The sequence below is a fragment of the Mustela nivalis genome, assembly GCF_964662115.1.
Source record: "Mustela nivalis genome assembly, chromosome: 1".
Classification (NCBI taxonomy): domain Eukaryota; kingdom Metazoa; phylum Chordata; class Mammalia; order Carnivora; family Mustelidae; genus Mustela; species Mustela nivalis.
In genome coordinates this window covers 80,339,674-80,456,155 of record NC_139020.1, presented here as the reverse complement: position 1 = coordinate 80,456,155, position 116,482 = coordinate 80,339,674, and the positions used below count along the sequence as shown (strand labels likewise).

Sequence of the window (116,482 nt, the reverse complement as noted above, 5' to 3'; positions counted from 1 at the left end):
AGCCTTTGTGTGGGGAAGCTCTCCTAATTCGAGGGCATTTTGTTTCAGAAACAATCTCAGTGGGTCCTGTGAATTGGAATCATCCCATTCCTCCCCATGCCACTTGCTAGAAAGCACGTGTTTCTCTCTCCTTCCCACTAGGCAACCGAAGTTATTTGTGGGAAAACCCTTATTTCCTGGGTGGAAAATCTAAAGTAGGCAGATGGATGAGTGATGACCTGTATAGAAACGTGACAGAGAATCGTAAATTACCTTTTTTAAAAAAACCTTGTACATTTTTATATACACAGATATGTGGTTCATTTTTTCTTTGAAGGCTATTTCACAGACGGTCTGGCAAATACATACTGTGAAAAGGAAGCACATCTTCAGCTCTTCGCAACAATTTTGGTCCTTACATCTTAGCAATCCTAAGCATCAAAGAAACTCTAATTATCTCAAGTCATGCCCAACTTGGCATCATACTTTCTTCTGACTTTGGAGAGGGCACTGGTTCAAATACTCAGGCTAGCAGGGGCTCTGCTAGCCCTCAGAGGCTACTGTGTAACTAGCAGGCCATTTTGCTAGGTGTTACAATCTTTGGGAGTAAGCACCTGTAGAGCCTGGGCCTGAAAAGAAACCACTTGGCAGACTCAGGAAATTTCTCCTGAACCTGGTGCTGCTGGTTCTGTCCCACACGGGATAACCCTGTACTGCCACATTCTTCCACAGAGTCAGAAGTTCACTAGGTCCCTGGGCTTTCTGAGATCAGAGGAGGGAACGTTATGAAAGGCGACCAAGAATGAGTTCCCTGGAGGTGGTGAGTCTGCAGAGGAAGAAGTAGAGAGCGGCCACCGGAGGCTGCCTTCATTGGGACAGACGCTCTCCCGTGGCTGCTTCCTTGGGCATCTGCTGATCTGAAGGCCCATGTCTGCCTGGGGTGACTGGGAGACTGCTCTGTGGGGGTGTTCACACACAGCCATCCTGCCAGAAGTGGGGGCCAGCTAGAAGACTTGTCTTTGAAATGGCACTTTCAGCTTGAGAAAACATTAATTGTTCATTGAAGGCATTGGAGAAGTGAGTGTAATGGGGGGTATGTGGGGGTCTCAACCCCAAAATCCACCTGCCTGGCATGGCACTGATGTGCAAAACACTAGATGCAACTGTATATGAGAAACGGAGTGGCAGATTTCTCTAAGAATTCTGAGAAATGCCCACTCTTTCTTTGGCAACAAACACGAACCTACTTAATGTATTTAATTAATCAAGACTGAGAAAGATTTTCCAGTGGGAAAAGTCACATGCATCGCCTGTATCTTCCGGAATATATAACGTCTAGAAAGCTCCAGTGACATTTTCATGTCTTCCTGGTGTCATGCCAGTAAATGGGCAGCGAGAAATGTTTATACCAAGACTCATTACCAAAGTTTTCCTCACGGCTGAATCTAATTAATTAAGCTCAGCCAAACCTGCCAGCCACACCCAGGACCCAGCCAAAGAACCTTAGAGGATTCTGAAACACCCCTTTAGCAAACACTCATTTATTACTACCTGTATTCAGTGAATCACCTCAACATCAGATACCGCCTTCCAGAACTTCCTGAAAACAGTGCTTTATAAACTAAAAGTCAAAGACCTCTGCTTTATTTTTCATTAAGGAATATCTTTATGTTCTCTAAGACTCATAGCAATAGTGCTTGATAGTCTTCAAATACTTTACAAATATTAATTTGTATTCCACTTTGACTCATATTTTGCCCAGAACCAAGAACAATGCGATCAATTTTCTTCAGTCCCATGTCAAAGGACAAGTTAGTTCCCACCAGCCCCATTTGTTTTCCCTGAATGGTGCAAGCCTTATTTTTTCTCCAAAGGCTGTACCATTTCCAGAATGGGTTAGAAACTCATCTGAGCCACGCTACCACCATCCCCAACCCCCACATTTCTTGGAGGGCTCTGGAAAGTTACTCCAGAGCAAACTCACATCCATGGGTACCTTTTTACCCAGAGTTTCTGTCAACACACATGTATGGGGTGCTGATTCCATGCCAGTACTGTTCAAAGTCCTGGGTAAACAACATAGATGGTCATGTTACCTGCTCTCCTGAGGTTCATCTTCTAGTGGAGGGCAGCAGGGTAGGGGGAAAAGTAAACAAATAAACGAAGAAGTCCTTTCTGATAGTGACAAGTGGTAGGAAGACAACACAAAGAACACTGGAGAGTGACTGAGGATGTGTGTGCTGGTTGGTCAGGGAAGGTTTGCTTAGGGAATAGCAGTTTAGTTGAGACCTGAATGATAATATTTTATGTTAATCGTGTCATGTTCGGTCTGATCTACTTCTCTCTCTCTTTTTTTTTTTTTTTAAAGATTTTATTTATTTATTTGAGAAAGAGAGCACACACCTGAATGCTCATGTGCAAGCAGGAGAGGAGAGCAGAGGGAGAGAATCTCAAGCAGACTCCCCACCAAGCCAGTTGCCCAGTGCAGGGCTCAATCCCACAACCCCAAGATCATGACCTGAGCTGGAATCAAGAATCAGATACCCAACTGACTAAGCCACCCAGGCACCCCAATACCTCTCTACTTTTAAAGCAATTCCATGAAGACAAATACTCAAATAGAGCAGAGAGTGATCAGGAAAGCATTGTCCTCTCATAGTTTTTGGTTTTTGAGTGGGAGGAGATATACAGGGAATGATGGTAAATTGGTTGTGTCTGAAGAGGTCAACATTGCAGTATCTACCAAAGTTTAAAATGCACTGTCCTTTGGCCCAACAACCCCACTTCTAGGACTTTTGTCTATAGGAATAATGGCACTTATGCATGAATACACATGTGTGTGTGTGTGTGTGTGTGTGTGTGTGTGTGTGTGTAAGGATTTCACCACAGCACAGCTTATAATTTAAAAGACTGCAAACAACCCAAAAGTTCATCAGCAAATTCTAGAATATCCATAGCAAAGAATGTTTTTCAGTCATTAAAAAGAATGATGTTGAGCTCCAAGACAAACTAAGTGAAGAAAAGCAAGGCGCACAAACCACGTGTTCAATATACTACCACCTTTTAAAATGTCTATACACATACATATTATCTTTGGAGAGGGATACAAGAAATTGATAGTTTTTGCCTTAGTCGGTATTAGAGGAGAATCAGGGAGACTCTATATTCTTTTGTAACATTTGCATTTTTTATGTATTGCATGTCTTAGCTAATTAATAACCATGTTTTGACCATCAAAGCTTCACAGTATAAGCAAATACCTAATATTCACACAAAATTCTTTCCATGTGTCCTTCTACATCACAGTTCTAGCCAGAATGAATTTTAAATGTTCAAAGTGCCAAAGCTCCTAAAGTCAGTTGTGCTGTCAACTTGCTGGTGGGCTCGATGTTAGGACGCTTCCCAGCTTGGACTTGGTTGGGGCTCTAGGAGACTGAGTGTAGGAATTGTTTCAGAAAAGGCATTTTCTTTTGCGACAAACATCCTTTTAGAAAGAGGACTCATGCACTCATTTCGAATCCATTCAAATATCTGAACAACTGACCTGATTGGTGTTCAGAGAGAGAACCGAAAAAAATACGATTTGTCTTTAAAAATATTTCCCAGTGTCTATAGATATTTTAATTTTCCTCCAAGTTAGAACAGACGTTGTTTTCTAAGAATGAACTTGTTCCAACTAGAATGTTTTTCTTAGCTCTCACAGCTATTTCATGTTCTGGTCCATTTATGATTATGGACTGATAAGAGTCTTCAGCTACTAGTAAAATTTTAAGAAATATGATGAAAATCAAATGTTTTTCAGATGTCTGTATTCTAAGCACAGTTTCTGCGGTTTCCTACTACGCTGTGCCAGAGAAGAACAGCACATAAGACTTAAAACCTCTACTCTCCTGGGAATAAAATCTGCCCCATGTTAAATAAATCATTTATACATATAAAAGTTTTATTTAAAAGAAAACGTGCCATCAATAATCTGAAATAGCCATGGAAATGACATTCAGTATCTATTTTAAAAATGCATTAAATATGTAGCAAGTCAAATCACGAGGAGCTAACTAGCTTGTAGGCAAAACTTCCATCAGCTACAAGGTGGATGTGAGAATGCGGGCAGGGGCAGGGCCCGGGGACTTGGTAGAGTGGCCTGTGGTTTGAGTCTCGGTGGGGCTGCAGAAAGGAGAAATGGCTCATTAGAAAAAGCCCTGGTAACACCCAGAGAACAGTTGCATGTGAAGCTGAGTCAGAGAGCACAACCTGACCAGGGAGGCGCAAATAGGACAGAAACAGCTCACCATCAACACGTGGACAGCGGCTTTGAAAGCACCACTCAAGCAGTGACGGTCACCAGTTCTTGGCAGAGCCTTCCCCTCTGTGAAGCGGGCTGAGGCTGAAAGGTGTTTCTGAACACTGGCTTGCAAGCCATTGGTCTTGATGGCAGCAGGAGCCCCAGGAGAGAAAGACAGAGTCAATACTGCAGCTGGCCCCTCCCCGCAGCAGCCCTGCTATCTTTGCGTAGAACCTGATCACTGGGGAGGAAGTTATTAAAAACTGGGTCACTGCAGAGGGCTGCCTAACCAAGGATCAGGGTCCCCCGCCCTCACGATCAGGTTTCAGGGAAGGCTTTTGCGGCTCTTGAGGACAGGCTTTCTCTGGTGTTCTTGGGGGAGGGAGGGAAAGCGTTGTCGTGTGGGACCTGGCAAATGGAGATGGAGAGAGAGGAAGAGAGAGAATGATTCAGATGGGACTCCAGAATGAAGACTGAAAGTGGCTCTGTCCCAGGGAAGGGCTCCTCTATTATAGGCAGCAAATATATCTTTGGAGATCAGAGTCACACGTGGGAATAATCTTGGATTTCAATGTGGATTTTCCACCTTCCATTTGTGAGATCCTTCTAGGGAGTCACTCTGCTTAGAATCAGATGAGTTTCCTCATGAAACATATATATGTCTCTCAGGTCAAGGTCTTAGTACTAATGATTGAAGCTATAGATTTATTATTTGTTAATTTGTTGCAGAATCATAGAGTTGGAAGGGGCAGTAGAGATCTAAGTCACTCACTTTACAGATGAGGAAACTGAGGCCTTAAGTAACTTGGATAAAGCTCTCCAGAAAGCTGGGGCTTGAATTTATGTTTTCTTTTTCTGAGCAGAGTCCTTTGCCATTTAAAAAGTAATTTTCTACTTACACATTCTACTCACACCTCTATTCACTCTCTTTCCAACTGTGCGGTCTATTTCCCTGCCCCAAAGAGAAGTGAATATGTTGATTCAGCAGAAAATTTCAGAAAGCTGAGCTGAGAGAGGGAGAGGAAGAAGAAAAGAGAGCGAGAGAGAGAGCAAGCCAGCAGATCTATATAAAGGACCGCCAAGCTTAATGTGACCAAAGGTAATCTTCATTGACAAATAATGTCCAGATTTAATAACACTTTGGTCAGAAACTGACAGTAGCTCACATATATGACACACAGAAGATAAGATTAATCCTTGTCTTCAGGGGAAGCCATGCTGGCTGATGTCTTGATGTGGTTTGGGATTTTTGCACCTCATTGTTGCAGGTAACATTCATGTGGCACCAAAGGAGAAGGAATTTGACATTTTCCAGTTTAGTAGGTCTAAACAAACCACATAATTTGGCATTAGGTAGATTGTGTTTTACCAAAATTTTCCAGTCCTGCTGTCTATATTGAACAACAAACAAAATTATTGCTACGCTGGCTATCTGTGAAAAGACAATTTAAAAACATGGTGCCTCGGGGCGCCTGGGTGGTTCAGTGGGTTAAAGCCTCTGCATTCAGCTCAGGTCATGATCCTGGCGTCCTGGGATCAAGCCTCACATGGAGCCCCACATTGGGCTCCCTGCTTGGCGGGGAGCCTGCTTCCCCCCCTCTCACTCTGCCTGCCTCTCTGCCTACTTGTGATCTCTGTTTGTCAAATAAATAAATAAAATCTTAAAAATAAATAAAAATAAAAAAAATAAAAACCTGGTGCCTCAGGGCTCAGTCAGTTCAACAGCTGCCTTCAGGTCAGGTCATGATCCCAGGGTCCTGGGATTGAGCCCCACATAGGTCTCCCTGCTCAGTAGAAAATGTGCTTCTTGCTCTTCCTCTCTCTGCCCCTCTTTTCCATTCATGTTCTCTCTCTGTGTCTAAAATAAAATAAAATAAAATAAAAACCTGGTGCCTCACCTTACATATCTTCTTGTAGCCTGTCTTCTGGTGATGGGGAAATGTCCCATTCCTCCTTCTCTCACTTGGGTTGGGGCTGTGATGCCCAGTGACACTTTGGAGACATATCCTGCCTTATATGTTTATGTGTCTGTCTTAGCTAATCTTAAATTAATCTTATGCCTTAAGAACAGGACCAAGAATCTTGTGGCTTGTCTTCTGCACATCTGTATTCACTCACTCACTGAACATTCTTATTGGGTGTTCACAACACCTGGTTTCTGAAAAAGGTACTGAAGATACAAAGATACACAAAGTGCTCACAGCTTAGTCTACCTTTAAATAACTAATAATAATGTAGTGTGGTAAAGGCATGACAGACTTGGTCTAGATGGCCATTAGGAAGTCTTTCCAAAGGCCACAGGCCCTGTTCTGTTTCTTCTTCCCTTATTTCATCTCTGTACTTCTAGACCTTCATCCTTGAAGCAACCATGCCATTGCATTGGTGCCTCCCCCATCTGAAAAAGGCCTAGTGTTAGAGACAGTAAAGATCCCACACACCCCTGTCATTCATTTCACCTCCCATTCTTATCCCAATGACCTACTTTTGTGGATGGATGTGCAGAAGCTTGAAGTCATCTCAAAAGTGAGGTAAAAACAATGATCAATTGAGATGGACAAAAATATTGAAATAACCACTTATATCCATTTTATCTAAAGAATTTTAAAGAAAAATCTTAAGGGCCTCCAACTTTTCACTTTTCTGACACTGGTACCCTAAGAGACCTGTCCATTGGACAGGCACCTGTCACATGCAGTAGGCTTGGTACCCTTGGGCAAGAGTAAGGGGTTTCCTGAGTAGAGGGAGGCATCTGTCTTCTTTTCCCTTTCAGAGTATTGCAACACATCACAAATTATCTGTGCTTGGTTGAGTGGGTTTGAAGATGATAACATCCTAAGTCGAGGGTTGGCAAACTATGGCCGCAGTCAAATCCAGTCTGATGCCTCTTTTTGTAAATAAAGTGTTATTTATACAGTCACACTCATTGGTTTACATATTGTCTATGGCTGCTTTTAGACAACAAGGGCAGAGCTGAATAGTTGCAACAGAGACCACATGGCCTGAAAAACCTAAAATATTTGCAAGCAAGCCCTTTACAGAAAATATTTGCCAAAACTTGTCCCAAATAGTTTGTTTTTTGTTAAAATTTGTGAGATGGGTTGTGGTCATAAAAATCTTTATATTGCACCTAGATTCACTGGTTACCTCATGACAAAGTTCTTCAAAGGAAGGTGCAATTAAAGATTAGTTATACATTTTTAATTTTACAAAACTCAAATGTTTCAAAGTTGCTGACCTTGTTTTTTGATGACAAGTAGTTGATTCTAGTGACCTAGAAGATATTTTGAAAAACACACACGCACACACACACACACACACACACACAAACCAAAAACCTCCACACATTTCAACTATATTTTCAAGTGAAACTTCCACTTTTCAAGGAGAGAGAAATAAGCATTTCACAAGAAACCTGTGAAAGAGCATTTTGGAAAAGAATATTTTTATGTGTTTCCATTTTATATTATTCTGCTTCTTTAAGAAAATGTAAATATCACATAAAAATATTCACCTATGCATACTCAGAAACAGAAGTAGAATTTTCTTGTTTAAACACCATCTAAATGAAAGTTTCAATGGAATTTGAAGTTGTATGATCAAGATATAAAAATACAGTACATATAAATATATGCAATATATAAAAAATGTGGTATTTTTGTATTAGTTTGCAAGAATAACTGACATCTGGAAATAGGAATATTCACTAGCTGAAGTATGGTCATTATGGACATCTATTGGCTGTAAGTACCTTTGTGATACACTTTTTTCAACTATTATTATTAGTATTTTTTTAGTGAAAGCAAAAACATTTGTATACATTTAATAAATATAAAAACATTACATTTCTTGTATTTAAAGTTTTCTATCTTTTGTTTTACATTATTTATGTCATCTTTTTCTTGTTTTATTTCTATTTTCATGTCTGTGTTATATATATAGTTTATTAGCAGAAAAGGAGATATATGTAATTTATGAATAAATAAACATACAATAGGGTATGCCCCCCAAGTTTTTAATGATTGGAATGTAAAAATTAAAAAATTTGGAGATGGGGCGCCTGGGTGGCTCAGTGGGTTAAAGCCTCTGCCTTCGGTTCAGGTCATCATCTCAGGGTCCTAGGATCGAGCCCCACATCGGGCTCTCTGCTCAGCAGGGAGCCTGTTTCCTCCTCTCTCTGCCTATTTGTGATCTCTGTCTGTCAAATAAATAAATAAAATCTAAAAAAAAAAAATTTGGAGATGACTGATTTTGACTGTAAATTTGGAATTTAGCAGACAGATTTAAATAGGACTCTGCCACTTGCTGTCTACATTCTCTTGATCAAAATAATTTTTTGTTATGGGCTTTATTTCCTCAACTGTAAATTGAGATAAGGCCCATCAGGCACTTAAATACAGAGTCTAACATATAGTAAATGTTCAGTAATTATCAGTGAGTATTCAATAAACATGAGTAAATATTACTGTACCTAAATATCTGCAAGTTCTTCAGCCTTCTTTAATAACCCAACAAAATAACTCCGCTCCTCCTACCTCACTTATTTATGAGAAGCTCAGTATATATTCCCCTGAATTTCTACAGAGGAGACTTACATTTTTTTTGGTAGTGACAACCAGTAGTGGTTGCCTGATGTCTCTCTCCTTGGCTTGGTTGTCTATCACCTGGAGGCTCTGTCCTGTTCCTTCTTTACATGACTCTAAGAGCAGCTTCTTTGAGCAGTCTTTAAGACCCAAGGCTGTTGTAAGACTTTACTTAAAACTTGTGGAGAACACAAGGTAAAGAGAGTTCAGAACAGGAAACAACTCAAAATGCAAGTATCAGGGAGGCCTGGGTGGCTCAGTTGGTTGGACGACTGCTTTCGGCTCGGGTCATGATCCCAGAGTCCCAGGATCGAGTCCCACATTGGGCTCCCAGCTCCATGGGGAGTCTGTTTCTCCCTCTGACCTTCTCCCATCTCATGCTCTCTCTCAAATAAATAAATATCTTAAAAAAAATGCAGGTATCACACTATGCCCTTCCTAAATTCATGTACTGCTCACTGCTGGGAATGTCCTACTGATTCTGTCCAGCCTTAGATCTGGCCTCTTTATTGTTGGCCCTATTTTTTTATTTTTGAGAACTTTCTGCCTTCTTAGCACTTCCTTCAGGGTCCAGCCCTAGTTCCTCAGGCTCTCTGTTAGGCCCAGGCCTTAAGGCTTCCCTTTGGGCATTGAAGTCCTCCAAGAGTACCAGTCACATTGATGAGTGGATGCTCCCTGGAATCGTACAGTAAGACAGCCCTGATGCTTTCCATCAACACTGAGGTAGATTAAAAAAAGAAAGAAAAGAAAAGAAAAAAGAAGAGAAAGAAACCCACTTCATTTTCAAAATTAAGAAGCCCATTGAAATAAAAACCCATTCACCTCAGGTCTCTAACTTTTGCATGAGTTTGTTGCTTTTCTTTCCTAACTCCATTTATCAGACTGATAACAGTCTTTCCAGACTCCATTATCTGAGTCAGGGATCAAGGTCAAAAATTGTGTACTTCCGGGGTGCCTGGGTGGCTCAGTGGGTTAAGGCCTCTGCCTTCGGCTCAGGTCATGATCCCGGGATCCTTGGATCGAGTCCCACGTCGGCTCTCAGCTCAGCAGGGAGCCTGCTTCCTCCTCTCTCTCTCTGCCTGACTCTGCCTACTTGTGATCTCTGTCAAATAAATAAATAAAATCTTTAAAAAAAAAAATTGTGTACTTCCCTTCTAGGAATTTTTATAGTGGAGTTGGGCAATAAAAATGTATTATCCCCACTTTCTTTTCAGCTCAGGTCCTAGAAGTCTTGATTTCTTTCCTTTCCACCACCACCAGCACAAACAGCAAAAATACTATCATCACCACCACCACCATCATGATGTACATGGCCACCTTGACCATGAATATCACCATCACTATTACTACCAACACCCTCACCATGTTTCTTCTGCATCACCAATGTATCGCCATTGCTACCACGCCCAGCATCACAGTCACCATCAACATGAAGGACCACCATAATCACCCCAGTGATCGTGATCACCGCCACTGTAGACATTACTATCTCCTTATTGGCTTTCCTGAGGCTCTATGGTAATTCTGTGAAAAGTTGCCACAACTTATATATTATATTATATTATATTATATTATATTATATTATATTATATTCCCTTTTTTTGGAAAGCCTATAGGCATGTCTGTCAGCTATCTCTTCCCACTTTTTTTTTTTGCTTATCAAGTATCCCCTTTCCCCCATTTCTGGGAAGGATAGAACAAAACTCATGTCCCAGTCCTGATCTCTAGCTTCCATACAGCCCAACTGCAGGCTCTGACGTTGGTCTCTTCAGACTTGGGGCTGATCCTGAGTCTTGTCAAGCATACGGTTGCAGTTTGGTAATATTGTTTCTACCCTTTCCATCCTATTGTTTCCCTGTATCTCCAGAAAAACTCCCTTCTCTATTTCCCTGGGGTGGGGGTGGAGCTACCACAATCCTGACAACACTAACCTGAAAAAGAGGGGTAAAAATTATAAGTGACCCCCTTGACTTTAGGGGCTTCTTTATGCCCTTGGTCATCCTATGGCAGAAAACCCCAAAGTCAGAGAAGTTTTCTACCACCTGGCGTTCCAATAAGAGACTATCTGCTACTCTTGGAGCCAGTTGGTCTCTTGTCTACTTTGCCCTCTGAATGGGAGGCTTCTGTTAAACCAGAACAGAAAGGAGAAGACTGCCTTTCAACTGGTGGGTATATCAGTGGTGGAACCCTTTTCAAAATGGTCTCAGGATAACCACCGCTGCCCTCAGAGAAAATAGAAGCATTACAGCATGCCTTCACAAATAATATCAGCACAAAGGCATAGCCTTCTTAAAGGCTTTCAGTTTTCCTTTTGAGTTGAATATGGCCTCATATAGGACAGGGAGAGAAATCAGATTTTAGGAAGTAATAATAAGACTTCCCTGTAATTAGGAGCACAATTATAGTAGGAGCTAGAAACAAATTTTTGATACAGTACCTGGCTAACTTTGGTTCAAATATTTAGATTGAACAAAAATGGTACATAGCATAGGTGGCAGCAGGCCAGAAGTAAGGTCCTATTGGAACAGCCATGCCATTTACTCACATAGAGTCTATGGCTGCTTTTGTGCTAGAGTGGCTGAGTAGAGTAGCTATGAGATTTTGTATGACCCACCAAGTCTATCATATTTACTGTCAGCCTCTTTATACAAAACGTTCATCAACCTTTGCTTTAAATAATGAGTAATTTTCTTTCCCAGGAGCTGGCAGGAAAGTGAGTTGAACTGGCCTTTCATTGAGTCACAGAAGTAAAGCCTCATACCCCAGGTAGGGCATCAGAAGTAGGGAAGAGTTGAGGCATGGCTCCTACATAGCCTGCTGGATCCGAAACCGTTTAGTTCTCACTGATAATAGACCTTCCAACCTTCAGTCTAGTTTACAGTATTAGAGACTGGAGCCAAGACCCCAACCAATAAGAGTTTATTTGCTTTGCTTCCTTTGGACAAATACCTCCTCAAAGATATTGCGGGAAAGTAGAGTGACTGATCCAAGGTAGAATTGGGCATACCCAGAACTGGGTTTTCTGGGTTTTTGTCAGATTACTGCCTGGTAATGCCTAAATGCCATCAGATGTTTTTCTGCATTAATGCGGAAAGCTAGTTTAGTGTGCTTGCTCATAATGGTTTAAATTTCTCATCTGAGTAAGCTTATCTCAACATCCATCATAAGCTCAAGCCTGTGAGATCCCAGCAAAACTGAAGGATGAGTCCCTTTCTGATGCTGCCCCTTGCCAATCCCACTTCCCTTCCAAATTCTGAGAACCCAGACTTTCATAGCAGTTCCATTAAAGTAGGGGATTGGCTTTGATGCTGAGGGATAAGGTGGGCAGTTAACTTATTGCTTTCATTATATTCTGCTTACCTGTATTTTATTTTTGTAGTTCATACTTTTAAAAATTTTTACTAGGGTTATAAGGAGCACTGGGTATTATATGACTGATGAATCACAGACCTGTACCTCTGAAACAAATAATACATTACATGTTAATTAATTGAATTTAAATTATAAATAAATAAAATGTACAGAATTAAGAAAATTAAGAGAGAGGAGCAGGTGCCTGGCTGCCTGTCAATATAGCATGACTCTTGATCTCAGGGTTGTAGTTCAAGGCCCACATTAGAAGTAGAGTTTATTTAAAAAAAGAAAGAAAGAAAGAAAATTAATAGAATAATGTGAGATAATCCTGGGAAAAAGACTGGCCACACATGAAAAGAAAAAAGTAAAATATACATCAGATTTTGAAGACCAGTTTAAAAAAAAGAATATAAATTATCTCACTAATAATTTTTTTTAAAGATTTTATTTATTTATTTGACAGAGATCACAAGTAGGCAGAGAGGCAGGCAGAGAGAGAAGGGGAAGCAGGCTCTCTGCTCAGCAGAGATCCCAGGACCCTGGGATCATGACCTGAGCCAAAGGCCGAGGCTTTAACCCACTGAGCCACCCAGGCTGCCCCTCACTAGTAATTTTTATATTGATTACATATATGTCAAATAAAATATATATTATAAAATACTTCTTTTACTAGGAAGTAGGAGTTTATAAGTCTAAAACCAAAGAAAATGTATGCTTTAACTTTACAGGGGCTTATCCCTACTCCCAAATATATATCTTCAATTTGGCCTCATTTGAGTCCTTGGACTCAAGTAAAAAGAAGTCAGCATACAGTGCTATGTGTGCTACATAAATTCTCCTTAATCTATATATAGGCCATGCCATTATTTATTATAAGGAAATTTGAGAGATGCTAACCTGCCCAAGTTACCCCACATGGAGATAATGATGCTAGGCTTCCAACCTAAGTAACATAATGGTTTTTGTTCCTGCCCCTCATGCTGCACAGGCCTTCTTAATGTCAGTCCATTAGGAAAGACAAAGTTTGGCACTAAAAATAGCTCCATTTAGAATCTGGAAGTTTCCAAGACCAGACAGTGGTAAATCCAGCATTAAGTCAGCTTATAGCCTTCCTGAAACAATGGTTTTCCTTCCATAACATTTGGTCTTCAAGGAAATGGATCCTTAAGGTTTTTGTGAAATAAACTGGAAAACACTCTTAAGGAGTGCCCTTTAATGCAATCCCTCAACTTAACCTTGAAAAACCATATGTGTGAGAAATAATTGGTTTTTCTCCCCAGTAACTGCCTTCCTTCTTCCTAATAAAATCCCAATCTTGTTCAGATACAGGTGACAACTTGCTTAATGGATCACTCACTTGCCCTATGGTGTGAATGTTGATTAGTCCAAATCATTCACAGTGATTCTGTCTTCCTTGCCAGGATTGGTTTAGGGATGGACATGATACAACCCAGAACAATAATACAAACATGGCAGAACACTGGGGTGCTTTTGTAAGGTTTTTCCAACTTTTGAAATTTAAAAAAAAAAAAAAAGGCACTAGATGAAGATCATCCTCTCCTACTTTTGGATGTTGCAAATGAGATGTAGTGTTTGAGGTCAGAGCAGCAACAATGAGGGGAGAACCAAGGGAATTATACAGAATCCTTGGAAATGCTGCACTTTTGAATTAAGCAGTGTTGAAATAACCTGTTCTGAATTTGTTATGACAAAGAATTCCTTATATTCATTATGATTTAAGATACCCTTATGCATTTTTACCAAACAATCTGATTAACCTGACCTTCTCCACAAGACTCTTTGCAAGAACGTACAACAGAGAAAAGCAAAGCAAAGCTGACTAACTAGATGTCCCCTCCTTTAAAGTAAATTTCAATGCAGGCTTTTGATAAGTAGTTCCTGAATAAAGGAAAATAAGACACTTAGGAGTGGAGTTACTCTTACTAAGATTTGAGACTTCAACGAAATCTTTTACAAAGACCAGAGTTTCTGATATTCCTTAACAAAAAGAGGTGGGGAAAACAACAAAAACAAAAACCCTGTTTTTGGCAAAGGAAGCCCCTCTAGATCATGGAGCACAGTGTCCTTTCAAGGAAGAATTACCAGACTAGAAGCTAGTCAACAAAATAAATAATTGTGTGCTCTTTTCCTATATGAACAAAAGACCATTCAAAGAAGACTTGAATTTGTAAAACCCATTTTTAGAAAATCTTGGTACTAAAACTTGCCATCCCTCCCTCTTTTCACCAATTCTTTAAAGCAGTTTGCTTTCTCCCTTTCAAGACGACTGGGCTATCTGATTCACTATAGTGCTTGTCTTTATTCAGTAAATACCTCTTTAGAAGAAGCCTTATTTTAAGTGAGGTTTGTCTTTAGTATGTGTATATACCACTCTTAGAAAGCCACTGGTGGTTTACTCTCTTGGAATTTCACACAACCTTTTAAAATTTCCAACAAACGTGGGAATTTTTCTTATTTGTAGTACTCTTTTCTAAATTATGAGGTTCTTGATAATTCTTTAAGATTTCTATTATATTTACTACTTGTATTACTTTCTTATTGTTATTACAAAATGCCACACATTGATGGCTTAAAACAAATTTCTTATCTTACAGTTCTGGTGGTTAGAAGTCCTAAAATCAAGATGTCAGCAGAGCTGCAGTACTTCTGGGAGCTCCCAGGAAGACAACTTCCTTACCTTTTCTGGCTTGTAGAAATTGCCAGCAGTTCTTGGCTTATGGTCTCATTCTTCATCTTCAAAAGGAGCAGCATAGCCTATCCCCATCTCTTATCTTCTGCTTTCTTCTTATAAGAACCCTTGTGATTATATTGGGCTCCCTAAAATAATCTCCCCATCTCAAAATCCTTAATTGAATCACAACTGCAAAGCCTCTTCTGCTATATAATGTAACACAGTCACAGGTTCCTAGGGGGCTATTACTTGGCCTACTGTACTACTACCACTGGCAAAATTTTATTGTATACTATGAGCTAGGCACTGGGCTAACTGCTTTACATTTTTTTTATCTCAATTAGTCCACAAGCCACACACTAAGATTGAGTAGAGTAACTTTCTTAGGCTTCTAAGTCATTGCTTTCTGATATATGACAGCAATTCATCACAAAATTGAATAACCATAATTCACAAAATCGGCATTCCCGCTCCTGTCTAGCACTGACTTGTATATGTCTACAAAGTTAACTATGAAAGTAAGACTACGAACTTGTATTTTTAGAAGAATGTAAGTCATATGGGTAGAAACTTGCATTTAGAAATAAGTCACATTGGGGCACCTGGGTGGCTCAGTTAAGCCTCTGCCTTCAGCTCAGGTCATGATCCCAGAGTCCTGGGATCGAGCCCTGCATGGTACTCCCTGCTCAGCCAGGAGCTACTTCTCCCTCTTCCTCTGCCTGCCACTCTCCCTGCCTGTGTTCTCTCTCAAACAAAAAAAATCTTAAAGAAAAAGTTACATTAAAAAAAAAAAAAAAGAAAAAAAAGAAAAAGTTACATTTATGAGTGGTTGGAACTAAAGCTGTAGTTACTGGGTTCATTTAGCTTAGAACCTTGAGACCAGTGCTAATTAGATTTACCGTTGCTTCTCCTAAGTGGGACATTTCATTGCACTCAGCTTGGGAATTAGGACTTAAATTCTCGACAAAGATACTAAGAAATACAGACCTTCAAGTAGGGCCTTATCAGAAAAGTGTGGGTTAATGCCCCAAACCCATCACTGCTGCTCAAAACCGATTTATAAACTGATGAGCATTGAAGAGTTCCTTGTTATCATGGAGCTGAGAAGCAGCTGTTTAGTGTGTTTGTCACTCACATATATTGCATGCAGTCCTCACTGCACTGCGAGAAGCATTATAGAAGTGCAGCTGATGCATTTAAACGGAGGGCCTGCCAAATGATAATTCGGCACCTAAAACTTATTAGGCATTAGAAGGGTTAGAGGCTATTGAACACTAGTTTGAGCTCCTCAGTGGTCTGATTTGATTAAGGCTTTTTAAAGTTGGGATACAATTAAGGAGATATATACAGTCATAAAACTTGAATATAGAAATAGTTTAGCCCAGTGGCTTCCAGCCTGTTGGCTATAAGCTCTATCTAGCGGCATATGGGAGTTATTGTAAGTAGCCCATTAATTCATTTGAGCACTGAATGTTGTTGGTAGACTAAGTATAACCTACATATCAAACGCAGATATGGCTGGGATAAGTACACAAATTTTCATTAAAAGACTACTGAATTCATAGAAACTTTTGATCATTTTTCCTTTTATTAATCATTAGGTGCTTAACGGACATTAAGTTCATGAAATTCCGATATTCTTAGAGTGGTTGGACACTTCTGCTCTAGCTTGGAAAATTTAGCAAAGTGTCCATGGGACACTTCTAACACACAAACATTTCCATTCACCTGAGACTGAAGCTTTAGAAGAGCTCCATCTGACAGGCTCCCAGAAGATACACGAATTAAATAATAACATATCAAATAAGACCAACTAATAATGCTGATGAAACCTTTCAACTGGAAATTTTTCTATCATGATAGCTTATGAGAAAAGTTAGCAAAAGGTATAAAGCACTGTTTCATTTCTTTAACTTACCTGCACTAAGTTCCTAAATCAATTAACTGGGTACGTCAGATTTTAAAACCCAACACTCTCTTCTCTAAAGAAAAGGTATCTAAAGAAAATACACCTGTGTGGCTTACTTAGTTAAGCATCTGCCTTCGGCTCAAGTCAAGATCCCAGGATCCTGGGCTCGAGCCCCACTTTGGGCTCCATGCTCAGTGGGGAGTCTGCTTCTCCCTCTCCCACTTCCCCTGCTTGTGTTCCCTCTCTGGCTTTCTCTCTGTCAAATAAATAAAATCTTAAAAATAAAAAGATTTTATTTGAGAGAAAGCACAAGTGAGGATGGGAGTGGGGAGGTGTAGAGGGAAAGCAGACTCCCCAACCTGAGCAAGGAGCCTGATGCAGGGAATAGTCCCAGGAACCCTGGGATGGTGACCTGAGCCAAAGGCAGGTACTTAACTAATTGAGCCATTCAGGCACACCTGTATCTGGCTTTTAATTTGTAGATGAAAACACTATCAGTTTAGTACAGGACTTTACAAAACATTTTTGCATTATAGAATCTCAAAGTTGGATTATTCTTATTTGTAGTCTCTCAAAAAAAAAAAAAAAAAAAAAAACCTCCATGAAACAAAACAAAAAAAACTTGTTTCAAATATGAGAAAACTAACCATAAAAAAGGTGATTTTTCCAAAATTATGGTAGAATTGAAGAGCTTAAGTTATTTAAACACACACACACACAACAGCAACAACATAAACAATATGGATTTGATTTTAGAAGTATCATACAGAATTTTCTAAATACATTTTGATTATTTGATCCCAAGTAAGAAAAACCAGGAACATTTTGTAGTCATCTTACCTTCCTTAAATGAAGAAAGAAAAACCCCTCTGATTTAAATTGACTGTACAGCACTGTTTGGGTGTTGAACACATTCTTTTTCAGTCTCAGACCTAGTATAATAAAAATTCTTCTTTAAAGAACAGGGCCCTCATGATTCTCTTCAATATCTAAATAATCATTTATCAAAATAAACAGGTTTGTTGCAAAAAGCACAGAGTTGGGTTTTAGAATTTATAATTATAAAGGATCCAGTATTTCTAAACTCTGCACATACAAAAAAAGCCTTCCTGTCTACAAGACTGTATGACAACGGAATATCTCAAGGAGTTTGCAGCCTCTCTCTAGCAATCTTAACCATAGTTTAAAAGAGTTAAGCTCCAGCTTTCTGAAATGATGTAAATTACAGTTGTGTCACTAGGGAGAAAGATGTACTGAATGCTTTTCAGTATGTTTTTAAAGCCATGGAACCATTACAAAATTTAGGCTGACTCCACAGCTCTTGCTTAGTTAAAACAATATACAGTACTATACAGGAATTTAAAAATGATTACACTGGAGGGAAAGTACTGTCAGAGATGCTCACATTTACAAATCAGAACACTTTAAGTTGGCTGAAAGCTAAGGTGCTCAAGTGCTGACAAGATCTCTAAAATTCCTTCGCATGTTTCCATCAGCACCTGTTGATGGGGACAATCTGCTCATTTTTCACTATAGCTGTTTGCTGATAAGACAACTTGTCCCTTTTCCTCAAATATTTACCTGCAAAATAAAATATTCAGTCTTCTCTTGTGAAACTTACATGTGACTGCTACCTAATATAGTTTCTGCTGACTCCTGGAGCACAAAAGTTTAAGCAGCAGGCTCTGATTGGGTCTGTTCAGTCGCTCAGTCACATATTCACTCAACCAGTCAACAAGCATTTAAGGACAGATCATCCACTATGTGCTGAATTCACTTATCTTAAATGGAACCAAAACAACAAAAGTTTTAAAGAATTACCGGAACTTTTATTTTTGCTTAGTTTTATTAAAAAAATAAATATGTCATAAAGCTTTATTTTCCTTTAAGGAGAAAAAAAAGGAACAAGTTTCATAAAATCAAATAAGCAATGGTAAGGTGTCTTAACTTGAAAAAGATTGGGAATCACTGGTTTACAAAGTTATAATTGACTGAAAGTACAACTGTAACAGCCACAGTTGGCTGTTTCATGCCAATGGCAGCAAACAACGAGATCAACTAGGGCAAAATAAATAATTGTGTGGAAGCCCTGATAAGTGCTTAAACAGACTGATTCACTGAGACATCAGGATAGATATATCTTGCTTCAAACAACACAGGAGTTCCTGAAAAGTTTTGTGTAAATGAAATAGCCACAAACATACTAGGAGAGCTTGGTATCTGAAAGAATTCCACAGTGAATTCTTTTGTGAACGACCACTACCACTTTTGTAAATCCGGGTATTGGCTTTGCTTAAGGCAAAGTATACCTAGCTGCTACCTCTCTGAACTGAGGTATTAGCATACACACCGAACACTGCTCCAGCTGGGTCAGTGGCACAATTTCCAAGTTTGTGTTTCTATTAAGTAGTGTAAAATAGAGTCAGCCGGGGAACCCAGCTGCATCTGGCAAAGCAGGCAAAGGGTGGGATAACCACCTTTAACAGTATTTCCAAGCCAACAAATACTTTGGAGAGTCTACTTTGTGCGAAGCACAGTAATAAGCCTTAACAATTCAATTATAGATGTACTTCCTTTCTCTAAAACCTTCAGTCGGGGCCTACGTCGGGAACTCTAAAAGTAATACTACTAATCCTCAAGACTGACTTTAACCAAATTAGCTGCCCAGCTCCTTCAGATTGGGGTAGATGATAATGGAAGAGGCTGAGTTTTCTAAGGCTGCAGTTTTAACAACATAAGAATCGTGTTTCATATAACCAGTTAGTGAAAAATCTTCCTGGCGACAAAAATTTTTCAAATGGTTCCTTTTTTTTTTTACTTCCTCTGAATCCTCAGGTAAATTCTGCAGAACAGTTAAAGTCACCAATGCTCTCTGCTTGGGTGATATATTTCAGTTCTGCTGCTAGGATAAAAACTTCCTTCCACCCACCAGAATTTCATGAACTTATCCTACACCGTAAGTGATGCTTTGGACAGGGAATAAGTATGGTAGTATTAGCTCCAGTTGTTTTATCATTTTAAATAACAGAATCCTCACTTTGCTCACAGCCTCCATTTCATTTGGCCAAACTTCTACCAGGCTTAAGTCACATTTAATTGGTTAGGCTGTTCAGTTTCTTTTTAAAAATGCTTCTAATACCATTGCTGCCTATATGTACAAGTGTGAATAAAAAGAGTAGGCAATCTGTAGTCTTTTCCACACTGAGTACACTAACAACAATTAGTAAATAATTAAAGAATAAGTGGTCATTTTAAAACTCGTGTTTTTCTTTAAAAAATTTTTCACTTTCTAGCACTTAAAAAATGGGTCTTAAAAGTGCCCTATTAATGTCCAATGCTGTTCCCCACTCTGTCCCACCCATCCAAAACCTGCTACAAATGCTGGATTGAGTTCGTATCAAATAATTTAGCAGTACCAAGATTTTTCAAATGGAAACAGTGTTACTGACTTCTTCATATTGGATAACAAAATAAGGGTAACTCTGATCATCATTAAAAATGACAAAAATCTGAGGCTCAAAGAAATTATCCACACAAGAGTCATACAGGTCACTGGTAACACTGCCTGGGTTGACAGGAGGGGGTCTTCTCATGCCATGACTGCCCATCGTGTATCTGCCAGTTAGCACTTTGGCCAGAAACATGAAATGGACTCCTTTGGAGGACTTCTTAGAAAAGTTATGAGAATAGCTTGCCTTCTTTGCAAAATAACTGCCTTGTCCAAACATTGTAGCATGCTTTCCACAGACTCGAGGGTCAAAGTTGTGCTTGCAGATTCCATCTACCACATCCTGGGATGTTCCATGAAATAAATGTCTCTCATTGATTATCCTGTCACGGCCAAACATTTTCCTGTTCATATATTCCTTTTTCCTAATGAAAAGAGTGGACAAGGAATTCAGAAGAAGGAAGGTATAGATCAATTTAATAGGCAAGATGTAGTCATAAACTCATTATGGTTTCAATGACGAGGAAATGTTAAAGTAGCTTTCAAGGGCAAAATGCCATCAGAGATCATATTAAAAGTTTAAAATAATCTTTTCCACTGCAGGCAAGAAGAGCCCCTCCCCCCCCCCCACCCCAACACTTATTCACTTGCTATCTCTTCCATTTCAAATCTAGTTCACAACCTTACTTTCTCAGGATAACTTCTTTGTCAAATTCCACCAACCTGAGTATCTCTTAATTCTGAGATTACTCAAACCTGCATGTATTCCTTTTGTACTACATTTGCTTTTTGTTGATTTGAGAGGCAGCATAGTCAAGTAATTAAAAGCAAAGCCTCTGGTGCTAGACTGCCAAAGTTCAAACTCCAGCACATATCTATCTGATTAGCTGTAGGTCCTGTGGCAAGTTACTGAACTTACATGGTCTGTTATGAAGAGTATATATGAGTTAATACACGAAAAAATACAAACATAATAGATTTTGTGAAAGTCTTTACTATTATGTTCTGCATCTATCATTAGTACATTAAGAAAAGCTCTTAGGGGGCGCCTGGGTGGCTCAGTGGGTTAAACCGCTGCCTTCGGCTCAGGTCATGAGCTCAGGGTCCTGAGATCGAGTCCCGCGTCGGGCTCTCTGCTCAGTGGGGAGCCTGCTTCCCTCTCTTTCTCTCTCTCTCCCTGCCTCTCCATCTACTTGTGATCTCTCTCTATCAAATAAATAAATAAAATCTTTAAAAAAAAAAAAAAAAAAGAAAAGCTCTTAGGGTGCCTGGGTGGCTCAGTGGGTTAAGAAAAGCTCTTAAATTTGTCGTACTGCTGACTCACCTTTTATATTTCTCCCAAAGAAACTGGTTTTGGACTCTCAGTATTTGCAAAATTCTATATTTAAACTCAGGCACAGTCTTATGAAAAAGATTATAGATGATTCGATAACTTTTGTCCTCTACAGAAACAGGCACTTGGATGAAGTCCTGAGATGGATGCATATAAATCCAAGTTTCAGGGTAAAAGTTTGCTGAGGTGACCCCATCAGGGCAGATGATCTGTGATGATGAAGTTGCTTCAAGAGGCGGAGGAGCCTGTGTGGGAACACCACCAAGTGTCCTGGAAGGGAGAGGAAGAAATGTCAATGTAAAACATTTAAGTACATCTCATATTATAGCACTCTAAAGCAGTACCTAAAATTGTAATTTGTATAGTTTAAGTGCTTGTTTTAAAAAACAATATAGAATATGCTATGTATTTTAAAAAAAAGTCTCCAAGTGACATTGCCTATACACAGTTAACCTATTATTAGCTTCTTCCCAGCCTCCTCCTTGTGGAGAAAACTCTGGAATGTACTGCTACAGGCAGGCAGGCAAGCAAGGGACAATTTATAAATATCTTCACTTTGAACTGTGGACTCCTCTTTTGCCTATACAGTTAAAGAAACTCTAAGAGAACAGTGATAATATATGTATTCTTCAAACTTTGCTGTACTAAGCAGAAAATTTACCATGACTAAAGGCTCTATAGGTGGCGGGGAGCAAATTGATGGGGAGACAAAGGCAGGCAGGAAAGAAGGAGCTTACAGGAAGATGACATGAAATATTAAAAATAAAAAAGCTTAGAGGTGCCTGCGTGGCTCAAGTGGTTAAGTGTCCAACTCTTGGTTTAGGCTCATGTCATGATCTTAGGGGTTATGGAGGCTCCATGCTCAGGGGGAGTCTTCCTGAAGATTCTCTCCCTCTGCTTTCTGCCTCCCACTCCTGCATGCATACATACACATGGCTCTCTTTCTCTCTAAATCTTTTAAAAAAAATTAAAAAGCTTATACTTTCTGTATAACACAAACAAAAATCATTGGAGTTGGCACTGAAAGCTGACATTTGGCATTTGCTTCATCTTTCAATGTCATGTGTTAACAACAAGGTCGTCAATTGTATCCAAATTTTATAGCCTTAGGTGTGCTTAAGATGAAGCGAATTACTTTAAGCTTCAGACAACAGAATGTGTATCCTTGAACCTTTAAATTTAGTTTTAGTCACTTTGACAGATGACTTTCTATTAAGTAGCAGCTGAACATTAAGCATTTAATGTTCAATTAAATGCTTAAATTTAAATTATATTTCTTGGCCATTTTCAAAACAGAACAAAAAGGAAGATCAGAGAGAGAAATTCCTGGCCCTGAGACCCAGATTCAGGGCCAGGGTACCGTAACACTCTTCAGCATAGAGTGATGGTCACAAGGAAGCAGTAAGTCTGTGAAATGGATTAAACTAAAAATTTTCAAAAAGAGTTTTGTAACACAGAGGTTACAACCGTAAGTGACTGTGCATCTCATCTGCAAGAGCATATCTTACCATTACCCTCCTCATTAATCAAGCTGCCTTACAGTAAGCACATACTATGGACAGGCATTTTACATACATTATCAGTTACTGTCCTAACAACCCAGCAATAAGGCTTGGATATCTGTACTTTTCAAATAAAGAAACTGCTAGCATAGTAGCAAAGAACAGAGACAGGATTTAAATCCAGGCCTATCTACATAGTTTCTAGATGCATACTCTTTCCACTGCTATATACTTCACAATTCATATACACACACACACACACACACACTCTCTCTCTCTCTCTCTTTCCCCTCAAGGCTTGAAAGTGATGGATGTATATTAGGGCTGCAATGCAGGTTTGCCTGACTCCCACTACCACCACCTCCATCTCACACAGTCTTTTGACTTTTAAGAGATGGCTTGATAAGAAGTTAAAAAGCTATAGAGGCACAACTGCCTTCTCTAACACCTGCCCCCCTTCAAGTGGTTGTGCCTACGATTTAGCATGCCTCAAGATCCCTTGGGAGACAGAGACAGGAGTTCTGAGAGGAACCAGGACTTACAGAATCCATACAGTTCAGGGGTCAATTTAAAGGGGGCACTGGCTTCTCTAACCTTCCTGGAAGAGGCATAATAGTTCTTGTTCTCTGAGGCATTTTCATAAAGCCCTGACAGACTCCTTTGGAGCCTTCATTCACTGGCACATTCTTCTGAAGAGAGGCCCCACTGCTTTAATCAGATTCTGAAAGGTAACTCCTTCAAAAGCCATCACTATTCTGGAGAAATGGCAGGAAACACAGAGTATAAGTTCCCTATTTTTAGCTGTTCCTTCTAGTCCTGCTCTGCAAAAAGAGTAAATTCCAGCCTACCAGATTTTCCAGGATTATTAGGAATTGAAGTTACCAAAAGAGGTTTCTCTCTCTCTCTCTCTCTCTCTTTTTTTTTTTTAAAGATTTTATTTATTTGTCAGAAAGAGCGAGAGAGAGGGCGCGCGCACTTGCACAAGCAGGGGGGGTTGCAGGCAGAGGGAGAAGCAGGCTCCCTGCTGAGCAAGGAGTCTGATGTGTTGACTCAATCCCAGGACCCTGGGATCATGATCTGAGCCAAAGACACAGGCTTAACCTACTAAGTTCCCCAGGTGTCTGCCAAAGAGTTTTCTGAGTTGGGGAAGGAAAATAAAAATTCTCCCAACCACTTTACCCAAAACAGGTTTTAGGCTGCTATCACAGCCGTACTGAAATCCTGGCACTGACCAAAAAAGATTCATAGATACTTGAAGATGAGCCTGTATAAATAAATCCTAACCATCCTAAAACATTAAAATTAGATTTTATATTCATAATTATCATACATTCCCATCTATAGATGCTTACTTTTAATAAGCCAATATCTTAATTGGGCTAAAACATTAAAATGCATATAGACAGCTGTCTGATGAACTTCTACATGCTACACTTGCCATGAATTAGAAATACATATTCCAAGCACAGTTATAAATGTGGCTTTATTTTCTGAGGCTGCTGAGTTTGTGTTTAGCTCATGGGTATTCCAATGACATACCATGTGCTTCACAGTGCTGTACCAGCCTTCTCCAAAGAGGCAAAGTTGAAGGGTCTAGAACTTGCACTCAAGGACCTCTGAAGAATGGATTTTCAGAATTCAAGGTCATCTTTTACACTCTCCTTCCCTCTCCTTGCCATTTCAGTGATAAAGTAAAAATTAATTCATTTTATCTTTTCTGGGGGGAGAAGTAAAACCCTATCAGGCTTTCCCATGACCACAGAGTGACTGCACAGGATAGATGTCCTTTGGGCTGAAATGAACTCCTACACCTCTAAATTTGAGATTTGTTTGCTTATGCAGCCTCAGCTTAAATATTCTAAGAATATTAAAGAATAAGCTTTTTTATCAACCTCACTGAAAAGCAGCAAGCACCAGGAAATAATACTTTCTTTGTAACTATGAGTGATAGATGTTAACTAAACTCCATTGTGGTAATCATTTTGCAATATATGTATGTCAAATTATTAGCTGTACACCCTAAACTGACAGAGTTGTAGGTGAGTTATAGCTCAATGAAACTGGAAGGAATTAAAAGCACCAGGGAAATTCTCACTTAGGAGTCAAAATTCATAGATTAAGTCAGCCAGCCCCTCTCCTCAGCTCCCTTATTCTGGCATTCCCAATTTCTAGGCATCTCTTATTTCATGATTACTATAGCCTTTTTTGACACTTACGTTTTAATCTGACCCTCTACATTTACTAACATTTAAAAACAAAACTTTCTTCCTGGCTAAGATTAAAATCATAGTCTCTCTGGAATCTGTTTTGCAGCCTGCTTTTTGAAACTAATCCCTCTCTACTCTCCACTAGGCCAGTCTGAGTGCCTCAGGGCCCCAGACTCTAGGGCAGATAGGAACTGAAGGGCTGCATTTACCCATTCCATCCTGGTGAACTTGCTGCTTGTTTCTCTGCTCTTTCTCATTGAAGTGTCTGCGTAATCTCTTTGATTTGCTAAGCTCTTACTTTATACCTGATTAACGCTGTTTTAGACAAAAAGACTAAACAGGAGATTTTAGAAAGAAAAAGGAAGAAATAACAGACTGACTTTCTTTGTTCTCTTATAAGCCTACGTTATAGGCTTACCTTATAGTAAGGTGCCAAATTTGTGGCACTAATTCTAATACTGCTTATAGTATTTTCATAGTTCGTACTTTTACAAAATAAGCCTAAATTTTAAAAGAGGGGGAGGGATTATTTCATAATTACTTGTCTTAGGGTTGAAACAAATCAATGTTCACCATTCTGTAAAAGTCCCCCATCAATGCAGCACTCGAATGAGCATTCTTACTCTCACTCAGAAGCTCCATCTTGCTTGATTGGCTCAGCATGCCAAGCTGCTGGTCTCACTAATGAGTTCTACCATCTCACTAGGAGGACAATATGTTCCTAACTACTGGACGCTGACACTATCTCCAGCTGTGCTAGTGAAATCACAGAAATGGCATTTTTATTAGTTTCTAATAAAAAAAAACCCTACAAGGTAAAATTTTTCACACTTGGACTAGGAAGAAAGCATACATTTACCCAAAGCCAGCATATATTTCTTAACCAGCCTTACTAAAAATTGCTTTTGGATACTGAGCATTTCAGGGATTTTTATTCATTTGTATTTTGTTTTTAATGTTCCTTCTGCAATCTCATAATTAGAATCATTAAAATTCTGTCATAATGATCTGGGAAAAATAAAGTTTGAGACTGAAAAACAAACAAACAAACAAACAAACTAGTCAGAATATAAAAACAGCATCTCTAAGATAAGTAGAAGAGAAAAACCAGTATTACTCTAGACCTCCCCAGTTCATAAAACCAAGTAAATCTAGCATTATTTCTAAAAAGCAGCCTCTAAATACGGTATATCCGATGAGAGTACACAAAGATTTCCCTAGAGTTACTAATTTTCAAAGATGGCCATGCTACTGGTAACAGGCTCCACCTTTTTGGCATCTATGGAGATATACTGATGGGCTATCTGGGGTGGGGAAGAGGACTTGAGAAAATGGAAGAGCTCACCTACAATTCAGAAGGTTGAAATCAGTTTCAACCTAGAAGTATGACAGGTAATTTTAGGGAGTATTACAGGAAGGTGGGCCTTACATAGAAAATGAGAATGCAGATTCTTTGAGAAGAATCTTTCCTATTAAAATTCACTCAAGGAAGAAGAACTGGAGAATGCCACCTTGAAGGGCTCTCCCTGCTTGACCTTGCAGTTTACCTGTTCTGGGAAGCAGCACCATTACATGGATGGTTATCATCAGGAAACTCAATCTTTCACAAAGGAAGCAAATGCAAAAAACTGCCTTATCCCCGATATCATGACTTTTTGTTGTACAAAAATGTTACTTCTCTTTGCTTTTCAGTTCAAAAAAATCAACTGGATAATCACTCTTTTAGTTAGGTTAATTGTAGCTTATCTGAACTCTATTCTGAAGAATTAAACCCATAGAATAACTCAAAATTTCACATTCTAGAAGTATTAATCAAGTTGGCCTCTTAATTTAAAATCTTTTACTCTTTGTCATTCAGTTGTATATTTACATAAAACGAGAGTAAAGATAAGGCTTTCCACTGACACTTACTGTAAATACGGAAGCAGTGTAAAACAGGAGCGGAAGAGGGGTCTCCTTTTTATTTCTCTCCTGAAGAATGAGTTGTGAAGAATGTAGTGGTTGTTCCACATCATAAATCGGACCTCTTTCAGACCTCGAGAGTTGGCTTCTTCAATCAGTCGAATAACAGACTGGAGTAGAAAATAGAAGGTAAAGGAAAAAGAAGTTAGAAAAAAACAATCACTAGGAAATATGAAAAAATGTTACTGTAACTAAAGGCAAAAATAGTTAACCTTGATGTTAACATCAGAAAAGGTTCAATAAAGTGCAGAGAGTCAAATTTTTAATTCCCTTTACACTCAGGATTTTTGGGGAGGGGCAAGGGGGGAAAGAAACAGAATAGAAAGATGCTCCTTCTTCAGAAGAGCATGGATTTCTATTATGAAACATGTGAGGCCCAGGGATCAACTCTATTTTGAGGCTTTAACAATGTCCTAGAAATTTGTTTATATTTCTTAAGGGAATTTTCAGAAGAGGATTAAAGATAGTAGTGTATATAGTTCAAAGAAACTAGTTAAGTTCCAAATCCAAGAAATCTTTCAGAGGAAAAACACAGGGACATGTATTCTAAGAATACATTTTAAATAGTCTTTTATTCTCCTTGGAAGGTATTAGATACTAGTGATTACTTAAAAGAGTCTCAGAAATCTTAATTCCATTATGTATTATTAACCAATTAATATTATACTTAGGTAGTTTTCTTTTGCTATTGCCTTAAAAGAAAATTCCAAAGGGTAAAGAAGTCAGTTATCCCTTTTTGTAATGCTGGAAATGAATTTAATCAAATCAAAGAAGTCAGATCTTTGGAATGTAAAATTAATCTCTAAAGTCCATTTCATTGTTTTAAAATTTGACTCTGAATTCTCATTAAGAGGCAAAGTAAACCCATCATCATTTTAAAACCTTACTTTGTGATTTGATTTAGAAGCTATTCTTACCATCTCACACTAAGGATCCATGTACACATATGACACAATTTTAAATGACTGATTTGCCTGACCACAGCTCAATAAACATTTTCAAGTATTTCTTCCAGGGGCTTAAGAGTGCTTGTTTCCCATTAGACTTCCGAGATGCTAAGTATAACACATGATTCAGTGAACATGAGCCAAGGAGCCAGAAACAGCTAGAAATATACTAGTGCTCATCTTATTAAAATTATTCTAAAGGAGCACTATGTCTGAGTACTTACCATGTAAATATTGGTCTCTACAGTATTATGATACTGAGGAAAGCATTTTACCTCTCTGATAACAGTGGTATTTACGGATTCCAGATCAGTGAAAAGAAATACATCCTCAGAAAAATTGAGAATAATGTTAATTATATCAACAAGACTCCATTTTGTATCAGTAAGCTCTTATATTTGTTGTTCTGTTTAGTCACTGTTGTAAAGGATTAGAAGGAAAGGACAGTGAAAGACAAGAAAAATTTAAATGCACTTTTTGGGAAAAGAACCTGTAAATACCTCAGGATATTCTCTCCATCCAAAGTGATCCCTACAGAAGAACTTCCAGACTGTGTGGTAAATAGAGTTTACATTGCTAGAGGGTGGTGTGGACAGCCTTCGTAGTTGGTCAAATTCAGTTGTTTCATACACATTCATGGCATTCAAATCTGCCCAAAATTCTTGTCCTCTAAAAAGACCCCCCCCCAAAAAAAGAACTGTTAATACATTTGCAAAATAGAAATATCTAAACATCTCATCAGACATTAAAAATATGTAGTATAGCATGCTGTAGAATTTTCAAAACTTATTTGGAGTAAAAAAGACACTACTGGTTGTTTCTCCATTTCCTACATGCCTTTTTTTTTTTTTTTTTTTAAGATTTTATTCATTTATTTGGCAGAAAGACCACAAATAGGCAGAGAGGCAGGCAGAGAGGAAGGGAAGCAGGCTCCCTGCTGAGCAGAGAGCCCAATGCGGGGCTCCATTCGGGGCTTGATCCCAGAACTCTGGGATCATGATCTGAGCCGAAGGCAGAGGCTTTAACCCACAGAGCCACCCAGGCGCCCCTCCTACATGCCTTTTCTTAACAAGACCAAAGGTTCTAGGCCATGGAGTTAGGGTACTACACTGACTGATGTTTATCCCACAGTATCACAGTATCACAGACCTAAACCAATCAACATAATCCCACCCTCCCCCAAACCCGGGTTTCAGCCAATCAGGGAGTCAGTTTGAAGATGAAGCTGACAGAGAAACAAAAGAAACTTCTCTTAAAGCTTGCCTTTTTTCCCCAGAGTTATCAGTTTACTCATCAATACAAAATATACAATATTGCCTGATGAAAACAGAAAAAAAGAAAAACAAAAAAACCCACCAAACCCCAGATGAGACCAGTATTGCTATTTTACCCAATATCAATACTATCTTTTGTCCCGGGGGTTGGAGGGGGAGAAGTTGGCAAAACATGAAGAGCAAGAAAGTTTGGATTATTATGAAGTTTGGCTGTGAGAATATTTTTGTCATTTTGTTATCTCTTGTCTGCTGCTGCTGAATTAGCACTTCATAAATATCTCAATACTTTGGGGGGAAAATCCCATTATATGAATCAATATCATTTAAGGAATTATAATGGGTGGTCCATTTAAAATCTCTTTTCTAATGGAACTTCATCTAGTGTTTGAAATATCTTAACCATTATTTTAAATAACTGGAAAAATGTTCATTGTATTGTTCTTTTTGTGTATTTTTCAAGATATCCCTAAGAACATATGAAAAATAAAATACATCATAAAGTAACATCATAGATATCAGCAGAGTGACTAAGTTTCCAGACACATTCCTTCATCTTTCTACCCTTTTCATAATGGAGTTCTTTCTTTCTTCCTTTTTTTAAAAAACATTTTACTTATTTATTTGAGAGGGATAGTGAGAGACAGCATGAGCAGGGGCAGGGGAGAAGGAGAAGCAGGCTCCCTGCAGTAGGGAGCCTGATATGGGCTTGATCCCAGGATCCTGAAATCATGACCTACAAACGCTTTGCCAACTAAGCCACCCAGGAGCCCATCCACCACAGATTTCTAAATGGAGGTCTATAATACACAGGATACTCCAGATATAGTGCACTTACAATGACTGGTTCATGTGAATCCAGGTGTTGGAACAAATATTCCCAATATTCAACTTATTTCCTTGTTGTAAATTAGAATTTTGAAAAGGTATTAATTTTGACCTAGGGGTTTTGTTGGTTAGTACAACACTTTCCAAATTCTGCTCTAGGAACACTTGTTTCAAGGACTGTTAATAGGTATTCTGTGTAAAAAGCATTTTGTGGTTCAAATGTTTGAAAAAAACTTGGTTACACAAAATTAAACAATTTACTTATTGCAGCCACTCTTCAGCCCCTTTAATATACTAGGTAAATACTGAAGCACCATGATGAGGGCTATAAAGTATCCTTCCAAAATTGTCACAACGCTCTCTTCCTTTTTTTCCATGTATGCCTATTAACATTTCTCAATAAACACCCCTGGCAAATCTACCATCCTCTATCCTCATGTTCATAATTTTTGAAACAGATTCTATTTGGGGGGAAAAAAAACCACCTCAAGTCATATATCCAACTAATGGTGCCAATGAAGCATGTAACTTAATAAAAGCAGTATGTTCCTTTAAAAATTCCTAAGGCATTTCCCCAAACCCTAATTTCCTGCTTAGGAGAACAGACAGGAAGGAAGGAAGGATGGAAGGAAGAAGGAAGGAGGATATGATCTTAAAAGTACCATATACTTTTAATTAAGTGTGAAATGGAAATAAGACAATAAAATGTAGTTTAAAGTTACATTTGGACACTTCTTGGTTTAAAATTATTTATGTTAAATAAGGGGACTTAATTCAAAAGGAAAAAGTGTTTCTGGAAAACTCTTTAAAAAAGTAGAACAATGCTGAAAACCGGAACTCCTATACCTAAACTAAACCTCACATCAAGTTGCTTAAACGTTTTTCACTTAATTTTAGGAGAATCTGATATTGAGCCAAGAGATACTAACCTGTTTCTCCCTCTTAACATAATTTCCAGTTCTAAACAGATTTTCTTGCTTTAAGTTCATTTCCCAGTAAGTGTTCCCAATTATGAGTTAAATCCTCAGTATTTTCTTTAAGGAATTCGTAGAACAGCAGTTATTATGTTAATATGCATTATAAACAGCCAATGCTTTTTGTTGTTAAAGTACCAGATTTCATTCTGGACACCACTCTAGCAATTTCTGTTTAAGCCTGTATTATTAAGACTTCATAGATAATGATTTGCATGAGAAAGACATCTAAAACTGCAGCTTTTGCCACATCCTCTGTGCATTTCAGTCCATTGGGTATTATGAAATTTCTATGACAAATCCTAATTTACTACAATCAACTGTTCTTTGGATTGATGTATCAAAGTACTGTTTTAGCTCTATTTGATTTTCAATATGCTTTTCTAGACTTTGCAGAGACAAAACAACAAATTTGAAAAACATTAAATTATCTTTTTATAAGATTAATTTTACCACCTGCTCTCCCTTAAACAGGGAATGCTTAAAAAATCCAAAGCCAAGAATTTCTTTTCTCCTCCATCTGCATCAGTAAAAAATGCATGCGATACAGATGCCAAATGTTCAACATACACCACTCTTCTTTATCAAACCATTGTCTCCTATTATGAGAAAGCAGTTATGAGTCATGTATGTGTGGTAATGGTGATGGTGGGCTGTATTAGGCAATACACAAAGAATTAAACAGATGTAGTTCCTGGCTTACAGGGGCTTCAAGAGAGAAATAACTAACAAAACATAAAACCAGAGTCAGTACAATCTGCCTACTAAACTCATCAGTGGCAAGTACATCCTGGGAATGAGAGGATAAAGAATTAGCATGCAGCATTATGGAACAAGAGGTGGTTACTGGTGTCTAGGAATGGATCAAGTCAGGAAAAGTTAAGAGGCTTTACTGTATCAATCAAACAGCTTTTTCTAAGAGAAAGGATTTTAGGAATAGTTTAAATAATAGGAAAAAATACCAGTAAAGAAAGAAAATAAATACCAGGATTGTGTAAAAGAACAAGAAAAAAATAATTCAAGCATTTTGCTTGTTGAAGAAGGTTAGGGACAGGGAGGGACAGGAGAAATGCAAGTAGCTGGAAAAGGAACTCTATTAAACAGGGGTACAAAGCAGATAAGGACACGTGAACTAGCGTAAAATAGGCAACATGAAAGATGTCAGGCCATGAACTGAGGAAGTAAGCCCAGGATCTCAGAGCCTCAAATTTAAGAGTACAAATTTAGAGTATTGAGGTGATAAAGGGTCGAAGCAGTAAATACTGGATGTGTGAAGATTGAGCAAAACAGACAATGCTAGAGATTCGGAGGTAGAGGGAAGCTCTGTAAAGCAGGGTGCAATAATCCTGGTAGATGAGAACTCTATAAGGCCTAAAGACATCCCCCACCGAGGGATGGCCAGAAAAGAGAGAGTATGGGAGATGGCCACTATATAGGATTTAGATTTAACTAAATATATCATGTGGCTAAATTAATCAGTACTGACTTCCCCAAGATATAACCCTATCACGATGAATCAGGAAAAAAATCTTATAAACAGATTGATGATTTTTGCTACAAAAGGAAGAATGAACTAGGACTGCTGAAATATTAACAATTCTGCTTCTGTATGCTTCACCAACAAACACATTACCACACATACCGATGTAAGAATCCAGATACAAAACTAATCTAAAATTCTGAAAATAACACCCATTCTCATAATTTAGATGCTTTATAACAATGATTCTCCCCCTACTCAACAAATAACTTGACATACCAAGTAAGACACTTTTCAATTATTTATTATCTATGCATGGAGCACCTACACCTACCTAAGTCAGAAAGAAATGTCCCACAACCATCATTTCTTCTGTGTACACTTCAAATACAAAAGAAAGTAAGCGGGGACCATGATGTAAATAACAGAACCATAATGAAAACCCAAAACTATTTTTAAGTTTAATGAAACAGAAATTAGTAAGAACATGATCTCTTTGTTAGATAAATAGTTCTTGGGATTATGCATTTGGGAGCCCAGTAAGGAATATAACCATTTTAGACAATTTTTCTGTATTTATAAGTTGTTTGAAACCAATAAAGAAATGTGAAAACCAAAAAAATCCTAAGTAGACACACTGACTAAGCACTGGACTGTGTGCTGGGGATAAGATGAAATGGGCCAGAGTCAGTAAGTTGAGAGAGAGAGAGAGACACACACACACACACAAGCAAACCCAGTGGTATGGTGTGAAATATGGCACAAAGGTGCTCTGGGAACGATTCAAAGGCAGAGGGCCTACCTCTACTGGAAATGGGGTCAGGAAAGGTATTCATGGGAGGTATCCTAGAGTAGATGAAATGAGAATCAAGTCTGGCAGGCCACCACGCAGACAATGGAAGGCAGGACATAACATGCAGAGTGACTGACATGTGCTGAAGCCAACCAAACAAGGCACAAGAGACCCAAGATTGGGCAGTACATACAGTTCATGTGAGAGGTCAGAGTGTTATGTGTGTGAGGGGGATGATAAGAGATAAGACTGGACTGGATATGTTGGCTGGGGCCAGATAATGAAAAGCTTTGTATGCTGGGTTAAGAGGTCAGGACTTGATTCTGTGGGCAGTAGGAATCACTGGGCTGTTTTCAAGAAAGTTCAGACTCGCCTTTTAAAAAGCTACTCCAACAATGATGGTGTGGAGGACTGATTTGTTTATCTTAGGTAGGACACAGTGGGGAAAAGGAGGGAAAGGGTGGAGACAGGCACTTACTTGCTAAATATTTATCAGCATGTTTTTCATTATTATTAATACTTATTATTCTTAGACTTAGCCATCTGTAACTATTAGAACTATTCAAGACAAATGATGATAGAGAACTAAGGAGGCAATAGCAGGGAGACTCTGAAAGTTATTAAAGAGTCAAAATATGACTGCACAAGATAGGGATTACATGTGAGGCCGAAGGGAATGTAGAGTCTAGGATGTGTCCCATTTTTCTGATCTGGATGACTGGGTAAGGTGCCATTATAGGAGACAGGAATTATAGGAGGTGGAACACGTTTAAGTGGGAAGATGATGGAACTAAAATACAGAAGTCAGACTTTAGCAATGGTCAATTAAATTTTTTGACCCTACTCTGAGCAGTTTTAACCAGAGGGGCTAGATTTCAGAAATTTGTCTTCCATCCTCTAAGAGTTAACTATTTTCCTACAAGGATAAATCTGTGATGTCAAACTAATTCACACCTGCTCTAATCAGCCGACTAACTAGACACAATTAATAGGTCCTCTCATTTTATTACTGTGATGTAGAGTGAAAATTTCTCCCAAAACTGAGGGTCATTAACAATAGTAGGATAAAGATCAAATGAAGTATATAGAGTATTTAAGCTCTTCTGCTATGGACTTGAGACAGGCATGACAGATGGGACATGTTTGCTGCTGCTAAAGAAATTTCACAGGCACACAAAATATAGCTGGCTTTTGATACCTGGCTTTGATGTTTCCAGAACTCATTTAGCAATGTTGGAATATCTAGCAGTTTATATATCCCTTCAAATATGTTACAAGATGATGAGAATCAAGCCATGACATATACAATACCAACGTATTTTGTGAGAGCAGTGTAGTTATTTAACTTCAGAGGACTACATATTCTAACTTTATGCTTCAGAAGCATAGTAAACTGTCATTCATTCTGTTATTAAGATTTTTGCTAATACCGACTCAAATACAGAGTTACTGGGGCAATAAAAAATTTTCTATAAATGCCTATATAAGCAACATCTTTCAATATGTAGCAGAGGTTAAAATTCTATATTTAACTTCTACACTATGACATGGGTCTTAGTACCAACTGGATTTTCCCTCTTTGTATCCAGAAGTAGCTATAAATACAGACATGCCTACAGATCAAAATTAGAAGTTTCCATTATTACACATATGACCCTCAGTAGTTGTGCGTGGGCTAAGAATCAAATGTTGACAATTAAATCGGTCCACCTCTAAAGAGACCCTGACCAAATCAAGACAGGATTGCTGAGGCTTAGCTCACTCTGTAAAACAATTAACATCAAACTTGGATCATGGATTTAGCTCATCGTTCTAAATATCTCAAACAATTTTGGGTAGGCAAATATATATATATTTTTTAAGATTTTATTTATTTATTTTACAGAGAGTGAGATCACAAGTAGGCAGAGAGGCAGGCGGTTGGGGGGGGGGGGAGCAGGCTCCCCACTGAACAGAGAGCTGATGCGGGGCTCCATCCCAGGACCCTGAGATCATGACCTGCGCTGAAGGTAGAGGCTTAACCCACTGAGCCACCCAGGCCCCCCGCAAAAATATTCTTCACTTTAAGATACAATGAGTTTCCAGGAATCAATTCTTAAAAAACGGTGATCATTTTAAGACAAAATTCTGACTGCTCCCTTGGTGCCTCCTGAGACATCTTGGAAACAGGTGAATGGGAAGGCACCAAGTTAGTGAGTGGATGCTGTCTAGCATCACATTGATCTGTGTTGTGTGTTAAACGCCATGGCTAATTTACAAATTGTGAGACATCTAACTGTGGTCTTACTTTTAAAAAATTTTTATTTATTCATTTATTTGACAGAGAGAGAGAGAGAGAGAGAGAGAGAGAGATTACAACTAGGAAGAGAAGCAGGCAGAAAGAGAGGGGGAAGCAGGCTCCCCACTGAGCAGAGAGCCCGATGCGGGACTTGATCCCAGGACCCTGAGATCATGACCTGAGCAGAGGCTTCACCCACTGAGCCACCCAGGCACCCCCTAACTGTAGTCTTAAAGTCATTATAGAAATGAACACTGTGAAATAAAAATGAGAGGATAAATAAGAGGAGACAAAAGGAAGGCAGATTCCCTACATGAACGAATATCATTTTTAAGCTTTTGTAATTCTATATTCCCCAAAAGCATGAGAAGAACTAAACAAACACATAACATAGTTTATTCTCAAAAACCTTTATACCAAGACACATTTGAGTACACCTAAGTGCTTCCTAAACCCTAAAAAATACCATACACTGAAGTCCCCTCTGCCCTATGCAACCACTAAAAGCAAATTATAATATCTACTTGAGGAAAAGAACCTACTAAATTGTGTTATGTTGGGCTTTTTGTTTGCTTTTACTACAAAACTACCAGATCAAAGGAAAGAACACAAAAGAACCTTCTAATAAGATGTGGTAAGCCTAAAAATCTTTCATAAATAAAAATTACACCTATGAGATCAGAAAATCTCACTGCTATCTATTTACAGAGGCATGGGATTAAATTTTGCACTCTGAAGACATCAGAAATGTCATACAGCCTTAACTTTTAGCCAAGTTCAGTCACATGTCCTGAGGCTCCTAGAAGGTAACTTAAGTGAGACATACTTCTCAACCATGGCCTGAAGAGGAACTGAAACTTAATTTCTACAACAGCTGGGATAGAAAGCACACAACAGATTTTTTTTAAATGTGTATCATACCTTATACTGCCTTAAATTATGCAGTTACTGCCTTTTATGAAGATGAGTGAATATCCCATTTGTTAAGTGAAATATTTTTAGAACTGTGAAGTTTCTATCTTACCTCAAAGTAGCCAATAAAAACTGCCATGTACTCAGGGCACCATACTGATTGATTAAATTTTGTGAATATAGAATTAAATAGCATTGGAAGAGGGCTAAAATATATTTGCTTATACAGTTTTCCTCCTTGATTACAAAATCAATTGTATGTAAATGCTCAAATTACCTTAAAATAATTGCTTTCAAATAACCACAAATAACTCAGAACTCATTTACAGATAAATGAAATTATAATTATAAACAACTATCATAAAATAAATCCTCTAATAACCACCAGGAGAAAATACAGGCTATTAATTTATAGATCAACTTCTGAAACTACAAACTCTTTATAAAAAGGTTTTATTCAGAATTTTCTCAACTTAGCCTTATCTTTTTCCCCACTTAGTACAGATAAACTAATTGAAATGAGCAAATTAAAAATATACACTTCGATGGCTTATTATGAAACCCAGAGATGACTAAGAAGCTCTCAAGACTAGAGATTTGAATATATGCAAACTAACCATACAGAGAATTCAACACTTCCTGAGAGTTTTAAGCAAATTTCTTAAAGAAAAAAAAAAAAAAAAAAAGGCTTCCTACAGAAAACATATTAGGAGATACCTTTTTTCTTGTGTACATATCATAAACTGTGACCACAAAACCTTTCAATATGGCTTTAAACCAGTAACTTTTTCTGGGGGAGAGGAATCTATGAAGCCAATCTGTTTCTCTGACAGATTCAGTTTTATCAATAGTTAAGATAGCCTAAATTTTTGGTAACAAATCAATTGTAGAATCCTTTATACAAGGCTTCTGATGTGTGGCAGCATTTGGACAATCAAACGTCATAAGCAAGCAAAGTGCCTTGTGTTTCATAAATTCTACCCCCATTCAAGGATATCTTTCTTTTTATTACCTCAGAAGGCAAATCTATTTCTCCTGTGCTTATTTTTATTCTCTCAACGCCTGGAAATGAAAGAGCAAAGCCAGGTGGCAGTCAGAAACCAAAGACCAACCGCAGCAGGAAATTATTTAGAGTATTTTGTGCCGTTTGCCCTCTCTACGCCCTGATCAGCTGCAGGAGCTGTGAAGATCACAAGGTGCAGGCAAGATCCTGAGAGCATACACAGTGCAAGCAAATTCACCCTTGGGCCTCTATCCCTGCCATTCTTCCCCCACTCTTCAGTGCTGATAAAAATTTCAAGCAAAGGTCACCCAAACTCTATGGCTATATGTTAAATGAGAAGGGACAGTTAAAAAAAAAAAATCTCAGTCCAAAAAGAAATTTTTTTTTTAATTTTATTTATTTATTTGACACAGAGAAAAAGAGAGAGAACGAAAAAGCAGGGGGAGCAGCAGAGCAGAGGGAGAAGGAGAAGCAAGCTCCCCACTGAGCAGAGAGCCTGATGCTGGGCTTGACCCCAGGCCCCTGAGATCATGACCTGAGTCAAAAGCAGACACTTAACTGACTGAGCCACCCAGGCACCCCCCAAAAGAAAAAAAAAATTGTTAACAAAGAGAAATTCCTCTAAGCTTGCCCTAAACATATTTTCCAGTCATATGAGAAGTGCTATGTTTCACATAAAGAGAATTAACAAATCCTTCCTAGAAGCAATAGAGCCAAAATAAAGGACATCCATTTGCATAAATAGTATAAATTTCCTGAACTCCTTCTCAAATAACTTAGTCATGGGAGATTCTAATATACTCCTGGCACATTCTGTGGCACACATACTTGCAAATCACTGGTTTCTGTAAAATGTGAAAGGGAAGAGTCACTGGCATTCTCACTAAGAGCATACCCTTTCATTGTGATGACCCTGTAAAGGTTCTTTACTGGCCAAGCGGGTGTTAAAAGTATACAGCACATAGCAGAGAAAGATCAAGGAGACAGACACCATTTTGCTGTGTGGACACAGCAAATAGGAATGCTTAGTTAACTCCCTTCTATGCTTGTCTTAGCAACAGTAACAGGTTAGGTAAGCAAGGAAAATTGTTTAAATTTCACAATTAGAGGTTCATTAATATCATCAACTTCTAAAATTTAAGTTATTGATCACAGAAGTGGCTATAGTTAGCATAAGACTGCAACTATAATTTTGCACAAATCAAATATAAACCTTATAAACTAGCAAGTTGAATAAATGGAATTTATTATGCACAAAATCCTTTTTTCCCCCAGATTTCAAAATGTATTTCAGAACTTACTGCAATTTCTAATTCCCCCATTAACAAGGAATTATCAAGGCTTATATTATAGTTCAAGTGTCAGGGACTGGGCTGGACTAGGTTTAACACTTACAGGGATTTTAAACAGACACAAGTCTGTGCAGTATAATTCCTGGCCCCTAGAAAGCACTATCATAAGTAACCTATAAATATAATAATACATTTTATTAAAGAGGTTCTTCATATCTAAAATGTAATTTGTTTGCTCCTAGAAATGGTAAACTTCAGAAGTATTTTATTCTTTTGTATAGTTTGTGCTTATGGTGTTGCAAAGTATGGTTCAACCGAAGACCTTAGGCTATTACTCAAAAATTTCAAACCCAGAATGAAACAGAACATAACTAAACCCTCTGCACTTTGTTATCTTCCAAAAAGATATAAAATCACTCATATTCACTTCACTTCAGTTTAAGACTCCCAGTTTTATTTTAAAAGAGAAATTCTGCTGCTTTTATGAAGGGAATTTCTTGTAAAACTTACCAGTATCTAATTACCAGAACCAGCCTTATAAAGTTGTGCTGGAATAATCAAGAATCATCTTACAGTTCAAAATATGTTTTTTCCTTTGCAAAAATGATACATATACTGAAGTTTTCCTGCCACAAAAAGAAAAGCGCAACTCTCAAACAAGTAATTATTAAAGGTTACTGATCTACATTAAGAGGACCTCAGGTTCTAATGTGATAAAAATTATTACAATCAAAGGATGCAAAATCTAGTGGTCTCCAATCAGAGGATAAGAAAAAAAAGAGGTCAGAGGAAATCAGTCATAATCTCAAATGGCTGGATTTTAGTAGCATTTCTTGAGTATCCCAGGTTTGTATGAGCTACGTACTGTTTAACCCTTTAGAAAGAGCCTCCAAGCCCAATATAAAACTAAGGGATCACCAACTAAGATCAGAGATACACCGGTGGAATTTATAAATTTACCTGCTTTATGGTAGAATGCGAATCCAGAATCTAGAAATTCTAGTGTAACAATAGGAAACAGATTTATAGGAATATAGTAGAGTTAATCAAATCGTAGTGTTTGCATGTCCATATGCACAGAATGAAATCTTAAATGATGAATGGAGCACACTTATTTTTTCCATTTATAATAAAACATAAAAACTCTAGAGTCAACTCAAGAAAATGCATACTGTATCATGTAATTATTTTTAGGGATGGCCAGGTAACCTTAAGCTATTTCCTTCAACTATTTGATTTAAAAGTTATACATCTTTGACATTTTGAAGGTTCATTTTAATTCTAGTAAATACTTCAGGAACAGACTGACCCCAACCTGAAGTCAGGTGACAGCTGCTTCAAAAAGTCTAATCTGCTTATTGACAAAAAGACAAAAAAAAACCAAACAAACAAAAAACACCCAGAAAGGGAATAAATGGATGATTGCTATTGATCCCCACGACAGCTCTACACAGACCCAGTAACTTCGCTGGATTAGTACAGACAGAAGCCAATTAGTTTTATTTCATATGTAAATAGAGCACAAAGAGGTACAAAAAATAATTCATTGGATTGCTTTATCCTAAAGCAGAAGGCACACATTTTGAAAGTCACTTCAAACACAGTTCTTGCTTATGGAGCTCTCTCTTTCTCTTAGGCAGGAATTTTTAAAATAAATTCAAACTCATCCAGCTGTGTATATTCAAGAAATACCAAAAAGTCACAAGGCATAGTAAGTTTCAGCTGTTCTCCTCTCTCCAGTGTTATCAATAACACATAATGAGTTAGTTCCTATATCATCACAGCTGTGCAGGCCAGAGCTAACTTGGCTAATTTAACTATTCCAGTATAGTTCAGTCAGGAGCTTGCTCTACTTTATAGATAATCCACTCTGCAAGTCAAACAGAAAATAGCAGCATATGCTCTATATTATCATTAATAACACTTCTGTCTTCTTTCACTAAGTTCCTGTGAAGGCATCTAATGGTATTGTCTCTTGGATAGATTAAAAAAAAAAAAAAATCAACAACCTTCTAAGAGCAATTAACAATCAAAAGAACTCCAAAGTAAGACTGTAACACCATTCTAGGCTTAAACCATAGCCTAGTAAAACTCCCTCTTATATTGATAAGCTTTAATTCCCAAAGAGGAGAAAAAGAACACTGGCCTCCAAGCAAAATTAACTATAGTATCTAGTTTGTACTTTCTTCTTCACCCTCCCCCTCTTTTAGGAATTCAGGATTAGAAATAATCACTTAACTTGGGACTTATTTTCACCTACAGATTACCTACAAATGAAGTTTGCAGAGTGCCTTTCCTTCATGGGTGGTAATAACTAGAAGAATGTTCTGTATTCAGGCACACTTTAACATGAATGTAATATGAAAAGCAGTGGTGATCTCAGTTGCTCAAGAGAAATATGCACATCCTTCACAATTTCAATTATCCACAACAGTATTCTACACAGTTAGTAAAGCTCTTTCAAAACTGCTTAGTCCTGCCATTTAGTATCATTTTCTACTAAGGATGAGTGCCTAAATTGTCAGAGACTATGTTTTCTTAATTGAAAACACAACATCCAATGTTGTTTTCTTAACTGTGTATTTGGAATTTGGAAGTTCTCCAAAGCCCATCCCGTGAGCAAAAGAAGCCTTGGCATCTGAATATGGGGAGTTCATACATACAACTAGTTTCCAGTTGATGTCAGCAATAAACATCTGGAGATATATAAGGGCAGAGTGAGAAAGGACAGTGGGATTGTATCATACTTTGGGATAAAGACAAAATTGCAAAGAATAATTAAAATTATTTCATTACAACGAACCAAATAAGCATTTACTATTGAAATCCTTTTTTATTTTTTTTAAGGTTTTTAGTACCCAAGAATCTTAAAGAGTTGGAAGAGACCTGTGAACTCACGTAGCTCAACTTCCTAATTTCATTCTTGGGAGTGAAATGAATATTGCAGATCTAATTTGGCTTAATTTAGATGTTAAACCCAATACATTTGCAAAACAAAGGATTTTATCTGTACAGTTTGAAACTATGAACTTCTGTCTCTGCTAGAGACCCAGAACTTTGAACTTTCCCCAAGTTCCACACAATGAAGTGACAGGGATATGGTATATAATCATTTTCCAAGTCATATAAACTGTTGAAAACAAATGGGATAAACAATTGCCATTCATTATTTCTGAATCCAAAGACTGCTGGGCCAGACTTGGGCATATACACAGCTGAACACACACTTCCTGGTTATGTGCAATCAGTACAGATAGACCAGCTTTACAGGCCTGACCACAGAGATTAATAGCTTTAGCCAAATAATGTGGTAACCATGTGAACCTGGGCTGCTCCAGCTTGTTTGTGAATCTCTCAGCAAGGCTCAACATGCCGTTATCTGCATCTTGTTGCCAGGAAACACAACATCGCTTTGGAATACAAGGAAAACCAGGTTGCAATGACCACAGGTCAACTTCCCAAAAGCCTAATTTTTGACACTTAGCTATCTACAATCTTGTATTTCTTACTGTTGTCTCTGAGAACTTCACTTTACTAATAATTAACTGTTAATACTTTTTGCTATTTTTTTTTTAAGATTTTATTTTATTATTATTTATTTGACAGAGAGAAATCACAAGTAGATGGAGAGGCAGGCAGAGAGAGAGAGGGAAGCAGGCTCTCTGCTGAGCAGAGAGCCCGATGCGGGACTCGATCCCAGGACTCTGAGATCATGACCTGAGCCGAAGGCAGCGGCTTAACCCACTGAGCCACCTAGGCGCCCTTTGCTATTTTTATCAGAGCAGGACCACTACCACTAACAATGTGGCAGCAGCATTAGTAATTACAATAATTCACTCATACTTTTCCTCTCAAGTGTCAAATGAACATTAGTTTCGTTAAAACAGATTTGGAAATCAAGCACTCACTCCAACTACTTTATTACTGATCCAACAACGTACACTTATAGGCCTATATCTAGGCCTAATTCTTTAGCCTAGTAATTTTACTAAAGAATAAAATACCCAACATGCTGCTGACCTAAGAGTTCTTTTGAGATCGAAATACCTGTCTTGCCTTGCTCATGGCAACAGAACATAATGTGTTGGACAATAATCCAGCTAGTTTCTTCCAGACCAATTCAGAAAGTAACTTTATGTACCAAGATGCTGAAGTACTCAGCAGACTGGAAATTTGCTTCATAAGAGTGAAGTGGGAGGCCACTATTCTGCAGTTTTGCAATCTGGAGATGGAAGGATTACAGTGGCTTTGAAAGTATATATAAAATTAATTACCCTGATATACCAATTAGAATTGCTAGCTCATGGGCAACACAGATTTTGGACAAACCTTATTTAAAAGATTTTTGAGATAAAATGGAAAACATCTTTCTCTTCTCCAATGCTTGCTTTAAAAAAAAAAAAATTAAAAGTACTTAGTTTTATTACAGGACATAAGAATTTTGTGACCCAAGCAAGACAGAATCTTGACTACCTGATATTATCAAAATAATACATTAATGATTAGAAAGCTACATTTTTAAATAAGATTTTATTTATTCATTCATTTATTTATTTACTTACTTACTTACTTACTGGGGGGCAGGGGAGGAAAGGAATGGAGAGGGAAAGAGGGAGGAATAGAAACTCTGAAGTGGATTCCACACTGAGTACAGAGCGCAATGCGGGGGCTCCATCCCACAACCATGAGAGCTTGACCTAAGCTGAAACCAAGAGTTGGATCCTTAACCAACTGAGCTACCCATGATTTAAGCTACATTCTTGATATTATCTTACTTTTATCCCAATGGCTCCTATATAATAATGCCTTAAAACTGGATCTTATATTGTCTCTTATCTTATTCCATGCATTCCTTTTGAAACACAAGATGCAGAGTTCTAGTCTCATGATAATTAAGTTGCTAAAGACACACAAAGATCCTGTGTACTATACAACCGAAATAATGTAATATTAAGAGAAAACCACTTACCTAATATTAAAAGGGAGCAAGTTTAAAAAATAAAACACAAAACTGGTTTCTACAATGTCAGCAATGCCCGGGTACTATGTTGAACACGGGTTAACATCAAGACTAACAAAATTAAACAACTTAGAAATGGTTTACTGACACCATTTGATTGCTAACTCTCCAGACACCTGGGTTAGTGTAACTCAAGTTATCTGTGAACAGTGACAAAGAGGACTGTGAAGAAAGTGTTTCTCTTGGGGGCATCTGGCTGGTGCAGTCGGCTAAATGCTCTATTCCTGGTTTAGGCTCAGGTCATGATCGTGGGGTCACGAGTTCCAGACCTTACCTGCTCAGCATGGAGTCTGCTGAAGATTCTCTCTCCCTCTTCCCCCACAACCCCCCCACACCCATTCGCATGCTTGCTCTCTCAAAGAGATAATTAAAAGAGGGAAAAAGGGTTTCTCTTGGACTTGTGGGTTACGATACCAGCGTATTTTTCCTTCCTATGGGTCATGCCTTCCCATACTGCATCAGGCCATTCATCATCATTAGGCCATTCATCATCTGTGAAGTTGTCAGGTCGCCCTCATTGTCTCCCAAGACAGATGTATTCTTCTCCTATCATATAATTTTAACCCTCTCTCTTGGTCATAGACAAATAGCCATTAATATCACACATTTTAACTCCTATACTACAGGGGAAACAACTAGAAATAAAAATTAATGCTTACTATACCTCAATTATTACACTAGCAACTTCACAAGTGGCAACTATCATTTTCCTCTTCATTTTTATGTTCAATTAAATACAAACTGAGATGTGGAAATTTCAATTCCCTATAAGTGAGTACTGCTTGGGCATCCACACTTAAAAGAAGTAGATTATTTATGTACATGCCTTGCATACAAAAACTTGAGGATAACTTTTTTATTTAAATGATAAACGTTATCTATTAACAAATTTTCCCTTCAACTCATTATTCAGGTCTAAGAAAACAGCCTGAATTGCAGAAAAATTTTATCTGTAAGATAAATAGAACAATAAACTTAACGGTAAAAAGGCTTAAGGAAACTAAAAGAAATGTTAACATGTTTGGACATGATTCAGAAGTTTGGGAAGAAGTTCCCAGAAAAATTGTGCCATTCAAAATGGAAAGAGTGCCATAATAATCTCCAAACAATACTATTTCCCTTTAAAAAACAGAAGCTACTCAATATGCAAATATTTAAAACAGACAAATTTGGTACTCATCATTTATGCTATTATAAGATTAACCTTAGACTTTCTTTCAAAAGCCAACTCTCTTGTGCAATTAACAGTATCTGATTCACAGTATTCAATGTATATGCAACTTCTCAGGCATATACATATTGCACAGGGTGACATATGAATTGTTCAAATCATAAAACCTTCATTTTCTGATTAGGTAAATAGTCTGCATTCAACCAGCATGAAAAATCAGGGTAGTAAATAGCCAAAAGAATAAAACCTGTCAGATTACTACTTAAAGAAACCACCCTACTAAGCATTTAGCCTCTTGACCTTCTCTATAGAATTTAACAGCTTTAAAGTAGTTATAAATACATACCCATACTTCATTCTCATTCTATCATTCTCTGGATTACAGTAAAATCTTTCCAAGTGCTCCTGGGAATCAGTGGATACACTCTGCCACTTTTGAGTAGTTGTCCTCTTGATCTGCCAATGATATGGCAAGACCGTGTGGTGCTTCAAACAATCCCTGCCATAAATACAAGTGCCTTGCAAAAAGTCCATGCAAATTTCAATTCCGTTCTCCTGGTGAGTATGGTACTGTAGCTGGTTTACCAGCTCAAACACAAGGTCAAGGGAAGCCTCTTCACTTTTGTCCTGAAAGAGCTCAGTACTCAACTTATCACTGGTGTCCAAAATGTATTGGATTGTAAAACTATTGTCTTGGAAAACCCCTGGAATGTAATCCATAACTTTGTCTATGCAGTCAGGACTAGCAGGAACATCACTTGAAACTGAATGCAAAAGGTCAGTCTGGAAGTGCCCTGCTGTAGAATCTGCCACTGTCCCACTAAGAGTTTCAGGTGGAAAGCTGTGATCCTGGATTGGAACCACTTGTTCTGGAGCATCAGTGGAAGGATGGGCTTCTGGTATTTGGTCCCCAACACTTGTCCCATCAGGAATCAGAACAGACATACTATTTTCTGCTGCTGGACATGATGGACTGATTTCCAGGGGTTTTTTCACAATGGTTTCATGTAAGCTGCTCTCATCTGCACTCTGGTTTCTAGATCTGAAAACACCATCAAGTGATCCAGATTCTAGCAAAGTATTTAAAATGGGCCTCAAAGACCTCAGGGTTCCAGTTCCCAATCTCTTTTGCTCCTTTTTCTTAAAACAAGTCTTCAATGGAGTGATCTTCTCAGACAGTCTCATTTGGCATGAAAAATCATCAGGAGGAGAGGGAGGCTGCACTACACAGTCTGGCTCAGGTTCGGTGGTTTCCATTTCCATGGTGTGGATTAGCTCCAATTGTTCCTTAGAGTCTAAAAATCCTACTAGGAAAGAAAAGAAGATGATCATTTACAAGCTGACAACAACTAGTTCCCATTCATTCATCAAAATGTTTTGTTTCAGTCTGTGACTAAGTCCGTGAGGTCACTTGTCTTATACCATATTTCATCTTTATGAGTTAATTTTAAATTTTATTGAGAAATTAAGGCTCCAAAGAAGCTAAGGCTATTCAAAAACCCAGAGCAGGTAAAGGTAAACCTTCCAACAGGCTCTTGACATTTATTTGTGGACAATATACAATTGGTAATTCTGCTGGGGTATGAATTTTTACTGTAAGTCTAGAGTGTGGTGGGGGGGTGAGGGGTAAAAATAAGTGTGGCTAACAGATGACAACAGGGAAACCACATATCTACTTTGTGGTTCTCTTCACAGTTGTTTCTTTATCACCAATCCCAGGAGGTGACAAAACCTGTTTCTTTGTTTTTTTTTTTTTTTTTTTTTTTAAAGTTCACCAAATGAAGGATAAAATTCAAAGTTAAATAGTGAGTGAATTTAAAAACATGAGGATATAGTCAAGAAACAGGGGCTCTCAATTGAAATGTTATACAGGAGAAAGCCAGGAGCATGTTGAAGTGTTTCTAAATTCCAATATATTCCCCAAGGATGTTAAGGGTCTACTTTTACAATCCCCCAAACATTACCATATTGGAGGAAGAATACCAGTTGATTGTTTAGCAACAGAAGCTATATCAGCAGCAAACACTACACGCTGTCTTAGAAACCAAAACACAACTTCATAATTTAGAAAGGGCCTCCTTATCCTTGTCTTCAGAAAAGTTACATATATGATTTTATCTATTAAAACAAATGAAGGCATGTTATAGAAAAATAATACAAAAATAAAAAACAACACACCAAATGTGTGTTTCCTAATGAACTCCTGAGACCAAAAAAAGTGCTGTTTTCAAAGAATCAGAAAACTAAAACCTAAAGTAAAAAAGCAAAGAAAAGTTTGTAAAATGACAGTTCTCTCCACAGTCTAACATTCATTAACCAATTCTGAAAATATTTACTAAGCATTGTACGAGATGGAAGAGCTGGTGATGAGCAATTAATCTTCTCTCTTGGCCAACTGACCAAAAGAATAAGAGATCATTGATGTTAGGGCCCATGACTTCATCAAATACTCCTCCCAAGTGATCAGTACCATGTGAGTACAATGCACACGGTGGGTGCTCTATAATATTTTTTAACCGAATCACTGAAGAAAATGCACCTGTTAAATGAGTAGTTCTGTTAGCCTTTATAGGTCAACAACAGAATGATAAAACTGACTACCCAGAATAACAAGTATTAAAGATCTCATTGGAGAGATTCATGAATCTATGTATAGAACATTCATAATGAACAAACTCAGAAATAAACAAAAACACAGTACAGTTAACCCTTGAACTAGGCCGGAGTGGGGACGGTTCAGGGAACTCACCCCTGGAAAAATCCGCTTTTAACCTTTTGCCTCTCGAAAAACTTAACTACTAACAGCCTACTGCCGACCAGAATTAACAGTTGATTAACACGTTCTGTGTTATATGTATTATATACTGTATTCTTACAACAAAGTAAGCTAAAGAAAAGAAAATGTTATTGAGAATATTGCAGGAAAGAGAAAACATGTTCATAGTACTGTACAAATTCCGCATATAGGCGACCCTGGAACGTTCAAATCCCTGTTCTTCAATGCTCAACTGTATATAACCAGGTGTTAGTGCACACGGTAAGTACAAAAGAAAAAGGCAGAAAGAGTTCAGTGTGAGCTGGCATTGTTAGGGAAAGCTTCACAAGGAGGGACTTGACATAAGACATAAATCAACTGGAAAGCAGCCAAGCCAGGCGTTATTATTCATCACTTGGTGATCTTGCCTCAAGGCACAATTGGCACAGATTGTGGTATTCCCTCTCCACCACACTAAATCCGCTTGTGTCTTCCCTCGCGTGTCTATGCGCGCACGCGCGCGGTCACACACACACACACACACACACACACACACGCCATTCCTCTCACCTCCAATCAAGGGAAAAGAGACACTGGAGGTGTATATACACACACACATACACACACACTATAACTTTTCTTGTTATTGCCCTCCGCCAGGCTCTGAAAGAAAGAGAACTGAGGAGTGGCTAGAGTGGGGAAGTCACTAGAACCTAGTTCCTCAATTAGTTTGCATAACAGAAAAATAGACTGGAAGGACACTTCCTCCGGTCCCCCGCTGCAGGCGACCTACCGCTCCACCCCTCGCCTCGTGATGTCCCCAGTCCTCCGGGACTCCCGGCCCCTGGCACCGAGCGCGGACATCACCATCTGCAAACTCAGGACTCCTCGTCGACCAGCCGCGACGCGACTCCGGGACGCGGAGCCCGGGTCCGACAGACGCCTCCTGCCGGCCGCGGCGGTTTTCGCAGCTCCGCCCCCCGGGCCGGGCCAACTCCGCTCAGCGCACCGCAGCTGAGGCGCCGCCCGGCTCGGCCAATTCCCGGCGTTCCGGAGCATCCCACCCCCTCAATGCCCCTCGGCAGGCACCGGGGCGCCCCAGAACCCTCGCTGCAGCCTGGTCCCAACGCGCGCCCCCCGCCCCGCCCAGGCTTCCCTCCATCCCAGAAGACCCTCACGGCGCCTTCCACAGTTAATTTCTTCCTCGCCTCCTCAACCGACCTTCCCGACAGAATCGTCCTGCCAGTCTCGGAGGCTCGCAGAAAGGAGCCGAGAGGTGCAAGGGGAAACGCGGTCGGCGGCTCTCGGGGTGGCGGCGAGGAAACAGGCGAACACTTCTGCGCCTTCAAAGTTGATCTGAAAACAGCCTGCAAACTTCTGGGCTGCAGCCGGAATGCGGGTCTGCCGGAAGGCTCCCCTCAGCTGCCGTGCCCGGCCCCTCGATCTGCGAACTGCTCCTCCGCCTCAGAGCGCTCGGGGTCCGCCCGGCGGGGGAGGCCGCATAGACGCGCCCCCCGCGCCCACCCAGACCAAGTGGGAACCCGGAGACGCCGGCGACCGCGACTAAACCCTTCAGTGTCTCCCTCCGATTTATACACCTGCCCGAGGCCGTAAGTGATTAGTAAGTGTAAGCCAATCCCATCCCGATACTGACTGGATCCGAATGAATTCGGCAGGAAGAAAACGCACAGTCTAAATATCAATCACCCTAGATCCCCCGAAAGGCTGCGAGGCCGGCGCCACCGTCCGCGCCCGCCATCCCAGCTAGGGTCTCTCGCCCGCCCCTCAGAGCCCACCCGGAGCCCTTCACCTGATCGAGCAGCCTGAGGGAAGCGACCGCAGGAGCCGAGTCGCCGCCGCACCGCCGGCTCGCTGGTAGCGTCCGCGCGGGAGGATTGGCGCGGAGAGCGGGCTTGGGCGTCTAAGGGTCGCAGGCCGGAGACGCGACGAGCAGCGCACGGGCCATTCCGCCGCCGGGAGTGCAGAAAGCCGCGACCGCACTGCCGAACCAGCTCTCTCGCCTGTCACCGGGAGCTCTGCTTTAAAGTGGCTTCCGGTCGCCTCCTCTCGGCTGTCCCGTCGCGGAGGCGGAGCCTGAGCAGCGGGGGAAGAGGGGTGGGGTGAGAGGGCCGGGCGCTCAGTGGGTGCCGCGCAGGAGGCCCGCCCCACGTGCGCGTGCGCGCTCGCTTGCAGGGAGGCGCGCGAAGTGTGCGTGCGATGGCCGCGTGTTCCCGCGAGGGGGCGTGTCCTTCCGCGCGCCGGCTGGGTACCGGCGAGTCCAGGTCTGCGCGCGTTGGGGAGCGCGCGGCTGTGAGGAGGGGAAGGGTGGGCCGCGTGGGGCAGGCTCTACCTGCCCGCAGACACACGGAGGGTCACTGGGTTCCGAGGAAACCCGGGCACCCGAGAGAGGATGTGAGACAGAACGAGCCGTTTCTGTGCGGTTGGCTTTATTTGCCTCCTCACAAAACGCCTCTTGCCCTTGACGCCGCGGGACCCCGACAGGAGGCAAACGGCTGCTACAGCCGCTGTGGCCAGACGGGGTCGCCCGCCCCAAGCCTGACGGGTGGCCCAGCCGTGCACCGGAGTCGGCAGCCCGTCTGCCGCGGTCGCTAGCGCGCCTGTTTCAGGGGGGAACGTAGCCTGACAGAAAGGAAACTCGGCTTTGGGGCTTTGACAGTAGAAGCGCGAATCTGTTCTAGAAAGCTTTTAAGTACCGTCATGACTAATTTATTCATTCAACAAATGTTTGTCGAGTGTCTGTTCCGTGCCAGGCATGCAGCTAGGTTTAGGCTACAGCCCTGATCAACCCGGACGCCATGCCTCTTTTCATGGAACTTGCAGAACACCATGTATTCGTGTTTAAAATATACACTGCATGTGAATTTGCTATAGTTTCTGGACTATAAAATGTCTTGGTCTATAAAAGTCTTTGCTATAGTTTCTGGACTATAAAATGCCCTTCCTATATTGAATTTCAGTGATGGAAGTAGAGGCACTACGTTAGATTCATATAATCACTATATATCGGAGAAGAAAGACCCTTTTGCTCTAAGTTAATTATGGCTGGGTGCCTGGGTGGCTCAGTGGGTTAAGCCGCTGCCTTCTGCTCAGGTCATGATCTCAGGGTCCTCGGATCGAGTCCCGCATCGGGCTCTCTGCTCAGCCGGGAGCCTGCTTCCCTCTCTCTCTCTCTGCTTGCCTCTCTGCTTACTTGTGATCTCTCTCTGTCAAATAAATAAATAAAATCTTTAAAAAAAAAAAGTTAATTATGGCTATATCCCCCAGTAGCTGGCAGAAAAGGAGAAGGGAACACTGCTTGCGAAGAGATGCTCTGCCGGAGGCCTGAAATCTAAACCGACTGAATTCCATAATTCGGAGAGTTTCTGGGTTGAAAAAGCCAACTATTCCCTTACAAAACATGAAAGCCTGTAAAAATAGTAGCTAAGCAGCAGCAGCAGTAGTAGTAGAGATAATGGTTTTGAACTTTCTTAAACTCTTCAAAACCAGATTGGGTGAAACACCAGCAAAAAATAGATTAAGGGTAGTACCTCCCCAGCGGCTTATTTCAAATTGCATCAAGTCATGGCCATTCAACTAAGATAGTAATGATATGGACAGAATTCAGACACTAATAGGTAAGATAGAATTTTCAGGCTTAACAGCTGTATTAAGACAGTATCTTGGTCTGTGCCTACCCCTACACAGAGTTACCTAGAAGCAAGTCTAAGTTTAAATCTACCATTTTTACTATTTGGTCTTTGTCTCAATCTGTTCCATGGTCCTTAGATTTCATGCCTTCTTTTGGATTAAATATTTTTAATTCTATTCTCTCCCACCAGTAAGTTATACATTATTTTTATTTTCATAGCAGTTCAGTTATTTATTGCTGTGTACAAACCACCCCAAAACTTAGTGATTTAGAATAACAGTTCTTATTTGCCCATGATTCTGGATTCTCTGGCTTAGGAATTCAGAGAGTGCATAGTGTATGTGGCTCAGTTCTGCTTGGTGATGCCTAGGGTCTCAACTGGGGTGGTTCAAATAGCTGGGCCTGGCTCATCTAGGGCTATATGTCTTGGGCCTCTGTTCTGGCTATTAGCTGGATTCCTTAGTTTTTCTCTGTAAGCCTTGTCTTCAGGATTCATTTGGGCTTCCTCACAGCATGATCATCTCAGGGTTCCAAGAGAAAGCAGTCCAAGAGGACAAGCCTCAATATGCAAGCTTTTGCTTGCATCATGCTTGTTAATGTGTCTGTCACCAGAACAAGGCATATGACAAGATCAGCATCTACATGGGAGGGACCCACAGGAGACCATGAATACAAATATAAGAAGGTGTGGTTCATTGGGGGTCACTTGGATTAAGGGTAGACCACCTTATTCCATGGATTAATAGTTAAAAGTTACTAGTTAAAATTACTTCCAGAGTATAGCCCTTTGGAATTCCAGTTTAAAGTCTTTCTTCCTTAGGCCCTGAACACAAATTTTTCACCTTCCATTCCCTACCCATGTCTCTTGAGGCAGTTGAAAACTCTAGCTAGTTCTTAGTTTTTCCACTATGACTTTCATAATGTCAATTGCCCAAAGAGAAAAATGGCACTTTCTGGACTCACGACTCTTGGATCTAGGCTGCTCAGACTGTTAATGTTTTACTACTCCAGAGAAGGTATTTTCTACAAGGTCCACTTCAAATGTGACCCCTGGAAAAATGGAATTGGAAGGTCCTCCTATAGAACAGAATCAGGAACTGACAGATTAACTGACCAAGGGCATAGATTTCTAATTATCCAACAGGATTGGAGATGTTTTATGGACCAGTGACCACTATGTGTTTCTCATTTTCCCCTTTCCTGAATGGGACTTTTACCAATATCCTGTACTTTGCCTATCTACCATTATTTTAGGGGTATTGAGGCAAAAAACTTTTCTTTAAAAGTTGGTTGCCAGAGCATGAAGAGCCACACAGTTGTTGGGAGTACTCCATATCATTGGAACTTCTAGATCCTGGCCTCTGAGCTCATTATCGTAACTGGATGCGAGACTCTGAGATTGTTCCTCTTAGGGAAGAGATGAATGTATTCCTTGTATGAGAAGGGGCAGCTGATACTACTTATTCCCCTTTCTTCTCAGAAAGAGCCTGATACTTTGGGAGTGGGCGGGCAGAGGGCTAGCAATGTGCCTAACCAAAAAAACTCATTTTCCAAGATCCCATACACTTATGAGTAGCCATAGCATATAGTTCTGGACATATGATGAAGATTTCTAGAAAAGCATTTATTTTCCTTAACATACATAGACACACCTTCCGTTTCTTCTTCTTCCTCCTAGAATACTACCATGGGGTGGAGATGGAGCCTCATGACAAAAACAAAAGTGAACATAATGTGGGAAATATAAAGATGGGATCCACAAGCTAGGGATTCTGGAGCAGAAAGATAGGAGTCTGTGTCATTCATGACATCTTGAAGCTGCTATGGTAGTCCTAGACTGTCTACCCTGGAACTCATTGTAACCCCAATTTAGTTTTTCTGTTTTCTGTTATGTGTAGCTAGACATGTTCTTAGCTAATAAACTAATACATAAACTATAATAGTTATCTTCTAACTGGTTTTCTTGCATGCAAACTCCACCAGTTAGATAGCAACATAACCATATATCAGAAATATGAGCTGTCAAAGTAATGCATCAAGTCCTATAACATTTCCTGCCAATTTCACAGGTATACCAAATGCTATGATTAAGAAATATAGGTCCATTAAAGAAAAAAGAAGTACAGAGAAGACATAAGAGACATAAGACATAAGACAAAAGAATCTTTTGCAGCCATCAAAAGAAATGAAATCTTGCCATTTGCAACTACATCGATGGAACTAGAGAGTATTATGCTGAGTGAAATAAATCAATCAGAGAAAGACCATTTTCATATGATCTCTCTGATATGAGGAATTTGAGTGGCAGGGTGGGGGGATTGTGGAGGGTAAGGAATGAAAAAATGAAATAAGATGGGATCAGGAGGGAGACAAACCATAAGAGACTCTTAATCTCACAAAACCCCAGAGGGTTGCTGGGGGGTGAGGGGGTTAGGGATAGAGTGGCTAGGTTATGGACATTGGGGAGGGTATGTGATATGGTGAGTGCTGTGAATTGTGTAAACCTGATGATTCACAGATCTCTACCCCTGGGGCAAATAGTACATTATATGTTAATAAAAAATATATATACATGCTACTCAGAAATAAAATTACCCATAGTTGAACCTTCTAAAGTCCCATTTTAACACTTAGCTACAGTTGTGTTTGGTCTTATTTTATTCAAAAGGTTTTTTTTCCCCTTATTGTTATAAGATTATTGTATATTCATATTTTAAACCCTATATTATAAGCAGCTTTCCATGTTAGCACAATCTTTTAAACGAATAGTCATCAAATATTCCAAGTAACTATGATGTTTTACCTCACTGGTTCTTTGTCATAGAACTTGTCAATTCACTTTAAAAAAATTTAGGGGCTCCTGGGTGGCTCAGTCCTTAAGCATCTGCCTTTGGCTCAGGTCATAATCCTAGAGTCCTGGGATTGAACCCTGCAGAGGGCTCCCCGCTTAGCAGAAAGCTTGCTTCTCCCTTTCCCACTCCCCATGCTTATGTTCCCTCTCTTGCTGTGTCTCTTTCTGTGAAATAAATAAAATCTTAAAAATAAATAAATTAATTAATTTTTAAAAAGTATTTACTGAGTATATATCACATTCAAGTTCCTGAATTAAATATTGTAAGAAAACGTACATGAATAAGTGGCTCCTCTTTGAATACTCTTTAAAACTACAAAAGGCACAAACTTATACCTGGCAACATAAATGCTGGGGCACCTGGGTGGCTCAGAGGGTTAAGCCTCTGCCTTCAGCTCAGGTCATGATCTCAGGGTCCTGGGATCAAGCCCCATATCAGGCTCTTTGCTCAGCAAAGAGCCTGCTTCCCCCCTCTCTCTCTGCCTGCCTCTCTCCTTACTTGTGATCTCTCTGTGTCAAATTAAAAACAAAAATTTAAGAATACATAAGTAAATAAATAAATGCCATATGTAGGTGTATACTTTTTATATATGGCCCTAAGCCATTTAATTCTTTTTAAATATATTTATAGCATTAAAATATTTTAATTTCCTTTCCATTTATTCCTTTTATCGGTAATTTCTTTTCCTTTTCTGTTGCATTTGCCTTGGCATGGCTGATCAGTTTGGTAGAGTACTTTCAATGAACAGTTTTTTCATATAAAAGCCAAAGCTACTCCCTTGAAATTTCAAGTGACCCCAGACTTCCCATTTTCATTAGCATAATACATGCTATGAAGTATAAGTATCAATATGTTATTTTCTATTTTCACAACTATTAGTAATAGTTAATTAGTTAATTTCCCAACATCCTTCTGATAGAAGGATAATCATTTCTGGTTGCCACATCAAGAAGGAAACAGTGACTAATGTGACTCAGCACAATGAAAGACCGAGATTTGAAAACAGACACCTTAGTTCTTAGCAATGCTATAGTGAAATTACATGGAGAATGCAGCTAACGTGCAAAAATGGTAGACTAGCAATTCCTTCTCTGTGAGTGTTAAGTCCAGGCTATAATGTTTTCTAACTACGTTTATATAAAGACAACTTAATTCTTTGACTCAAAGGAAGTTCATAACTGCATGTATCTATTATAGTCAAAGTGAAAGAAAAGTGAAACTTATTATCTAGGCAACTGAATTACTACTGTTTTTAAACATAAAATCTATTATTGAAAATTTTGTGTTGATGTTTTTATTAATAGGTTAACCCCTGGAACTTACTTAAGAAAGATTTCCTATTTCCCTTGGAGGGAGTGCTGCACTCTTAGGATTCTAGAACAAGAAAAGATTTTGGCTGGAATTTATCTACCTAAAGTGGGTTTTGAATATGATGTTGATGGGAAAAGATTGGAAAATGCTGCTAGAAAATATGTCAGAGCAACTGAAGGTAAGAAATTTAATCAGCACAAATTAAAGGTGAATTAATTCAAAGCTCAGAGATAGGCCGATTCAGACTCAGACATGAACATGCTTTGATAAATGTGCACTTAAGATTCATATTTTCATAAAATGATAGAATATTCACTTTAAGGACCAATTTCAGGTTTTAAAAATATTTCTTCTTTGTAATGTCCTCTTTCTTGAAACTCATCTTTCTCCACCTCTGATAAAGCAGTAAGGCACCTCTGTCTGGGAAAGATGAGGATATCTGGCCTAGCAGAAAATTAAATAGATGAAATATGAATAGCATAAGTTCTAAAATGTTTATGCCAGATCATAAACTATTCTGTTTATCTAAGATTTGCATTTGTCAACTCCCTAATCATCTGCTGGACTGTTCCTGTCACAGGATGCATGACAATCAAGTATGCGCTTCAATTCCCCTTTTGGGCCTGTTGAGTAATTCCTATAGCACACAAAGTGCTGTTTGATTTAACTGGTTTTGGGTCTATACAAAATGATTTTCTCAGAGAAGTCCGCAGATGTTTTCTGGATCATTCATTCAGTTGATTTAGAATACATTTATTGGGTGTATGTGTGCCGGGTACTAGTTATGCAATGATGACTTAGATAGTTCTTACTTTCTGTCTGTTTCTTATAGTAGAGTCTGTGAACTGACCATCCAGATGGCCTGTGAAAGTCTGCTGCAGATTCTCCAGCCCCATCCTAGGCTTTCTGAATCTGAATCTCAGAGAGCAAGGGATTCTTCACTTTGAAGATATTCCCTAGGTAAGCTTTAAGAGTTCACAGTCTTTTTTAAAAAACTAACATATAATGTATTAATTTTTTCAGGGGTACAAGTCTGTGAATCATCAGTCTTACATAATTCACAGCACTCACGATAGCACATACCCTCCCCAGTGACCATCACCCAGCCACTGTATCCCTATCCCCCTCCTCAGGCAACTCTCAGTTTGTTTCCTGAGATTAAGAGTCTCTTAACAGTTTGTCTCCCTCCCCAGTCCCATTTTGTTTCATTTTTCCCTCCTTTCCCCTCACAACCCCCCCGCCCTGCCTCTCAAATTCCTCATATCAGAGAGATCATATAGTAATTTGTTTCTCTGATTCACTTGTTTCGCTTAGCATAATACCCTCTAGTTCTATCTGCATTGTTGCAAATGGCAAGATTTCGTGTTGTTTTTTTTATGCCTACATAGTATTCCATTGTGTGCATGTATGTATGTATGTGTGTGTATGTATATACATGTGTGTATATGTATATGTATTTATTTATTTATTTATGTATACACACACACATACACCACATCTTCTTTATTCATTCATCTGTTGATGGACATCTGGGCTCTTTCCATAGTTTGGCTATTGTGGACATTGCTGCTATAAACATTCGGGTGCACGTGGCCCTTCAGACCACTACGTTTGTATCTTTAGGGTAAATACCCAGTAGTGCAATTGCTGGGTCATAAGGTAGCTCTATTTTCAACTTTTTGAGGAACCTCCATGCTGTTTTCCAGAGTGGCTGCACCAGCTTGCATTCCCACCAACAGTGTAGAAGGGTTCCCCTTTCTCCACATCCTTGCCAACACCTGTGGTTTCCTGACTGGTTAATTTAATCCTTTTTGACTTGTGTGAGGTGGTATTTCACTGTGGTTTTGATTTGTATTTCCCTGATGCCGAGTAATGTTGAGTACTTTTTCATGTGTCTGTGAGCTCATAGTCTTTTAAAACACTTGAGATGGGCTGGGAGACAGGGAGGGAAGGAGACTTCCAGGGTGTGGCCAAATAGAAAAATAAACAAACACTATGGTGATACTGCTAAAATAGAGGTATACAGGCAAAGTGCTAAGAATATATAATGAGGAGTTAAGCCTAACTGCATATTGTCAGAGGAGAGAATTACCAGCAGCAGATTTCTTGAAGTATCTAGAGTTATTATTCTTTAGCATGTTAAGAAACACAGCTGTTTCTATTTGGAGTATATCTACATTTATTTTTAAAGAATTATTTATTTATTTATTTGACAGACAGAGATCACAAGTAGGGAGAGAGGCAGGCAGAGAGAGAGAGAGGAGGAAGCAGGCCCCACGCTGAGCAGAAAGCCTGATGCAGGGCTTGATCCCAGGACCCTGGAACCATGATCTGAGCTGAAGGTAGAGGCTTTAACCCACCAAGGCGCCCCATATCTACATTTAATAAGGGGAAAAAGCCATTTACTTTTTGAAAAAGTGAATTCCCAATTAAATAAAGATGATGAAAATTATGTTCAGAGATTCATCTGAGTTAACAGCATTTATACTGGTGTGAGTTTATCTTAAGGATATAATTAGGGTATGTACCCTAATTGGTTTGGTTCCAAAGCTGTTCCTTGCAAATAAATTGTGTCCAAGTGCTCATTTCATCAGGTCCCAGAATCAGTTCTCTGTGGGGAAACTTCCCTGTCCTCATTTATATTATCATGAGACATTCTTGCTCATAATAGTTTCTCTTTTTGCCATTCAGGCTCTGCAAAGCCAATACTCAAGACTTTCCTCGGTAACAACAATGGAATTTAGGAATTTAACTCATCAGTAGTCCTGGCCAGCCACACTGTGAAGTATCATGTACATAGTATAAGTTTTCATATTGATGTCCAAACTTTAAGTGGTGATTTGGGTACTGGATTACCCTTGCCATTCACTGAAGAGGGATGGTTTTGATGCATTCCTGCCTTTCATTTGACTCCTCCACTATGCAGATAACTCCTGAGCCATAGGTTTTCAGGTTGACCTATACCTGAAAATTACTTGAGCCACTTTAAAAATAAATATTTCTAGTCTCTACACAAGACCACTCAAACAGAATCTCTTAGGTGGAGCTTATACATTGAATAGGAGCTATGTCTTATTTATCTCTTCCTCCCTACTTCCCAGGAGAACACTTAAGATAATCAGGTAGTTAATGACCCCAACTCATTCATTCATTTGTTCATTCATTCATTTATCACATATTTGAGTATGTGTTCTAGGCATTTCCAAGGGCTAGGGATATAGCAGAGAAGAAAATGGTCAACTCTTATCAACATTCTAATGGGAAGAGATAGAAGTGGTATCAGGTGATGATGAAAGCTGTACAAATAAGACATGCTAAGGGTATACAACCACATAATTTATCAAATAAGAACACTTTGAGAATAATCATCTGTAATTATGTCAAGACAATGCAGATGAAAAAAGGACTGCCCTGGATAAACTGAGATATATAGTCACTCTGGCTAAGGTGTTAAGCTGTGAATAAGGGAATGAGGGGAATTTTTAAAATGATGTGCCATGCAGGAAAGGCATTTCCTAAATGGAAATATTTAAGCAGAAGCCTGAAGAAGATATAGCAGCTAGCCATGAGGATATTTAGAGAAAGAACATTCCAGGTAAACAGAACAGCCTATGCAAATGCTCTGAGGTAGAGGTAAATTTGGCATATTAGAGGAAAATCAGAAAAGCCAGTTTGATTGGAGTGGAATGAACAAAAGAGTTCTGCTGAAGAGGTCAAAGAAGCAGCCAGATTACATACCTTTTAGGCCCATGGTAGGGACTGTGGACTCAACCGTGACATAAAAATCTATATAATTTACATTTTAAAAGATTAATTCTGGCTGCTATGTGTAGCAGAACTTGTAGGATGGCAAGAGCAAAAGCAAGATCAGTTAATAGTCTAGGGAATGAACAAGTGTGGTAACCATGGCGGTGATGTGATTAAATTCTGGACACATGTTGAAGGTAGAGCTGAGAGGATTTGCTGCTGAATTGGATTTGGGGTACAGGGGAAACTGAAGAGCTAGGAATGACCTGTCACTTTGTAGCTTGAGCAATTAAAAGAATGTAGTTGTCAATCTTTAAGATGGTGCAGATTGTGGGAAGCAGGCTTTTGGGAGCAAGGGGAAACTGTAATTTTGGACATGTTAAGATTGAGATGTAATAGATATCTAAGTGGAGATGGTTAGTAGATGGTTGGATAATGAAGATTAAAGGTAGGGGAGAAGCTAGCACTGCTTGCTGCTTTATCTAAGGATATCCCCACTTCTAAAGCTAAGAGCAAACACATTGATTCCTTCAATTGACATGAAAGTTAGTTAGGAATCTTGAAAGTATATTTTTTTAAAGAGTACTGGACTGAGGCGCCTGGGTGGCTCAGACTTGGGTCTGCCTTCAACTCAAGTCATGATCCTAGTAGAGTCTTGGGATCAAGCCTCGCATTGGGCTCTCTGCTCAGCAGGAAGCCTGCTTCTCCCTCTCCCACTCCCCCTGCTTGTGTTACCTATCTTGCTGTGTCTTGCTCTGTCAAATAATAAATAAAATAAAATAAAAAAAAGTATTGGACTGTATTCTGCATTTGCAGAAGAGGGAATTTTATTTTCACAAAGCTTGGAAGTAAGGTGTTGTCCAATGTTGGTGTGTCTACTCATTTCTTCAGCAGAGGTAAACTGTAATTCCTTTAACCTAAGCTAACTTACAGTTTCCTTTACCTAACTTTGTTAGTGAAGATTCCATTCAAGAAAGTTGACTGAATAAGAAATTACTCCGAGGCTAAAGAAATGAAACAGTTGACATTTGTATGTTCTATGGGTTTAGAGGGAGAAAAACATAGCCAACTCCAAGTCAAGCATAGTAAAATATGAAAATAAAAAATCAGTGAAGGCTCTTATAAGTTTCTAGTAATGTAAGCATAAATTTGGTTTTGAAACAAAATCTCATATTATCAATTACAGTTCCCATTATTTATTGACTTCTTGCCTATAGACTCCAAAGAAGCAACTTTTTTTAATCTTCAAATGCAAAACTGATGGTATTTACCAGGAAAATCTATATTAAGCAAAAGAAAATATTTACAATATTATGTGATATGTCATTTTTATTTCATCACCTGCCTGAAATTCTTATTTTTTACTTTCTGATGAGTTAGCTAAATTGAGAATCAAGAATCTGAAGGACTTGTTCTCAATGCTAAGTATGTTTACACTGAAACCAAGGTAATCTCTTGGTTTTAAAGTTTTGGAAGTCACCAAAAAATAATGTTTCTTTGATTAAAAATAATGCTCTTTTGACATGAAAGCAATGAGATCATAAGAAAAATGGAAACTGAAACTTTTTAAAAAATCGGACTTCAAAGTTAAAAACCAGGAAATGTCAGCTGCATCATCAAAACCTGAATCATAGTCCTGGTGGTGGAAATAAATGGGCTAATTGCATAGATAAATGGCTGAGAAAAGGACTTGTTGATTGATGATCATTTTTATTCAATCCACTATTTTATTGAACACTCGCTATGCGTAGTTGCTGGGCATGCACTGGTTAGCAAAATGAACAGGATCCACGCCTGCATTTAGCATATGGAAGAAAATAAATTTTACTCAAATCAACATATAATTACAAACTTCAGTAAATGCTCTGATGAAGAAGAGCAGGGTTCCAGGACAAAGATGAATCCAGGCTGGGGGAGCCAGGAAGGGCTTCTTTAGTGAAGAAACATTTGGCTGAGCTCTGATGATTAAGCATTAACTTGATCAGAGAGAGATGGGTGGGAACAGTTAACAATGGTCAGGGGATGGGAACCGTGTGTGCAAAACCAGAATTGTGAAAGTGTGGTATGCAGAAGAGAGCTAGTGGGTCTGGAAAGTAGAAAGCAAGAGTAAGAGTGGCTGGAGATGATTTGAGGATATAGACCTTCAGGCCTAATAAACGATTCTGAAGAAAAGTAGGCAGAGGACACCTGACTGGCTCAGTTGGGGGAGCATGTGACTCTTGAACTTGGGATTGTGAGTCTAAACCAAAAACAGGCAGTCACTGAAATGTTTTAATTAGAAAAATGACATGACAAAATTTTTATTTTTAAAAGTCAACTCTGTGGTAACGGGAACTTTCACTTCCAGTAATTGATTTGGTAATTCAGGCTTACATTCTTACTGAGAAAACCCACAAAAGTTGAACAAAATATTTTTGTTTGTCTTTTGTTTTTGTTTTTCTTTTTTTAACAAAGTATTTTTAAAATCATTCTAGGAGCTAAAATGAAGAATGAAGTTAACAAATCCATGGAGGTGAGCAGAACGTTTAGTGGCACTTTTCCCAAAGAGGTGGTTGAGAAGCTAAGCAGAACTTTCGACAGACTAACAGAGGGAGGGATATAAATTTGAAGTTTGAGGAAGGTCAGAGGGGAGTGACGATAGGCTATAAGGTGGGATCCAAAGGATACACTGGAAATAATGGTAAACCAGTAATAGGCTAGCCCTCCTAGCTTCGAATCCTCTCGTGTCCTCCAACTGGATTAAGGTGATCTAGAATTGCTAGTGGCCTTAACCTCTTTCCAGAAGCAAATATAAATCCTCCTTGGAGACAGATAATATAATTCTAGGCCTCAAACTATTTTTACAGTTATCTAAATGCAATATCTGACACTCAATTAAAAATAACCAGATAAGCATTCACAAACCAATGGAAAATGTCAAAGGACACAGAGGCCAGATTAAAGGTTCTTCTGAGGGACCAAATAGGGCAATTTGAATGATAAAAATAAGGAATGCAATTCATTATAACATATTGAATGAAAAAGAATCTGTGAGTTGATAAAATACGCAAAGGGCAAGGGTACAACAAGCGGAGGGAAAACTCATCTTTACAGAGGCATGCCAATTAATAAATGTAGATAGATTGATAACGTTAAAACATCACTTTGTGGGGCACCAGGATTGCTCAGTCAGTTAAGCATCAGACTGTTGATTTCCACTCCAGTCATGATCTCAGGGTCCTGAGATGGAGCCTTGCATCAGGCTCTGTGCTCAGTGGGGAGACTGCTTGAGGTCCTCTCTCCCTCTGCCCCTTCATCCATGTACTCTTTTTCTTTACAATAAATAAATCTTTAAAAAATCATTTTCTGGGGGCACCTGGCTTAGTCATTAAGTGTCTGCCTTCAGCTCAGGTCATGAACCCAGAGTCCTGGGATCAAGCCCTGCATTAGGCTCCCTGCTCAGTGGGAAGCCTGCTTCTCCCTCTCCCCCTCCCCCTGCTTGTCGTCCCTCTTTCTCTGTGTCTCTCCCTGTCAAATAAACAAATAAAATCTATTAAACAAATCAATTTGTAACCACCAAAATAGTAATTGATAAGGAAATAATTATTAATGGATATTGACACCACTGGGTCAATGATTAGAAAATAGGATATTCACAGTCTCTGAGTATCTCCTTATACATTATTAGTAACAAAAGGAAAGAGGTGATTTGACAATAGAGAAATCTGACACACACCAACTTAACCAAATGATCACGCTTAAAATAATAAATCATCAGCCATGTAGTATTCCTATAAAATATATATACGTATAAATATTTTTGAGTTTAGCAAGCTTCTACTGAATTCTACTTGCAGATAAGGCATGTTTTAGGAGTTGTGGAGAACAAGACCTTAAGATGTGTAATAATGCCTTCCTTGAGTTCAAGTTTACAGACTAGTTGGTGAGATAAGCCATCTGTGATAATTATATTATGAGAGTTATTTTATTGGCCAAGATTAAAGCAAGAGCATTTCAAAGATTTTTTTCAAATGCCTACCTGGTCATCCAAGACTCTCTTGTATAAACTATTATCAATAGAAACAGTTATAAGTCTGAAATAAGTGCTTTAATTAAGACAGTTTGATTTGGAAATCTTTGGACATTTTGCCCACTGTGCTATATATTCACTTCAACAAAATGTCAGTGTCTGTTATGCCTTGGGAACTGGATAGGCCCTCTTCACAAAACTTTGCTAAAAGGCAAAATCGTCCTCTGGGAGATGTGTCCCTTTAAACTGATGGTAATCATTTCAATTTTAGTTTAAGAATTTTCAGTCTTGATAATAGATTTTGATTGCAGTTGAGATCACATGGGCATTTGAGTAACCAAGAGATAAAAAGAGGGACTCTCCTTGAAACAAACAAATGAAGAAATGGATGACGAATTTTGGTCATTCCTAAGCAAGTATGGGAAGGTTGAGGAATTTGGTTGTGAAGTTATTTGGTTTTGTTTTTTGCAAAGAAGAGGATTTGTTGGTTACTTTTTGGTTGGTTAAGGAGATAGAAAAAAGAATAAGATGGAGAGAAGAGCATTACAGAAATTTCACAATACCTAACTACCTTGTCCCTGTCTGAGGAGTAGGAGCAGGGCAGGTGAAAGAACAAGTTCTAGAACATCAATTTTTAATCTAAGCCTGAGAGAATAATCAGACAAATAGAAATAGTGGGACATTTTACAGAACTCTTTAAAAAGTATCAATGTCATGAGAGGACAAGAAAAAAAAAAAGCAGAACTGTTCTAGATTAAAGGAAATTAAAGGCTGTGTCTGATCTTTATATAGATACTGGATATTAAGAAAATCCTATAAAGGATATCAATAAGATAATTGGGGAATTTTAATATGCACTGACTATTAAATATATTATGGTATCAATGTTTAATTTTTTGAGAATAAGAGGTAATGTGATTGTGTAGAAGAATGTCCCTGTTCTTGGGAAAAAGATACATGTTGATCTATTTAAAGGGTGAAGCATCATATTAGAGTCCTTTCATATGGTTCAGGAAGAAAAAATACTTATAATTATATGCAATCTTCACTTTTCTAGTAGTGCAGCATTCAAATGACCGTGTAAAATGAAGTTGTGAAAAATTATTTTCATAACCAGTGGGAAAAATTACCATTGTTCCATGACCTGTATAAATATTTTTGTCAAAACATTATGACATTCAGTTATAAATGTAGGAAAATTTAAAAACTAGTAAAACTAATTTTTATTTGATACACTAGAATTTAAAGCATTAGAAATGTTGAGAATTGAAGTATTATATTTCTTTGTGAAAAACTTAGGATAGTTTGAACAGTTTTTCTGATTATAAAACTCTGGATCACGCATCTTCTCTGTACCTTTGCAAATTGTCATAATCCTAGTTTGGATCAGCTTGAATCATTTTATCATTTGCATTTAAAATTTGTGAAATCTTCAAAGTTCTTTTAGTGTGAAGTTTTTGCCAATGTCACTTCCTCCAAGACATTTTTAAGCTTTTCATCAAAATCACTTTCTTCCTTAATCTCGATAACTCTGCATTCAGTAAGTTCCTCTGGCTGTATATCTAGAGTGTTTCTAATAGTAGCAGTGTCAGTATTCCCAGTGATCTCTTCTATAACTCCATTTGTGCTTGATTCAAATTTCACTTTCAGTATTATCACTTTTCTTTCCTGCACTTTCATTTTTTCTGGCCAATTACTCTTTCAAATATTATTTCATAAAGTGTCATGTGAGACTCAATCTGTTAAGTGTCTGACTCTTGATTTCGGCTCAGGCCATGATCTTGTGGTCATGAAATCGAGTCCCCCCATGGGGTTCTGCTCTCAGCAGGGAGTCTGCTCGAGATTCTCTCCCTCTCTCTCCCACCCTGCTTGCATTCTCTCTTTCTCTCTCTATGAAATAATAAATAAATCTTTTTAAAAAAAAGTGTCATGTGAATTTATCACTGGGAGAAAAAGAAACAACACAATTGCATGCTTTGTTGTCTGTGCTTGAACTGAATAACAGATGTGCAGTGACCAATCACTGACAAATTTTGAAAGAAGTATTGTGATTTGACACTGTCAACGATCATGATGGGCATCTGTTAATTATAAGGTGATTTGAAGATTGAAGCTCCAGCAGTGAAGCTGTACTTTATGCAATTATAGTGAGCTGTGCTTGCTTCGGCAGCACATATACTAAAATTATAGTGAGTATACTATGGTAACAGAAATATGAATCATGCCATATGTAACTACCTGTGTATGTGTTTGTATACTTAGATATGTGTGTGGATCTCCATAAAGGATATAGAGGTACCCATTATACTATTCTTGCAGCTTTTCTGTAAATTTTTAAATTACCATAATAAAAGTTGGAGGGGGGAAGGAAATAGTTCCTGAGGAGATAAGACAATGCAATAAAAACCTGGAGAAACAACAGACAATAAAAACAGACCAGCAGGGTATCCAGTGAGTAGAAAAAGCTATGGAACCAAACTGCCTATGTTTGAATCCCACTTTATCCATCAGCTGTGTGACCTTGGGCAAATTATGTAATCTTTCTGAATCTGTGTGGATTCAAATGGAGATTAAAAATGCTACCTATTTCATAGGACAACATGATTAAATAATTTGCATATATGAAATATTTAGAACAATAGTGGTATATAGTTACTTTTCAGTATAAGCTGTTACAGGTTTGTTAAGATGGGGTAGACTTTTAATATGTTTAGATATTGATAAGAATCCAGAAGAGGGATATTGAAGTTGTAAGAAGGGATAATTAATGGTGTATAGTTCCAAAAAAGGTGGAAGGAAATAAGGTCCAAAGGAACAGAATAATTGTTCTTAGACTAAAGAGCATCTCTATTTTAATAGCAGGGGAAGAGAATAGGATGGGTACAGGTGTGGGTTGGGTAGTAAGTTTGCTAGGGAGAAGGTGTTACAAGATAATGACTTCTGTATTCTCCAGGAAATAAAACGTGAGATATTTTCTGAGAGTGAGAACTAGAGTAGGGGATTAAAAGTTGAGAACAGTGGGAAACACATGAAGTGACCCTTCCTGAGAGCAAGAAAGCCAATTGGCCAAAGAAATATAATAGAATTGTTGGCAGTGTTGAGTTGAGAGGCCAGAGCTAGTGACCTGAAGATTATAGTCATATCAACGTGTCCTTTTATGTTTCTCAGTTATGGTGTACAGTTGCCTGGATGCAGGCATGGAGGATATGAGCTGTTGAGTTCATCCAAGACTGAAGTTCTTCAAGGCTGATGTTTTGAAATGGTAAAGAGACAAAGGAAATTATGGTATTGGCAAAAGAAGTACTAAAAGTATGGACTATGAAATCTAACCTGGCAGTGAGGGAAGCAGGAGAAGGCTAGTGATTAGAGAAAGTAAAGGGGACCATGAATCAGAGAAGGTTCCCCTTGAGGTCAAGTAATGATCCTAGTGAGAATTGTTTAACAAGCAAACTAGCCATTTTCTAAATTAGGGAGCAGTGTTCTGTGTAAACAGGATGTTTAATTGGAGTTCTTTCTGTTTTAGTTTTGGTTGAGGACCTAAAGACAGAAGAAAACAAAAGGTGCTATAATGAGGCATTATATCACCTATGTGAGACCTGCAAAGAGATGGTCAAATTAGTCTTGTGACCCTTCTCCATCACCCTCCTGGAGTGTGTGCAAACATTGGAATTGAAAAATCGAAAGACAAGTGTTCTTTGGAGAATTTTTGGAGTACCTGGGCTTTTTCTTTTTCTTTTTCCTAGGTGAAGAGAATTGTGCTCCTCTCTCAAATGACATGAGAAAGATACTTTAAGGAAAACATTTGAAGACCTTCAAATGTGCCTCCTTGAGTTTGAAGAGTGTGAGGGCTGGTAAGAGAAGCTCTGACCAAATTAGGTGTATGTGAGGGGAATGAGGTGGGAAGCATGTAAGGCTGTATTGGGAGCAGATTATATATCTACCAGCAGCTAGGCAAGGGTGTGTGAGTATTTCCCCCGGCCCAGATACAGGCCTATGACAGGAACCAGTCTAGAGCTATCCCAGATTCCATGACTAGCTTGAGGGAGTGGGAACTAGATGGTCAGGGACTGAGGAAGAAATTGTAGGAAGCCAGTAGGAGGTAAGAGACATTGCTTCCATCATGGGAGCTTACTGGGGTGTTCCAAGTAGGAAGCATCTCTTCAAAACCCACAAAAATGGCCATCGAAGGAAGGAGTAAGCAATGGAATTTTGCCATCCCATGGTGGATTGTGTCTATGACAACCAAGTGAAACTTTGACAACCTCTCCTTTCTCCTCTTGATCCAGTCCTGGAGTGTACAGAGGCAGCTGAACTGGGAGTAGGGTGAAGAGGAACAAGAACCGACCATAGGTATTCCCTTCTCCCTCCACAGGCTTTCCAGCAAGCAGCAGTAATAAGATGAAGGGAGAGAGGAGCCTTAGCTTTGAATGTGTCTCAAACTCTATTGAACATTTTAATGATTGCACTGAGACTATCTTATGGCTGAGAGTTCTGAGAAGAATTTTTATCACCTGAAAGCCAGAAAAGCTAGTACTCTGCTCTAATAACAAAGAAAACAAAGTAAGAACTCGTTAAGAGAGGTAGTTGAAAGGGCAATTGGAAGCAAAAAGAGAACTTACCTTATAATTCTGCCCTCAAGGTTTGCAGCTTATTCCCTATAATACTGATTACTCCAGATTAGTGAGATAATGCTGGCAAGATCCAGAGTGTAGCTGTGGGAGGGGCAAGCTATGATGGAGTGGAATAGAAGGTCATTGAGGGGGAAGAGATCAAGAAATGAGAGTTCTGGTGTTGGATGAGTCACATCCACATTTGTGGATGGCAAATGTTGAGGTAGAAAGACTACAAGCCATGTGCCCAAGGCCAGTGGTTCTCAAACTTCAGAGTATATTAGAATCACCTAGAGAGCCATTAAAAGATACAGAGACAGGCTTGTTGAAGTAGGATAGAGCCTGGGCTTCTATATATTTTTACCAAGTTTCCAGGTGATCTGGAATATACAATGAAGTTTGAGAACCACTGCCCAATATTTAGTGCAGAGAAGTAACTGTCAGTATATAACAGCACCTACCAGAAAAAAGGAAGAGAGGGTAGTTTAGCCAAATAGCAGGGGGTCCCTCTTTTTAGTTATAAAAAGGTAAGAAAGTAGTGGTCTGGAAACAGGAATGGGGACAAGTAGCTGCCTAACCATTATTTGTGATTACCACTTTTCCTCTCTCCCTCCTTTCCTTCCCTACCACTCTCTTGAGAAAAGTTGTGAGTGTTAAGTGTTGACTTAATGTCTCTTCAGAAAAAGATATGTTGCAGTCCTAATCTTTAGCACCTTAGGATATAAACTTATTTGGACATAGTGTCACAAAAATTTGGAAATAGATGTAATTAGTTAAGATAAAGTCATGCTAGAGTGGAGTAGGCCCCTAATCCAATATAATTGGTGTCCTTAAAAAAAAAAAAAAAAAGGCCATTGCAGACACAGAGAATGCCATCTAAGAAGGAAAGCAGTGATTGGTGTTACACAGCTGTAAACCAAGGAATGCCAAAGGTTTCTGGCCAACCACCAGGAGCTAGAAAGAGGCAAAGAAGGAATCCCTTACAAGTTACAGAGGAAGCAAGGCCATAGTGACACCTTGATTTTGGGTTCCTGGACTTCAGAACTAGAAGACAATACATTTCTGTTGTTTTAAGCTACCCGTTTATGACACTCTGTTATGGCAGCTCTAGAAAGCTAATGTAACAAGATATTCCTTTTTTGGTGAACTACAAATCATCTCTTATATTGTGTTCATGTTGTGTTCCTGTCTCCTTTTCACTGAACTTACAGTGTCAGGACACAGAGAAACCATGTGTGAGTCAATGGATGTCACTAGAACAAGAAAAAGTTCACTGTTTCTCCACATACTTAAGCTGATACACAATATGCTTTATGTTCTTGTTGGAGTAGTGAGCCCACATAGTGGCTTCTGTAATTATTATTGAGAAATGAATCAGTTCATATAAGATGATAACTTAGAGTAGGTGTATGTTAAAGTCATTTTGAAAAAAGGGAAAGAAGCCTATGAAATATATCTATGTGCTACTCTCATAAGAAAGCATTCCAATGAGGAATCTTAAATGTCTTCATCAAAGTGCTGAAGAAACTTCTTGGCAGTCATTTGTAATGGGTTCCACATCCAAAATCCCTCCTCCTCCTCTAATTTTCGTAGCTCTTCTCTTTTTTCCATTATTGGAAGAACGGCCCAGATATCACACTAGGTGAACCCAGAAGAGTCTAAATTCCTGATTTATTTAGCAAAGGCTGCAGAAACCAGCAGAAGGAACATGCCACTCAGAACAGGAACAGAGAGAGGGAGCATATCTCATTAATTTTTCTACAACCCCCCATAGTCCCTAACAGGGGGCAGCTGTCCTCCGACATCTTGGTTCAAGACATACAACACAACCCAGAAATGCTACCTCTAGAAATTTCATTTACAGAAAAACCCTAAAGGGCCAAGTAAAGGACTAAGGTAGCTTATAGATTCTGGAGAGAGTTTAGAGTAATTACTAGCTGAGCTGAGTAGTCCAAGATGAATGTCTGGAAGAGGGATCACATGCTGAATTTTTTCTGTCGGACCTTAAACATGGATAGGGTTCGTTAAAAAGGCATCTGGGCCAGAGATTCTTGTCCCAGCTTTACACATAGATGGTTTCAAAACTCTCTCTCCAGTCATAATCCTGCTTTCTGCAAGACCCTTTCACTTGGATGCTCTGCAGCCACCTGCAGCCCACCATACCAAAAAATTTAGCTCATCTCAGCCCCATCTGCACCCCCCCAAATCTGTCATTCTTGAATTTCCTTTTTATACAGTTTCCTAAACTCCCCGAGTTATTTGCTTGTACTGTCTCAAACTCATTTGTTCCATTTCACCTGCTCTTCAGTCTGTCTTCAGTATCCTTCACATTCCTGAAACTGTCTACTCAAGGCCTCTAGTAACCCTGGTGGCATCCAGTCTAATAGACACTTTACTCTCCTCCTACTCACTTCTCAGTAGCATCAAGCTGCAAACTTCTCAGCTGACCATTCTCCTCTCTTGACCTCTGGTATATTACACATTATGATTTCCTTTCTACTCCCTTTCCCTGTTTCTGTCTCCTTACATTTTCCTCTTCAATCTCTAAAATATGGAGTTCCTCTACTATATCTTTAAAAACCACCAGTATATGCTGATCAACCATATATCTAATAGGCTCCAGACTTGTAAATATAGCTACTAACTTGACATCTCTTTCAACATCTCTCAGGCATTTCAAACATAACACACCCCCAACCAAACTCTTGATTCCCCTTCAAGACCTTTCAAGACCTCCCAGCTCAACCTGTTCTTTCCCAGTCTTCCAACTTAAGAGTCTTCCAAGGCAATGGTGTTTCATTTCATATAATTGCCCAAGCCAGAAACTTCTCCCTTTCCCTCCTCTCCCACATCTGATCCATCTATAAATCCTATGGTTCCTACCTTCACAATAAATCTCAATGTACTTCTCTTCATATCCCTTCTACAACTTTGGTCTAAGCCAAACCAGGTCTCCAAACTGATTTCTCTGACACACTTCTTACTACCCTTGCCCCAGTCCTAGGCTCTTCACCCAGGACAGTCAGAGAGTAAATTAAGAGTTTCTTACTATGACCTACAAAGCCAGGCATGTTTTGACTTTTACTAGCCCCTCCAAGCTCATCTCATTCTATGCTCTCCTGCATGCACAGAACTTAAACCTACTGTCCTTTCATTTCCCTAGACCAGCCCAGCTCTTTCCTGCCTCATGCCTTTTGCATAAATTATTTCTTCACCTTGAACAGTCTGCCTACTCTTTTAATATGCATTCCCTTCACCTAATTACACTTGACATTAGGTACATGGATTGACACACAGTAGGCTGTCAGTATGCATTTGCTGAAATAGGGCCACAAATGGATCTGACCCGAAAATTCCTCCAACCACACTTTGGTCAATGAGTAGGACAAGGTGAAACCACCTACTTTGCCAGAAAATGTCTGTTAGAAAAACAGAATGAAGTTCAGAGAGACATCTAAGACTGGTCTTCCTTTTCCTTCAGGATTCTACCATCTCATTAAGTAAGAAAGTAACCAAAATATGGAAAGAATATTTAACCAGCATGAGACAAGTTAAATGTTTTCAGAAAATGGTAGGGTATAAATCACAAATAATAAATACCCACTTAGGCAGCAGCAGTATGGAAAGATGACTACTTACCAAATAATTAGTATAAGCTCCTGGTTCCCATCATTTTCATCACCAAGGATTTGTTTTATTATCCTTTTCTTATAAGGACCTCATTTTTTTTTAAGATTTTATTTATTCATTTGAGAGAGAGAGCATGGGGGAGGCAGAGGCAGGCAGAGAAGAAAACTCACCACTGAGCTGGGAGCCCAATGTGGGGCTCCATCCTGGGACCTCAGGATCAGGACCTGAGCCAAAGCTGCTTAACTGAGCCACCCAGCTGCTTAACTGAGTCACCCAGGTGCCCCAGGAACTCATATTTTTAAAAACATTTGTCTAATAAACAAAATACATTTATCCTATAATAATTTACTTTTCCATTTCTGATTAGACATATATAACCTTTCATTAGAGCATTTAATAAGCATGCTATGAAAATTGGAAACCAAATGTAGAACCAGGTAGCTTTGTCTTAGTATTGATAGAATTGTTACTGGGCTTTTTGAAATATTTAAAATATCTTGTAAATGCCCATCCCTATTTTATTCAAAGCCTTAGCCTATGTAAAGAAAATAATACACGTGGTTCATTTAGCTCTTTTCTTAAAAAAGGAAAAAAGAAATCTCCCTATGGCTCTTTGCTGTTTAGTAACTGTGAAGTGAATTAGATTCCTTGAGGGAGAGAAACTCTTATCATTGTTGTATTTTGATAATAAGGGAATGGAAGCTTAGATAGTCTATCAGAGCCAAAATACACAACAGGCAGCAGAACACTCTACGTCAGTGTAGGTGCCACTGTGGAATCTAACACGCCTCCTCTTTTCTCCAGTGGTTGCCCTGCAGCAGTAGAGAGAGAAGTGGGGAGGAAGGAAATGAATAAAACTTTCCTTTTGAGTGGAACTGTTGAGTATCTTTTTTTTATCTGGCTTTTGATAGGAAGTATAGCTACATACAAGTCAAAATTAATTTAACCACTAAAAACTCTTTTTCCTCTGTACTTGTTATGTGATTTTAATCATTTTAGACACAATTAGTTCCTAAGTAATTCCCACTAAGGGAAGGAGGAACAGGTAAATATTTTATAGCCATAAGATGAACACTCATTCAAGTGCTTGAAGTGTCTAAAATAAACTTATGATACTTTTCAGGCTGTCAGTTTGAGAACATTTCCTAAAAACGGACCATATCAACAAAATTAGTATTTTTATAGAAGTGTTCAAGATATGCAAGCAAATTGTGTTACATAAGTTCTAAAGAGGAAGAATGTTAATCATATAGTTATTGAGTAATGTAACACCGGAACTCAAGATATTTCAATTCATAATTTTACAAACAGGTGCTGAATCTTGTATATTTTTATAGCTTTAGTGTAGGAAGAAAGCTGTAGTGTAGCTGGTGGAAATTTTATCTTACTAGGCAGATGTTTGATAGATCAAGCTTTTTTATTTATTAATGCACCCCACGGTAGATCCAAATTTTCACTTTTTCCATTAGGATGTTGATAATATCCCCACCTTAAGACCTTAAAAGTCACTACAAATGAACATCTTCCTCCACATTTAAGCCACAGACAAAAGAACTGTAGTGACTCTTCTGAGGTTATATATAGCCTCTGCAGAACTGAAATCCAAAGCTGCAGTTCTTTTTCAGTAGGTATATATACATGTTTCCTTTTATTGTAGTAAAATAGACATAATATAAAATATGCTATTTTAACCATATATTTCAGTGACATTAACTACATTCACAATGCTGTGCAGCCATCACCAAAACTTTTCTATCACCCCAAACAGAAACTCTCTATCACTATATATTTTATGCAACATGTCCAGTAAGTGTTCATTCATTAAACAGTTCATCCACTGACAAATATTTATCAAATACCCCATGCCTATCATGCTGTGCTTGATACTGGAGATGAACAAGGAACAAGATGTGATGAAGAAAAGTGAACAACACAGAGTGGCCCATTTTTAAATATTTTTGCCTTTCTGTGACTGGCCAGGTGACCAATAAAAATTACAGTAATAATATTAATACTTGCCATTTGGTTTAAGAGCTTTATGTGTGTTAATTCATTTAATCCCCACAACAATCCTGTGAACTAGGTACTGTTATTATCCTATTGCCACAGGTGATAAAACTGAGGCAAAGGGAATTTAAGTAATTTGTCCAAGGTCACACAACTAAAAGTGAGAGCTGATCCAACCCAAGAGGATATGTTCAGTGTGTGTGACCTTAAAGCACTACCTGTAACTTTTTAAAAAAATATTTTATTTATTTATTTGACAGAGAGAAAGAGATCACAAGTACGCAGAGAAGGCAGAGAGAGAGGGGGAGGCAGGCTCCCGGCTGAGCAGAGAGCCCAATGTGGGGCCTGATCCCAGGACCCTGAGATCATGACCTGAGCTGAAGGCAGAGGCTTTAACCCACTGAGCCACCCAGGCGCCCCAATCTGTAACTTTTTTAAGGAGATAAATTTTATTGAGGTATAATTTCCATAAAATACACCCACTTTAAGTTATGATTTAATGAGTTTTAACAAGTAAGTAATAACCATTCTACAACCACAGTCAAGAAACCACAATTTTTCATCACCCTAAGATGTTCCCCTGTACCCCTTTATAGTCCAGGCTCCCTGACCCACAACTCCTAGTCTTGGGCAAATAATGTGCTTTCTGTAACTACAGATTTTGCCTTTCTAGAATTTCATATAAATAGAATCATATATATGTACTTTTTTATGTCTAGTTTCTTTTGACCATCAATACTGTTGCATGTGTTAGTAGTTCCTTTAAATAGCTGAGTAATATTCTATTGTATGACTATCTCATAATTTATTAGTTCATCTGCTGACAGACACTTAGATTGTTTGCACCTTTGAATTCTAGGAGTAAAGCTGCTGCCGACTTTTGTACAGGCATATAGTGATACAGGTTTTCATTTGTCTTGGGTAAATAACTGTGAATGGGATTCATGGGTTATAGGATAAGTGTATGTTTAACTTTTTAAGAAACTTCCCAATTATTTTTCAAAGGATTTGTGACACTTTGTGTTCCTACCAGCAATGCATAACAGCTCTAGTTGCTCCATGTCCTTCCCAACAATTGGTATTTCGGTCTTCTTAATTTTAGCCTTTCTAATGGATATGTGATGGTGATCCATTGTGGTATTACTTTACATTTCCCTGAAGACTGATGATATGGAGCATCTTTTCATGTGTTTACTGGTAATTTATATATCTTTATTTGTCAAGTATCTATTCAGATTAGTTGCTCCTTATTTCATTAGATTGCTTCATCTTATACTATTGAGTTGTAGGACTTCTTTATATATTTTGAATACCAGTCTTTTGTGAAATGTACATTTTATAACAATTTCTTCCAATTTTTAGCTTGTCTGTTTATGGCCTTAATATTATCTCAGAATAGAGGTTTTTTAAATTTCAGTTAAGTTCAGTTTATCACTCTTTATGATTTGCCCTTATTTTTTTTTTAAGATTTTATCTATTTATTTGACAGATCACAAGTAGGCAGAGAGAGAGGAGGACAGGCTCCCCGCTGAGCAGAGAGCCGTTTGTGGGACTCTATCCCAGGACCCTGGGATCATGACCTGAGCCAAAGGCAGAGGCTTTAACCCACTGAGCCACCCAGGTGCCCCTACCCTTATTTTTAAGAAACTTTGCCTATCCCAGGTTTAAAGACTTTCTCCTGTGTTTTTAAATGCAGTCTTTTATAAATAAGTATGATGTTAATTGCAGGCTTTTGTAGATGTCCTCATCTACAACTTTGGGAAGTTCCCTTCTCCTGAATTGCTGACAGATTTTATTACAAATGAAACATTTATCAAGTGCTTCTTCTTATCTATTGAGATGAATATATTGTATTTTCCTTTATTCTGTTAATAAGGTAAATTACATTGACCAGTTTTTGTGGTTGATTTGAAATTCATATCCCTCAAGATAAACTTACTGGATCATGGTCTAGTATAATTTTTAATACTGTTGAGTTCTATTTGCTATTATTTTGCTAAGGATCTCTGCATGTACATTCCTAAATGATATTGGTAAGTTGTTTTCTTAGATTTTTAACAAGTTTTGATATTAGTAATGCTGGCTTTGTAAAATGAGTTGGGATATATTCCTTCCTCCCCTCTATTTTTTGAATGACTTTATGTAGAACTGATGATATTTTTCCTTAAATTTTCAATGAAATTCACTAGTAGTAGAGGTTTCTGGGTCTAGACTTGGGCTCAGATTCAGACTTCAATTTTTAAAATAGATATTAGGAATTTAATTCCTTTAATAGACATGAAGCTAAGCATTTTTTCTATTTCTTCTTGAATCAATGTTGATTGTGTCTTTTAAGGAATTTGTTCATTTAAGTTGTCAGTTTATTGATAAATTTATTATACTTTTAACATTTAGAGAATCTGTAGTGAAGTCCTTTCTTTGATTTATAATATTGTTGTCTTTCTTCTTCTTATCTCTTGATTTTATTTATCTCTTCAAAAACCAGCTTTTGGTTTCATTCATTTTCTCTTTTGTCCATGTTTATTTTATTGATTTTTGCTCTAATTATTTTTTCCTTTTGCTTACTTTGGTTTAAAGTCTCTTTAACTTTGGTTTAGAGTTTCTTTTTATAGCTTCTTAAGTTGAAAGCTTGATTCTTGGTTTTGGACATTTTTCTTTTTTAATATAAGATATTAAGGTATAGATCTTCTAAGCATAGCTTTTGCTGTATCCCACAAATTTTGCTGCATTATGCTTTCATTTTCATTACTGTTTGAGATGTTTTCTGGTTTTCCTATTTCTTCATTGGTACACAGGTACAGGATTGTGTAGTGTAATTTCTGAATATTTAGGGATTTCCAGATGTTTTTCTTTTATTGTTTTCTAATTCCTTTGTAGTCAGAGAATGTGCTCTGAGTGATTTCAATGAAGACTTGTTAAAGATCCCAGAATATAGTTAATCTTGATAATTGCTTTGTATGCACTTGAAAAGAATGTGTATTTTGCTATTGTTGGACGGAATAGTTTATAAATGTCAAATAGATCAAGTTGGTTGTTGTACAAGTATTCTATGTCCTTATTGATTTTCTATTTGTTTAATCGATTGTTGGGATATAAGTATTGAAATTTCTTTTTTTTTTTAAAGATTTTATTTATTTATTTGAGAGAGAGACAGTGAGAGAGAGCATGAGCAAGTAGAAGGTCAGAGGGAGAAGCAGACTCCGCATGGAGCTGGGAGCCCGATGCGGGACTCGATCCCAGGACTCCAGGATCATGACCTTAGCTGAAGGCAGTCGTCCAATCAACTGAGCCACCCAGGCATCCCTAAGTATTGAAATTTCTGACTATAATTATGGATTTGCCTATTTTTCCTTGCAGTTCTATTAGTTCTCACTTCACGTATTTTGAAGTTGTTACTATGTGTGATCAAGGACATTCCATTCTGGCTGGTCAGAACTCAAATGTCTTTTACACCTATCTGAGCACCAGATGTTGACTAACAGCTCACCAATCATTATACAAGCTCTTACAATGTGATACTGTGTTTATCAATCAATATAGCCTAGGTTATGCTGTGATAACAAGCAACCCCCAAAGCTCAGTGGCTTAAAACATGTAACAAATGTTTGCTTGTTGTTTTTGTTTTGTTTTCTGTGTTTTTGTTTTGTTTTGGTTTGGTTTGGTTTGGTTTTTTGCTTGTTCCTGCTACAGGCCCACCACATGTTGACTGTGACTATTCTATACCCTCTTCACTTTGAAACTCAGAATGATAGAACAATTTCTGTCTGGAACATTGTTAGTCATTATGGCAGAGGGAAAAGAAAAGATGGCAAACTGTGTACTGGCTCTTAAATTTTCTGCCTCAAAGTGTTGTATGTCACCTCCATTCATATTTCATTGACTAAATCAAGACTCATGGCCACGGCTGACATCTATAGGATTGGAGAGTCTAATCCTCTCCAAGGTGGAAGCATCAAATATTTGTGAATAAAGTAATCTAGCACACTGTGTTAAGCATTTAAACACTTTCTTCTTTAATCTTCCTGGCAGCCTTCTAGAAATAGGTACTATTATATTCTCCACTTTACAGATGAGGAAACTGAGACTCAAAAAAAAAAAAAACCTGGCAAAAGTCAAGTAGTAATCAAATGGTAACAAGGGGTCTGGGTGGCTCAGTCAGTTAAGTGTCTGACTCTTGATTTTGGCTCAGGTCATTATCTCAGGATCTTGAGATCAAGCCCCACGTTGGGCTCCACACTCAGCATGGAGCCTGCTTGAGATTCTCTTTCCCTCTTCCCCTCTCCTGCTCTCACTCTCTCTCTCTATCTCAAATAAATAAATCTTAAAAAAAATCAAATGATAGGGCATGGATTGCTTGTCTGACTCCACTGTCCTGCATAATAAAAAGAAAAAGAAAGAGTGAAGGAGTTTGGGAAGAGAAGAAGAAAGGAAATGAAGGGAGACAATAAAAATATTTGTAAAACTACTTCCTATGGAAATCTGAGCTGGTGATTAGAAAGGGGTTGAAAAAGAATGTAGAAAGGCAGAAAAGAGAAACTCCTATTAACTCAGTTCTCCCAGTCCACACGTCATCTGTCCATCCCAAACCCTATGACCTTATCTCATATCATCACAAGAAAGCCCAGCTCCTGTCTCTCTGTATTCCAAATCCCCAACCCCAATATCTACATTGTGGTTCCCTCAAGTTCCAGTCCATATTAACTGAATATTCTGTTTATATGGTACAAAAGAAAAGAGTTATTACCTAAATTTAGCATTGACCAAGGATACTTCCTTCATTTAACCCTGGTTTGTTGTAAAAATCCCAACACTTGACACTTTTGTGTTATTGGTTCTGGAAACATGTATGTTAGTAATTTATACAAATTCAATTACCCTTTGAGCCAAAGTCTATATCCAAAGCTTTCAGAAGCAATACTGTGAGAATTGGAGGTGGATATAGCTTATTAACATAGTTAGAATTATGATAAAAAATAAACTAAAATATTAGCACATATTTAAAAGGCTTAAAATCTATATTATATAAAATGCTTATACAAAAATAGTTGATTCTCACAAGTAAATGAGCTGGAGGAAGAGTCACTTAATTCAAGAGGAAATAACTAGTAAACAAATATATGAAAACTAGTTCAATCTCGCTAATATAAAATAAATGCAAATTAAAACAATGAAAATTTTATATTTACTATTGGAGAATACAACTTTCTAAATCACTCCTTGGTCACTTTTTTTTTCAGCAAAATTGTTATAATTTTAAAGTGCTGGTGTTACTTTTTGTTGAGAAACATTGGTAGTAAAAATAGAGCAAGCTCATTTGGGTTAAAAGTCACAATATTTAAGCCCAAATTTTTCTGAAATGGACTCTGAACTTGTCCCAGAAGTCTATTGGGGGACTACAGCCACTTGATAAATCTCTGATAGAGAATAGTCTGTCTCTGATGGAAAAGGTGAAGAGGCTATGGGCGGAACCCTAAGAGTCGGTTGGTCACTGAGTGAACTAAAAACCTCCTCACATCTAGGCTCTTGACCTTTATTTAATCCTACTTCCTAGAATGTTTGGAAGAACATATGGGAAAATGTTAAATAAATGAAGATTAGCCATGGCGTTAATTATTATGGAAAAGATTACAAAATGAATGGCCAACAACTGGGGAATAATTAAAAATATGATGTAGGTATTAAAATTCAAATTACAAAGACTACATAGCAACATGGAATATGCTTCTGAGGTAGTGTTAATTGAAGATGGGAGAATGCACCATTGTAATTATTCACCAGAGTTAGAAGGGAGCAGGGTCAAATGATAAGTTAGCTCTGCTGAGGTGACAAGATTCTGAGCACAAGTTCTCTCTCACTTATTTAGATTTATTGTGTAATATAGATAGAATATTTATGTAAAAAGAATTCTATTTTTAGAGAAAAGGAGAAATAGGACACTATGACTTTTCTACTTCTCATTGGAGTCTCTAGGATTTCATTAAAATGCAAAATTTAAAATCATCTTTATTTTTGGTGGATCCTGATAAATATATTATAAGCTTACTCTGAATTTGAATTGATCATCCTCATGAGAGGATTTACATGTAGACAAATAGCTCTTATGTTAATCCATTTAGCTCCAAAGACTATATGGAGAATGTGTACTAATCATATTGTTTACTTGTTAAGTTTTTTTTCAAATCACAGGGAAATAGGCAGGGTGCTTGTGTGGGATACACAACTAATGAATCATTGAACACTACATCAAAATCTAATATGCTGGCTAATTGAACATAATAAAAAAAACACAGGAGGAATTTACATTTCTGTTTTCAATTACAACTACATTTCATGTGAGGAATTATTCTGTTTAAAATAGTGGGCTTAATTGTTAATCTAAACAAGTACAATAAAAACCCAATTTTATCTATGTTTCCAGGTTTTGGATACTCTCAGTATTTTGTTTTGATTTTTGTCACCATCAAATTTATTATTCTAATGGCACTGATATGGCTGAAGGTGCTTACAGTGACAGCGCACAAAGTTTCCTGCCTTTTGGCTTCTGTCCAAAGAAAAAGGTCTATCTGCTTATTCCTTCCCTCTTTCTGGGAGAAAATCCACTATAAGCCATTTACCCAAAATAAACCTCTCAGTGCATTAATATTTCTTTCCTTTTTTTTCCTTTTCTTTTTGGACATTTGAGTTTCTGAAATGGAAAAAAAAAAAAAAGTGTTGCATGTCTCATCTCGCTTCCCTATCGGCCAAATAAGTCTCTGCTGCCAGGGCATGTCTATTGCTTCTGAAATCTTGGAATAAATATCAAAAGAAATGTCATCAAGTGTTCATGTTGAGTGATGGCACTGAGTGTGCCCCAGCACCTGTCAGTTGGAGCATCACTGTCTGGACAGTCTTAAGGTGTCATGGAGAATGTGAGGGCTTGTTGTTATGGTCATTTGTCAGCCAGGTGCAAGGGCTGTGCAGAGTCCCACTCAGGGTGGTGGAGAGGGCTGCCTACAAATTGTCCAGAAAATTATCCAGGGCCGGGATACTTTTCCTTCAGGCCTTTGTACTTGCACGTTCTAGGCACCACCTGGCTAGGGTGGCTGTTGCTGTGGAAGGGATCCCCAGGCAGGATCTACCAGTGGTCAAAAACGTACTGGGGGAAGGTCTTAGCACCAGTGTTGGACCTCAGGCCAGTGATGAAGCCAAAGGATTCATTCACAAGCAGGTAGACCTTCACGACAAACATGGGGGTGCCAGCCACTGGGGACTTGTTAAAGACATGGCCCTACTTCCTGTTCAGGACTCCATAGATGCCACCAACCACTTGTTCCAGACACTGGATCTCCACAAGGTAGATAGAGTCTATGATCCAGGGCTGGTCAGCCTCCTAGCATAAAGTTAGCACCAGGCAGTAGGGATTGATCTGGCCACCCTCGTAGTGGATAGTGTCCACATGCAGAGTCACACTGTAGACATCGAAGTGCACACCACACATATTTTCTTGCCCTTGTCAATATCCTCAGCCAGGCCATCAGGGTAGGGCTTCACGAACAGCTGCCTTCTTGTACAGCTGGCTGTGCTTGTTGGAAAACTTGGACAGAGTTCACCAGACAGGCAGAGCACATTCAACTCCTGACAGTCTAACAGTATGAGACTATGGGGTCAAGATTTCTTGATGGGAATATATGCATGGTCCTCCTCCAGGTCCTTCAGACAGATCTCCAGGTGCAACTCCCTATCTCCTGCAATGGTATGCTCCCCTGACCCCTCAGTGATGCACTGCACCATAGGGTCTGACTTGGCCAGCTGTTTGAGACCCTCCACTAGCTTGGGAAGGTTGGCCAGATTCTTGGTCTTCACACCAACCTGGACAACAGGGCTCAGGCTGAACTTCCTCACCCGTGTATTGTGGGCATGCTCAAAGGTGGTGATGGTGCCAGTCTTCACCAGGAACTAGTCCATGCCCACCAGACCCACCATGTTACCACAAGACACATCTTCAGTTGGCTCCATGTAACAGCAACATCTTCAGGATTGTTCTCTGGATGGGCTTCAGGTACACGGCCTCCTTCTTCCCAGAGGTATAGTTGGGCCCCATGATCCTGACCTTCAGGCCAGTGGACACCAGCCCTGGTCCATCTTGTTCATCATAGCCGCTTGCTACACTCAACAGTAGCCTGCCACGATAACATCTCTGTCTGCACACACACAGCAGACACACAGTCCACTACCACCAAGGCACTGTTGGTGACATGGAGGGCAACAGTCACCTCTGAGAAGACCACATGTCAGGGAGTCGATGAGGTTGATGAGGAAGCTGTAACCATCCTTGTTCTGCTCGATAAAGTTCAAGTAATTCTCTGAGAGCACATAGAAGAGGGAGATAGCCATTGACCTCTTGGTCAATGTGATACAGCATTCCTGCTCATCCTTCCAGGTGTCGGTGAAGCAGGTCTCCCCATTACCAATGGAGGCAATGATACTGGCCTTACACACCAGAGAGTCCATCAGCATGGACTTGCTGTGGTTTACGTGGGCAGTGATGGACATGTTTAGGATGTTGGCCTTCTTCTCCATGATGGCCTGGATCTGATCTACTGTGAAGTTTGTCATGATGGCAGATGGCGGTAGACTCTCCCAGGCAGATCTGAGTGAGATGAGTTGTGCCAAGGATGGTGACAGCAATGGAATAAGAGCTCTCATAGTGTTTTTATTGTACTTTTCAGATTAACAATCGGGTCCATTGCATTATATTTAAAGATACTTCACCTGAGGAGGGGTTGGGAGGTTGAGGAAAATCATTTAGCATAATATTTGGAAATTAATTAAAATACTGTTTACAAACAAATGTACACAACTTTTTGAACACCCTGAGGTGTCTTATTCTAAGCTTTGTATATCACCAATTGGGAAAAAATAGAAAAACCAGCACAGTCTCCCAAACTAGGGGGATGGGAGAATGGAGCAAAAGATAGGAAAGAAGCGAGGAGGAAAAGTTTTTTGTGGCTGTCTTGACTGAAGAAAGTTAGGTTTAAAAGAAGCCTTGAAATGAGTGATGGGGTCAGTGATTGATGGGGGGATTGGAGGAGAGTTAACAGGGTTGGGGAAAGAGCAATGTTCCCTCTAACACTTCTGGGAACAGCTTTCTTGGTATTTATACGTCAAGGCTGAGACCAAAGAGAGGTAGATGAAGCTCTAGAAATGCTTCTCTCTTTTCAGTAGTTCTCCTAGCCCTCAGAGATAACAGCAGAAGTGTGTGTGTGTGTGTGTGTGTGTGTGTGTGGTGGGGGCGGCAGCAGAGGCAGTGGTATGAGGAAGGAGAGAAAAATCTCAGAGAAGATAATGAGGCTGTAGAGTGTGGGAGCACAGAGCAGAAAATATTCTGGTGCTTGAGAGAACAGGAAGGCATATATATAAATGTGTGTGTATCTCTTTTTAGATCCTTTCATTCAGGAGGCATCTCCCTGGAGACTGAGGAAATGGTAGGAGTCCCCTGGGGTGCTGTCAGCCTCACTTGCTGAGCTTCTGGAGAAAGAGTGAAATACTAGGTAAAGGAAATGCCTCCAGCCTACTCCTGGGGAGAGGCAAGACTGGGAGGAGTGGGGAATTAAGAGAAACCCTTGACCTGAATAAGTTAGAGACATTTCCAGATGTGGTTCCCTTCCCACTCGCAACCTCACTGCACTAGCATCCTTGTCAGAAAAGAAAACTGCCTTGTCCTGTGGCCCCTTTCAGCTCCAGGACAGCTGGAAGGATGTTCCCCCACATTTGTGCTCTTACCTTCTTTCCTTTCAGCCAAACCTGAAAGCCCCCAGTGTCAAAGAGGGCCATTCGAGGGACAATGCTAATGACAAGTCCAGGGTGTGTGGTTAGCGGGACTTCAGAAACCATGCTGTGAAACACTCTTCTCAACCCTTGTGTTCATGCTCCTCCTTGAAGGCCTGCCTACCAGAGGTCTGTATCTGACCAGGGCCACCAGGAAAGAGGAAGTTTGTAGGATTGAACCACCACACCATACACTTGCAACAGCCTTCTTTGCCACCCTTTTCATTGAGCTGAAGGCCATTGCTTCACTGCTCTGAGAAATGGGAGCTGGGCTCTAGGCTGTGAAGTGAGTGGTCTGGCCTACCTGGCCTCTAGACGTCCAGTTAAGAGCAGGGTTGAGAGTCTTGGGCAATACAGGGACAAGCAGAAAGCCTAACCTAGACTGGGAATGCATCGTCATCAGTGAAGTGACGCTTGCCGGTGCAGAGTCTAGGGGACTTTTTGAAGCAGAGATGGGGCAGGGGGGAGGCTTAGATAAGGGCCTCCAAGCAGGAAAGGAACCAACAAAGAGGTCAAGCTGGTTCTGGCCAGGCAGGCAATGGGTAGTGGTTATGGGAATGGAAATAGCTGGAGAGAGTTAAGAGCCATTTAGAAGGAAGATCCAGTAATATTGGTGACCACTAGGAAAAGGGGTCTGAAGGAGGAATAAAAAAATGATTCTAAGACTTCTAGCTTAGGAGCCAAGAAGATAGTGGTACTGTTAACACACATAGAAAGGTAGGGAGAGAAAGAAAATTTTAAGTATATGAAATATGAGGTGCCTTTAGGATACCCAGTAGGTACTGGAAGGACTAAGTTTAGAGCGGTCTAGGTTGAAAGTAATATTGGGTCTCATCTGCACAAAGATAAGAAATAAATATAGAGAAAAGGAAGAGGGAGGGAAAGGAGAGTAAGGAGTAAATCTTGGGACAAATTTAAATTTAAGGAGTCCATAAAAGTATCACAAATGGTGGGAGATGAAGGAGAGAAACATTTAGCTCCATGCCAGACAAGAGGCAAGGTCATAGTATTAAGTCAAAACCTTCAAAGACCAGACCAAATGAGGACCAAGAAACAGAAGCAGAGTCAGAGGAAAGTGTTTTCTACAAAGAAGATCTCCACATTCATTCATTATCTATTGAGAACTTGGCTTTTACCCAGGCCCTGAACAAACTGAGGTGAGCACAACTGAGATCCTGTCCTGATTGAGCTTATATCTACTGGAGGAGACAGATATTACACAAAGATTGTGGTCAAAGCTACCAAAAGAAATGAAGCAGGCTTAGCAGAGAGATAGTGATGAGGTGGTCCAAAAAGGTTTCTCTGAGGAGGTGGCATTAACAGAACCCAAAAATGATGGAGTGGGCCATAAAAATATCTGAGGGAGAACATTTCAGGCAGAGGGGGAAAACAGGGGCCAAGCCTGAGTAGGTACACTGCAAGGAAAAGACGGAGCCAGAGGCTGGGTTACAAAGGACCATATAGGCTGCTGAAGACTTCGGATGTTAGCCTATGGGGGCATGCTTGTTGGAGAGTTGAAATAAGACAGCTGTGTGGTGTTACTTCACTCAGAAAAGGGCCACTCTGGATGTCTATCTGGCTGTGGCTTGAAGGGTAGGTCCAGGAAATGTTTAAGAGCATAAGCAGACAGTGAAGAGGTTCTTAAAATGGTTGAAGTGAGGCGTGGTGGTTTGGAGCAGGAGGAATATTGAAAAGCAGCAAGATGGGTATTAGAGGGATGGAGCCATTTAAGAGGGAGACCTCACAGATGCTGTGAAAATCAGGGAGAAATACAACTAAGAGTATGGGGGGAGGAAGGAAACTGTTATGTGAAAGGATAAAATCATTTACACTCGGGCTCCTTAGAAGTTCTGAGGCACAAAGAAGGCAGGCTACTCTGGCCTTCAGCTCACTTTTGTTTTTTTTCTTATTGATCCCTATGGAATAGCTATTGTTATTAGAAGAGGGTGAATTTGTCAATGGTGAAAAAAGATCCGCTTGGGGAGAAAACTTGATTTTGTCTTTCTAGTGTATGACAGGAAAACGTTGACCTCTCCAGATCTCAAGAATATGTCTAAAACAGCGAGCTTTTTATCTCAGAAAAAGTAGAGTCTGGAGGCATTTCCTCCTTAGCTTGATTCCATGGTTTCCTGGACTCTGTGTACCAACATGTGGCGGCCCTCTGTGTCCTCTCCTGAGGGCCACCAGGCTCTTATCCTACCCACACCGGGTAACTTGATCCATCTGGCTCTCCAGTCTGCACACACTAAGTCAGGGTTCTCGAAGTACTCATCTCTGGCCTCTCAAAAGCCTTCAGGGGCCCTTATTGCTTAGAAAGTTGAAATGCCTCTTCTGAATGGCCCCAGCCTACATCTGTGCCCTCTTGGTCTTCTACTCATTCCAGGACCCAGACAAAATGCCACTGCTTGCTATTCTCCAAACATGCACCACCTTTCCCTACCTCTTTGCCTTTGCTCCTGCTCTTCCCCAAGTATTTTTCCCATCCTTCTCTACCTCTAGGAAACTTAGTTACCATTAAAGATCATCTGTAATACACTTTCTCCACCGAATCTTTTGAATATGACCATTGTCCTTAAAATCTTCTCACAACTCATTATTCTTGTGGCACTTGCCAGATTCTTTGTGTGTTGGGGTTACCTGTGTGTTTGTCTTAGTCTCTACTCCCTCCCCACATTAGACGGGGCCTTTAAGGAAAAACTTCCCTTTTCCTCTTGTTTGTCAGTAGCACAAGGCTTTGACCATAATAGGCAGTCAACAAATACTGAATTGGGTTGCTCTTCACATGAGACAAACAAGAATTCTGAGAGAAATCCGAATGTGGGAAAAAGCAACTTGGAAGCAAGTATGCACAAATGTTGGAATATACTGGGAAGAAAACCAGAGAGGCAGCCAGGGAGATGGGCATGGTGGGAAGCCAAACTCATGGGCCTAGCAGCGAAGAAGGCAAAGGTGTAGGGCCAGAACTCCAATGTCACCCTCCTACATGTACCCCAACCTCCTACCAGCCACCCCAAATGGCCCCTAGACTGCAGAAATGATGGGTTCTGCTCTCACCTGAGGTAGTGGCTCTCCTGCTTATAAGCTCTCCCAGGTGGCTTAGGAAAGCCTCTTTTACCTGTCATTTTACATAAAGGCTGCATGAGCAGAACAGCTGATCCCCTCCACTCTTAATTTGTGTGCCTACCCCTAGCTATAAGGACCTTGTTTCACACCAGACCAGTTCAGATGTCCTCCTCATTTATTCTGGTTCTCTTTAATTATTTATCACCGAGAAATTACCCCCAAACTGTGACCTATACTTAGCCATCCAAATAACTTGGCACAACAGACTCCTAATCCCCCAACCTCCACTTCACTATTAGAGCACAAAAGAACCACTACTGTTATTTAATTCAAGTGTCCCCCAACTAGGCTGCAATGAAGAATCAGCTGCATAAATTTCCTGGGTGTTTCTCCCACAGCCTTGGGAATGCTGTTGTACTTTCCGCCCTCATAACTGAGGACTCTGAGGTCAGAGCACTTGGCCATCTGGTCCAAGGTCATGCTGCTGGTGTTGATAACACTTCCTTAACACTTCACAAGGTACCTTATTTCATATGATCCTCCAATAACCCACAAGGTGGGTGTTATTACAGAATCATCCCCAGTTTACAGAGGAAGGAAAGATGCTGCCCAGCAAGCAATTTATCTAAGGTCATTTTTTTTTAAAGATTTTATTTATTTATTTGACAGAGAGAGATCACAAGTAGACAGAGAGGCAGGCAGAGAGAGAGAGGGAAGCAGGCTCCTGCTGAGCAGAGAGCCTGATGCGGGACTCGATCCCAGGACCCTGAGATCACGACCTGAGCCGAAGACAGCGGCTTAACCCACTGAGCCACCCAGGTGCCCTAAGGTCTCATTATTAATGAACAAACCAAACTTGCACCCAGATTTCTTGAGCCCCAGTCTTGCCATCTTTTCACTACAAAATAAGGGTCCTAAGCACAGGCAGGAGGTTGTTGGGGGTGGGTAGGAAGGACAATCCAAATCAGATTCCACATAGTTTGGCTCCCTATTTCTTGCTGTCCTCTCAAAGAAGTGGGTAGTATGCAAATTTATGCATAGACTTATTGCAAGAGTTACGAGGTTTTTTTTTAAGACACACCCAGTTCTTTTTTACCTTTCCGTTCTTTTTTTAAAGATCTTATTTATTTATTTGACACAGAGAGAGAGAGAGAGAGAGAGATCACAAGTAGGCAGAGAGGCAGGCAGAGAGAGAGGGGAAGCAGGCTCCCCACTGAGCAGAGAGCCCAATGCAGGGCTCAATCCCAGGACCCTGAGATCATGACCTGAGCCTAAGGCAGAGACTTACCCCACTGAGCCACCCAGGCACCCCAAGATTTATGAGTTTTATAATGATCAATTTAACTTTTTAAACAGACTTCACTAAGAAAGTGTTCAAATATCCAAAATTAGAAAGAATACCATAATTCCCTATTTATGGAATATCGTGATTCAACAATAATCACAATTTTACCACATTTCATCCAGCTCCTTGTATCATGTCTTTTTTTCTTTGAAGTTCTTATATTTAAATACTTGTAAAGCAAATCCCAGACATCATGTCATTTCTTCCTTTTGTACTTCAGGATGCATCTCGTAAACGTACCCAACCTTTGTATTTGAAGGAATGGGACTTTGCAGGCAGAGCCTGTGACTTCCCTATAGCAGGAGCACAGATTCCAGTGAGCACCACAGATCTGCCCAAGTACACTGGCAGGTCTGTGTTGAACTCTGGCACCAGGTGTGGTTTCTTAATCATCCTGGCTGGCAAACACATTTTGGACTCCATCCAAACTTTCTGACACATTTGGGTGTTGATTTAATACAGCCCCGGTTTGCCAGCTGCTGCTGAGTGCCACCTTACCTGCATAAAGACTGTCAGAAAAGGAAGTAGGGAAGCAGCCTTAAGGCAGCAATTACTCAATTCTTGGTTCACAGGTAGGACCATAACCAATCCCCTCCTTGCAGTAAGGTCACAGAGTAAGGAGTCAGTTGCAGTGTCTAGCACACATCAGGCAGGAAAGAGTAGTCATTTTTAGCAACTACTTGTTAAATATTTGCCTAATCGATGCTAGAGTGCCCACAAGCCACACTAAAATGAGAAGTGCTCTAATACCGCCTCTGCAGAAAAGAGGAGGGTGTGACAAGAGGGTCCTTTTATAGATCACTTCGTTGAGGTTATCTATCTTCCTGCTACTAGTCACCAGCTCTTTCCATCAATACTATGCCTATAAAAGAAAAGTCAGAGTCCTGAAATGTGGAGTGAAACAGGTCCATCTAAAGTTTTAGTCCTAGCCGTTGGCATTGCCTCAATGTGCAGACTTCCTTCGTCTGCCTGGCCAGCACCCCTACTTCCCCCTGCCAGCCCTAACAAGGCATTCTTAGGAAGCTCCAGAATGTCAGCCCACTGAGATTCTTCACCATTCATTCTGCTGACGCACCATCGAACACAGCCTGGACACAGGAACCACACTTTGGGTTAAGTTACCCACACTTCTATTTCTGGGAGACCACTGCATATGTGTGTCCTAAAATGCTTTTGGGAAACAGGAATAGCCAAGCTCGACACATTTTTACAAACACCTACTAGTTTCCACTTTTAATTTGAGTAACAGATACTTGATTACTTAGTAGTTACGTGAAGATCTTAGTCCTGGATTCTGCCACCACCACGCTATCTGACACCCATTGACTCACCTAATTAAATTCTTTCCTCACAGGATCACATTCCAGTTTTCATGTGGGTGAACAGGGACTGAGACAATCAGTGCTGTAGTTATTTTTTAACTCAGATGAATATTGATGTTATCTGATACCAAGATGCATACCCAAAATTGAAATTAAACTGTATGTGGCATCATTTCTAGGTAAATGTGTTTGTCATTACACTACGTTAGAACCACACTGAAAAATTAACTATTTCAGTTACCTAACTGATCGTTTTGTATAAAGGAGGATTTGACAGTTACTACCTATTAAATTTTATCTGAATCAGAGTGGAGGCTAGAGTGAGGCTAGATGAGATGCCTAGGGCACAAAATTTAAGGAGGCATTTATGCACTAGGTCATGCAGCTGTTGACCTTACACTTGCACAATGCTAAGAGTAAATACCTCTTTAAATTTTGCACCTAAGACTCACTTACTTCCCCCTAGTCTTAGCTGTGCTGTAGGCTGGGGCAGCTGGGAGCATAAGTAGCTAACTTATTAAGTTAGAGAGTCTGCCAGTCCAAATCTAGGAGATTCCAATTCCGTACATCTAGGGTGAGGTTCACAAATCATTTTAAATATATCTCTCATGTAAACCTTGATTGATAGCCATGTTGGGATCCACAGATATAGTATTTAGAATACCTCAATTAGAAGATGAATTTCCTTAAATTCTGCATGATTACCTCCAAATATAAATGTTCTATTCCATTCTGAGTTTTCTCCATGTTTAGAAAGTACTTGAAGATCTGATTCTCTATCAGTTAAGATTGTATTATGCTGCAACCAAGATAAAACCTTACTAGCAATGCCTTAAACAAATAGAGATTTATTTTTCCCATAACTAGGAGTCTGGAGGTAGGTTATTGCTAGTATTGGCCAACATGGTGCTAACATCAGGGTCAGTATCTCCGTGACTCTCTTGGGCTTTGCCTTATGCCTCCCAGATGGCAGCTGTAGTTCCAGAGATCACCTACCTTCAAAATGGCAAAGGAGGAAGAAGTAGAAGCACACTACCAGTCTTGTTGGTTCTCCTGTATCAAGAAAGTAAAAACCTGCTCTCTCCCTCAGCACTGCCTAAAGTGGCTAACATCTCCCACTCAGCATCATCGATGCCCTAAGACCTCTGGTGAAGCCCAAGAGTGTTAAAAAAAGGACCAAGAAGTTCATCCGGCCCCAGTCAGACCAATATGTCAAAATTAAGTACAACAGGTGGAAACCTAGGGGCACTGACAATAGGTTGCACAGAAGATTCAAGGGCCAGATCTTGATGACCAACATTGGTTATAGGAACAACAAAAAAACAAAGCTCATAGTGCCCAGTGGCTTTGCAAGTTCCTAGTCCACAATGTCAAGGAGCTTGAAGTGCTCCTGATGTGCAACAGATCTTACTGTGTAGACACTGCTCACAGTTTTCCCTCCAAGAACCACAAAGCCATGTGGAAAGTAGCCAGCTGGCGATCAGAGTCGCCAATGCCATGCTGTGCAGCAAAGGAAATGAATAGACAGCTTATATGTATGTCATATTTGTGTCACTAAAACCATAAAACTACCAAAAAAAAAAAAAAAAGGAAGAAAGAAAGAAAAGAAAAGAAAACCCTTCTCAGAAATCACCTCTTCCCAGACCTCTCTTAAGTCTCATTGGCCAGTACTGGGTCTCATGGCAAACTGTTGTTGAAAGGGAGGCTGGGAAAGCAGGAACCAAACTCATCAAAATGGGCTCAGACTAGTACGTCCCAAACTTTATTTAGTAGGCATTGGAATCACTTGGAAATCTTGTCATAAAGCAGATTGTTGTGTGCCCTACCCCCCAAAGATTCTGATTCAATGGGCCTAGATTAGGACCTGAGGATTTGTATTCTCTAAGTTCCCAGCTGATGCTGATGCTCCTGATTTTAGAAAACACTTCAAAACAGATTTCCCACCAATGGCTTCCAACCTGGTGGTGGATTAAAAATATCTGAAGAGCATTCTTTAAAGGCACAGTTTCCCTGGGTCCCACTCCTTTATATCTGATATAATTTGTTGGTGGGGTCTAGGCACTCCTATTGTCAAAGCTTTACGGAAGAATCTAATGAAGCCAGGCTGGGAACCTCTGTTTCGGTCAATCATAATCCCTTATCGGGGACCATTATTGAAGTTCCATTAAGAAGGAGGAAGGAAGGGAGGGTAGGAGGGTCGGTTCAGATAGTGGTTCCCAGACTTGTCTGCAATTTTGAATTATTTGGGAATCTTTTAAAAATTCCAAAGTTCAGGACATATTCCAGATAATTAAATCGCATCTGTGGAAGTGGGACATAGGCATCGGTGGACATCGAAGTTCCTCAGGTGATTCCAAATGCAGATAATTTTGGGAACCCCATGGTTAAGAGAAGATTTCTGTGAAGGTGATTACAATTGAAAACCGTAAGAGGAGGGTATGAAGGAAGGTTATTCAGGTTAGAAAAGAAAAACCTAGAGAATTACTTAATTATAGTTTCCAAGAGTGTGAGAAAATTTCACCAAAAATATGCCGTTGTCCGTCTGAATGGAACACTAGCAAGGAGGAAATGGGATTAACTTGACCAGACCCCTTGGGTTCAATGCAAAGAAGTATTTCCTAGCTGCAAATTGTTACAATGAAATGTGCTCTGAGAACAGGGTTGTGCAATCCTGTCATTTAAGAGTTATAAAAATAGTATAGATTCTTATCTATTTACAGTGTTTTAATGTCATCCTTTCTGAAGGGAAGAGGTGGATGAAATGACCTGTCTCAATGTCTTCTTTGAAAATTTTCTATTTTATTCCTCTTCTCATTGCACATCTCAACTTAAAAGACAGACTTTGCATTAACAAGTCAAAGAAAACATAACCTTTGCCCACTATCTGCTTGAGTGGTTAAAATATCTGGCAGCTAGTAATAGTTTGAGATACCACTAGCTCAAACTGTTTGAATCTCTAAAAGGCTATTTTGAGCTTCTAAATGACAAGCATACTGCCAACTAGAGAGGGCCCTCCGAATTTGAATTGAATAGGTTCTTGTGTTTGAAACATAAATGTTGTGCTCAAGGATGATTCACTATCAGGTCTGAGCCTGGCAACACACACACACAACCAGAATAGCTATTTCCATGTCACACAAATAATGCATGTGTTTAAATATAGCTAAAATTAAAATGTGTTCTCCTTTGTTCATAAAAATGTCACTGGCTACCGTCAGAAGAACATGACCTCTGAACTGTCTTTTGCAGGGCTGGCAATAGATTTACCCTGATCATACCTAACCTTAATACCAGGAATATGTACCAGTCCAACCGCTGGGGTTTCAGTTCAGATAAAGGCCATTAATGGAACAAATCCACACTCAATGGATCTTGGGTTGAAGATCCTCAAAATTTAGGAGTGTTGTTCCCGAACATTGCTGCACATTAGAATCATTATGGGAGCTTTTAAATACCTGATGCTCAGGTTCCATTCTACACAAATTAAATCATGATTGGGCAAGGAAGTCAGGCATCAGTAGTTTTTAAGAACTCCAGGTGATTCCCATGTGCAGCAAAGATTGAGAGCCACTGCCTTAGTCACCTTCATTATAGGATCTAAAAATCTCTTACAGAGAGAATTTCTTATATGTCTCATGGCAGAAGTAGAAATAGGAAGTAGGTAAATTTTCCTCCTTTCTGGGTATGATGGAAATTAACTGTCCCTAATATTCAGTCCTCCTAATTCCTCCATCATAAGAGAACCTCTAATAGTTCACTGACCACATAGCCACTCAGAAAACATGACTGCTTTTCCAGCCTCTTTTGCATCAGGACATGCCTTATGTCTCACTTCTGGGCCAATGGGATTAAGTGGAAGTGGTGCCCATATATTCCTGGGCAATTCTTAAAGGAAAGGTGTGTAATTTTATCCCCTTCCGCCTGCTTGCTGGTTGGAATGCAGATGTAATAGTTGAATCTCCAGCAGCCAATTCGACAATAAGATGATTCTGGAAAAGCTTGAAGCCATACAAAACAAAGAAACCAGTTAGAAGGAGCCCGTTTCCCATCACCATAGATGTTAATATCAACACTAGAATGGCCAACTATCTGTAGGCTTCTTAGTGGGTAAGATCAATAAATTTCTGTCTTGTTTATGGTACCATTTCTGTTAATTGCAGCTAAATTTAAATGTAGCAGACTTGGTGGTTCTCCAACTTTTGTATATGCCAGACACACCTACAAAGCTAATGAAGCATATTGAAGTAGGTGATTATGATACCTAAATTTGAAAACAACTATACAGATACCCTGGTAACTAGGGATGATGCATCGTGAGGGTAACATTGTGAAAGTAATGATTGATTAGATTTGTTTTGGAAAAGCGAACCTACTGAATAAAATATTTAGTAGTACAGTGTAGCAGTTAAAGACTTCAGCAGGAGCGAGCCCCATACTTAAATCCCAAATTTGCCATTTACCAGCCACTAGTAACTTAACTTCACTAAACTGGTCTCCTCATTTATAAAATGGGCCACTAAGAATATCTGTTGATGGGGGTATGATGAAAGTTAAAGGAGGTAATCTAAGACAATGCTTAGTATAGTAACTGCCACATAGTAAAAGCTCAGTAAGTGTTGGCTTGAAAAAAAAAATGGCGGAAGAATTTATGATCTGACCTTGAATTCCATTTTAGTCTCTGACTATTTAGTTCTATTCTGACCATTGTGGAGGTCACTAACCACATATGTCACCACTTCACACTTACTAGGATGGCTATAATTTTAAAAAGATAGTATGTGTTGGCTAGAATGTGAAGAAATTGGAAACTAACATTGCTGGTAAGATTCTAAAATCACGTAACCACTTTGGAAAATGTTTTGGCAGTTCCTCATAATGTTAAACATAGAGCTGTCACATGACCCAACAAATCTCCTAGGTGTATAGCAAGAGAAATGAAAACCTATATCCACACAAAAACTTGTACACAAGTATTCATCGCACTATTATTCATAGTAGTCAAAAAAAGGAAAAAACCCAAATGCCCATCCACTGATGAATAGGTAACCAACATTCAATACAATGGGATCTTACTTGGCAATGAAAAGGAAGTATTAATACATGCTACAACATGGATGAACTTTGAAAACAATATTCTAAGTGAAAGAAGCCAGTCACCAAAAAACAGCATAGTGTATAATTCCATTTATATGGAAATGCCCAGAGAGGACAAATCCATAGAGATAGAAAGTAGATTAGTGGCTGCCTAGGGCTGGGGTGGGGGGAATGGGAATGACTGCTAATAGGTACTATACTACTAATAGGTAATGGGGTGATTAAATGTTCTAAAATTATATAGTGATGATGGTTGTGCAACTCTGAAGATGCTAAAATATGATGTACCATGGTTGAGTATTATGGAATATGAATGAAAAACAATACATGAGGTACTCCATTCCCCACTCCCCCCCCCTACCTAAAAAAAGTGAACCATGAGAGACTGTGGATTGGAGAAACAAACTGAGGGTTTTAGAGGGTTTTAGAAACAAACTGGGGGCGAATCGGTGAGCCTAGTGGTGGTTATGAAGGAGGGCACATATTGCATGGAGCACTGGGTGTTATACATAAACAATGAATCTTAGAACACTACATCAAAAATTAATAATGTGCTGTATGATGACTAACATAACATAATAAAAAAGAAAAAAGAAACTAGCTTTGCAGGAAAAAATAAAAGGCAACATCATATAATGGAAAGAGAACATCGGCTGAGAGTCAACACCTAGATTCTAGTCCTACATGCACTACCTACTACTAACAGCATGGCCTAGGGCAAGTCTCTTTATTTCTGTCTTTGGCCTCATCATTTATTAGAGGACAAGGATTTCATTTCTAGTATTTGGTGGCAATGATGTTCTTCTTGTTGGCCGGATAGAGCAGCTGTTGCATCAGATTCTCAAGGGGCTTATGATCCACACATGTAAGAGCTGCTGCTTTTGGCTTCAGCATGGTACTCTCCTTACGGGAGAAAATCTGATGAAATACCTATAGGAGATCCCCAGGTTGCCAGGCCAAGGAAACTTCCTTTCTCAGCAGGAACTGCATAATATATTCCCTAAGGAATCCTGCAAAGAGAGAGGGGATCATGTTCCAACTCAGTTTTGACTGAAGCATTTAGTTCAGTCCATAGCCTTCTCTTGCAGACCAAGAGGAGTGTTAAGGGAGAGAATGAAAGCATTCTTCAAGTTGCCTCTGGTCAAAATTATTTTCCTTACATTATGCCAAGAACAAAACAAACAAAATAAGAAACCTTACCAAGTACAGAATCGCCTCAAAAATGATAACATTAATATGGAAGGGGACTGAATATTTGTTTTAATCTTCTAGTCTCACTGATGTGGGAATCTATGACTGGAGGTTTATATGACTTGTTCACAGTGCCATTATCTATGGAATTGGGACTAGAAGTCTTGCTATAGATTCCAATTCTGATGCCCTTTTCTTTGACTTTGTGTAGCACATCTTCTCAGTTGAATTTCATGGAGTGAGGGAAGATTAAGCTTTATATACACCTTAGTTTCATTTAATTTAACAAGCATAATGATTAAATTACAAGTGAAGGCTCAAGGAATTAAATCTCATCCTTTACATGAAAGAATTACATCAATGAAATATAAGGCCAGTGTTTCCAAACCCTTGTTGAAAAGTTGTTATGCCTCCTGCCTCAGAACGTGGACCTCTTCCCTTCTCTAGGCTCACTTTGTTGGTGATCCCATGCTGTCTCACTACTTTATGTACTCCTCTCACTTCTTCATAACTCATACCCGATTCATCAGGAAATCCTGTTGACCTTCAAATATATCAAGAATCCAACCCCCTTCTCCATTTTCATTGCTGCCATACTGATTCAAGCCACCTTTCTCTCCTGGATTACTGCCATGTCCTCCCAACCATTCCATTACTTCTGCTTGCTGTCTTAAATCTGAACTCAGTATACTAGGTTAAACAATGCTTTGAAATGTAAGTCATATTGGGCGCCTGGGTGGCTCAGTCGTTAAGTGTCTGCCTTAGGCTCCAGTCATGATCCCAGGGTCCTGGGATAGAGCCCCATGTTGTTGGACTCCCTGCTTCTCCCTCTCCTACTCCCCCTGCTTGTGTTCCCTCTCTCGCTGTGTCTTTGTCTGTCAAATAAATAAATAAAATCTTGAAAGAAAGAAAGAAAGAAAGAAAGAAAGAAAGAAAGAAAGAGAAAAAGAAAGGAAGAAAGAAAGAAACCTAAGTCATATCATGTCAAACCTTTACTCAAAACCCACAATGGCTTCCCATAAAAGCTGAAGTCCTTGTAGTGGCCTCTGACACCCTATATGATCTATCTCTCATGCTCATTGTTCCTGCCCTGGCGCTCTACTCTCTATTCCTTAAGTGTGTCAGGTATGCTTACCTTAGAGCCTTTGCTCTAACTAGTTCTTCTGCTGGCAATACTTTTCTACAGGGGTAAATACTGATGTGTATGCAAGTTTGTGAAACTTCATTAAGAAATCACAAATACAAAATTAGAAGCAAGTTCTTGAAGGGGCCCCTGCAAGTTAGAGATCTTGAAATTTAAGCTACACTAGCTTCATAGTAAATCTTTTCTTCTCTCAGATATCTGCTTGGTTAACTTTCTTTCTTCCTTCAGAGTTTTTTTTCCTAATCTTATCTTCTCAATGGGGCCTGCCATGACTTCTCTGTTTAATACTGAAACTTGTTCCTCCACTCTTCTACTTTTTAACCCCCATAGCACTTATTATCTCTTAACATACTATATAATTAACTTATTTATTTTATTTATTTCTCCTCCCCCACCACCTTGCTAGAATGTAAGCCCTAGGATCCAAGTCCCTAGAACAGTCTTGACACAGACTTGGTATTCAATAAATATTTGTAAAAGGAATGAATTTCTATTTCTTTAATGCCATTTTCAAAGTAATTAGAAACTGTCACTATTTGGAGATGACATAATACTATATATAGAAAAGCCTAAAAACACAACCAAAAAACTAGTAAAACCAATAAAACTGAATTCATAAATGAATTCAGTAAGGTTGCAGAATACAAAATTAATATACAGAAATCTGTTTCATTTCTATACACTAATAATGGAAAAGAAATTAAGAAAACAATCCATTTTACAATTGCATCATCAAGAAAGTACTTAGGAATAAATTCAGTCAAGGAGGTGAAAGACCTCTACTCTGAAAACTGTAAGACATTGATGAAAGAAATTGAAGAAATACAAACAAATGGAAAGGCATATCATGGTCATGATTTGGAAGAATTTATATTGTTAAAATGTCCACACTACCTAAAGCAATTTATAGATTCAATGTAATCTCCATTAAAACACCAATAACAGAGCACCTGGATGGCTCAGTGGGTTAAGCCTCTGCCTCTGGCTCAGGTCATGATCTCAGGGTCCTGGGATCAAGCCCCACATCGGGCTCTCTGCTCAGCAGGAAGCCTGCTTCTTGCTCTCTTTCTCTCTCCCTTTCTGCCTGCCTTTCTGCCTACTTGTGATCTCTGTCTGTCAAATAAATAAAACACCAACATTTTTTACAAAATTAGAGCAAATAATCCTAAAATTTGTATGGAACACAAAAAACACTGAATAACCAAAGCAGTCTTGAGAAAGAACAAAAAAACTGGAAGTATCACCATTCTGGATTTCAAAATATACTACGAAGCTATAATAATCAAAGCAGTGTGGTACTGGCACAAAACTACACATATCATTTAATAGAACAGAATAGAAAGCTCAGAAATAAACCCACATGCAAATGGTCAATTAATCTATAAAAAAAGGAGGCCAGAATAGACAATGGGGAAAAGACAGTTTCTTCAATAAGTGGTGCTGGGAAAACTGGACAGCTATATGCAAAAAAAAAAAAAAAAAAAAAAAGAAAAAAGAAAAGAAAAGAAAAGTGGTGCAAGAATGACCACTTTTTACACTACACACAATAAACCTGAAATGTGCTAAATATCTAAATGTGAGACATGAAGCCATTAAACTCTTTTCTTTTTAAAGAATAACTCTTGAACATTGACCTTAGCCATATTTTTCTGGAAATGTCTTCTTAGCCAAGGGAAACAAAACTATTAGGACTGCATCAAGTCTTTGCACAGCAAAGGAAACCATCAACAAAACAAAAAGGCAGCCTGTCGAATGGGAGAAGATATATACAAATTATATATCTGATGAAGGGTTAATATCTGAAATATATAAAGAACCTATTTAACTCAACACCAAGAAAACAAATAATCTGATTTTAAAATGGATGGAGGACCTATTTAGACATTTTTCCAAAGAAAACATAGCTGATGACAGATCCATGAAAAGATGTTCAACATCACTAATCATCAGAGAAGTGCAAATCAAAACCACAGTGAGGTATTACCTCACACTAGTCATAATGGCTAGCATCAAAAAGACAAAAAATAAGATATGGAGAAAAGAGAACCTTTCCTTGTGCACTCTAAGTGGAAATATAAATTGGTTTATCCACTGTTGAAAACAGTATGGGGTTTCCTCAAAAAATTAAAAATGGAAATTCCATATAATTAAGTAATTCCACTCACCCAAGAAAATAAAAACACTAATTAAAAAAATATATTCCCACCTATGTTTATTGTCACATTATTTGCAATAACCAAGCTATGGAAGCACCCCAGTGTCTATCAATGGATGGATGGATAAAGAAGATATGGGGGGGGGGGTGGTGCATGTGTATGTATAATATTACTCAGCCATAAAAAAGAATGAAATCTTGCTATTTGTGACAACATAGATGGACCTAAAGTGTATTATGCTAAATTAAATAAGACAGACAAAGAGAAGGACAAATATCATATGATTTCACTTATATGTAGAATCTGAAAAGCAAAACAAATGAACAAAAACAGAAACAGACTCTTAAATGCAGAGAACAAACTGGTATGGAGAAGGGGATGGGTGAAATTGGTCAAGACGATTAAGAGGTACAGACTTCCAGTTGTAATATAAGTAAGTCACAGAGATGAGAAGTACAACATAGGGAATTTAGTCAATAATACTGTAATAACATTGTATGGTGACAGATGGTCACTACATTTATTGTAAAGGGCATTATGTAATGTATAGAATTATTGAATCAGCATATTGTACACCTGAAACTAATATAACATTATATATCTGCTAAAAATCAATTTAAAAAAATAATTTAAAAAAATCAAAGCAGTTGGAACTCCTAGACCTGGCATATGCTAAATGCTTAGTCATCATCTTGAAGTTTAAATTAATTTTTTAAAAAAAAGTTTAAATGAATAAATACTGTTCATCCAGTATCTAGCATATGCCAAGCTCTTTTTCACATCCTCTTGACAATTCCACTAGGTAGGTACTATTATTATTCCCATTTTTCAGATGAGAGAACCAAGTTTAAATATATTGCCCTTGGTCACATAGCTCAGAAATAACCAAATGGAATTAAACAAAGGTATGTCTGATTTCAAAGACTGTGATCCTTGCATTCTGTTGGTAGTAAGTGACATTGATTAACCCAGTTTCTTTCTGGCATGGCTGAGAGAAACAGTAGAAAAAAAACTGCGTGAATTTGAGATTGATGCACAGCTCCAAAAAGCACTTGCTGTGGAACCCTGAGTTTCCATTTTTCTCATCTGTGAAATGAGTCTCACAGAGCCTACTTTGAAGGATAGATACGAGAAGTAAAAAAGATAATGCTGAAGAAAGAGGCTTTAATAAGCATCTAATAAATATTCCCTTCAAAGGATTTGAAAGGGTTTATAATTAAACACACATTCATAAATAGATTTTGGAGGAGCGTGCAAACCAGTTGCTATGGGGAAGTCAGTGGCAGGGCTTTTGAGGAGCCAAGCGCACAGAGCCTGAGCTCAAGAGAACAATGTAGGAGTAGGGCAGAGAAGACCTGCAAACCACCAGGGAATGAAAGAAACACTTTTCTGAAGTTACATTTTGTCCTTGCCTCCTACAAGTTGGCTTGCTCACATCTTGCAGTAAGACCCTGGAGTGGGTCTTTTTTCAACACTTCACTAAACGAGTGTCACAGGATACCTGAAGTTTCCTGGAATTGAGTCAGCTTATATGATTTCAAATATTTGAAGTGCTAAATGAAAAAGAAAACTCTAACTTCTTGTGATATTTCTGCCAAGCTTCTTTGGGAACAATAGATGAGGAAAGCCAAACTGGCAGCGTTTTATGTGGGAGAGGTTGAGCCAAAGGCAAGGAGGGTCTGTAGGTGAGGAGTGACAGGCTAGTACCCACTAGACTCCAGAGAACTGGGCTGAGGGCCCAGAGCTTGCTTCATGTACCCCTGTGGCCAACCTCTTCTGCCGATCCTGGCATGGGGCAAGCAGCATTGATTCATGTTATTTTATTTTCTTTTTAAGGGAACCTGGGGACATTTTGGATATTCTTTTTTTTTTTTTAAGGATTTTATTTATTTATTTATTTATTTATTTATTTGATGGTAAGAGAAAGAGAACATAAGTCGGGGTGGAGGAGGGGGAGCAACAGAAGGAGAGGCAGGATCCCTGCTTTCCTGGTCCTGGGATCATAACCTGAGCCACAGGCAGACATTTAACTGATTGGGCTACCAAGGCACCTCTGCATGTTCTTTAAATAATTTAATCTTATGATTAGAAAATTGGCACCTCTAAAATATTATAAAAGAATATTTTAATACTCACGAACCTACAATCTTGATATGACAACAGCTGAAGAGTGCTTTATAAAGACTGTGTCCATATGTCTAATATATGTGACATTCTTCATTTTCTAGCTCATAATGCACAGTTCTGATATTGAGGAAGATGGGACAGTAAGATATGTAAGACGTGTGTCAGGATTAAGATCAGTTGTGACTAATAGACCTTCAAAAATAGCAGCTTAAACAAGGTAGAATGTTATCTTCCTTTCACTTAAAAGAAATCCGTAGGTCAGTACAGAAATAACATGGTGCTTCATGAACATTAAGAACTAGAACTTCTTACAGCTTTCTCTATTTGCTGTCCTTGGGTTCTGGCACTTGAGGACTGCTGAAAAGAGAAGTTGAAGGCTATACCTCCTTCTTTTTAGGAGACTTTCGGTAATTTTCACAGTTGTATCTTTTTTTTCCCTGCTTGAATCTGATTGGCCAGAACTTATTCACATGGCCATACCCAGCTGCAAAGGACGCAGGGAAATGTGGTCTATTAAGGTTTTGTTGTAAGGAATGACCAATATTCACAATCTGCCTCTGCTTTTGAGTTAAAAACAAAAACAAAAACAAAACTGTGATGAACAACTGATTATCTCTGATGTTCTTAATACTAGAGAAGAATTTTTTTTCTATTGGGGTGCCTGGCTGGCTGAGAGGGTTAAGCCTCCTGCCTTCAGTTCAGGTCATGATCTCAGGGTCCTGGAATGGAGCCCCGCATCAGCCTGCTTCTCCCTCTCTCTGCCTGCTTCTCTGCCTACTTGTGATCTCTGTCAAACAAATAAAATCTTTTAAAAAAAGAATTTTTTATCATATTTAATTTTCATATAGTCAATAAAATGCCACAGGGTGAGAGTCACTAGATATCTAAAATTATGAAACAAAATGGGATATAATAAGAAGTCAACATATGGGTTTAAAACCTCATTCATTTTTCAACTGAGTTGCCTCAGCTGGCCTATGATGGCAGTTGAGTAAAATCCCAGAAAACTGTTTAAAATTTTTGTACAAAAGCTGTATTTGTATTTTTATTTAGTTTTAATTGAAAATTTAACATACACACATAATTTTTAAAGTCTAATAAAAAATTTTGGAAAGTACAAAAGAGTCTGTGAAAAGTAAGTTGTTCTGTTTTCCTTGCTTCAGAACCCAGTAGTTCTCTAGAGGCAACTAGTGTAAATAATTTTTTGTGCATATTTCCAGAAATATTCTAAGCATATGCTAGTAAATTTGCAGCCAGGTGTACATAATTCCTCTCTTTAAACTTTTCACTGCATGCTCTCATCATACTGCTTGCATTTCTTTAACCAAGCATATATTAGTTTTTCAAAAACAAGTAAGTAATTTTGCTCAGTTTATTCAGTTGGGCGGGCAGAGTTTATTCAAACTCTGTTCCTTGGATCACAAGATGGTACACTTGTCATGGAGGTTCTCTCAGCACATCTGGAATCACACTACAGCTGATTGAACTGCTCACTGATAATACCAAACCCAGAGCAACAAGTACTGTGATTGAGGAGATTTTGCCTGGATGTGCCTTCGAGATAGTTTATCTGTGATTTTTCATCCTTCTTTCTGGTTCTCCATCCTCGGTACACAGTTGAATTACTGCTGAAGGCTGGGATAGCTTTGATTTGCTGCAGGATTTCAGACTTTTCCAAAATAAGTTCCTCTAAGTTCTGTCAAAATAATAGGTGCGCAGTCACTTTGAAACTATGAAACACTATATCCAGGCTTGATTACCAGGGAGCAGAGAAATCTCTGTTGAAGAACCAGTAGGAGAATGCTTAGATTTATTTAAATCATTTAGGAAAATAGCTAATCATAAGAGAATTTGATGCAGGAATGTACAGTTGCCTAGATACTAGCAATAACCCGTAAAGCCAGTGTGTCCCACACTTTAGGCATTAAAATACCACCTTTTACCTTTTTTTTTTTTTTTTTTTGCTATATCCAAGTATACTTCTGCTATTTTCTTCTTTTTCTTTCAATAGGTGCATTTTTATTTAAATTGAATGTGTTAAACAATTATCTACACAGTAGCCAGAGTGGTATTTCTAAAATGTCAATCAGATCGCATTGCTCCTCTTCTCAGAATCTTCCAATAATTTTCATCTGATTTAGAATATAAAGTGTCTACAAGGATCTGTTTGACCTGTGCCCTCTAAGTGGCCTTCTCACCTCCTGGCTCTGCCTGGAATTCTCCTCTTTTAGATATCTCCTTGTTCCACAAAGTTAATACTACATTTATGTCTCAGACATCTGTTCCTCAGAGAGGTCGATCTGACCAACCTAGTCGAAATAGCACTTACTCATCATTAAATGCCCCTTACCCAGATTTACTTTCCTCTTGGCTTTTAGTAACACCCAAAATGTGGGATCGAGTCCCATATCCGGGTCCTTGCTCAGCGGTGAGCCTGCTTCTCTCTCTCTCTGCCTCTGCCTGCTTGTGCTCTCTCTCTCCCTCTCTCTGACAAATAAATAAATAAAATCTTTTAAAAAATGTGGATAATTTAGAGCAAATCCTTAAAAAGAAAGCTCTAAAGATATAGCTGATTTTTTTTTCTGATTTCTCATTGGGAAAGAATTATCTACACAGTGAAAAAATAAAAAATGAAAAGATAATACATGTGAATTCACAAACACTCTTAATTTCATTACATATTATTGCATTAGGCATTTTTTGTTTTTGCACTTCTCAGAGAAATGCATATTGAAATCACAACCAATTACCACTACACATCTATTATAGTGGCTAAAAACCAGAAAAAAAATAACAAAAACAAAACTGGCAATACGAAGGAGCAGTAAAGATACGGGACAACTGAAATTTTCATGCAATATTGGTAAAAATACAAAATTGTGGAGCTATTTTGGAAAATAATTTGGCAATTTCTTATGAAGTTAAAATATACTTACTACACAATCCAGAGATTCCACTTTGAGGTATTTACCCAAGAGAGTTTAAAATTTATGTCCAAATACTTGTATGTAAATGTCCATGGTGGCTTTATTCATTATTGAGAAAAACTGGAAATAATCCAAATGTGCTTCACATTGATAAACAAAATGTGGGATTCCATATGTAATAGAATACTACTTGGCCACGAAAAAGGACCAAAGTACTACATACACAAGAACATGGATGGATTTCTCAAATGCTTTATGCTAACTGGAAGAAACCAGACTCAAGAGCCTATATTCTGTATAATTTCATTTATATGACATTCTGGAAAAGCAAAACTATAGGGACAGAGAACAGGATGTTGCCAAGTGCTGGAGGTGGGAGAAGGGTTAACTACCTAAGGACATGGGGAAACTTTTTGGAAGTGATAGAAATATTCTATATTTGATTGTTAATGTTGGTTACCTGATTGCATGTGCTTATGAAAATTCATAGAACTTTACACTAAAAAAGGCAAATTTTACTACATGTAATATGTACCACAGTAAACCTGACATTTTAAAAAAGAAGAAAACTAAAAGATAAGCAACTGGAAAATACTTTTTAAAAAGCATAATAAAGTATTTATATGTTCATACATAAATAGTACATAAAATTGGTAAGAAAAACAGGAGTTGCTAAATAGCAAAGGAAAATTTATTCTAACTAGTAATCAAAATTAAAACATATTGAGATGCCATTTCCCATGTTTATTCTCTTCCTCCACTGAAAGAATCCTGGTAACAGTGTGAAGGGCTATGTATGCTCACACAATTTTGGTGAGAGTATAAATTGTTTCAGATCTTCCTGGGAAGCAATTTGGCTAATCTCTATCAAGAGATTAAGAAGTGTTCATACTTTTTGTCCCAGTAATCTTATCTCTGAGAATTTATCCTCAGGAAATAAACCAAAAGTTGTGAGAATAGTTTTGTGTGTAAAGATGGTTGGTACAAATTATTTTCAGTAGTAAAAATTTGGAACAACCTAAGTGGTTACATTAAGATAATGTTTAAATTCTATTCATCCTTAGGCCCAACTAAAACATTGCTTATCAACACAGCTTTCTTCATTAATTAGGGATCCTATTCAGCTGCCCGCAATAGAAACCACAGATAGATACCTCAGATAGGTGTCTCTCTTTCTCATTTATCCAGAGGTGATCAGTCTAGGACTGGGGCAGCAGTTCCCTGATGACAGCAGCCTCCAGGTTCTTTCTGCCCTTCCTGTTTCACCATCGTTGGTGTGGGGCTTCTTTAGTCATGGTCACTTCATTGTCACAAAGTGGCTAACCCTTTCCAGCCACAAATCTGCATTCTATATAGGGAGGAGAAAAAGAAAGCTATAAGAAGGAAAGGAGACATCTATAATGAGAAAGCAGACTTTTCCAGAAATCCAGCAGACTTTCACCTGAATTTCATTGGCCAGTATTATGTCAAATAGCGCCATTTGCAAGAGACAGAGCAAAACGTAGTTCTTTTTGGTTTTGCTATTGGTGGTCGTGGTGGTGGTGGTTTGGGTTCTGGGCTTTTGTTGTACATAGGACTATAAGGATATATTAATAGTAAGGAAAAGGGAACTAGTAGTGCCTGCCCCCATCTTTGATTTTACTAGTCAAATTTATTTCCCTTGATGGTGCCAGATATACTCTGAAAATTTTTATTATTTTTGTTCCCCCCTTCCTAGCTTCCAGAGGGACACTAGTCCCATAAACATAGTTTTTCTTTAGGCAAAAAAACACAAAATTTTGTCAAATTTTGTATTTTCTTTTTCTTTTCTTTTTTTTTTAATTTTAAGATTGATTTATTTGACAGGCAGAAATCACAAGTAGGCAGAGAGGCAGGCAGAGAAAGAGAGAAGCAGGCTCCTGCTGAGCAGAGAGCCCGATGCGGGGCTCAATCCCAAGACCCTGGGATCATGATCTGAGCTGAAGGCAGAGGCTTAACCCACTGAGCCAGCCAGGTGCCCCTATATTTTCTTAATTACCAACACATTCCATATTGCTTCTGGGGTCTTTTCATTCGTTGTGCACAATGCCTGGAGTCTAAGAGCATTTTTTCCCCAGGGGCCTGAATATTTGAAACCTGAAAAAATCACATTTGTTTTTACCTGCACACATAAAAATGGTGATATCAAAAATCATTAAATATTTAGTTAAATGTCTATAAAATATATAGCCATGTTAAATACATTGTTATGTTTAGTATTCACAAAAGTGTTATTACATTTGACGTATATTTACAGATTATGGTCTTATTTTCCTGCATATGCATAATGATTATAAAGAAATCATGGCCAACCAGAAACTAAACAATTTTCTCCTAGCTTTAGCGGACATTACAGTTGCCTCCCCATCTCCTTTCCAGCTAGGTTACAGCTCCAGCCCTTTCACAGTACGTGTAATTCCGAGTGAGTGAGTTAGGAATAAGGTCTAAGCCATTTAGATGGATGAAGTATGAGTTTGTGTGTGCTAGGGAAACCCAGTGTTCTTTTCAGTGCCAACCTCATTAGAAATGAAGGACCTATTTAAGGTTTAAGAATTGTGCAGATCTCATAATCTAATTCCCTAGTTTATTTGAAGGGCACTGAGGCTCAAGGATTTAAGAAACGTATTCAAAGCCTGCTATATTCGTTTGCCAGGGCTGCTGTAATAATACCACAGACTGGACAGTTTAAACAACAGAAACTCATCTCTTGACAGTTCTGGAAGCCGGAAGTCCAAAGTCAAAGGTGTCTATGAGTTTGGTTTCTTCTGTGGTCTCTCTCCTTGGCTTTCGGATGGCTGCCTTCTTTCTGGGGACTCACAGTCTTATCTTTCAAGCTTGTGTGCCTCTGGTGGTGTCTCTGTATCCAAATTTCCTTTTCTTATAAGGACACCAGTAAGATGGGATTAGGGCCTACCCTAATGACTTCATTCTAACCTAATTAGCGCTTTAAAAGGCCCTGTTTCCAAACCCAGTCATTTTTTCAGGTATTGGGATTAGCATTTCAACATACAAACTTGGGGGAGGAAGACATAATTTGTCCATAAGAGTTGCATTGTACTTTCTTGCCACAATGCTAGAGGTCAGAATAAGACACCGCATTTCCTGACTCCTAACTGTGCTTTCTTACCACAATGAAAGGAATATTGAATTTCTGTGCAATATCTGTATGGGTTATGATGAAAATTTTTAGAAGGAATTAAAGGAGCATTTAGAAGGAGGGGGGCGTGAAGGTTCATCAGCAGTAAAGCTGGAAGAAATGTGGAAGCTCCAAAAAGCCTGTTTGAGCTGTTAGTGCTAGAACCCAATTATATAGAAAGGGCACTTTTATTTTATGATGTGGAAATCTGGAACATATGTATACTATCCAATAACAGAGGATCAGGTGGGTAAATTATGGTATATCTACCCACTTGGAATAATATGTAGCCTTAAAAATTATGAAGTAGATATATATTTCTTAACATAAAGAGATAAGCATGACAAAATTTAAAAATTAAAAAAATAGATTACATAACTATATAATCTGGTTTAAAAAATACATATGTGTATAAATGCAGTTACTGGCAGTAAACACATAAAACTATTAGTACTGGATACGTGGATTATGAGAAATACTTTTTCCTCTTTGATTACTATTTTACTAAAAATAATTAAATAAATCTGGAAAGTTCGTGTATGCAATACTGAGGAACGTCTCCATATCAAGGGATTTAGTGTAGGGATTTTTTTCCTTTGGCTCATCAAGCCAGCAACAATGAACAGCAAAGTAGGAAAACTCAGGACCAAAGCCTGCAAACCAGCTGCTGCCCTGGTGGCTCTCCCTCTATTCAATGCCGAATGAGGAGTATTCAGGAGGAGCATTCAAAAGGTATCCTTCCTGCTTTTCCTTAGGGGCTTGGCATCCTGCCTGCCCTCTCCCTGTGTCGGAAAAAATTACTTCATTTTGTACTTCTTTCCACCATTTCTAGCCACTGTGGGGAGCAAAACCCACCTTCCCTTTGCCCACTTTGAAGGCAAAGACCATATGCTACATGAGGCTGGGGAGCCCCACCTTTGGACCTTCACCATGAGTGGTGCACAGTCAAGACATGTAGATTTGGAGCCCACTAAACTCCAAAGCACATGCAGGCCTGGCCCACTTGGACTCCCTCCTCATGCCTAGTGAAATGATTAGTCCCAGTAGCAAGCCCTTTGAGTTGTTTGGAGCTATCTCTTTTTCTTGCCCACTCCCAACTCTGAACACATACACTTGCCTCTGTCAGTAGCCTTTTCGTTATCACATGATCAGTACAGAAGACAATACTTAACCAAGTGCAACATCTCTACCATCCATTCTGGGAGAACGGGCGTTTAGAGAGGCTCTGTGCAGCCTAATTTCAGGTACTGGCCAGGCATTTAGAAAAGGGCCCTGTGGCTGGCTTCAGTCTGAAGCAGAGATGACCATTTTCTGCTCATTTTAACCTCCTGCACTTTCCCACTTAGAGTGCTGAGGCTAGAAAGCGAGTCCTTAGAATCCCCGTGTGATGGGAGAGTTGGAACCAGAGTCAACCTAAGGTTTCACTAGCCATCCAGATCCCCTCTGCCCTCTCAGAGCCTTAGTCTCTAACTCACCAGCACTAAGGAGAAGGGACAAGTGGCAGGGCACTGGCAAGAAGGGGGTCCACATAAAAATAATTGTGATTTGGAAATCGGACAGAATTGCTGGTTCTTGTACAATTTTTCCCTGCTGTTTTAAAATAAAGTAAGGAAGTAAAAATGTACCTTTTTTTTTTCTCTGACCTTGGGAAACCAAGTGATAAAATAGCAGAGTAATGCCAATGAAATTCTCTCTGAAGCACCAATAAGCTTAATACTAATCACAGACTCCAGGAAGATTCTATTTGATTTTTAGTGCTTTCAGTGTTGCCGTTTTTCCTTGCAAAGAAATGAGATAAATGGAGGCAATGAAACAGATTAAGTAAATTCTTGTGTGGAAACCGTCTGAGTTCTCATATGCTTCCAGTTAGTTCAGTCTCTGGATTATATTGACTGATAACAGCATCTTGTTTTCATAAGTGGACAGTGCTACAATTAATTTCTATTAGCAATTAGGAATTACAATGTAAATGCCAGATCAGTAGTATAGAAATTAAGTACAGATTTGCCCTGAGGCAACTTTACTTTTATTGCTCAATAGCATGGTGAGTAGTTAAAAAAAAAAAAAAATGATTGCCTGAAATATAGCTATGTGAGTGGAAGCCCATTGTTTATGACTCAAATAGATTCTTTGTAGGAAAATAAATCTATTGTCATCCACAGCAAATATTTATTTAATTTTCAGTCTCTTACTGGGGTCTATTACCTTCGCAGAAGGAAGAATATAGAATCAACATAAATGTATCCTTCCATGTAGGATACTGTTCTGATCACTTCCTAATAACCTCATTGTTGAAGGAGGGATTCCCCACCCTAAATAGTCCAAGATGGCCAAACGTACCACACCTGAAGCAGGATAGAGGAGACTGACAGCAGTTATCAGTCATGTATACTCACAGCCTATAGGAGGACATCGTACACTATGCAAGGTGTCACAAGGGGATTATACTTGGGAGTTGAGTGAACCAGCAGATGCTGTGAGAGTCTGGCTTTGTAGTAAGAAGAAGGTGGGGCGCTTCCTGCTTCCCATGAGAGAATGTGATTGGCTTGCTTGAATAATTTTACAGGCTGACAGGAAAGTAAGATACATTAGGTTGAGGTCCAGGTAGAGTGTAGCTGGTCCAGCTATTAGGAGAACCCAGCCACGTGGGGACCTTTCCTACCTCATGGGGGACATACCTGGCAAAAGCAGGAGTACTCATGGTTAGGTCTTTGGGGCCCCATGAGGCTCAGAGATGTGCAGGTAGTGCATGGAATTTAGGCCTTACACTATATGTACAAAAGAAGACTAAGGCATGGTTCCTGACTACAACGAGCTTGAATCTTCCAGGCTGAGACAGAAGTGGTGGTCAGAGGTGTGGGAGTGTCAGACTCCCAATGATTCTGACTAAGTGCAAGAGGACATCTGAGCATATAGAGGTAATTGGGTACAATAACTGGAACAGATAGACTTCATAAAATCATGGTGCTTGGCTAGAACTTCAAAGGTAGGTAGAATGCATGGTTGGGGGGAGTCAAGTCAGGGACATATCAAAAAAAAAATGAGGTGGTAAAGTTCTTGGTTATGTTTAAAGAACACCTAATTGCTTTATTCAACTTACACTTTTCAAGGGCCTACTGAGGGCTCAGGCCACACAGGGAGGGTATAGGGTAAAAAAAGAAGCTCTAAGGAGAGCATGGGCCTTGCCTCCTGAGCTGTCTTGTCCAGGTTGAGGGTGAACTATGGGGCAGTGGCATCCCAGGAAGGCATTTGGCTGAGGACTGCATTCACTGAGGGCCTCAAGTATGGATTTGGACATAATCTCCAGTGAGATAAAATAACCACAAAAATACACCAACGGCAGAAAAAGCTACTCCATTTGTAATTTTAAATGTTGGAAAACCTTAAAATATACTACAATTTTAATACCTTTTCTAGCATTTACGTTCTACTATCTCAGGACCATTAAAAAAAAAAAATGGAAGTAGCCCGGGGTCCCCTACCTTCAGGGAGGCCCCGCGAGCCAGATGGCTCTCTGTTGTCCCCATCCCGGCACAATATGCTAGGTCTTCAGGGCTCACCTCTGGACTCCTTCCTCTTCAGTCCATGAGGAGCATTCCCAGCTCAGTGGCCCTGGAGCAATCTGGGCTTGTTCTCTCCTGTGGAGCAGTTGGTACTTAATGCTCCAGCCAACTGAGCTACTCAGCAAGTACAGGCCGTCACAAACAGAGAAAGCAGCCTCTAAATTACTGGAGGGAGCTCTGTGTTCTTTCCAGTACAGGGCAGTCATTTTCGGGTTGTCCAGTACAAGTGTGTACCTCCTAAGATATTTATCGGAGACTGACTTCACCTCTTGTACTTGGCAACCGAAACACATAGATGTATACCAACGTGTCCTCAGGTTTGTTCTAATTTTATATCCCAAACACCTTCAAAGAGAAAAGACAAAGGGGTGTTTTTTGGCTCCAGGAAATTTATTATGACTTAACTTTCTCTTCCTTGATGAATGACTAATGTGCTATGTTTTATTTATTTATGATACACCAAATAGTTTAGCTGGTAAGATATAAAGCAAAAGAAACCTCACCATCTCTTCAGGAATCAACGACAAAAATAAAAAACGGTAAAAAAGAAAACAATTGAGAGAGAGAGAGAGAGAGAGGAGAAAAAACCCTTTTCTGGATCTAATTATCTCCATTGGCAGCAATGAAGTAAAAAAGCTGTAATATAAAAGGCTAAAATTTCTCATAGCAAGAAATGAACTTGTCCCAAAATAAATGGATGTACAGATGAGCCCAGAAAGTTCCAGCACAGCCAAATTAATAGTTTGATTTGGGGGTGGGTGGTGAATGAGCACAAACATCACATTAGCCATTCTGAGAACTGTTTGCAGATTTTAAAGACAGCTATGACTACCTTCACAGCGACTCCATGGGTGATGATGTTCTTAGATCTGGACATCAGGAAATCTCTAAGTATGTACTAAATCAGTTAGAAGGAAGCCATGCTGACCCTAAATGCAATTATGAGTTCAGTTAACACCTTAGTAGGAAAACAAAATATCCAAAGTCTGTTAAAGACTCACTAAAGCATATAATGTCCTGGAACAGGGAATCATTGTACTGTACATTCTTGCAGGAAGTGTAACATTTCAGATGTGTTCTTTCAGGCTGGAGGTTATTTGGGAAATGAATGTGTAAGAGTCGTAAGACGGAGACAAATCACCACTCACATCCTGAAAAAATTCTGACTTCATCTTCTGACTGTGGTTTTCTCTGGACTCCTGAGTTGTTTTTTGAACTATAATGTATGCTTAAAAACAACCAAAGAAGCTCTCACATGAATCTTGGAGAGGTATAAACGTGAGATTACAGGATGCTAGACACTGAAGTAATGAGGACATTGTTAAAACACTAGTTTCAGTTCTGTATCTCTTCGTGTCATTGCTTTGCACCTGATCGGCTCAGGGAGCTTTCAGTCGGGAAGGTTCGTGCATCTTGGCCCACTCTACCAGGCCTGGGAGGTACTATAATTTCTCTGTTGACTCTCACTCATAAAAATGTACTGACTGGGATCTAAGGTAGCTATATGAAAAAGTAATTACATGAATAACGTCATTTTGTTGTATACTCAAGCTGCCTCATCATCTAGCTAAGTCACTGTACACTGTTGCCAGGTCCACCTCAGGGCCAGGACTAAGGAGAGAGGAGTGAGGTACTTACCTTAGACACAACTTTATGGGGATGGCCAAAATATTAGCAATCAAGGTACATGATATATATATATTTTTTTAATTTTCCCATTTTTAAAAAATTTTTATTTAAATCAAAATAATTAGCACATAATATATTATTGATTTCAGAGGTACAGGCCTTTGATTCATCAGTCTTATATAATATTCAGTGCTCATGATGTCACATGCCCTCCTTAATGTTCGTCACCCAGTTACCCCATTCAGCACCCTCAGTTTGTTTCCTAGGATTAAGAGTCACTTATGCCTGTCTCCCTCTCTAGTTTTATCTTGTTTTAAGGGAAAATCAAATTTTAATACAATGTTTTAAAAACCAAATTGACAAACCATGGCTCACAGGCCAGGGGCCCATTTTTTAAATTTATTGATTTGAGAGAGAGCAGGGGTAGGGGCAGAGGGAGAGGAAGAGAAGCAGAAACCCCACTGAGTGAGGAGCCCCTCACTGGGCTCAATCTCACAATGCAGAGATCATGACCTCAGCCAAAATCAAGAGTCAGATGCTTAACCAACTTAGCTACAAAGGCACCCCACCTATTTTTGTAAATGGAGTTTTATTGGAACCAGGGCCAGGATTAGGGGGTGGGGACAAAAATGTGAGATAGGATTATGCAAATGCAACATCAAATCCTGTCTGTATTTCAATTTTTATTGTTTATCATGAATCTTTTTTCCCATTAATCCTGGCTTCTAAAAATTTTGCCATAGGTCTAAATTCCAACCTATCTCCCACTCCCATCTATCCTGGCAGTGACCAAGTCATCCTAGATTAACAGCATCAGCTGGTGTCTAGTGCACAAAATTGACCACACCCCACTGGTGTTTCATTTCTTCTTCTCGGAGATGTGATCAATCTCGTACCTCATTTCCCTGTTGTCCTGTCTTTTCCAGCTCACAATTGGGTTAATCCCACCACAGATAAGTCATTTTCTTATTTATATGTATGTCTTTTCTTTCTTTCTTTCTTTCTTTCTTTCTTTCTTTCTTTCTTTCTTTCTTTCTTTCAGATTTATTTATTTGAGAGAGAGAGAGAGAGAGAGAGCATAGAGGAAGGAGAGGCAGAGGAAGAGAATCTCAAGCAGACTCCTCACTGAGCACAGAGCCCCCACGCTGGGCTCTATCTCATGACCCTGAGATCATGACCTGAGCTACCCAGGGATCCCGGTTATTTTTCAACATCCTTTTCCTCCTCTCTTCAAATTACCAGGGTGAATTTTGACTTAGAATATTTTAAAAAATAACTTGTTTGAAAGTGGAAAAAAAGCAAAGTAACAAACCTTCTGGGGGAAAAGAAAACTCTGTTAATAGGGTGACCTTGGACTAGTTCCTTAGCTCTGGTGGAGCTGCTGTCTCCATTTGCAAAGTAGGTGGGCTCCATTGACCGATCTTGAGCTTTTCTTCCAGTTGTACAAATTTTGGATCAGCGATTACAGTGCCAGAAAGGTCTTGAGAGTACCTGGAGTTTTGAGTAATCCATTTGTAAACTAAGTACTTGTATGGCACACACATGAAAACTCATTTTTAAATCAAAATACTATGTTGTTGAAATGCATTTGTTTTCAATCCAAATGTCTTATTTATTTGATGGCCTATAAATGGCGACTTTAGTGTGTGTGATAAAAAACTCAGAACTATGCCTGAACAAGCTTACATCAGTAAAGAACCCAGACTACAGACAAAACATTATCCTGTGTATATGTATTTAAAGCATATAAACAGATATACTCTAAAGAGTTTTTTAATTAAAAATGTTTATTGAGTAAGTTGAAACAGCTCAAAAGAAATGTGAAGACTTAAAGGACTTGCAGTTATGAGATGGACTCACTACAAAACATCTATGTTCAATTCAGTATTTTTAAAATGTTGATCTTTGTTGGCGATATTTAGTTTTAATATGGAAAATTCCTTGAATTTTGACAGCATGCCTGAGTGAGAATGTGCAAATTATACACACTCCCCATGGAAATAACCCTGTGACTCCTGCATTTTATTTAGGTCAGTGTGGGCAGCAGTGACCACCTCCTCCTCTTTTATGCAAATGCTGTTAAGAGAAGAAAATTGTGACCCAGACAGGAGCTGGGGATGGGGAAGTAGGAGAGGCTTAGAAAGGGCAGTGAGCCAGGAAGCCCTGCCCTGGGGACCCCACGATGGTGCGGCCGCTACAGAAAAGCCATTTTTAAATTGTCTGCATGCCTGGTGCAGCTGGGTGGATCCCCAGAGCTCCCACCTCCTTCCCCAGCTCTGAGTTGGAGTTGAAGGCTTTGTATTTGCAGACAATGTGCACTCACCAAGTTGATAGAGAATTAGAGTTTTCTCAGATGAGAGCTATTTAAGGTGATCTTATCTCCCTGCTCTCTGTTTTGCCCCACTCCAGCGCTCTCTCTATGCAGAATGATGCTGACTGGGCTTTCAACACTCCAAACGGATCACGTCACTTCTTCAAGAGGCCCGGGGCTTACTGAATAAAGGACAGGCCCTTAGCTTGACGTGCAAGCCCTGCTGTAAGCTGGCCCCTGCCTTCAGCCCCAGCTGCAGATGCCACCATGCATTTGCAGCCCCACAGACTTCTACTTGTCATTTTTTACTAAGGGATAAAATGCATCAAGTGAACTGATCGTAAGCCTACAACCCTGTGATCTGTAGACATGTATATATCTGTTTGTAACCACACCTAGAACAAGAAGTAAAGCATTTTCCTCACCCCAGGTTGGGCCTGTTCTTCAACTTCACATGAACCAGATTCTATATTACCTATTAGTTCATGGCTGTCTTCTTTCAACACAAATGCTTGTGAAATTCATCCATGTTGTACGTACATTTAATTCATTTTTTTCCCTTGCTGAGTGGTATTCCACAGTACGAATGTATCACGATTTATCCACCCTCCTGCTGCTTCTTCAAATTCCTCTCATGGCACTTAGGATAGAAGGTTTGAGGAAGAAGGCCCATGGAGGCCTCGCCATGGCACCCCTGGGGATGCCATTTCCTGAGGCCCCAGGGGGATGCGATCCTGAAGTAGAATCTGGCCGGTGAGCTCTGGAGCCTCAGCCAATGAGCTGTTAGGCCAGACCAGCCACGGCCTCAGGACTTGGTTCGAAAGTCAGCACCCATTCCTTTATAGTAAGAAATTTGACCATCATATATTCAGGTGAATAAATTTCATATATTTTTTAAATCATTCTCTAATATTTATGTAGCCTTTCTTCCAAGTTCCAAGGACTATGAATACATTTAAATAATGAGTTGCCACAATATACTGGTAAATTTATTGGAATTTATGCACGAGGAATTTGGGACAAATGGAAGAACTAAATCTACCTAAGGCAAACGTATAAGGGAAAAACCATCAACTTTAACCATATCTCTGCTCTGTTTCTGCTCATGCCCAGGAGGCAGGGCAGGCAAGTGGTTAACCCTGCAAGCTCCCGGGCTAGAGGGTGTGGGTTCAAGTATGTGCTCTGCTCCTACCTCTGTGACCTTGGGTGAGTTGCACTGCCTCTCCGGGTCTCAGCTCTACCACCTAGAAGACCGGGATGATAATAGGAGTTCACTAAGCTGACTGAGGCAGAGTGATTTGAACGATGCTGGCATGTAGCAAGCAATTAAAAAATATTAAAAATGCCAGCTGTTACTGTCTTGGGTTCTGTAGTCACTTTCCTCATTCTTAGAAAATTAGATCACATTTAGGCCTTACTAACTACTAAGGCCTCAGTTTGAAGTCATGATGATGAAATAATCATTTTTAAATACCTGAGGGACAGGTATTTCCAGAGAAGAATCAGTGTTGGCTATACACGCACATGTTCTTTTGATGCCAACTATTAGGAGATTTAAAAAGAAAAAAAAAAAAAAAAGACCAAAGATTAGTCAAAGCATCCCAAGGTAATTAAAATGTTATGAATAAATATCCCAAGGTGATTAAAATGTTTAAAATAAACATATTGTGTTAGGGACACTGGTTTATGTATCTGTTCTGTTTTTGTTTTTTATGACACAGTTCTAGAAGAACAGGGAATCTGAAGTACGCTTCGAGCTGAAGTCTTTTCTGGGATGTTGCTGAGGAAAATCCACAATCCACGTTGCTAATTAAAATTAATTCTACTTATTGTGCATAAATTAAATCCTAATAAGGTGAGAA

At 39.1% G+C, this 116,482-nt stretch overlaps 1 protein-coding gene and 1 long non-coding RNA gene across 3 annotated transcripts; one reads left to right on the top strand and one right to left on the bottom strand.

The window, feature by feature from the left end:
• Positions 1-18,603: 18,603 nt before the first annotated feature.
• Positions 18,604-50,072, bottom strand: TIPARP (TCDD inducible poly(ADP-ribose) polymerase). 2 transcript variants are annotated; one of them, XM_082685554.1, is made up of 6 exons: positions 49,783-50,072; positions 45,564-46,521; positions 28,696-28,864; positions 27,198-27,358; positions 21,569-21,847; positions 18,604-20,669 (listed from the first exon to the last, which is right to left on the bottom strand). In XM_082685554.1, exons 2-6 carry the CDS (start codon positions 46,478-46,480, stop codon positions 20,222-20,224), a joined length of 1,974 nt encoding a protein of 657 aa, XP_082541680.1. In that variant the 5' UTR covers positions 46,481-46,521; positions 49,783-50,072; the 3' UTR covers positions 18,604-20,221. The 2 variants fall into 2 exon arrangements, with proteins under 2 accessions (XP_082541680.1, XP_082541681.1); XM_082685555.1 differs by lacking the exon at positions 49,783-50,072 and adding an exon at positions 48,766-48,900.
• A 5,638-nt stretch (positions 50,073-55,710) lies between these two features.
• Positions 55,711-115,049, top strand: LOC309841920. The gene is made up of 4 exons (XR_014299404.1): positions 55,711-55,962; positions 56,617-56,744; positions 67,284-67,391; positions 114,719-115,049. It is a non-coding gene; the product is annotated as an uncharacterized lncRNA (long non-coding RNA).
• The last annotated feature ends 1,433 nt before the right edge of the window (positions 115,050-116,482 follow it).

Coding starts and splice junctions, on each gene's coding strand:
- TIPARP (XM_082685554.1), bottom strand. CDS start 46,480: ATGGAAATGGAAACCACCGAACCTGAGCCAGACTGTGTAGTGCAGCCT. Junction 21,848..27,197: donor ACACTGCTTCCGTATTTACA/GTAAGTGTCAGT, acceptor TCTCCCTTCCAG/GACACTTGGTGGTGTTCCCA. Junction 20,670..21,568: donor CTTTGGGAGAAATATAAAAG/GTGAGTCAGCAG, acceptor TCTTTTCATTAG/GAAAAAGGAATATATGAACA.